General features: G+C 37.7%; 8 protein-coding genes across 12 annotated transcripts; 6 read left to right on the forward strand and 2 right to left on the reverse strand.

The window, feature by feature from the left end:
* Positions 1-1,590: 1,590 nt before the first annotated feature.
* LOC116267638 (lipid transfer protein EARLI 1-like) lies at positions 1,591-1,992 on the forward strand. Its single transcript, XM_031649495.1, has one exon. The coding sequence runs from the start codon at positions 1,591-1,593 to the stop codon at positions 1,990-1,992; it is 402 nt and encodes a 133-aa protein (XP_031505355.1).
* A 16,650-nt stretch (positions 1,993-18,642) lies between these two features.
* LOC116267386 (axial regulator YABBY 5-like) lies at positions 18,643-21,671 on the forward strand. Its single transcript, XM_031649063.2, has 7 exons — positions 18,643-19,407; positions 19,902-19,997; positions 20,544-20,673; positions 20,785-20,833; positions 20,944-21,019; positions 21,121-21,189; positions 21,336-21,671. The coding sequence occupies exons 1-7, from the start codon at positions 19,333-19,335 to the stop codon at positions 21,381-21,383; spliced, it is 543 nt and encodes a 180-aa protein (XP_031504923.1). The 5' UTR covers positions 18,643-19,332; the 3' UTR covers positions 21,384-21,671.
* A 16,742-nt stretch (positions 21,672-38,413) lies between these two features.
* On the forward strand, positions 38,414-40,873 carry LOC116267683 (26S proteasome regulatory subunit 6A homolog). Of its 3 annotated transcripts, XM_031649551.2 has the most exons (3): positions 38,414-38,613; positions 38,794-38,910; positions 39,008-39,233. In XM_031649551.2, the coding sequence occupies exons 1-3, from the start codon at positions 38,512-38,514 to the stop codon at positions 39,074-39,076; spliced, it is 288 nt and encodes a 95-aa protein (XP_031505411.1). In that variant the 5' UTR covers positions 38,414-38,511; the 3' UTR covers positions 39,077-39,233. The 3 variants fall into 3 exon arrangements, with proteins under 3 accessions (XP_031505411.1, XP_031505410.1, XP_031505409.1); XM_031649550.2 differs by lacking the exon at positions 39,008-39,233 and adding an exon at positions 40,808-40,873 and having other exon boundaries at positions 38,414-38,910; XM_031649549.2 differs by having other exon boundaries at positions 38,414-38,910.
* A 2,805-nt stretch (positions 40,874-43,678) lies between these two features.
* On the forward strand, positions 43,679-45,427 carry LOC126409236 (uncharacterized). Of its 2 annotated transcripts, none has more exons than XR_007572089.1 (2): positions 43,679-44,073; positions 45,099-45,427. XR_007572089.1 is itself a non-coding variant. In XM_050075270.1 (2 exons), the coding sequence occupies exons 1-2, from the start codon at positions 43,802-43,804 to the stop codon at positions 45,294-45,296; spliced, it is 465 nt and encodes a 154-aa protein (XP_049931227.1). In that variant the 5' UTR covers positions 43,679-43,801; the 3' UTR covers positions 45,297-45,427. The 2 variants fall into 2 exon arrangements, 1 of the variants encoding a protein (XP_049931227.1); XM_050075270.1 differs by having other exon boundaries at positions 45,104-45,427.
* Positions 45,428-54,908: 9,481 nt separating this feature from the next.
* LOC116267641 (uncharacterized) lies at positions 54,909-56,628 on the forward strand. The gene is made up of 3 exons (XM_031649504.1): positions 54,909-55,565; positions 56,260-56,333; positions 56,427-56,628. Exons 1-3 carry the CDS (start codon positions 54,909-54,911, stop codon positions 56,626-56,628), a joined length of 933 nt encoding a protein of 310 aa, XP_031505364.1.
* Positions 56,629-71,999: 15,371 nt separating this feature from the next.
* LOC116267801 (uncharacterized) lies at positions 72,000-78,708 on the reverse strand. Of its 2 annotated transcripts, XM_031649709.2 has the most exons (6): positions 78,517-78,708; positions 78,280-78,371; positions 76,977-77,227; positions 74,089-74,333; positions 73,564-73,920; positions 72,000-72,467 (listed from the first exon to the last, which is right to left on the reverse strand). In XM_031649709.2, the coding sequence occupies exons 3-5, from the start codon at positions 77,221-77,223 to the stop codon at positions 73,564-73,566; spliced, it is 849 nt and encodes a 282-aa protein (XP_031505569.1). In that variant the 5' UTR covers positions 77,224-77,227; positions 78,280-78,371; positions 78,517-78,708; the 3' UTR covers positions 72,000-72,467. The 2 variants fall into 2 exon arrangements, with proteins under 2 accessions (XP_031505569.1, XP_031505571.1); XM_031649711.2 differs by lacking the exon at positions 78,280-78,371 and having other exon boundaries at positions 78,517-78,707.
* Positions 78,709-93,977: 15,269 nt separating this feature from the next.
* LOC116267427 (methyl-CpG-binding domain-containing protein 11) lies at positions 93,978-109,984 on the forward strand. The gene is made up of 2 exons (XM_031649135.2): positions 93,978-94,326; positions 108,910-109,984. Exons 1-2 carry the CDS (start codon positions 94,198-94,200, stop codon positions 109,774-109,776), a joined length of 996 nt encoding a protein of 331 aa, XP_031504995.1. The 5' UTR covers positions 93,978-94,197; the 3' UTR covers positions 109,777-109,984.
* Positions 109,985-110,120: 136 nt separating this feature from the next.
* LOC116267428 (thylakoid lumenal 16.5 kDa protein, chloroplastic) lies at positions 110,121-113,586 on the reverse strand. The gene is made up of 4 exons (XM_031649136.2): positions 113,119-113,586; positions 110,765-110,904; positions 110,552-110,624; positions 110,121-110,442 (listed from the first exon to the last, which is right to left on the reverse strand). Exons 1-4 carry the CDS (start codon positions 113,456-113,458, stop codon positions 110,333-110,335), a joined length of 663 nt encoding a protein of 220 aa, XP_031504996.1. The 5' UTR covers positions 113,459-113,586; the 3' UTR covers positions 110,121-110,332.
* Positions 113,587-144,179: the final 30,593 nt, after the last annotated feature.

Consider the following 144,179-nt stretch of genomic DNA (forward strand, 5'->3'; position numbering starts at 1 on the left):
AATAATGTCATTGAAGATGCATGAGTTTGAGAGTTTAACAATGGCCGCGTTAGTGTTTTCTTTTCTTTTTCTTTATTAGTACTGTTTGAAAAACCATGTCCTTGACAAAAAGTACTCGCCATTTCAACTACCCATGATCCCATCACAATGTTTGTAAGGATCCCAGAAAGAAGCCAAATGAAGATGGCCTTTGCGTCTAAGAAACTGAAGTGCACATCCATCTTGGAACGTCTTCAAAAGCCATTTCGACCCTTCTTCCCGAAGGGCAGGAGACAAATATCTTACCTGAAAAACTCAAATTCTTTCCTCTTGGGTTTATGTTGCTAAAGTCTCTCAAACACCCAATACTTTATTGAGAGACGGGTAGCAGATAGATATAGAACTAAATGAGTACAAAACTTACCTGAAAAACTCAAATTCTTTCCTCTTGGGTTTATGTTGCTAAAGTCTCTCAAACACCCAATACGTTATTGAGAGACGGGTAGCAGATAGATATAGAACTAAATGAGTACAAAACTCACTATTAACGTAAAAAGAGTTGGATGCACCACAAATTATGAACTTACTCCGTTACGTGCAAATAATTTGGAAGTAGCCAAAGAACCAGGTTGCTACCTCCTTTGTCCTCCTGACCACTGGAAGCATTCCCAACTTCACTGCTCTCACATCAAAAGAAGCACCCCTTAGGTTTAGTACTTCCAATTTATAACCAATGTATTACTATCAAATTCATGAGTAGCTTCTAAAAACTATGTCACATGGGTGCAGGTGCTGGTGCGGGTGCGGGATGTAGCAAGTTTTTTTAAAAAAAACTAGGTACGGATGCGGCAAGAGCATATATATATATATATATATATATAATGTTACTTGTTATAAAGTAATTTTATTTGTCTATATTTTTTATTTTTTTTATCAATGTTAACTTGAATCGATATATCAATGAAAACTCAGGCGAAACACTTTTCAAAACCACTAAAACTCATTTGACGCCATGTCGGGCCACACCAGAACCTGCACCGATGTGGGTGGGGGTGCGAATGCGCCACCATAGTTGGCACACCCATGTGACTTAGTCTACAAATCATCAATGGAGCCTTCCCGGGTGTGAAAGACCAAATTAACATATAAGCAGATAAAACTACAGAGCAGAGAAGGATAAACATATATATTGAGAATGTTAGACATTTAGGTTTGCAGTGCTCGGATTACAGTTTATCTCAGTACCACAAGTATATATATATATATATAAAAGGCAAGTTGATATAGAACAAGGCACTAATATGACTGGGCAATGAACATACATACTTCCAAAAGGGCATGGCTGTTTTCCCACTAAAGATGCCAGTGATGGTCGAGAAAACGTTGATATCACATGGCGACACAGTTATTCTAAACATCTAAGATGCACCAAACCATACCTCTTCACTTCCGCGTCTATATAAATGCCGATGAAGCAAGCATCCAGACTCACCAAGCCACAAGAGCGAGAGCAAATTAGTATTCGAGGCTGTTCTCTCTGTACCTCTTCATCCTCCATCTGTTCACTTTGTACTGCTCGCTCCTTCGACAGGCGGATCAGGAGATCTGGACATGGCATCTAAGGTGGTCAATGTTCCTTGCCTCTTGGTGGCAATGTTCTTCATCCTGTCTGCGGCTGCCTGCTCTTCCTGTGATACAAACAAGGCACCAAAGGCCCTGGTCAAGACCCACCAGATCATAGCTTCTTTTGGACAATGTCCAGTTGATCCTCTGAAGCTTGGCGCCTGCATCGACTTGCTGGATGGAATGCTGCATCTGGTGGTCAGCCACCATTCGAGTGGGTCTCACTGCTGCCCTCTAGTCAAGGGCTTGGCCGATCTCGAAGCCGCTGCTTGCCTCTGCAACGCAGCCAAGGCAGACGTCTTGGGCATCAACGTCGGCCTTGACGTCAAGCTCAATTTGCTCGCCAAAGCCTGCGGCCGCAAAATCCCCGAGGGCTACAGCTGCCAGTAGACGGCACCAGATCTCCTTCCTCATGACATCCATCGTTACCTATATTATACTTCAGATTAAATAAGTGCATGTTCTCAAGTGGGTGCTAGCTTCTACACTACTGCATGCATGCACACTGTGCTTTTTCTTTTGTTTCTTTTGGCCGTGACTTAGTTGTGGGTGATATGATTCTCATATGCATTGGTGAATCTTTTGTATGGAGGTACATACTTATTATGTATTCCGAATTTCCGACAGAAAATAATTGGCTTTTGGCTATTCTGGTTGGATCTTGTAAGGCAGTACTCAGAAGAACTTTAATTACATATCTATGGGCTTTATGCAGCAAGGGGACACTTGATAGCCTATGAACTCCGAAGTGAATTGAAACCATTAGATATCGCAGATTCATGGATTTAATGCCAGACCAGCCTCCCATCCGACCTCAAATATGAAGTTTTAGCCATAAACTGAGGATCTCTAATCATTTTTTTTCTCGTGATGATCAAATCTGGTGTTTATTTACACTGTGGGACACACAACAAAAGGGTCTTAGATCAACCCCAGATCTCATATATGAGGCTATCAAACATATCAAGAGATTTATGACCCACATAAAAGGGATCTTAGATCAATGCCAGATCTCATATTCGAAGCTATCAAACATACCTAGAGATTTGTATCATCATACCCTCGTTCAGGTTAGAACCCCTTTTGTCTGTTTAAAATCTTTCATCTAAAGACTCATTTTCCTTTCTTTCAAACTTCTGATCTAGAACCGATGTTGGATATAATCCCTATCTAAATTTTTTTTCCTTTTGGAAGAATAGTTCTCCAATAATTCTCTTTTTCGTTTTGGAATAATATGAGAATTTGGAACTATTATTTTAAAATAAAATAGTTTGAAACCGGCAGATCCTTGTTGACCTACATGAGACTAAGTTCTAAATGCAGAGATTAAGTCCACAATTTTTGTATTGTTGGACCTGCTCCAACCTACCTACATATATACCCAACCCAGTTTCAAAATGTTTTTCCTTTTCAAAACCTCACTTATGTTTTATTCAAACTTATTGGTATTGTCTGCTTTAAAATGTGTTAATAAAAAGAGAGGTAAGTTTAATAAAAGAAATTCCTCTTAACATACTTGCATTACGCTATCAGATTTGAAATTATGATCCTATTCTGAACTTTTTTCTAAGATAAATTCAATATGAACGATTATTCGTTACCCTAATACACTACAAAAAGCTGATGGTTACTGATGCAAAAAAAAACGTCAGTAAAAATATTTACTAACATTCTTACGGACACAAAACCGAATGCCAGTAAAGGCTGTGCCGCCAAAGCCTTTATTGCTGCTTTTCAACACATCAGGTAATTCTGCTATTATTGACATGAAATATATGTCAGTAAAAGTTGTCTAATTATCGACATTCCTTGTGTAAAAAAAGCATCAGGAAGTCCCTCACAAACATTTATTGATGCAAGTGAACGTCAAGAAACATCTGTTTTTTACTGACACTAAACCATCACTGACATCGACGGCAGAAAATATTTCTCTTTTTACTGATGTCCAGTTAGCCGCATCAGTCAATATTGATCAACACCAGCGCTTATTTATGTCAGAAATAACTATTTATTGGCGTCCTTTTTAAAATCTGTAAATATTCGGCTGATTTTGATAACATAGCCTTAAACAACGGCTTCTAGGCAGACATTTGTCTGCGATCTACAATAAAATATGAGGCAATCAAACAGATCCTAAGTTAGAAAACGTCCTAGCTAAGACATCCGTAAACTATCCACAGTAAATTGTCCTAATTGTGAGTGTTCCTTTGCCCTCCACAACTTCCATAGCATTCCCAGACGTCCATGCAAACAATTAAAAATATGTGTATCTAATATCAAATATCAAATTCTTGAAACAGGAAATCCCAATGAATGAGTTTAGAATTGGTGTCTTTCTTACTAAAAAATATCATAGAGCAGCATAGTTATAGTAGACAGCCATTTTCAGACCTGAATATTGTAGAAACTGGCTCTTTTTCTATCATTATATAGTTCATTTGAGCATTTAACAAAGTCTTTCTCACACAGTAAATGACATAGGCTCTTGATCCCTCGTTTACCTAAAATAACCACAACGGCATAAAATATCTTACATGGTCTCGAACATTTTATCATAGTAGTAACTAACTTGTTCTTCAATGTCGACCATATAAAGACAATGTTCATCAAACGTAAAGGGTGGCTTTTAAGCCACAAAGCATAGACCAATCCACAAATTAAAGGGACGATCACCACATATAGTTCATATTCATCAAAGGTTCATCAAGGAAGGGCCTTTGCAATATTACATAAGTTTGAACAGAACTTGATTATGTAAAGTTAACATGTACTTATTTGTGTACAGTGTTCCCCGGGTTGAACAAGTCCCACCCAAAGTCTTGACCAAAAAGTTGTTTACAGTGCAAGTCATAAAGTCATCTATTCGTTCGAGTAAATCATCATGAAAAACAAAACTTGATTTGGTTTTGGATATCATAAGTGGAAGTGAATATTGGATTGAGATAGAAACATGAAATTGGATCTACTTTTGGATCCGAACCAATGATTTGGATATGGACAGGGATATGGATCTAGATTTTAAATCTTAGATTTAGATCAGATCTGAATTAGATCCAAGTCTAGAATTCGGATCAAATGGATTTGAATTGGGATTTCAATCTAGTCCATATCTGATATTCTGCTTTTGGATATGAAAGCATGTTCTGGATCTAGAGTTGAGATTTGGATCCAGTTCTCGACCTAGGATTTTGTTTTGGATCAAGAACTAATTTTGGATCTAAATCCAGATATAAAGCTCACTTTTGGATCTATAGTTTGGATTTGGATCTATATACGAATCTAAAGATTGGATTTGGATCTATATCTGGGATTTTGGGTCTCTACATGATTCCTTTGGATATTCAAATTTAAAATATGAGATAAGCCCATACTGGGGTTGGGTTAGGGTCCAAAATCCAAAATTAGATTCAAGACTCCTAATTTAGAGTTGACGACAAATCAAAGCAGAAGTTGATCGAACTTTAGGGAAATTGAAGTGTTTGAGGTCAAAAAATCTGGACAGTTTTTGTATATTCACTATAAAATGTTGAAAAATGCCCATGTGGATTTTTAAAAATTTTGGAGTGATTACACCAACTCTCCGTTAGCATGTTCAACTTCAATGCCACATTCTGACAAAATGTGGCCAACCACGATCCCCTCTTGAATATTCAAACGACTCTTCTCTTAATTAGGATGAAATTTGTCAATTAACAACATTGAAGAACATGAAATAATTTCGTGAAACAATCTAAAAAATAGTATTTATATATAAAGAAGTCATCCATAAAGACTTTCATAGCGTCCTTGACGATGTGAAAATCATGTACCCTTCAACACTACGACTCCTAAACAACATATGTTGGCATATGAAGTTGCCAAGGGAACAAGTAAATGTTATTCTTTCTTGGTTGCTAGGGTGGATGACAATTTGCCTATATCCAAAATGACCATTGAGAAACAAACAAGAAGTCTATCTAGATGTTTGGGGTTTGATCAATATAAGAATGGAAAGATGATTTGTTTATGTAGTTAGATTGAGGTTCATGTAATCAATGCTAAATCTTCACCTAATAGTAGTTTGTGTTGGATATATTCTCCCTCTCATTCATGAAAGCTACGACTTCAGTTGAACAACTTGTACAAAACTGGCATGTTGGCTTTTAGAATGTGGAATTTTTAACTCCATTCCGGTTTGAGGAAAAATTATGCCATCCAAGTGTTTCCCCTAGAATTTCTTCCATGGCATCAACTAAAAATTGTGTTGAATCACAACAGGTTAAATCGCTATGTTGAAAATGTTCAATTGCACTTTCTTATTGCCAAACAAGAGGTACATCTCTCGTGTCCTGCAGTTGATGTATACATTAGCCATTACTGAGTACAACCTTCCCAAAATAGGGGTCTGCCATTGTTAGCTTGTGCCCTCAATGAAGATCACAATAGGAAGTAGAACTCATTTATGTTTAGTAGCACATCTTGTAAATGCCTCATGGAATGTTCACATAACAATTTACTACTTGAGAACCATGGGAGTTAGTCATTTCTTCCAATCCTAAAAGTATCAAAGATGTATCCATGTATAATGTTCACACTCATGCCTAAATCTAGCATTGCATTTTCTATTTGAATACACTAACCTATAGTGCTTGACATGAAAATGCCTCAAATGTCTTTGGTTTGACCTAGTATAGAAGCACCTGACTTGCATGCTCGGTGAGAAAAACTTTGGTAGGAACTTTACTACCAGATCTTCTCTCTTTGGTATAAAGTTCTTTTAACAACTTGACATGTGTACAAGTTTAACAGGACATTTCTATAAACTTCCAGCATGCCTTGCACCTTACTGATTTGCACCCACCCCCACCCAAAAAAAAAAAAAAACTAAGCAAGTTGGTCTTTCTAATGCTATGGGTTAGGTTGGTTTGGGGATGTACTCTTGGATTTCCTTCTCCTCTTGAGAGGACTCACCTTTGTCCTAATACAAAATGAGGATGAATGATAGATCGTAAGTAGAAGGCATGATCATCTACGCTCCCATGTCATTCTGCAAGGCTTTGCATTAAATACTTATCCATTCCTCAAAGTCATAGCAAGTCAAGCACATTGATCATCTCCAACAGTTCATAAATTGACTGCACACAAATTGCTCTTTATCCCTGAGAATCTTCACTAGCTAATAGGACATGCTGCACTTTGCCTTTCTGTTCAACACCTACATCTCCAATTTGGTAATGGAAAACAGATTGTCACATATATAGTGTATAGGTATTTTACGGTGAGGAATTTCTCAGGTATAATACTACAAAGTTGTATATCTCAGAAAAATCTTGTGAAATTTTTAAGAAATTTAAAACATTTAATAAATCCTACAAATTATAAAAAAATAAAAAATTAATAAGAATACAGAAAAAGACAGCACCTAATTGTAGGTCTGACTTATTTCTCGCATGTTATATGCATCTTTTTTAATAATATGTGTTTTCTGTGACAATGGTGATAACTAACCACCTGATCATACTTCTGCATGGTATTCTTTCATCTCCTTCATTGTTTGTAAAAGTCTCCTCCATATGGAGGCTTAATGCTATCACCTATGAGGTGCATTGAGGGAACATGGAAAAAGGCTAAAGGTATGCTGGCCTCTAGCCATGATGATAGGTAGAAAGAAAGGGATTATTCAGGGGTCCAACAAAACCCTAATCTTCATGAATTTGTTTGCCTACAATTGGGTGATATTCGGATGCGAAAAGGCATTCTATGATGTTGTCTACTAGGCTGGAATAAACGGGACATAGCTTTTACTGGCAAAGTTGTTAAGGAAGAAGGAGGTCAATGCGAGAGCATATCACCTTGATCTACAACACATGAGTAGGGACTAAACTCAAGCACGTTACTTTTCTTTTGGTTGGCTAATGTAGCCCCTTTGAGCACAAGATGGAAAAGAATAAGGCTTATGATGGAGCAATTTCGTACAAGTATAGTTTGTCAAAAAGTTTCCATGCTTCTTTTCTACTTTCAACATGAAGGTGTCACCACCTTACGAATCAATCATTTGCCTATTCCTCTCAAATGGGTCATTATGAAAACTTTAAACCACTTACCAGTTTGAAGCGTAGTGATATAGGCATTTCTTCAAGAAATATTCATCCTTTTCTATGTTTCATGAAAAATTCGCCAACCAGTTTGATAAAATTGGTGATCTCACACCCAAATTGATTTGTTGTGATTGGAACGCATTTGCAAAAGAACTCCTACTACAACTGATCCCAAATCTACGCCTATATTGGATTCTAAGACTTCAATCAATATTTTGCCTTGTCCTTCGAAGACATTGAAAACAACATTGCCTTGAAAACCTTATCCCTAAAGTACTTTATCCTCTTCAATTAGCATATCAATGCATTCAATGTTGTTTAGTTGTCGGATGACTAAAATTTAGAAATTTATCATTAAAGGGACTATAAATCCTCACTAAAGCTACCATAAACCGTCACAATTCTATAACTAAATTAGTATTGTTACCAATACAGTGATTTTTGGTGGCAATATACTTTTCGATTTTAGTCATCCGATATTTGACAAGACAGTATCACTGTGTGGGATTGAGTGAGTGATGTATACTGAAATCCGCCAGCTCATCTTAAGCTTCATCCGATATATACTGAAATCCGCCAGCTTATCTTAAGCTTCATCCGATCATGGCCGGTGCAATGGATCAGGCAATGTCAATGTTTTGTATATGGCCAGTGGATCTCTCTCTCTCTCTCTCTCTCTCTCTCTCTCTCTCTCTCTGCTGTTCGCCCCCTGCATGCCTCTCTCTCTGTCCTCTCCTCTCAGTTTTTGAATTTGAACCGCCCTCCCTGTGCTTCTGCCCATTGCTGCCCATGTAGATGTCGCTGCCCTCCATCCTTGCCGTTCTGGCGTCTGCCTAGCTTCCGCCGTGCGGAAGCAGCCGCCCCTGCCTTCGTTGCCCCGTCCTGCTTCCTCCGGCCTCTTCTGCCTGCCCCGCCGTTCTCTCTCGATCTCGCCGCCCTTCCCTGTTTCCGCCGTGGGCTGCCTGGTTGCCACCGCCGTCGCCACTGCCGCCGCCTACACTCGTCTGGTCTCTTCCATCGTTCTTCTTTCTCCCTGTCTTATGTTGGTCCCATCTGTTTTCTCTCTTCTTTCTCCCTTTTTCCCCTTCCGCCATATTGCCTCCGCTGCCCCCGTCATTGCCTTCGCCGCCTAGGTTCTGCCCTCATCCGGTTTCTTCCCTCCTTCCATCCCCATCCACCTTCCTCTATTTCCGCCCTTCTCTCTCTCTCTCTCTTTCTCGCGTGCGCCGCATCGCTTCTACCTCTCCCCCCTCTGTGTTCTTCCTCGCTCGCTCCCGCGGCACAGTGGACTCTCTCTCTCTCTCGTTCTCTTGGGTTGTTGATGTTCGGTGGGTGGTACCAGTGTGCTCATGTGCCGCCGGCGCCCTTTCCGGTGCTGGGGTTTCTCTAAGTTCCAGGACTGTGCGGCCAATAAGCTTGCGCTGGAGGAGCTCTCGTGAGACCTCAATTCTTGGGATCTTGCCTTTTTTCTTCAGAGACGGGGTGTTCAATTGGTTACTGAGGTTACGATCTCTGACCTCTGTCCCCTTGCCTTGGGTGGGTTCCTTGCTGATAGGATCAAGTGGTATATTTTTCTTGGCGGACGTCCAACGTTTTATCCGTCAGATTCGTTTGGAGACGCTGCATTCTTGTAGGTTTTCAGCAGATTTGGCATCTTCTTCTTTTGGTCACCTCCAGCCTAGGGTGTTGTGTGTCAAGCTTCAACCATGGCAGTCTGCTTTCATTTCCTCTGAAGATCGAATGTTCCTATCCAGAGCAAGGAGAAGGGACTGGTAGTGTGTTTCGTGTGCTATGTTGAATTTTCGGCGTAGTACTTGCTGCTTCAGATGTGGTAGGGAGATGCTATCTTGCTGTTAGTTACCTGCAGATATGTCTTGTCCATGAAGAAGGATCCTACCCGGCCTTCTCCTGGTCTTGACTCCTTCGCGTTCGCCTGTTCGTGTGGTGCTCGGCGTGCTTGTCTTCTGCCGCATGATGAGGATTTCTCTTCCGCGACTCCTCTTCCTGAGCTGTCTCCTTCTCCCCGCACGGTGTGCTGGCAGTCGAGTTCTCTTCGCTGCCGGATTGCCTTGAAGGCATCTCTCGCCTGTGCGCCTCATGCCGTGCACCACCTTGGATGTTGGAAGTTCCTTGGGCCGCGGTGCTGTACATTTTCTTCTGTCTCAGCCGCTTGGTTTGTGGGCAGGTGTTTCTTTAGGGCCCTCGCGTGCTATTTTCAATTTTTCCCTTTCGCTCCATCTTCCGCTTCATCTGTCCCCTGCACGAACCTCGCCTGTGCCTGCGAGTGCCGCGGTGTCAGAGCTCCGACTGCCTTTGCTTCCTTCACCCTCCTCGTCAGGGTCTGCGGTGGAGCTGGCTGTCTCTTCTGTTGCAGAGAAGACCGCGTTTCTGAAGCTGTTGGATGTTCTTCATCCTGACCCAGGGCCCCAAATTATTGAAAACGAATTGAAGGCACGTCTTCGGGCCGTGGCAGTTTGCACCAATGATACATGCCCAGGAATGTCAGGAGGACGAATACCCATTTTGCGCCAACCAGGCAGTCATTATTATTAACAATAGATGCACCCCAAAAAACGTAAAATACTCACTCACTCATTCGCAAAAGCAACAGAGATTTACGTGGTTCTGCGTTCCACTGCTAAAAGAACTCATACTACATTTTCATTATTATCACACATACATTGGGCTATACATAGCCGAAAACTGCTTTTTCAAATACTACTCTCAACCGGGCACAGAAATAAAACTGCTAAACTACAAGGAGAGTTCCAAAACATGTACACAAAAGAGAAGAAAAAGAAAGAATGGTGCTAAGGTAAGAGCCAAAGGGAGAATGATGACATGCTCCCCCTCAAGTTGGCACGCAGATGCTGATCTGCCGCAACTTGTCAACCATCCGTATGTGTTCTTCATGATGAAGAGGTTTTGTGAACACATCTCTCAACTGGTCTTGATTATTGACATGCAATGTAACAATTTCTTTTTTCTAATTTTTTTTATGAACAAAATGGCAATTCAACTCTATACATTTGGTCTTCTCATGAAAAACAAGGTTGGCATTGACCTATATAGCAGCCACATTGTCGCATTCAAGTTCCATAGGTTGGTTTACGACAACACTCATATTAGTTAAAAGGAACTTAATCTAAATCAACTCACAAGCACATGATGTCATGGCTCTATACTTTGCCTTTGGATTGGATCGAGCAACCACAGATTGTTTTTTACTCTTTTAGGAAGCAAATTTCCTCCCACAAATGTACAAAAACATGTAGTTGACATTCTATCATTGGGATTGCCGGCCCAATTAGCATAAGTGAACCTAATGATGTCAAGTTTTCCATTTCTTTTTATAAGGACACCTTTGCCTGGATTACCCTTCAAATATCGTAGAATCCTATAAACTGCTTTTATGTGCACTGTTCTAGGCTTATGCTTGAACTGATTGATAACACTGACTACATTGATATTAGGACGAGTGATAGGTAAGTAGATAAGGTTTCTTACTACACGCTAAAACTTGTCAACCTCTCCAATTAACTCTTCTTCATCATGTCTTAGTTTACTATTACCCTCAAGAGGAATGTCCACACTTTTGGTTCCCAACAACCCTGTGTCTTTTAGGAGATCCAAAATATAACATAAAAGCATACCCTTATATGAGAGTGTCACCTCAATATCTAGAAAATACCTCAACTTTCTCATATCCTTGATCGCAAACCCAACGTTAAGTGTATTTACCACTTGAATCAATTATCTGACATCACCTATCACTATGATATCAATGTAGACCAATAATAACATAATGCCCCTGCCAGTACAAGATCTGAACAAAGTGTAGTAAACTATTCTGCGTTTAAATCTCATTTCAATAAGGACACTGCTTAACTTTGAAAACCATGTTCGATGAAATTGGTTTAAGCCATGTATTGATTTTTGAAGTTTTCACACCTTTCGAGTGCCATGAGTGTAATATGGACAAAAATTCATGTAAACTTTCTCTTATAATTTCCCATGAAGGAATCAATTTTTTTACGTTAAGTTGTTATACACACCAATTTTTATTTGTAGCCACAAATATTAAGATCCGGAACTCGTTTTGGCAACCAGAGCAAAGGTCTCACTGAAGTCGTTTCCTTCTCTTTGTGTATGCCCTTTTGTAGCAATCCTTGCCTTGTACCATTTGACTCATCCATCACTGTTAAATTTGATTTTATATATCCAGCAGTGTCCAACTACAGTCTTTCTAGGGGATAGCAGCATCATGGTCCAAGTTTTATTTTTCTCTAATGTTGTCAACTCCTCATTTATAGTTGCTTGCCACTTAGAATCTTTGCACACTTCCTCAAATGATAACAGTTTATTGTGATCATATGCACTTACTTTGTAGCCTTTCCCAAGCCCACTAAAATCAAATCGATCTTCTATAGAGTGAACAATAGGCTCTAAATGCAAACAATAGAAATAATAATATCTTAACTTGGATGGCGGTCTAGACATTCGAGTGGATCCCCAAAGTTCCCCATCACTCCAGATCTGATGAGCTGGTTCTTCAATACTCAAATTTTTTGTCATAGATGTTGCTTCTATAGTCTCAGTATTCTTAGTATTAGTGCCCTCAACACACTGAGACTCTTTGTTTGAAGAAAAAATTGGCATTAGAATGATAATGTTCACATTTGTGTCCCTCTCATTACTTTCTTCCACATTCTCAAGAACATGCCTCTCAAAATAAGGTTCTATCTCATAGAATTTGACATCCTGAGATATAAAAAGACATTTGGTAATTGGATTGAAGCGTTTAAATCCTTTCTTTGAAGTAGAGTATCTTACAAATACATTTGATGGTTCGCGGTTCAAGTTTATTATGTGTGCTTTCTTGCATGTGAACAAAGCACTTGCAGCCAAACACCTTAACATGATTTATGGAGTTTTTTCTTTGTCGTAAAATTTTATAGGAACCTGGTTCCTCCACTAGAACCTGGCAAACAGTTAGTGAGATAACATGCTACAAACACAGCATCAACCCAAAAATTTTGTGGCACATTCATGTGGGACATAATAGAACGAGCTACATTGAGTAGATGTCTATTCTTGTGTGCTACAACTTCATTTTGTTGGAGAATCCCAACACAAGGATTTTCTTGCATAATACCATTTTCATAAAAAAAGGAGGTTTTCAACACATCATTTATATACTATCCACTATTATCAGATCTAACATGTTTAATTTTCAATCCAAACTGAGTAACTATTATATTCTAAAAATTTTGAAAAGTTTAGCTACCTCATGCTTATGCTTTAACAAATAAATCCAAGTGACACGCAATTTCTCATCAATAAAAGTAACATGGTATTTAAAACCAAACACATAACTCAATCGGGGCTGGGCCCCAGACATCAAAATGTACTAAATCAAACAATTCTCTACTTTTAGACTCATAATTTTTAAATGGCAAACGAGTAGCTTTGGCAAGTTCATACATGTTGAATGGCTTACCTTCACGATTAAAATTTTGAATTTCTTGTTGTAGTTAATATACTCTAGCAAAGTTGTATTGATTTCCTTTCACTTCCTTCACTGCATCCCGAATTTTTTTTGCGGTGTTTCGATACATAAGACCCCTGGAGATCTCAAGCACCATGGAATTTAATGGACATTTCATAACAGTGTCTTTTTTTAATTCTCATCTCTCAAATGCAGGATCTGATGGGTCAGACTGTTTGTCTTTTCTAGTAATATACACCAATTTTGACTGCCCACTTAAAAGTAACTTCACAGGTTTAGACGAGCTTAAATAATTACTGTAAAAGGGTTGGAAGTAATCTGCAGTATGTGATTCTAATGACAGTTGTGATTCTGATCTGAACCTTCTTATGTTGCTTCATGTGTATGCGTGCTGCCAGTCTCTAGCGTCGATACATTCTCTGATTCAACCATGGGTAATGCAGAAAACAGAACAACGTCCACTAGAGCCAACCTGGCTCTTATACGGGGTTCGGCATTGGAGCCTACATCCACGGTGAGAAGACCTCACACTGCATTTGCATTATTCACCACACATACATTGGGTCATACAAGACTGCATTTTCAATGACCAACTCTCAAGAGACATTCCTTCTCACCACCTCTCAATAGAAAGAATGGCAGAGAAGTACAAACTGCTCAACTTGAGGCAGAATTTCAAAAACACATACAAAAACGAGAATGGAATGGAGAATGGTGATAAGGTAAGAGCTAAAGAGAGGATCATATCAGTTGTCTAGGGTTTGTAAACCTTGCGTGATTTTCAAATAGCCTTGTATGTGTCGTCTTCGACCATTGGTGCTTATGCTCTGCACCAAGCTCTCTGCCTTTCATTGCTTCGTTAGTTCTATATCGAACTTCTATTTTTTTCTGGTGAACGCCTGTATAGAACTTCATATAGAATCAATGTGAGCTTCAAACAATCTTATATGTAGCAAGGGCAAAGCTAGAATTTTTTTGTTGCACTACAAAACAAACTACCATTGCTGACGTGGAAAAAACACAAGTAAAAATACCCCCAAAAAAACGTCAGTAATACTTATACTGACAATCAGGGAGTCCTGTCAATAGATATAGTGTCACTGACGGTTTTACTCTGCCATGACTATGAGTTAACTTTTACTGACGGATTAGCCATTAGTGTATTATCGACAGTTCTGCCCAGCCGTCACTATATGCTAACCTTTGCTAACAAAAGACCAATGATTAGCTTGTCCGACCTTTTATCTTAGCACAGTGGGGAAAGAAAAAGAACACGGAAAAAGGAAAGGGAGAAGGAGACGAACCTTGACGCATCTGAGAAAGTTGCGTCTGAGAAAGACGAATAGGAGTTGCATCTGCTGGTGCGTTCCTCACCGGTGGTCCATCACACCGGACGTCCGTCCGACTTAGATCAATAGTGGATGTTGTGGGGATTCGTCCCATCAACAATGACCAGTGGATGTCTGTGTGTCGGCCGCCGATGGTCAACCGTCGCCGGTGGACGTGGTTGTGTGGAAAAGGAGAAGGGGGAAAGGGAGATCGCAGCAGCAAAATAAGTTAAGGTTTTACTGACGGGAAGAGAAAAACCATTAGTAAAACACGAACCATACAATGACTGGACAAGGATATATGTTGATAATCAGACAAATAATGACAGCTTTGTTTGCAGTCAGTATAAATGGCATACTTATTCCACAACATATGTCCATAAAACTTTGGCGCATAGAAGGACTACCATTATTGACAGCCACTGCCCATGTCAGTCAACAATCATTGACTGATGTGCCCGAATGTTAGTGATAATCAAATCAGTATTGATGGTCAGTCAGTAATTATTGATGTCTCTCTAAACACGTGAGTAAATATGAAAGCTTTTCTGACAACTTTCTCCAATCATCGGTAAAAACGGTCTACCCCATGGTCTCGTAATTGAATTTGAATTTGCACTGACAGCCTACTTTTTATCTGTGAAGTGTTAGGAGGGTCAAATAGTATTTTCAAATTTGTAAAGAGGTCGAACTATATTTCTCAAATTTTTTTACTTTCAGGTCGAACTTGAATTAAGCCAATTGTCATACACTTTCTACAACATGTATATTATTTTTTATTATATAATTCATTATATTATTATTATTATGAAAGAGGCACTTTGTTGTTGTGTTCATCAAGAAATTTGGGTTGGAATATGATCATGTACAAACAGCTGGTTCCACTGGGTTGGGTAATGGACTTCAAAACCATAATAGACCTTGTTATATGGTCTGAAGCTGGTTATATGCACTGCCCCGTGCACACAAAAATTATGCACTGAGAATGTAATGATCACATTACACCTTGTTAGTAAAAAGAGGAACCCTCCTAAGAATAGTGAAAGAGTTAAAAATACAAAAAAAAAAGACATTTCTTTTAGGAAAATCGCTAAAATACTCTAACTTCTCTATTCTTTTATATTGGTTCATATCTCACCCTAGTGCATGCAAGTCCCTCTCTGTGTACTCCTATATGCCTGTTTCCTCACTTGCCATGCTCTTATTATACTCTTAAATACTCTTGTAAGGAACAGATATCCACCTTTCGCCTTGTATTTTCAGCCTCACAAGTCTCCATCTGTGCACCACATGCTTATGACAATATATATATATATATATATATACACACACCTGTTCCACCACGTACGGCAACAAATGCAATCACATTAGCTAAAAGCGACCACACAGAAAACCAAATTATTTGTCAACCGATACATGCATTTTGATGTATGAACGCATGACCTACACACGAGCATCTAACCATACATGTCAGCCTCACTTTTGTGCAAATCAACACTCCTACAATAAACGCCTGCATTTACATATTTCCAACCTCACATACCTAAGACTTTTATACACACCTGCGCAAAAGAGACCATTCAATATATATATATATATATATATATATATATATATATATATATATATATATATATATATATATATATATATATATATATATATATATATATATATATATATATATATATATATATATATATATATATATATATATATATATATATATATATATATATATATATCTATATATATATATATATATATCTGTGTGTGTGTGTGTGTGTTATTAAATTCTTAAGAGATCGGTGCACCTTGTACAACTACTATTTCTGACAAATCAAATGACCCTCTTATCTCTTTTCCCTTTTCATGAATGCTTATTGTTGAGCATTCAGTAACGGGAGAAGTACTTCTAACTTTTGAGAATACGTAAACGATTTCATTTCTCTCCCTCTCATACAGAGGCACACACACGGTAAATTTGAGAATTGTATGAATTGATTATGAACTGATTATGAACCATCTGATCAACAGTAATCAAATGTCATGTGTAAAAAAAAAAAATGCTTTGTCAATTAGGCAGATGAGATGCATGTATGCTTTGACTTTAAGAAAGTGACTTAATTTTCATATTGCAGTTTATGAACTATCCCAACCCAATTTTTGTAACAGTACATAATGAATCTACATACTTCTCACATTTACTTAGTTAACGTACACATACATGCACACATCATTTACTCACTTTTATATTTATATATATATATATATATATATATATATATATGAGCAAATGATGACTTTGGCTATTCAAGATCACACAACTATCTTAACCAAAGGTTCATTTATAGCAAATGGATGCTTAAGAGAAAAACAATGAGAAAAAGGTGTGAACTAATGTTACATATAAAAATACCCATCACATTTTCCTTCTTATTTTTTTCTAAACTATCTATCAAATCAGGAGCACAAACAAAATTTTTTCATGAAGAGTACCTAATTAAAGTTTTTAAATTTTGACAAGGGTTGAAATATCATTTTTTAAAATTTTTATATAGGACAATTGAAATTTTCTAAAACTTATATGTAATTTTTTTTAAAGAGCCGTCTCGGCCTCTATGTCAAATTGAAAAGTCCTGATTACATTGAGTGATTTGAAAAATTAGAGTAACCATTACACACACACACATATATATATATATATATATGAATTCATACATGACAGGCGCACAAACATGTTAAAAAGTAATTGGTCCTCAGTTTCTTTTTTTTGTTCGGGACATGACCCGATATTCTTGGTCCACATACTAGTAGACATTCCTCCTTCCCCGGTGTGTGGGCGCAGGCGCGCGGGCATTAAGCTCTTGCGGCTTGGACTTGCGGCAAGGGGCTGGAACGGCTGTTGCCTGTCCAGAAAACGAGTCGAAACCTGCATGTGTTTGGCGGATTGGGCTCGTTTGACAAGGTGATGATTGCCTGGAATCTCGAGATGGACATGGCCAAGGAAAATGATCAGTTTCTGTTCAGCGAAGAAAGGCAGAGACAAGGAAAGGAATGGACCCCCGTGAGGCTTGGGCCCGTGCCTCCGCCTGCCCTTGCCCTCCAAGATTCGGCCCCTGCACCCCAAACTTTCTTGTCCTTCTCTTCGAAACACTAAACATTACCCCGCTTTGAGAACCCGTCCCCATGAATAGCCCAGCTACTGTTTTAGGGTTTAGGGCTGTGCCAGTCATTCAATGGAAAGGCTGGGGCTTTCTTCGGGATTCTGTTTTTCAATGTAGGTGTGCACCGACGCGGCTAAGTAGTGTCATTTCATGGTAGTCCCCATGTTTTTAATATTTTGCTTCAGATGCTTTTTTTTTTCTTTTTTTGCAAGCTTTTCAAATTCTTGGATAACCAAGAAATGTCCATACTTGAGGCTGTTGTATTGTTTACAGAAAAGCAAAAACAGTTTCTTTTCACTAAGAACGATCATCTTAGAAGTAATGTTCACTACAGTTTGCAATTCAAAAAAATAGTGTTTGCAGGAATTAAACTAATGAGAATACAAGTTGATAACCAGATTTTCACTGATCCACCATCCATCCAACCCCACTTGATGATCTTGGACTTGTATATAACAAAGATAGAGGGGAATTTTTTAGATTGATTAGAGAAAATGCCGGAAAATCTTATTTGACTAAAAACTTGACTGCATAATCCATGCGCCCATGTCGGCAAAACTTAAATATGTTCACAATAAAAACATGAATTTGATTTGTCGTGCAACTAGAACCATATAAGAATTTAATCATCATCAGTCCAATTTTTCTGGCCAAGAGTTTCGTGTAGTACTTTTTGTTACTAAGCCGTAAAAGTAAAGTAGAAAGACCGATGAAACTAGAAAATGCCTAATAATGTGGTCGTTTAACCGGAAAAGCTTCCTGTTAAAATGATTTTTTTCTCACTTTTAATAGTTTCACCACAAAGAAACGCTTGTGCTTTACCTCATCTCTGTCTTTATGTGTTGATAGATACGATCTAAGCTGTGGAGAGAGAAGAGAGAGAGAGTGCAACTGCAGATAAATAATAAAGATGTCGCCCCCCTCGTCCGCCAAAAGAGAGAGAGAGAGAGAATTGCTACAGTGCTATGCACTCATTCATTCATCCATAATGGCTCCCATCCGCTTTTTCCTTTGGAATAACGCCAAAACAGCCATTACCCATTACTCATGTGGAATATGGAAGCCCTTCCCTTCCCCTCTTCCTCCTCCTCATCCTCCTTTTCTTCTTCTTCCTCCTCCTGAACCAAACCCCACATCTCCTTTCCCCAAAGCAGCTCTGGTCCCAGTTGCCTGTCATACCTCTCCCCTGCCTCCCACCATTCTCTCTCTCCTCTCTCTCTATAGTACAGCTGAACCAGAACAAAAAATCAGGATCCCTCGCCCGGTCAGAGCGATCTATGTATCGGGTTTCCCGCTCAGCTTTTCCTCATCAGCACCAGCGCCGGAGAGCCCCTTCCTCTATTTATCAACCTCCCCTCTTTTTCCTCCTCGGCTTTACTTTTATTGACCCTTAGGTCGATCCCTCCCCACATCCTCTCTCCTTCCTCCTCTCCCCCTCTCCCCCCGTGAATGCCCTTCAAAAGAATTTCACTCAATTGCTTTCTGGCAGCCCCCCATCTTGCTCCTTTCTGCACAGACACTGCCGCCCTTCTTGCTACTGCATCCTCTCCTTTCTAGGAAGGCACTGCCCTTCTGGCTCTTCTGCTCTCTTCCCTTGCCCGCCCGCCTGATCGCCTGCTTGCACTTCACTGCATCCTCAAGCAGCGAGCATGTCCAACTGCATCGACATGGCCTCTGAGCAAGTGTGCTACGTCCACTGCAACTTCTGCAACACCATTCTTGCGGTATAGATTCTTCCCCCACCCGCTTTGCGCTCTTCCCGAAGAAAGAGAACGATCAACAACTAAGTTTCTTTTCTTTCTATTTATTATACCGCAGATCCCAAAAAAAAAAAGGATTGTCGCCATAAAATCTCCCCCATGAACTTCGATTCCTGCTGCTTTTCTTTCTTTTCTTTTATTTTTTAATGTGTCTATGCCTCCTGTCAGGTCTCTTTCCATGCTCTTCTTACGATTCAGACCTTTGTTTTCTCGTCTTTTTTTACTGGCAAAGACAAGTCACTGTATGCACGAACAGGCTAGCTAACTGTGAATATGTGAGAGAGGGACTTGCTCTTGTCCACCACCATTTTGCAGATTCCTTTGTAAGAATTGGTAAAGATCACGATGGTAGTGTTAAGAAAGAAAGTGCTTTCGAGCCAGGAGCTGATGCTCTCCTTCAAATTTCAAAATTTTGTCCCTCTCATGTCTTCTTGCTTTCCTCTCTAAATTCCTTGCAGGTAAGCGTTCCATGCAGCAGCCTGTTCAACATCGTCACTGTGAGATGCGGACATTGCACCAATCTGCTGCCCGTCAACATGGCGGCCATGCTTCAGGTAATCTCGTTTCCGTTCAACATGGGCTGATTATTCCTTCTCAACAGAGAGATTCAGAGAGGGAGAGAGAGATCTTTTCGAAACTATCACATCTTCAGATTTCCATCCTCGCCGCCGTCTTCTTCAGAGAAAGGAAACCTTATTTTTCTGTTTATAGTCCGCATGTTCCTCTCTCTGTCCAATCGGCTTGTTCTCGAAAGGGCAAGGAAAGAAAGAGGGTTGAAGGTAAAAAGGAAGAAAAAAAAAAACAGCCAACTCTGATTCTCTTTTCTTGATTTGATTGATAGACGTCTCCATGTCCATTCTTCAATTAAAGAAAACAAAAATCCTTGAAAGGAATATATACGGCGGAAACATGAGACCAACTCCTTATTGCTCTCTATTTCGACTGTCCCTTCCAACCTGAGGTTTTCTAAAACTTGAGACACATTTCCAGTCACTTCACACCTGAACGTGAACAACATGGCGGTGGAGTCGTTTCCATCCATCACTTTGGCGTTTTTCTTGCATTGTGTCTCATAAATGTTGCACTAAAAAACGTTGCAGCCGCAAAACTTTGCTCCCCACGATTACATGCACATGCTAGATTGTTCATCATCTTCCAGATGCAACAAGCTCTCTCCAATGGCCATGGTTTCTCCTAAGCCCCACGAGGACACTGTTGCTGTCAACAGGCGTGAGTGCCACTTTCCTGCTGCTTGTTTTGCTTCAATAATATCTCTGCTGCCCCTTTTTGCTTTTTCTGGAATTATTCGTTTTTCAGATTACTTGCTTCCCTCTCTTGCAGCACCCGAAAAGAGGCAACGGGTTCCTTCTGCATACAATCAGTTTATAAAGTAAATTGAATTCGATGCTCTAATAGTTTTCTTTTCCTTAATTTACTCATTCAGGAATACAAAGCTCACACGATAAACATTTGTGCTGTGCATTTTCTGTTGTTGAACAGAGAGGAGATCCAAAGGATTAAAGCAAGCAATCCAGACATAAGCCACAGAGAGGCGTTCAGTACTGCAGCTAAAAACGTGACTGCTCCAATCTTTCCTTCAACCTTTTGTTTTTTTTCTTCCTCTCCCGCTTTGCAGCCTGAAGCTAACCTTCTTCTCTTTCATTTCCAAACCTCTAGTGGGCTCATTTTCCTCATATCCATTTTGGGCTGATGCTGGAGAGCAACAGAAAGGACAAGTTTGATGAGGTAAGGAATCTAAATGTCTTCTGATATCTTATCCTTAGATGCATTTCTCTTTCCATCTTCACTTAAAAGAAGCTCTGGACTTGGTATCAATCAAGTGTGGTGTTCATATTGCATTGGCAAGTTGCTAAGCAGTGTTTTGTGTGCAGGGCGGGAACAAGCTCCTCATGACAAAGGCAGCAGTGTGCAATAAATGACTGTTAGATATGGATGGACATAAATGACTACAGCTTCCGAAGTCTTAATGTTGCCATCCGGCCCTTTTGCCGGCGAACGGACTCTGTCTAAAGCCGCAACTCCGGTTAAGGGAATTAGATGAAAAATCCAGTGAATCTTGTTAGAGTACTTTTCTCCTACCTTGTGAAAGAACTAAATCATCTTATTTTGTTGTATTACAAGTACCAATATATATACTACGTCTGGCTATCATGCTTTGTCATCTTTATTCCTTCAAGATGAATGAAACCAGAAGAGTGACACTTTAAGGTGGTGGGGAGCACGCTGCTGTATTCATGTGTATATGCGTGATGTACTGCTTTCATTCTGTTCTATCCATGAAGTTTGAATCAGAAAATTTGGTCATGCACACAAACAGCGGAAAGGGTTTTTCGTTTGTAAAAGATCTTCTCGGAGTTTGTGGATTATCTTGTCAAGCTAGATGTAGAGCAAGCGCAAGTTTCAAACACTTCAACCGGATGTTCCTTCTCTCGATAAAACCGAGTACGTTACCAAGTTTCACGAGGAATTCTTCTTTTAGTTGTTCTATCTGAGTTTGTCTATAAGGCAATAGCCGCCATTATTAACGCGGTTTCTGCTGTTTGCTCGAATGCAATCTGTGGTTGTGGTTAATATCTTCTTAACACCTTTGTGGCCTCTTGTTTCACGGGATATTAGAGTGGGGAAACGATATTATGATGGAAATGGTGCATGGGTTGGGAGACTTGCATGCCTTTAAGTTCTTTGCTTTGGCCAAATCGGTAGCTGTTGCCTTTCACTTTATACAAAATTATTGACTCTCGTCTGTTTCTCCTCTTTTCGTGCAAAGTTTGTCACGGCAATCTCACCTTTTTGTATCTCTTGATCATCAAGCAAAAAAATCTAGCTTTAACGTCTAACAGACCCGTTCTTAAAACAACGGAAATTTGAAAACCAGGCTCCAAACATGATCTTATATAGAAAACGTAAAAGTTGCTTCTTCTTCTTCTTCTTCTTCCGGAGATGGGCGTGGCAGACTCTCTACTACATAATTAATGTGTTTGACAAATTCACAAACGAAATATTTTCTTCATCTCCTTCAACTTGAAACGCTTTCAAGTGGCAAACCCCAAGCTGAATTAATGGAGCTGCTGTTCGTCGAAGTTGCTTCATCCTTATTCAACTGCTTAATGTGCGTTTCCTTTTGCTGCTTATAACTGGTTACCGAAGTTCCGGCCGTCGTTTAAGTTCGCCTAGAATGTATGCATTAAACATCCACAGTGTTCTCCTCAAATGGCACCAAATAAAATTACCTCCCTTGATTTGGTGCTTCGAGTTGTCGTGTCAAAAACTATCTACGTACGTGATACTCAAAATAGTGAAGAAAGAAACGAAAAGAAAAAGGAACTCATCTGTGATCCGCAAGGGCGCAAAGAGAAACATAGTGTCCCATGTGTTTGTATTCATGTTCCTGTCCTGAACCAGGCAGAAAACGACGCCATGGTCTTTGTTCATCAAAGAGAAAAAAACTGTGCCACAGTGTGTGGCATAAACCATTTCCATGGTGTGGTCCGTACAGCAACCTATTGTTTCTGATCTCGGAGCGAAGGCCTTATCATCTTCCAAGCGACCTTGATTTTATCCCTTTGCATGTGATTATGACAACAAATGGAAGGAAGCCCACTAATTAACTCACAAGCGATTTGTCTCCAAACCGCGTGCAGAGAAAGCAGACTTCTCCATGCTTAAAGAAATTAAACTGATATGTCTGCTGTACTTATAAGCTGGGATCCACATTGAAGCTCGATTTTGATGAACTATTATATTTTTTAAACATCCAACCACAGAAAATGTAGGTAAGTGGAAGATTTGGGCTATGTTGAACACGTTATATTGGCTAATTTTATTTGTTAAGATTTAGTCGAGTGAAATATTTGTGGTTTAATACTGGAACCTCTCATATTGATCATGCCAGGTTGTCTAAGTTTTTGGCATGGTGAATTCGGCGTCTAAGCCCAAGAGGTACACAACCGGATACGCACGTACTTACTTTATGTACGTGATGTTCTATGCCGGATGCATTTATGTTAGTCTTTCTCCACCTGCGAGAGAAAACTACCCATAACCCGCACTTTTTGTTGTCTAATATCGACCACTTAATGCACTCCTGATTGTTTGTTCATCAGTGCAAATTTCTGATAAATACAAGCATTTGATGGCATTTTTCATGGCTTTGTGTTCTTTGAGGAGGAGCAAGATGTTTGGTTTAGGTGATCATAACGATAGTAAACAATTTGAGTTAATTTTTATGTAAGATAACAAATAAGTACAAAATAATAAATAAATATGATATAATGTTTATAAGATAATTAAATAACTAATGTACGAATGAATGAGATAACATTAAACATCAATATAAGATAATATTTATAAGATAATAAAAGATTATTTATGAGATAATAAAAGATTTATGAGATTATGATATAACATAGATATGTGAGATAGATTAAAACATTAAAATAAAATAATGTTTATAAAATAATAAAAAATTAATAAAAGAATGGTATAATGAACACGTATATGAATAATACTAAATATAAGTATACGATAATGAAATAATAAAATAATAAGATATCACTATGAATGAGGTAAAAAGATAAAAATATTTTTTATTATTTAAAATAATATAACAAATTTTACTTTTACCAATAATCCTCAATATTTTTATTATTATTAAAATAACACGTAAAATTACAACTTACAAGAATACGATCCTCTCTCTCTCACTCTCTCTCCCACTCGGCCTCCCGGTAGGAATCTCCCTCTTTCCCGCACGAAGCTCTCAATGGCGAATTCGTCGCAGGCGCCGCCTGGTTTAGAAAGTGTCACATCGCGGTCGCGACTGCGGCAGCACATCATTCACCATTTGAGTACGACATCAAAGATTTGTGAAACTTATGGATGGCCAACATTTTCTGTAGAAATGATCTAAACATTTACGTTAGACCTGCTTCCCTATCACGGTGACTTTCACCGATGAGGCTGACAAACGAATTTACAGAAAACGTATTCTTTGGCCACCGTGCTACTCCTCGGTTGCCCTTCTTCTCCTTTATCTTTTCGCTAGCTTTTTGCTATGCTATATAGAATAACTGCTAACAAAGGAAAGAATATTAAGATGGTAAACACCCAGTTTATGCGGAAAGCGCCGCCTGCATGTTCTAGCTGGTCCTTGAAGTTTTTGAAAGCACTAATTCTTGGTATCAATTTGTTCATGAAGATTTTTTGGCTAAAGCCTCAACCGAACGTGTCGCTGAAACAGGTACGTGCCCTCCTCTTGGGATAAAGCTTTTCCAATGGTAAAGTTCAAGGAGATATTCCTATGCATGATTCCAGCCAGCAGCAATATATATATATATATATATATATATATATATATATATATATAAGGAAAAAAGAACTATAGCCAACCTATCAGAGATGTCGATCAGCTATTCGGGAATTCCAAATGTTCAGAAACCGAACTTGGAGATGCTTTTCTGTGACATGTTATTTCGACACAGTTTCAAGTGTTTTGTGCACATCAGGCCCATATATACAGATTCACACCTTACTTTTCCAACAAGGGTTCAAAAGAGGGAGAAAATGAAATCATTCTATTGCCTCACAGGGAAATTGAATCTCAAAAATTCTGAAACACTTTTGTCTACAGAAGTATGGAATGAGAACCTCAAAAGTTCAAATGCATGAGTACGTACTGTACATTTGACCAAGTTGCCTAAGACTAGGTCGATAGCTTCTCAAATATGGGAGGCCCTTACTAGTAGCATGTAGCACTTTTGCTTTTTGATGTGTGTGTTCTCCATACGGCATAAGTTGGTAGGTTTCTTCGCAGAAAACTGGTCATTGCTCATTACTCCTTAGGTATTTGGTAATCTGTTCAGTTACATTGGAGAAATGATGTCCAAATCTCTTATATCCTCTTGAATCTGTTGTTGCAGGATTCTAACAGCAGCTCCCAACATGGGGAGTGACGATTTAGGAACCTACCGACATAGCTATCGATGATATATATAGGACCTGCCGTGACTGTAGACGAAGAGACAGATTCGCTTTTCCAATCTGCAGATCTTCTGCAGAAATAGAGATCTTTCTGTTGGAGTCAAAAGAGTGAAGAGCGAGGAGTGCCCAATTGCTCACAACTCTTGTGGAAAGATTTTCTGGCCTTTTATACAAATTAAGGTGTACTGTCACCTTAGACTCTATGTACATCGAGCCAATTGTGGACAGCCTTTATTCTGTGGTGCATGTTCTGCAATAACAACTAGAAAGAGAAGCAATCAATGTGATTTGATGGATCCTTTCAACTCACCTTTCTTCAATTTACTTTTACTCCTTAAAAGTTTTCGTTTCCGAACTTAGCTCTTATTTATGATTCAGAAGGTTTGCATAATAAAGAAACTACTCCTAGATGGAGCTCTTTGAGCATGTTTTTAAAAGATATGCCTTGAAAACCTTATATTGTTGCTTTATGGTGTGATTATAAAAAAGATTTCCCATAATCAAATGCTAAACATAATTACATAACATTTCTTGGACCTGAAACATGTGCTTGTTTTGTAAACATCCATTCTAAGAACACAGCTTTGGCTACCGAACTGCCTATGCGGAAAAGAATACGACCACAGTTATCTGATACTTGACCAGAAACTCAAGCAGTCAATCTCCCCAAGTGGATAATATTCTTTTTAGCAGCTACTATTAAAATAATAAGGATCTGAAAATGAAACTGATCATTTTCAAAATTATGTTTAAAAAAGTAAACTTCTGAATGAGAATCTCTCAAAGTATTAATTCTTCTGTGGCCAGTCTAAAAACTGGCTGCCGATTGTACGGGAAAGTTGAATGGACAAGCCGATAAGAGGGATCAACCTAACTGCACGTGTAGGTATTGCAGCTAATTAATGTGCACCACATTTCTGTGAATCAACCAAGCATACAGTGCCAAGAAGATGAACAAACAAAACCTGATTACATTTTCTAAAGAACACGAGAAACATCAATCTGATGAATCGTATATTTAAACAGGCAAAGAAAATATTTCCACCGGAGTAGGCCGTAGAAAAGGTTAGAATTTGCAGAAAAAGCAAAGGAAAAAGATGGTTATATTTTCTCGCAGCTTTCGAATCTGCTAATTGTTGAGAGAAAAAGCGTCAAGTGGGAAAACCGATTGACAGAATGTACTTGTGTACCGCCACCTCTTTATTCGGTGATGCGCATTACGATTTTCCCTTTTCCTTCTCTCTTTTCTCCAGGGTGGGGCTTTTGGGGAAAATGCAAAGGCGTTAGGATCCAAAGAAGTCTTCTTTGGTTCGGTTCTTGAGAGAAAATGAAAAAAAAAAAAAAAATACTCGCCATCGAAAGAGCAGACTGGTCGGACAGAGAATTCCTGAGAAAGTGCAACACTCACTGAGTGAGAAAGCAACCAAATTTTATTTCGTAAAGAGAAGTCCTCCTCCTGGTTTATGTGTAAACAGAATCTTGGCCAACTCGGTCCTTTGGTTTGGGATGGTTCATGTTTCACAGTACTCGCTTCTGCAACTCTCTCTCTCTTCCTTTCTCTGTCTCCCTTTTTTCCGTCATTTCTAATGGAGTCAGTATACCAACATCTTGAAACACCAGATTCTAGCTACTTCACTACATATGAGTTTTTCTTAGAATTCTGTTGCAGCGTTCGAGCTGCTTCAAAATATAAAGTGTGCCATGAGGCTCTTACGAAGAGATAGCTCCAGCAATTTTTCTGGAGTAATACAATCGTTGCCCAAGTGGGTAGTCGGGGTTCAGGCCAACTTCACCTCCGGCGGTCGCCGGAGTCCCTCTAGGAGGGAACGGAGCTCATCTGGCAATGCACCGACGTCCATGTTTAAGTTTTTGAGACTAAGATCACACATGCGTATGCTGACAGCAGAGGCATGGAGTGGTGGGCGCAGTGATTGACAGCAACCTAAAACAGAATGACAAAAAACATACACTGGGGGGGAAGGGACGGGGCTTCCAAATCGTTCCAAAAGAGAACGGAATTGGGTGTTTCGGTTACTCTAGCTATCCGAAACATTTGAAATAAAAAGGAGAAAGAAGAGATGCAGGGAGATCTAAGGAGATGCTTCTGAGTGCTGTAGTAGGGGCGCTTCTGTCATTTAATGTGTCTATTCGGTTGATTAAAAACACGGAATCGCAGTTGCTCTGCCGATCGAGCCGTATGCTTCCTACTTTTTGGCCTTCCCTCCCTCTAATGCATTTGAAAAGAGACGGAGAGAGTGAAAGAAAAGCATATCTGTTAATAAAAAAGAGAATTAAGAAGTGTCTTAAGAGGAGGAAGGAAGATCAGAGAGAAGAGCGGTGGGCTGGAAGGATAGGGATAGGTGGTTGCAGGCGAGGTTTTTTGACAGGCTTTTTCTTCATTCAGTTGTCAATTCCAGGCAGCAGCGGGAGGGCCGCCCGAGGATCACGAAATTTGATGACTCGTAGCTACCCATCTGCCTTTCTCTCTCTAGAAGGGACCCACCTCCTTGGCGTCAAGGAGAGGAAGCGGAGAGGGCTGGAGATGATTCCCAATACGTCCAACGCCTTCCTGTCACGTCTCAAAGACAAGCTACAGTAGAAAGCAGCGTCCCTTCTCTTTCTCCCTCCCTGTCTCTCTCTGGGCCTGGTAGGCGCCGGAGCTTCTGCAGGTTAGGTAGCGGTTCGCATCGCCATTGAATGCTCGGACAAATCAAGACAGCCAAACTTGTTTCTCTCTCTTTTCATCTGGTTCAGGACATGGGGAGGTGGAGATGGAGGCGGAGAGGGGGGTGGAGAGAGAAAGAGAGAGTAATGATTTGATTCCCTCGGGATCCATGGGAGGAGAGAAAGCGAGGAAGCCGGTTTTGGCGGGTTGCTGTAGTTAAAGAGGGATAGAAAGATTACAAGTTGGCTCAAAAAAGAAAAAGCAGGAAAAGGATAGGGAGAAAAGGGAAGCGGTGGAATTTTTTGGGGGAAGACCGACAGATATCGGATTAATTTAATGGCTGCCGATGGTGGAGAGAGGTTAGGGGGAGGTACTGGAGCGCGTAGTAGGATCTGAAACGTCATTTCAAGTCCTCTGACCGAGTCCCGACAGTCCACATTCATGGCTCATTCTTACTTTACTTTATATAATATATGTATATGCTCCATAGCTTGGTTAAATATTAACAAAATATTATCTATAGTACTCTTATAAACTAAAATAAAGCGCACATATATTATATGTATAGAGGGAGCTGTTCGAAGGTTCTTATTTGTCAAATGGACTATGTAGACTCAGCCACCAAATTATTTTAATCAAAAGATATATGCATAGAGGGAGCTGTTCTAAGGTTCTTCTTGTCACATGGACTATGAAGACTCAGCCACCAAATTATTTTAACCAAAAAGAGGCGGCCGGTGAGCCACTAGTGCAGAACATGAGCCAACGACCATATTTAAGGATCTTTATACAACACTCGTGTGCTCACGTACAAACTGGCAATGGGCTATCCATAAGGAGGAGCACCACATACAACTTTTCAAAACAAGGAAATATATATATATATATATATATATATATATATATATTATATATCTTTTCTTACTTTTGCTTGTCTTCTTTTTTTTATCTTGTGTTTGGAGACCCCAGCTTATATACTCTTGATAATATATTTTAAAAAGAATGCAACAACAGAGTTTTCAGGAACATCTTCTTATTGTTGGATTATATGGCATGCCTTGTCCAAGATAATGTCCATATTTTGCTATTTGACTACGACATCTTATTTCGTTTATTATTGGGTGACTCTATCATTTCGTCTATTTATTCTTTTCCCACTTTTTTTATTTTTTATTGTATTTTATATTTTATTTTTTTATTTTAGTTTACAGTTTATTCTTTTATCTAAAAAGCCCTCAAATTTTATTATCCATTTGGATTTTACTGGCTTTTTCTCTTTCCCTCCCTCTCTCTTTGTACCTTTTAATTGTGCATTAAGTGCAAGAAAAAAAAAGTACAACAATAACAAATTCATAATGAGATGTATGTCACAAGAAGCAAACTATAGGATTAAATTAAAAAACTTTATAAAGCCCACCTTAATTAATCATTTGACTTTCATGATTTCGTTTTGAAGTTTATCATAAATTTCGAGATCCTAAAGGAATGTGCCAACATAGTTCTGTTTCTCAAAAATGGCAGTTGTAATAAGCAAAGAGAAAACTGAGAAATACCAGTAGAGTGATATGGTCGAGTTTGACCTTGACCAAGCTCATTGCCAACCGAGTCGACCGCGCCGGTTTGGCGAAAAATGGTTAGTCTATCATATAAGTAGCTACGCCTGGTGGATAAAATTTAAGGACAAATCCAATGTTTGTTAGATGGACAAGGCAGTAAAAGTTAAAAAAAAATGGGCCGATGCATAATTAGGCCATCACCTTCATCATAACTGAGAGCTAGACACCTCAATAACTGTGTGGGCACGGGGGAAGGGAGAAGTACAGACCAAATAGGTCACCACTCACCAGTACTGGTAGGACGCCATTGTCGTCTTTCTTCCTCTTGTTGTTTGCTAGTTCTCTCTCTCTCTCTCTCTCTCTCTCTCTCTCTCTCTCTCTCTCTCTCTATATATATATATATATATATATATATATATATATATATATATATATATATATATATATATATATATATATATATATATATATATATATACCAAACAATGGTTACTGCAACCAGTTAGGCAAGGTTGGGGCTGTTCAATGAGTCGGTTAAGTGGGCTCGACTCGGTTAAGCTATATATATATATATATATATATAATACGTCTTATAAAATTATCAAAAAATTGTAGATTGCTCAAATGGCTGGTATGGGGAGGTTATATTTTCAAATCTATATGCCTCCTCTTTCTTTAAAAAATATTTTTTTAATGACATGTTTGGCTCCTAAATCGAGCCAAGTTTGAGTTTTAAATGTTTGGCTCCAGAATGGAGCCAAGTTAGAGTTTTAAGAAGTCGAGCTTGAGTTAGTGAAATAGAACTTGATTCAAACTCAAACCAGGTTTGAGTTTTTTTCAAGACACTTGAGCCAAGTTCGAGCTGGCTCAACTCGGACCGAACTCACTCATAAACAGACCTAAGCAAGGTGGCATATTATATCCTCTATTCGTCTTGATGGCATTGATTATTGTTTATTTGAGGCGAGGGTTGCTGGTCATAAGACTAATGTGGCTGTCTTATATCTCTTTCTCTCGCAATGGAGTCCTTCCGACCAATCAGACCAGTTTACTCAAATGTCTTCCATCTTACCAGTCCAAAACCATGGCTGTATTCCTCCTGAAACCAGAGTGTGTCTTTTTTGGTAGAAATTCTGAATAGTCTTTGACCAAATTCCTCCGCCCAAGATCCCCTATCAGCAAGGAATGGGTTAGAACTCTAAGTTGGCGTTTGACGGCCATAGATAGAAATCATGGATAAAAAGCCATGGACAAAAATGCTCAGATAAAAAATTCTTTCCATCTGTGATTTGCATAGACAAACATATCTATTGGTTAGGCGTTGAGAGAAGGAGAAGGATTACCTTTGCCATGGCTGGGCTGCTGGAAATTTGGTGGTGGTTCTTTCCACTCCTTGAGATGCCGTGATGGAGCAACAACTGATGCGGTGGTGGGCACTACGTTGCTACTATGGTGGTGTTCATTGAGTGTGACCAAAAAAAAAAAATTGAAGCCCTTAATGCCCAGAATTTTCGTCCACAGATAAATGTCGGACCCCTACAGGTTCAACAGACTTCCATAAACAAAAAATCTGAGTTCTCGCTCTTCGGAGCATGGAAATTTTTTTACCACTTAAGATTGAGCATGGACGAAAAACTGAAAAAAGAGTATTCTTATCCCTCGTCAACATCCACACCCATCAAACACTCCCTAAAAGAAATTGCCAGTCGAGGGATGTTGGCCCATCTTAACAATTTGCTCGCTCGAGTAATTATCATGAACAACATGTTTACATATCTAGGCTGCATTTATGTCTCATTGCTGCCCCTGAACATGTAAAGGATCCAAGGCATTCTTGATTTTACATGATTGAATTCAAACACAAACCAACCGTGGCAAATCAATAAGTAGTTCATCTCAATACCTTTGGCCGATCACTTTCTAGATTGCAGTCTAATACGTACCTGTTTGACCTTATATGGAATGCCTTGGATCCTTTAGTTTGGGCTCTCATTTGTGGCCCTCACCATCAGCTTGGACTTTGCAAGCAATGGACCCTTCACTAATACGTGGTGGTAGGTCCGGACAGCTAGAAACACTTGGTGCTTACCATGAGAAGCAACTTGTTAACATCTTAGAAAAAGAAATCTTTTTACATGTGTTGCAATGCTAATATATTTAGCTCTCGATCTGATTTTAGGTTTGGATCCATCTTTATCTGTTTCGTTTTATGCTCTTTTATTTGTTCATTTAGATATCATGTTTGGACCTTGATTACCCATTTAATTTAGCTTTTGGATCCAAAGATCCAACATGCACATGGGGGCCCAATTCAGGGACGTTTTGTTCTTTTGGTAGTTAGTGAAATAGATTAATTGAGTTTGCCATAATTTCCTTGTTAGTTCTTGTTTTCATTTGCTGCTGTTTTTCATGCGACTTGTATTTCCGTGGGATACAAAATTCCTAAATCACTACATCAAAGTGGTATCAGAGATTGAGTTTCTTCTCCTCTTTTATACAGAGTGGTCGACAAATGTAAGGAGCGGTCCACAAGATGCAAGGGAAGAGAAAGACAAACTATAAGAAAATAAAAATAAGTGGAGGATGCTACGCTCTATATCTTTGAGATCGTCACCATATGATCACAAGAAAACAACTATCGCTTTGAGAAAGATTTGGCAGCATTGAGAAAATGTCGAATATGAGCAAAACAAAGAAAAAAAACCACAGAAGCAACACACATTTCAAAGGATGAACCACCATTGGACCATAACCAATGTCTTCACAACTCGACAACTGGTGTTTCACCCATGCTGAAACCCAGCTTCCTCATGACCCCACCATGCTTCTTCATATTCTTCCATATCTGTTTTTAACTGCAGGAAACCACCAAGTTAGCATTCACACTGCTTAGATATCTCCTACCGTTGCCACTCGAGAGCTACACTGCCAACATGATGTTGATGACCACACTGTTAACCAGCGACTAGCGCTATTGGGGCTTTCTTCTTCCCCATTGATTCTCCATGTAGATGGTTTAGATCTCTCCCATCTCACTAAGCCTACCACTGCATCCAACACCACCATCACCACCAGATGCATCCAACACGAGAGCCCAACGCTGCCTGTCTCCCTTTGAGAAAATTGGGTACCATCTGAGACCTAGAACCACCCGTCTTGTTTTTAACCCTCTTTACTTAATCTACGTCATACTTTTAGAGCTGATTTGGGTTGTATAAACCATAGTCACAAATAACTTTTTAGAGTTTTAAATGGTAAAGTTTTTTTTTAGGACGATCTTGAAAAAATTAAAAAAATATGAAAAATATGGTAAATTTTTAAAAAAATTAAAAAAAACTAAAATGGAAAAAAAATAAAACAAGTGAAAAACTAATAACACAGACATCCAAAGATAAGTAGATTTACAATAAATAAAAAAATTTAAAAACAAACTGTTTGGCATTAGAAAATGAAAAAATGAAAAAAACGTGAAAAAAACATGTTTCTTACGTTTTTAATATTTTTTAAACGTATTTTTTTAAGTTTTAAATAGCATTTAATTTTCTCACGTTTTTTAAAAAATAAAGCGTTTTTTGTGACTATGGACTATAAACTGAGTACTCATTTTTGGGCATCTGGTACCTCAAATATTTCTTTTTCTTTCGGTGAGGACAACTCTTCTTCAACGTAGGGAGAATGACGTACAACTAATATATTTAGTTTGGATTTTATAATGGATCCAGCTTTATTTGTTTCATTTAAATTCTTTTACCTGTTTCATTTAAGTATTGTGTTTGGACCTTTAATTATCTATTTTGGATCCAAGATCTAATGTACATAGGGGCTCCCATTTAACGGCATGTTTTGTACTTTTGGTAGTTAGTGAAGTTAATGATTAATTGAAGTGATTCTTTATTCCCCTTCTTTTTCTTTTTTTCTTCCCTTTCTTTTCTATGTATTCAAGTTCTTTTAAGGGAAAATCCCTTACATCACTAAATGAACACGTTGAGTCCATTATGAAACTAAGATGGGATAGGGGCAATGGGCATCCATGTACTCGCTTTGCTTGACTTCTCTACTCGACATTTCTACATAATCCTTTAAAAGCTTATTATATATTCATTGACAGATTCAGTTGTCATCTACAGCAAAGATTCATATTATCTCTCCTCATTAGGTGCTTTACATATCCTTCTAATATCAACATTGAACAAGGCAATTTGAGAATAATGTCAATTATTCACCTCTTGAGATACTTTCTATTATACCTACTATTTTTATTGTATATTTAAGAATGATCATTTGCATCACATGTTCAAAAGGAAGCATAATATCTCATTGCTGCATTGAATGTAGGTCTATAAGTGGTGAATCACATAAAGTCCTTTTTTTTTCTTTGTGTTATGTGTACTTTCTTTTTTCGTGATATCACAGTCAGATTGCAACAGTTATTCTGCATGAAAGTATTCCATCTTATGCTGCTTCACAATGGATTTGTGAATCCATTCTCTGCCAAGCCTTTCCAAAAACTCTACATGACTGAATTTTGTGTTCAATCTTGCTTGCATGTAGACATCTTTTTTGGGTTTTTTTCTTTTTTGCAATGTGAGTTGCTATAAAACCTAATTATTTTTAATGTACCACTCAGCCTCGACCTATTCTATCTAAGTCGCTGTAGAACACATTAACACCATTTATTATTTATTGCCTATAATTTGTCTACCCAGCTCGTGGTTTGCAAGTAGCAAAGCTCTCTTCTTTTCTTTTCTTTTTTCTTTTAATACTGTAGCAAGAGCAAAGACAAATCATTTGGTACTTTTTTCTATTTTTCTGTGGAGTTATTGGTGTTGCCGTCATTGCTTATTGGAAATGCAATGGTTGAAAGAGAAGGCAATAGCAAAAGCTAGCAGAAACTTTTCAACTATGAATAAGTTAATCCCTCGCATAAAATCACCATTGCCCTTAAATGGGTTCAACTATTTATCTTGTTCAAGGACCATTGTTGAGTGGAAAATCTAAGCTTAGGTACATGAACAGAAAAACGATAATACTACAACTCTAAATTGGAATTGAAGACCAATGGGTTGAGGGCTTTATTTTCTTGTATTCATCTAAAACCATTTCAGATGTCATCATTAAAGAACTTTATTTCAAATGATATGATATTGATAGAAGAAATCAAATTGCTCAATCTATTCATGAGCTAAGAAAGGATTCTGAGCCGCTCAGCAAATTAGTTAACACCTTGCTATATGGAATGAATAGGTCTTTTATGTGCCAACTCGAAATGATCTTGTAATGATTTAAGTGAAGTAGTGAGGATACAGAGGAGCCCTGTAGATCCAAGCTTGCTATGCACATTCTCAGACTAGATTGGGTTAATGAGGATAGTCTGCGGCAAAGGTGAGAAGGTCCGATCACATACTAAAGGGAAAACTTAGCACAATTTTAGTCCTTTTCCAGCATAGCAGATCCAGTTGGGTTTTTGGATCATTGGATGGTTTTATTATTTGGACTCATTCACTTATTGTTGGTTCAAGAGGCTAGTACACAAAGACTGCACCCCTTTTCTTCTTTTTTCTTTTTTCTTTTTTTAGTTAACAACTTGAGTCAGAGAGACATCCTTTATGTTTTTATCTTCTTTCCTTCATCAATCAAATTGTCTCTTTATTAGTTTAATTCTTTTCCAGTTGATTGTGAGTTAAAAACAATGTCTTCTTTCTCACTACGCCATTAACAAATGGAGAGAGTAAGAAAAAAATATTTTTTTCAAATGCTTGTTGGTGATCTCAGCCTTGATTATTAGCAAAGCGAAATCATTATGACTACTAAAATTCTCTCATTCAACTTTGTTTGTGCCACAATGATGAGGGAAGACTGTCATCCTTAAGTCATGAAGTTTGATTGTAATAAGGAAGATGGTCGTGATTTGGTCACATTGTGAAACTACAAAGGAAGTGAACAGTTCAATAAGAAAAAGAAATTATTTTGTTCTTGTTGCAAGAAGGAGAATCACATGCATGCAGACATTAAATAAAACGTCTCAATATATAAGAGTCAAGATCAGCTTAAATTGCTCAAAGGGAAAACGCCAAGGCCTTGTTATCATCAAATGTGCATTCAATCATGTCTCCCTCACATTAAGGAGTTGAAAAATTGCTCAAGCCTTTCACTGTTGCTAATTGTAGCACTATTACAATAAATGGAGAATGAAGCATATCTATTTCATAATAAAAGTTCAATTGAAATATTCTTCATGTCATCTCTTGCTTTGCATCCGTTATCTATGAGCATGATTACTTGACTCACAGTGGTGATATTATTTTTATTCCAACTAATATAATGTTTCAAGATTGAGCCACGAACAATATGATTAAGTGAAGAAATCAATCAATGAGAGCTGTCTCGTTTAAATCAAAGACATTGTGCTTTTGTCACTAATGCTAATTGTGCAGGAGAAGAAGACAAAAAATGACATGTTTCCCTATGGCATTTCTAAAGATAAAACTTATTATTGATGGATATTCATTTCAAGTGGGAAGTGTGTGTATCCTTAAATTTATTAAGTTTAGTCAATTTCCTTTCCCTAATTCTAAAAATTATATGAGAAGTATCAGAGTATGAAATGAACTATAATTATGTTTTTATCATTACTCTCATAGATGATGGAAATAGATATATATACATTGATACATCATAAATTGTTTATCATAGTTAAAACAATATTAGGCAATTGGTTTTCATATATTATACACTTGACCCGTTACATAACATTTGAGTAAATAATTCCTTGGCATCCCTATCTTTGGGACCTTGCCGGTGATCTCCTATAACCTCATGACTCATACGAGATTGTTACTTTGTAGACCATACTTATCTTCTTTGGTATGCCCCTAAAAGCTGAGTGGAAAAACTGATAGTGCCTTTGAAATAATAAAGTGTGTGCTCCACAATGACTCAATAAGCGTCAGTTGAGTCATGCATATACTAACACGCCCTATTAACAATGAAAGCTATATCGGGGTGAAATGAACCTATAAATTGTAAAGCTCCGACAACAAATGTGCGGAATAAATAATCATGAAAAGGATGACCATCATCTTTGTGAAGCTTTGATATTGAACTCATTGTAGACAAACATGGTTTGGGGTTCACCATTTCTGCTTTTTTAAGAACATTCATGATATAGTGTTACTGACAAAGAAAAGTATCTTTCCCCATCATAAAACACCTTGAGGCCAAGGAAATGGCTAAGACAATCAAAGTCTTTCATGAGGAATGTTGTCTATAAGTTTACTATGGATGAGATTCAAAGAAGTACCATCAACATAGACAAGAATCAACAGCCAGTCAAAATTAGTATGAAAAATAAAGAAGCATCCAACTATGAGACATGTTTCAGAATGGAAAGGGAAAGACAAAATGAAAATAGTTAGAGACACACGAGTTAAAAAAATTCGGTGACAAGTCGCCTACATATTGATTCTCTCACACTCATTTGCCCAATGTGAGATGTGAGATTTCTTAAAATAATTTTAGTTCTGTATAGTTATGAGCAGAAAACTTGTTTTCAACATTGGCATTTGAATTAATTTCAGGATTTGCATTCCGTTGGACTTTGCACAATTCAAAATTATTTCCCTTGTGGCAACCTGTACTATTGTCACCGATAACTCCTTTCTTTAGTTGTCAGGATCCGGCTGAATCTTTTGGATTTGAATGTTTATTACTTTGATCTTCTTTGCTCATACTATCATTTTGCTGGCTACTATTAACAATCTCCCCACAAACTCAGCTGCCCAGGTGGGCATTGAGTTTGACTTTAAATTTTGAAACGAAGATTTCAGTATGAGCTTGGTAAGAATGTCAGTGATTTGATGAGAAGAAGCCAAGTGATGTATCCGAATATTCGAAATTGATTTCTTTGCAACGCGATTTCTAAGCAAGTGGACATCCAATTCAACATGTTGGCTGCAGTGATAGGAAATCGGATGTGCAAACATGTGTCGCACAATAGATACTTTGCTTTAGAGCCAGATTGGAGATATTCTCAAGGAGGCCGGCGTGAGCGTTGCTCTCCAATCTTATCTATTTTCCCAAAGATTAAAGCAGTAAGCACATGTGATTTGGACAATCACAGATTCATACTGATCTTCGGTTTCTTTTGCTTCTGAGTATAATGATTGTCACTGGTAGGACATTCGTTTCTAAATACAAAAGTATAATTAGAATTCTATAGTGGCTTTTGAAGAACATGCAGCATAGGAATGCAAAATTAGGAGATTCTAGAATAAAATTAGCAGATAAACAGAAGAAAGCATTTGTTATACCTTAAAGTGTGAGACCCCAAATCAAGAAGCTATCATTTCCATTGCCTGCAGATAACAGATTGCATGCAGTCAAGGCTGTAAAAGATAGTTATATCAACCGATTAGGCTTCAGAACGACATAACCAGCATAACAACTAACGATGTAAACATTGTTCCGATTCCAGGGATTGAGGTCGATTTGGTAACACTGCACTTCAAAGGAAGGAATATGCGACACCTTGTCTATTTTAGCAAACACGGGTTAGTTGTTGTCTTTTTTACCCTCATTTTTTTAATCTCATTTCTAATATTTTCTTGTCACTTCTTAAACAAGGTGGACAATTTTTGCCCTTATTATTTCGATTTATTTGAAATAGATTATGAAAATTGGCTTAAAGTGGTCTTCATTTTACGATGAAGACGGCTTAAAGTGGTCTTCGCCTGTGGATCATGATCCAGTATCCAACTCGAAATCCGAACCAGAGGAGTCTTCTTCCTTAGTTGAGCGAGAAGACAGGTCTCGCTCTGTAAAGGGGAGGAAGGGGCAGGAGAAGAAAAGATGGCGGACAACTTCTTCGAGGAAGACCAGCTGGCGTCCATGCCCATCGAGGACATAGTTAGAGCTTCTCTTCTCCTCGACAACGAGATCAGGATCCTCAAGGCATACCCATTTCTCCCTTTCTGTTTCTCGATTTTTCTCTCTGGGTTGTGCCTATCGCCTAGTTCTGTGGGATTTAGGGGGGAATTCGAAGGCACTTCGGATGTTCTTCATTCGATTATTGGTTTTCCTGACGTTGAGGACTTTAATTGTTTCGCCCTGCTTTTGGTGGGTGACGTGAAGGATGAGATGCAGAGGACGAATCTCGAATTGGAGAATCTGAAGGATAATATCAAAGAGAACCAAGAGAAGATCAAGCTGAACAAGCAAATTCCCTACTTGGTTGGCAGCATTGTGGAGGTAACCGATCGTATTTCTTTCGTTCGTGGAATTGTTTTCCCTCGTAAATTTGGAGATTTTATCTGATAAATTGCGTTCAAGTGGTTGCTTGATGCAGCTCCTGAGAGGAGGACATGAACACTTGAGCAATCGAGTGATCATAATTGAAAGTCCTTTTTGTTCCTAGAAGAAATTGTTAACTGCAGGACATTCACTGTACAACCACGCTCCTAGTTCTCGTGTTAAATAAGCAATTGTAAGGCGGAAGAAACTGAGTATTGTGCATGCCCGTGGCTGGCAAATATATCTGGTTATACGAAATTATTAATATTTTGTTATTGGTTGCCAAATTTTATGCCTGTTGGAAGAAGATTTCCCACTTTTTAGAAAAAATTCTGTGCTTATGTGAAATTAGAACTCTCTCTGTTTACTATTTGGAAATCATTGCATCGTCTTTATTATCATGATTTTCAGCATCTTTGCTATTATCACTAGATCAATCACATCTATAAGGAAACTCAAAATGTGACCCTGCCACCAAAGACATAGTGGGAGATGTATAAGTTTCCACACCTACACCTGCTGAATCCTGGAGCATGACACCGCAATGCCTGTGACTTTTGTGTTTTTTTTTCTAATTTTGGAATTTTTCTTGGGATCTTTGAGATCTTTGATTTTGAACCAAGCATTGTCTGAGCCAAACCAATGATCATTTTATTGATGCTATGTCACGTAGGTACGATTATGAGTGTTGATACGGGTACGAGGAAGCGACTACGGGTATCGCATTTTTGTTAATCTTGGTACAGCCGTACGACAATAATTATATATTTTTAATTTTAAAAAATAAAATAAAGAGATATGACTCCTAATTGTGATAAAAACAACATAAACTTCTGCTAATCTCATAGGAACTCATGTGGATCGACTCTTAAAATCATAACGAAGCAAACAATGAACCTAACAAATGAATCAAGTATCAACCAAAGACATTAAAATGCACCTTCGTGGATGAATGTCCGTAAATTCATCCAAAAGCCCATATCACAGCCCCAAAATCCACGCCATTTTCAAGGAAACCCATCCAGACCAATCGTAATCAACCATAATAATAACTCGAGAGAACTCAAGAAAAAAATTGGAACCGGACAAAATTCATCCTCTGGTGCTGCTAATCAAAATCAACCAAAAAAAAAAAAAGGAACCACTAAACATCAAACAAGTTGACAGACAAAACAACGAAACACTCATTCGAGCTGCCCAAGCTATCAAACCCCCAAAAATTGCAACAACCCTAAAAACAGCCAAATGAAAAAACCTGTTATCGCCGACTCTGTGTCCGCCACCAGTCGCTGCCCAAGGTCCCGCCGGACGTCCGTCGCCAGCTGCCCAAGCTCCAGCCGGAAGACCAAAGAAGATTGAGAGGGAGAAGAAAGAAATGTCGAGCGTTGCAGGCAAAACAATTTAACATTAGTATGGTTTGGATATAGTTCTGATTCAAAACCAGATCCAAACATACCAAAACATACCAGCGTATCCATTTTGCCATACCAGCGTACCGGTAGGGGTACATGGATGTCACCCACATAGTATTGATGACATGGTAGGGGAAGATAACTCAACTAGAAAGAGGATGTTTCTTATATGATTGTACTAACGATCCAAATACTATCAATTTATCAATTACCGAATACTAACGGAGAGTTGAAGGAGACATATTAATGTAAGGCGGGACCTCTTGTATGGCTCTTTGACTGTGAAGAGAGACATATTAGATTAGATTGATTTCAGGGAGGACCAGAAATTCTTTTAATAGGCACGAAGCATATAGTTGAGAAATTTTTAATTGGTTATAGGCTAATGACGTGGGTCTTGTTGGACTGTTGTATATAACTATTAACATAGTAGATGTTTCTAGACCTCCCACTATGCTGATCGTGTGAGAAGTGGCACCATGCTGATCATGTGAGAAGTGGTGGCTGGCTTGCTGATCCTGTGAGAAAGAAGTGCAGATATGTTGATAGTGTGAGAAAGAAGAACCACCCACTATGCGTGTGAGAAAGAAGCGCTGGCTGAACCACCCACTATGTTGATCCACTATGCTGAGCGTGTGAGCAAGCCGTTTCTAGAGAGTGCTGATTGTGCAGACGTGAGAAAAGAAGTGCTGATCCTTTCTAGAAAGTGCTGGTTGTTAACTAAAGTTATATGAGAACTTCTGGATGTTTATGTTTTCCATATCTAAGAGATTACGTCCAACATAAACTCAATCCAAGATCATTGCCATGTGTTTTCTTGGGCTATACTGCAATGCATAAGGGTTACATGTGCCTACATGTAAAAATGGGGCGTGTATACATTTCTAGGCATTGTATTTTTTATGAGAATAAATTTCCTTTTAAAAGTATAGATGATGCCAGAACTCTAATTTCTGAAGTTGAATATGAAGCATGGTTTCCTACTGATGAAGAGGCAAGTAAAAGCCCACTTAATGGAGAACAAAAACAAGACATCCACCATGACAGAACAGCAAGTGATCTCACAAAAATGCATGGCATTGAGGACGTAAGTCAAGCTACTCATAATCGGGAACCCACTTGTTCGCAAGATGGCAGCTCAGACAATGGTGACCAGAGAGAAGAGCATGACGACATGGAAGAAATTATTACATCCTCCAATGAACAGCTTGAAACCGACCAAACAGAGGTAATTTCAGCACCCATTCCTATAAGGCAAATGACAACTCGTTCTATGCATGGAATAGTGAAACCGAACCCTCGGTATTCGCTCACTTGTGAGAAACTGCCTAAGGAACCAAGTTCCATTAAAGAAGCCTTATCAGATGCAAGTTGGACAGCTGCAATGAAGGAGGAAATAGATGCTCTCAAACAAACAAGAATGTGGGATTTGGTTCCCAAAGAACAATCTATGCATATTATTGGCTGCAACTGGGTGTTTAAAAGTAAAGTAAAGGCAGATGGAAGCTTAGAACGATTGAAAGCAAGAGTCGTGGCTAAAGGAGCCAATTATTAAACCTACAACAATGAGAATTATCTTCGCTATTGCTCTCTCTAGAGGATGGAAGATACATAAAATTGACATAAAAAATGCACTCCTCCATGGCGAGTAGGAAGAACCTGTGTATATGGATCAACCACCAAGATTCAAGGACCCAAATAAGTCCAATCATGTCTGTAAGTTAAACAAAGCCTTATATGGACTGTGTCAATCTGCTAGGATATGGTTTAATAAAAGCAGTGATTTCCTATTGAACAATGGATTCTTCTGTAGTCCAGCAGATTCCTCTTTGTTCATACGCAAAGGAGACCATGGAGTTATATGGTTGCTCTTGTATGTCGATGACATACTCATAACCGGTGATGGGCCTTACACATTGAAGAAATTTATTTCAGACATCAGTCATACCTTTGCTATGAAAAATTTAGGAAGCGCTCATTATTTCCTTGGTATACAGGTACAACATAATGAAACAAGCATATTTCTCAACCAGACAAGATATGCCAAGGAGATCCTCCAGCGAGCTAACATGCTAGATTGCAAGCCTAGCAACACTCCCATGGTAGAATCTCCCTACTATAATCAACTCACATCAAATTTTCAGGATGCTACTCTTTGCAAGAGCTTGGTTGGTAGCTTACAATACTTAACATTCAAACGTCCGGATTTGGATTACACCGTTAATTTTGTGTCTCGATATATGCAGTCACCATCGCAATTTCATTTCCATCTAGTAAAGAAAATCCTCAGGTATGTGAAGGCCATTATCAATCATGGTTCAAGAATAAAACCTACAGAGTCTATGCTTCTATAGGGGTACTCGGATCATGATTGGGCAGGATGTCCAATCACTCAGCGTTCAACAACAGGCTATAGCATATACCTCGGGCCTTATTTCATCTCTTGGTTTGCTAAAAAACAGCCCACTGTCGCACGATCAAGTTCAGAAGCAAAATACCATGCGCTAGTTACTGCTGCAGCTGAAATGACTTGGATCAACTACATTCTGAGAGATATTGGAGTTAGTGTACACAATACACACATTTTATTTTGTCATAATCTATCAGCCTTACACATGACCATCAATCTGGTACAACATAGTCGGTCCAAACATATTGAATTGGACTATCATTATGTTCGAGAAAGAGTGGTTGTCAAGCTCCTTGAAACCCAACATGTTCCTTCAACAAATCAGACCGCTAATATCTTCACGAAGCCATTGGGAAGAGCACGATTCCTTTATTTGAGAAACAAACTTGACCTGGACCACAACACCAATCCCGTTTGAAGGGGATATTAATAGAGTAGATGTTTCTTGACCTCCCACTATGTTGATCGTGTGAGAAGTGGCACTATTCTGATCGTGTGAGAAGTGGTGGTTGGCTGGCTGATCGTGTGAGAAAGAAGTGCTGATGTGTTGATCGTGTGAGAAAGAAGAACCACCCACTATGCGTGTGAGAAAGAAGCGCTGGCTGAACCACCCACTATGTTGATCCACTATGCTGAGCGTGTGAGGAAGACGTTTCTAGAAAGTGCTGATTGTGCAGACGTGAGAAAAGAAGTGTTGATCCTTTCTAGAAAGTGCGGATTGTGCAGACGTGAGAAAAGAAGTGTTGATCAGTTCAAGAACCACAAGTTATGTGAGAAAGAGGTGCTGATCATGCAGAGTTAGTTTTTCTCCTTTTATCATGTAATGAGTAACTGAAAAATCCTTGCTTGGTGTATAAAAAGCGACCTGAGCACATAACGATCGTTGAAGTGAAAAACGAGAAAATTTCTTCCAATCGTCCTTTTTCTTTATGGTATGAGAGCCTCACGCCTCTTCTCTCTTTGCATCATTGATTGAGGAGTAGAGAGGCACCATCGACCTAGAGCCACGTAAAGGAAGGTCTCACCCATGGCTTCTCCCCTTGCTCCCATCGCATCAAATCAAAAGTTTCCTTGCCCATCCACATTGAATGTGGCCAACTTCATTTCCGTAAAGCTTTCTCAAACAAACTTCCTTTTATGGAAAACACAAGTGTTTTGCCTTATTGAAAGTCAAGACTTGCAAGGATTCATCAACGGAGAAGTCACTGCACCAGATCAATTCATCATCACTGGTAGCAAGCAAAAAACCAATCCTACAATGGAAGATGTCAGATCGACTCCTACGTGGATGGATCACAGGTACGCTCTCAGAGGATGTTCTAGGCTTGGTCATTGGATTGGAAATAACATAACAAGTGTGGAAAACACTTGAAGAAGCTTACGCACTGGATTCCCAAGAAAGGGAATGTTGCTTACTGCAAAAGTTACAGACGCTTAAGAACAAAAATATAAATATGACAGATTACTTCTGAATCTTCAAAAGCACGTGCGATGAACTTCAGGCGATTGGAAAACCGGAGAATGATCGCACCAAGGTTTTCCTTATTTTGAATGGATTGGGACCAAAATATGAGTCTTTCATCACATCCATGTTGAAGCCCCCAATTCCATCTTATAAGGAGGTCGTCCCACTGCTCCAAAGTCACAAAACAATGAAGCAACTCAACGGGCATAAAGAAAATGCTTAGCATCAATCTGTTTTCTACCCTCAAAGATCAGGATTCAATAACAATCGTAGAGGAAGAGGAAAACCAACATTCTCTTCTCATGGAATGGGGTTCTACCTGTACAACCGAGGACAGCAAGAGAAACTCGCCAACCTGAACTAGGCATCATCAAACTAAATAGGTGCTCAAAAAAAATCTTCGGACAACAAAGGCAAAGCTACAACAAACAAGGAAAAATGTATTACTTGTCAGATCTGTTCTAAACCCTATCACTCTACACTCAGATGTTGGTTCAGGTATAACGATGCCTATAAGGCAGAAAATGCTACTGAGGCATTGGCAAAAGTAACTATGGCCAATAACCAAGATCAGGCTTGGTTTCGAGACTCGGGAGCGACATCGCACGTTACCTCTAACCCAAGTATGCTTGACAACTTATCTAGATACAAATGAAAAGATAGCATACTCGTTGGTGATGGAAATGCTCTTAAGATAACTCATGTTGGCGATACTAAAATTAGTTCAAAGAATGATGAATTAGAGTTAAGAAATGTGTTAGTTGTTCCTGAAATAAAGAGGAATTTGGTTTCAGTAAGCTAGTTGACAAAGGATTTACCAGTTGATTTTTGTTTTTCACATGATCGCTTCCAAATCAAGAACAGGGAATCAGGGCGAGTGATTGCTGAAGGCCAACGGCTGGATGATCTTTATGTTTTTGTGGCAGAAACAAAAGAGGCATGCTTCTCCAATCGTCAAAAGGTGGTTAGTCTTGAAATATGGCATAGAAGATTAGTTCATGTTAATTTTGGAATTTTAAAGTTCTTGAATAGACAAAACCAGATCTATTATCTATAGCTCACATGTTACAGAAAGAAATATATGCGTTGGTTGTGCTATGCCAAAATCTTCTCGTCTACCTTTCTTCTCTGTTGACAATAGGGATTCATAACCTTTTGACATGTTACATTGTGATTTATGGGGGCCTTCACCAGTAAATTCAATTCAAGGCATGAGATATTATGCAATATTTGTCGAGGACTAAACAAAATTCTGCTGGCTTTTCCCTTTAAAAGAAAAATCAGATTTTGTGCATTGTTTTGAAAGATTCATTACATATGTAAAGAATCAATTTAGTAAAATGATCAAAACGTTTCACTCAGATGGTGGAACGGAATTTGATAATTTCATGATGAAGAAAATTTTTCAAGACAATGGAATTCAACATATGATGTCTTGTCCATACACACCACAACAAAATGGACAGACAGAGAGAAAACACAGGTCGTTACAGAACTTGGGTTAGCTATGATGTTCCATGCTAGTTTGCTGCCCAAATATTGGGTGGAGGCATTCAATACTGCAGTTTGGGTTCATAATAGAGTTCCTTCACCTAGGTTGAATATGACCTCTCCATATGAAAATTTACTAAAAACTAAGTCTGACTAAAGTTATATGAGAACTTTTGGATGTTTATGTTTTCCATATCTAAGAGATTACGTCCAACATAAACTCAATCCAAGATCCTTGCCAAGTGTTTTCTTGGGCTATACTGCAATGCATAAGGGTTACAGGTGCCTACATGTAAAAATGGGGCATGTATACATTTCTAGGCATTGTATTTTTTTATGAGAGTAAATTTCCTTTTAAAAGTATAGATGATGCCAGAACTCCAATTTCTGAAGTTGAATATGAAGCATGGTTTCCTACTGATGAAGAGGCAAGTAAAAGCCCACTTAATGGAGAACAAAAACAAGACATCCACCATGACAGAACAGCAAGTGATCTCACAAAAATGCATGGCATTGAGGACGTAAGTCAAGCTACTCATAGTCAAGAACCCACTTGTTCGCAAGATGGCAGCTCAGACAATGGTGACCAGAGAGAAGAGCATGACGACATGGAAGAAATTATTACATCCTCCAATGAACAACTTGAAACCGACCAAACAGAGGTAATTTCAGCACCCGTTCCTATAAGGCAAATGACAACTCGTTCTATGCATGGAATAGTGAAACCGAACCCTCGGTATTCGCTCACTTGTGAGAAACTGCCTAAGGAACCAAGTTCCATTAAAGAAGCCTTATCAGATGCAAGTTGGACAGCTGCAATGAAGGAGGAAATAGATGCTCTCAAACAAACAAGAACGTGGGATTTGGTTCCCAAAGAACAATCTATGCATATTATTGGCTGTCAATAGGTGTTTAAACTCAAAGTAAAGGCAAATGGAAGCTTAGAGCGATTGAAAGCAAGAGTCGTGGCTAAAGGATACAACCAACTTCCAGGTATAGATTTCGTGGAAACATTTTCGCCAGTTATTAAACCTACAACAATCAGAATTATCTTCACTATTGCTCTCTCTAGAGGATGGAAGATACATCAAATTGACATAAAAAAATGCATTCCTCCTTGGCGAATTGGAAGAACCTATATATATGGATCAACCACCACGATTCAAGGACCCGGACAAGCCCAATCATGTCTGTAAGTTAAACAAAGCCATATATGGATTGTGTCAATCTGCTAGGATGTGGTTTAATAAATTCAGTGATTTCCTATTGAACTTTGGATTCTTCTGTAGTCCAGCAGATTCCTCTTTGTTCATACGCAAAGGAGACCATGGAGTTATATGGTTGCTCTTGTATGTCGATGACATACTCATAACCAGTGACAAGCCTAACACATTGAAGAAATTTATTTCAGACATCAGCCATACCTTTGCTATGAAAGATTTAGGAAGCGTCCATTATTTCCTAGGTATACAGGTACAACATAATTAAATAGGCATATTTCTCAACCTGACAAGATATGCCAAGGTGATCCCCTAGCGAGCTAACATGCTAGATTGCAAGCCTAGCAACACTCCCATGGTAGAATCTCCCTACTATAATCAACCCACATCAAATTTTCAGGATGCTACTCTTTTCAAGAGCTTGGTTGGTAGCATACAATACTTAACATTCACACGTCCGGATTTGGTTTATAGCATTAATTTTGTGCCTCAGTATATGCAGTCACCATCGCAATTTCATTTCCATCTGGTCAAGAAAACCCTCAGGTATGTGAAGGCCATTATCAATCATGGTTTAATAATAAAACCTACAGAGTCTATGCTTCTGTAGGGTTACTCGGATCCTGATTGGGCAGGATGCCCAATCATTCGGCATTCAACAACAGGCTATAGCATATACCTCTGGCCTAATTGCATCTCTTGGTCTGCTAAAAAGCAGCCCACCATCGCACGATCAAGTTTAGAGGCAGAATACCGTGCGCTAGCTGCTGCTGCAGCTGAAATGACTTGGATCAGCTACATCTGAGAGATATTGGAGTTAGTATACACAAAACACCCATTTTATTTTGTCATAATCTATCAGCCTTATACATGACCATCAATCCGGTACAACATAGTCGGGCCAAACATATTGAATTGGAGTATCATTATGTTCGAGAAAGAGTGGCTGCCAAGCTCCTTGAAACCCAACATGTTCCTTTAACAGATCAGATCGCTGATATCTTCACGAAGCCATTGAGAAGAGCACGATTCCTTTATTTAAGAAACAAACTTGGCCTGGATCACAACACCAGTCCCGTTTGAAGGGGGATATTAACATAGTAGATGTTTCTAGACCTCCCACTATGCTGATCGTGTGAGAAGTGGTGGCTGGCTGGCTGATCGTGTGATAAAGGAGTGCTGATGTGTTGATCATATCAGAAAGAAGAACCACCCACTATGTGTGAGAGAAAGAAGCGCTGGCTGAACCACCCACTATGTTGATCCACTATGCTGGGTGTCTGAGGAAGATGTTTCTAGAAGGTGCTGATTGTGCAGACATGAGAAAAGAAGTGTTGATCCTTTCTAGAAAGTGTTGATTGTGCAGACGTGAGAAAAGAAGTGCTGATCAGTTCAAGAACCACCCAGCGTAAAGTGTTGTGAGAAAGAGGTGCCGATCGTGCGGAGTTAGTTTTTCTCCTTTTATCATGTAACGTGTAACTGAAAAATCCCTGCTTGGTGCATAAAAAGCAACCTGAGCACATAACAATAGTTGAAGTGAAAAACGAGAAATTTTCTTCCAATCCTCATTTTCCTTTAATAACTAGACCCAGGATACTCAAGTTCAACCACTAATTTAAGCTTTCATAGAATGAGCTTCATGGGGCTTGTGCTCCACAGAGCCCTCACCTATCTATGCCTCTGGATTGATGCGTGGAGAATGTAAGATATATGAAATCTTGTTGTAGTCTTTTACTTTTTAACTGGATCTTTCATATATCTTGAAAATTTTATGAAGTTGAGTTGTGTGACTCGGACCAAGCAAATACTTTTTTTGAGGCGCTTAGTTAATGGGTAGACTTCAATATATTTTTTGTATGTTAAACGTTTGAACATCTGATAAGATCAAATACTCCTTCCGATCAAATACATGCGCTAATTGCATACGCAACTATGTGAATGTACGTAAGACATGCATACTTACTGCAGGTCGTGTCTGCACTAATTACTCTGGCAAATGGAAAAGAAAAATATAATAAACATATTATATATATATATATATATATATATATATATATATATATATATATATATATATAGCATAAACACTAATTTATGTCACCCCGTGCAACATCTTGCTTCTGTTCTGGGGAATGAGACTGTGGCGCTACAGAAATTGGTGCATTGTATATTGTTTGCTTAAGCTTCTAAAAGTCTAATATGTGCTTGAATGCAATGATGATTCTTGCTTCCTTTATTGGTTAATTTAGTCTTGTTAAATTTTATTTGTTTTGTTTCATGAAAAGGAAATGAATTGATGTTAATCAGATGACCTTCTATGGTATTCTCACAATCTACTAGCTTTGCAGATTCTAAAAATGAATCCTGAGGATGAGGCTGAAGAAGACGGTACAAATGTTCCACATTGTGCCTTTTCCTCGTTTTGAAAAAGTGCAGTTCTTGGTCAGTTTGCTTCAAAGTCGAGCTAAATCTCAGTTGAGAATTTAATTTGATAGGTCCAAATCTGATTTAGCTGCAGATTTGATCCATCATTGTCCCTTTGTTGGGATGACAGGGAGAAACCAGGGCTTTCCCGTACTTGTATGACACATGTGATTTATTTTTCCTAAAAAAATATAGACCTAATAGTTGGAAAAACTGACTTTGGGGTGGTCATATCCAAGTTTTTTAACGAGTTTTAAAAATTTTGGATGCTTTTGGATGAGACCATCAACAAACGCCGTAAACACCAGTTTCCTAAACTTAGTTTGAATGTTTTGGATGACAAGTGAAAAACTTTGTTTAAAGGCAAAAATTAACCGTACCTGAAAAGCCCAGGGAATGCAGGTTTTTGAGGCCTTCATGAAAACCAGGTTTTGTCAAAATCAGGCTCTGACAAAACCCAGTTTTAATGTCATCCAAACACTTTTAAAATAGTGTCTTGAGGCAAAACCAGGTTTTAGATTGTCATTAAACACTCTTTATTTTTTTGTTTGGATGACACATCCAAAACCCGGTTTTTTACTAACTAAAAGGGGGGTGGCTTTTCACTCTCTTTTACAAACAAGGTTTTGTTAAAATTGGGTTCTCTTGAAAGTCAGAGTCAATGTTATTCAAACACTCCAACGCTTGGTTTTAAAGTGTCATCTAAACATCTCCTTATGAAATAAAAATTAAATAAAACAACTACTAGGCTTTTTTTCTAATGTTTACCTAGGAAACTGCCTTAAGCATAGAACAGCCTTGGATTTGTCATTTAAATAAAATAACCAATTTTCAAAAACTTATTAAAAAAACTATATTTTGCTGAAAACTCTTTGCTTTCAAGCCATCTAAACAAGCCAAAGAAATAGCATTTTGGAGGTAAAACGGCCGAAACATGTTTTTAGGTGTGTTGTTTGGATGGCTAGAGAAAGCCCACCCTTAAAAAATTATTATAAAAGGGGATGGATGGGTTTGGTTGAAAATAACTTCTCTTATTCGTACAAATGATAATAAATAATATAATCGGGCCGGGCATCGAGCAACGGACTCGGTCTTATACTCGGTAAGCTGCAACCCAACTCCACCCATTTATTAGCAGGTCGGATCACACTCTCAGTAAAAAACTAATCAAGCCCACTTGGCCCCATATGAGAGTTGGGCCTGGAAGCCCAACTATTTTTACCCAGATCCCGTGGGTTACTTCATATAACTAGACCCAAGTTTACCTAAGTTTCAATACTAAATTAACGTTTGAAAGAATAGGTTCCATGAGGCATATGTCCCACCGAGACCCCACCTGTCTCCGCCCCTAGTGCATACCGTGCTTGTATGTTTATGAACTAGTGTTTTTGCATGTCAGCGGCGTACAACTCAAACAAAAAACTAGCTGTTTACCAGCCACTGGCCTGAGTGGGTGCCACAAAGCTCTTGCGGCTTAGGACCAAATATGGTCATTAATGCTAAATTTGCAATGTTTATGCATGCTGGTTAGCTCTCAACTTGTGTATTTTTAACATGTTATATCACGTAAATCATAAAAGCCTTGTTCAAGTATTTGTTCTGAAACTAAATAATGTACATAGTTTGGTCTATGCTTTCTACTTCAAATAATTTGTTTTTGTCTTGCTAGAACAAGCAGCCAGTTTTAATTTTGTTATATCTACTCTGCTTCCCGTTTTGGAAAGAGTTGACACAAATAAAAGTTAGAACTGCGGTTGTGAAAATCAGTGCGCCTAATTAAATAGCATATATACATAAATATCCCATTGGATTCAGATACGGATTAGGATCGGATTCATTTTTGGACAAATATCTTATATCTAGTGCTATTAAATTTTGAAAATTGGTAAAATCCGGTTCAAAATTCGAATTCGAATATAATTATAAAAATTGGATTCGGATAGGATTGAAATTGTAAAATCAGATTTCGGATTCATATTTGAATTTTCTTTATTCAAATTCGAATATGTGAATATCCAAAAAAGTGGATATGATTAAGGATATACCTGATCTGTTGACATCCCTAATTCCAGGTGCCACTAGTAAGTTTCTAAATGTTTCTAAGAATTTTATAGTTATTTATTTATTTATTTTCAAAAAAAAATGATGCCCCTATTCGAACAAGAGACACATCTAATATATGCCCCTATCCAACACTGTCCTATGTGATGTTGGCTAGAGGGAGACAGATGTTCATATATTTTAATTTGTCAAATTAGTCGCTAACTCAGGTTGTAACCGTAGTAAGAGAAATATGATTGGGGCTAATGTAAATCCTCAAATAAGCGATCAATTAATAAATGCCACATTTTGCACACATGAAGTTATGTATTGGTCTATATTGCTTTAATTTTTTTGATTTTTTGAAATTTTAAAATAATATTAATAATTTTAGTTAATTAAAAAATGTAAAAGAAAAAAAACATGTAAACTCTCTCCGATCCATTACCAAACTGTTGACAAAATCTGTTAGGTAGGCAACTATAGCATATAATACAAGGAACAGCTGGTTGGGCTTGCAAGGGATAAGCCCTTTTAGTTGCTGGTGATTTTGGTCAAATCCGATGCATATTTTCCGGTCGGATATTTGTTGGGCTTCTGTGCATATTGGCCATGGTTTGGGTTAGATCACGGCTAGGGATGTTCAACGAGTTGAGTTACCTTGGGCTCAACTCGAACTTGCTTGGTTAAACTCGATTCGAGCTTGACTCATAAGTTAAATGAGCCTAGTTCCAGCTCAACTGACAACTCAAGCATGTAAATTAGTTGAATCAATTCAACTTGATTAGACTCGTTTAACACTAATACTTTTTTTTTTGTAATTTCAAAAACTTAACATGGCTTAAATAAAAATTTAGAAATTGTAAGCATAAAATATATATTAACGGACAGAGCTTAAAAAAATCAAGCTCAAGTTCACCTCATAAAGCTCGTGAGCTATATGTGACTAGAGTCAAGTTCGACCTCGTCGAGCTCAAGCTTGGCTCGCTTGTGGTACATCTTTAACGAAGGGGGTGATCCAATTTAAGTCTAGCCTAGTAGACTATTAGCTGGACCTATAAAAACTACATAAAAGGTCTTAAACATGGCACGTGGCAAATAACTAAGAGGCATTGCCATATGAATAAACAAGTTATTAGAGACCACCAATGTAAAAATACATACATTTGTGGGACTGTGAGAGCAACTGCCCACACATGCCCAAATGCGGCCCCGCCTCTGGATGGTAGGACATGTAATGTAACACTTATTTGCCAAAAACTTTGCAGAGTTAAAAGAGATTTTATCTACACACCATGTGCATCACACTTTAAAGGTAATATAAAAACACTTTGTTAATATTTCATGATTGTCATTGTTAAAGTTGAATTATTACTTTTTGAAAATGATTTTCGAATGAAGTGTTCTTATTACCAAACGGCCCGATAGGACACATTGAATTATCAATACTTTTCAACCGAAAGTAATTTTCTGAAAGTTATAAATCAACCTTAACAAGAACATAGTGCCATCAAGCAAAGATCACCCACATCTATTCCCATTCAAGGTTTTCATTTTAAAAAAAAATAGTGTTAGAAAATCACCTTTTGCATTATTTTTAAGCTGCACTTTTCATTAAAGCTGTCAATAAAGACATCAGTATCATTTGAAGTTAAAATTTGGTTTTTGTAATGAGTTCTTAAAAACTAGTTTGTGTTTGGGTGCATGACATACTCAAAATGTCGTTTTCCGTGAATACCCTAAGAAGGCCAACTTATTTATTTCATTTTAAAATGCAAATTTAATAAAACTCAATTTTGACTGTCACTCAAACACGCCTCCAATAATAATAATGTATGTTTTGAAAGCAAATTAAAATGACGTTTAAAAGTGTCATCCAAACTGGCTCTTAAAGTAAGTAAACATTTGTTGCTTTGAAAAGCAAAAGAGACAGTCTTCTTGTTAATACTGGGCAGTGGCCGAGCCACTTAGTGGCTGGTGTGGACAGTTGCACGTAGCAGCCTCATAAAATTATTTATTTTTTACTTTAATAATTTGACAGATTATACACAGGTACCCTAAAAGCATTGATGTTATTGAAATAGTGCTCTTTTCCGGCCAAAATTTTTTGGCTTCGCTAGTGATAAAGGGGATGCCACTCCATGTTTGAGAAGATGTAACCTCCCCCGTGTAATGAGGCATTGATACTATAATCTAGTGGTAGAAGGTAGATGTTAAATTAAAACAAAGTTCACGTTTTCTAATTTTTGAGTCAGTTCATTGAAGCCTTGAGTTAACAATTTCTTGGAGAAATGTGGGACTTTTAAGAAAATCCTTAAAGTTGGACTCCCTTTTAAAATTATGGGAGAAAGAGTGGCATGAATATGAAAAATTTTCTCTCTTGTCTTTTTTTTTTTGGCATAACGTGATTAAGTATTGTTTTAATGGGCCAAAATAATTTAAGCTTCTTTTGTGAATGGCAAATAGACCCGCTTAGATTTTATTAGCCTCAATTGGGTAAAAGCAGTTTCTAGAGGGGGCATGCGACAGGGTGAGCTTGGCCGAACAGAGGAGAGAGAGGCTCTGCTAAGGTTTTGGCTGGTCGAGAGGATTAGGCTTACTGAGCGCTTCTTCCCCCTCACGTTAGGTGGGGGAGGGACCGTGGGCCATGGAGGGGGAACTTCCACCTCCTGGCCCTCCCCTCACCGTCTTCCCCTGGCTGTTGTATGGAACAGGGTGTGGACAACGCTCATGGGCTTTTTTGGTTACTGGAGGGCCTTCTGCTGACAGCCCACCAGAGCATCCTTTGGAGGTGGAGATTTAGGTTGGCAGATTCAAAATCCACATCCCTAAATAAACATATGAAGAGATCAACCGGTCGTTCCAATGGGCAGCTTTGGCTCGGCTGCAAGGTTCTTCCCCTAATGGGCGCACTAATTTCTCCTTTGTATTTCTGGAACTCACCGGGCTATGGGCAGGGAAAGCCTACCTGAAGTTCACCATTCTCATTGGTGGCACATTTCTCATTCGGGTCGAGGATGAACAACAACTACAATGCATTCTTCAGAAACGCGCTTGGAGGGTTGGGGGTAGGTCCCTTGTTACCCACCGTTGGCAGCCAGGACAACCTCTCACCATGCCGCCTGAGCTCTCTGCCCCTCTTTGGATTCGACTCCCAAATCTGCCTCTGAATATATGGACAGTGCAAATCTTCAACAGCATAGCCAAGAGTCTTGAGGGTGATCTTTTGGAAACGGACACTCAAACCAGAGACATTAATCGAGGCGGTTTTGCCAGAATCAGAGTTGAACTTCCTCCGAGTGCCCCACTTTCCCTTGAATTTCAGTTTGTGTTAAAGGATAGTCACACCTTCACCCAACCCTTAGTCTACGAGGGGAGATTACATTTTTTGCAATTTTTGCGGTGTCAACTCTCATTCACCCGATAAATAACCCAAGCATGAATCCCACAGTCAAGGGGCTTATCTTCATGAGGCAGCCAAATGCAAAGACTCAATGAAGGCTTCCAGCTCCAGCAAAGGGCCTAATGTGGAAGGGCAGAAGGGATTACCTACATCTAGGAATCAATTCTCTGCTCTAATGGAGTTGGATAATACTAACGAGGAACCAGTGAGGAGCCCTATCACCACCAACGATGTTTCTCCCCTTCAGGATCATACTGATAGAGTTCGCATGCATCAATCCCACCATGAACCTAGGAACGACATCACTACAAGGAGAGTTAAGGGCAAAGACATTATCAAGGCTGCAACTGAGAACTGGACCAACTTGGTTAACCCCTTCTATCGAATCGAAAGTTTGCCTATTGAAATACCCTCTGGCTTTTCATTCAAATCATCCTCTAAGCACAATTCTCAGCCCATTGTTAAAGCTCCCCGTGATGGCCAAGTGGATGTCCATAATGTTGATCCACAAGCTGGTAATTTTCAACTTTTGTTTTCAGCAGGGGATGTTACTCATAGTCGTGGGAGGGGCAGCAGACTGTCTGGTCATAGGAAATTTGCTCAGGATACTGCAAATCGCAGTTTTGTCGATTCGGAACCAGCAGGGCCAGCTGGAAAGCGTAAGCGCGTGAGCCATTGCCGGGTAGAGGCCCCTTCAAACACCCTCCACCATCTCAGACCAATGACTTTCCTACTAGTGGCGGTGAAGGTAATCCTTTTGACCAGGTAACTGTTTCCTCCCCTCTGCAATGTAGTGTTTAGCATAGAATATTTGTGGCCTAGCTAGAAACTCTGCTAGGCACGACTTGCTTCTCACGGTGCAGCATGAGGCTATTGATAGTTTTTTCATTTTTGATACTCTCATTCATGTTGATCGGCTCCACATTAACTCTGGTATACTTGGTTCTTATGCTACCTTGTTCAATGCTGATTTGTGTGATGGTATTGTACGTATCCTCTGTAGTTGGAAACCACAAAAATTCTTTGTTTTGGTCTTTAATATAAATAGGTATTAGATCCTTCTGGAGGTCACTGAAAAACAGTTTCATGTCAAGTTCCTAGCTGGGAGTATCTATCTTCCTCCACGTTATGGTGAAAGAGCTTGGGTGCTTATGGTTTTGCAGAACATCTTATCTGATTTCCAAGGCCCAACTCTTTTAGTTGGGGATTTCAATGTTATGCTAGATAGTTCAGACAAAATCGGCTGCCCACCTAACCTGAACTCCTGCTCTTCTTTTAATAGGTTTGTTTTGAATTGCCATTTGTTTCTGCTGTTTGACCCTAATCATAGGTTTACTTAGAGCAACAATAGACAAGGTGCGAGTGAAATTTTGTGCAGGTTAAACTGGAGTTTTATTAATAATATATGGAAGGCTCAATGGGGCAGCTCTACTGATTTGCAGGTCCTTCTTAGATCGACTTCTGACCACCTTGCTCTCAAAGTGTCTACTTGTTTCACTCCAAACTCTGCTAATCGGTTTTTTCAGTTCAGATATTTTCAATTCTGAGCCAAAAGACCTCAATGCAATTACCTTGTTTAAGAGGCTTGGAGTTCGCAAGCTTTTGGCAGCCCCCTGGTGAGGGTGATCAAGAAATTGGAACTCACTCAATCTAGTCTTTTTAGTTGGGCTAAGAGTTGTGTGGGCGACATTTCACTCTGTATCAAATCTTTAAGGGATGAACTTGACAAACTCCTATCTCTTGAACTGGCTTCTGCTGTTAATGACAAGAATCATGAGATTCTAATCCGAAATGAATTGAAGCACCCTTGAAGATGAAGATAGCTTATGGAGGCAAAGAGCTCGTGTTAGGTGCATGGCTGAGGGCGACCATAATATAGCTTACTACCAAGCAATAGTCAAAGGCCGTAGAACAAAGAATTTCCTATTTGCCTTGGAGCATGAGGGAACGAGAATCAATGATGTGAACCACATTAGATCTATCTGTGATGAATTTTTCTATGCTCTTCTTGGTTCCAAGGAGGGCTCAAGCTGCTGGCTGAATAAGACGGCTGATGGCCCTAGAATGTTGTTAGAAGATAATGTTGTCTTACTTCTCCCGACCACTGACGATGTGAAGCATGTGGTTTTCTCCATGGAAGAGAATAGTGCTCCGGGCCTGGATGGTTTTCCAGCTTCCTTTTATCAGCACCATTGGAGCATTGTTGGGCATGATTTACTGCAGGTTATTAATAGCTTCCTCTCCACTGGAAAATTTGTTAAGAAAATTAATTGTAATTATATTTTCCTCATTCCCAAAAAAGAGAATATTATCTTTGCCCATGAATGTATTCACTCGTTTGAGGGCCTATGTCAGAGTAATATTTGTTTTAAAATTGATTTTTCCAAAGCTTACGACAGGGTTAGCTGGGCCTTTCTTAAGAATTCTCTTATCGACTTGGTTTCAGCACACCTTGGGTTGACAAAGTTATGATGTGTGTATCTTATGCTTCTTTTGTTGTCCTCATTGATGGGGTTCCAGGAGATTTTCACCCTATGCGCAGAGGTTTGAGGCAGGGGGACTCCATGTCTCTATATCTATTCCTTGTTGTTATGGAAGAACTCTCTAGAAATTCAGAGTACAGATGTTGAAATGGTTCCTTGACCCCTCTCTTTATCCCTCGGATAGGGGCTTGCCCTTCTCTTCTCACCTTTGCTGATGACCTTGTCATTTTTTCTAGAGGTAACCATCATTCTTACAATGAGGTTTTGCATGCTCTTAAGGCCCTTAAGCTTTCTTTTGGGTTATGTATTAACCCACAAAAATCTCATGCGATCTCCTTTGGGGAATAAAGAGCTCCTCTCTCCTTCATCAGCAACTTAGATTGGTTACAAAGCTCTCTGCCTCTTCCTTATTTGGGTGTTCCCCTTTTTGTTGGTAATATGCAGAATAGCTTGTGTCTCTCTAGTTCTGAAGGTGGAAAAGAAACTTTCGCATTGGTATTCAAAGCTTCTCTCTTATGCAAGGCGTCTTTGTTTGATAAGGTACGTCATCTTAAGCCTCATAGGCTACTGTTGCTCTGTATTTATGCTCCCTAAGTCTATTCAGCATAAACTTGAAGTTATTGTGGCTAACTTCCTTTGGGGCAGCCAAGAAAGTAGGAAAGTTGTGCACTTGGTTGCTGGAAGACTCTCTGTCGCCCGGTGTTGGAGGGGGGTGTTGGGTTGAAGCAGCTTGATGATTAGAACAAAGCTTGTATTAGTTGCATCATGCTACACATCTGCTAGGATGATGCCCCTTGGGAGAATTTTATCAAGAAGAAATATCTTTCTTTTCCCAGCCTCTGGACCTTAAAGCGCCCTAAAAATAAGTCTTGGTTCTTCAAAGGTGTTGGGAAAAGCTGGTTTCAAATCCAAGATCAAGTCAGGTGGTCTGTTGGTATTAGCTCCATTTGTTTCTGGATAGATAACTAAGGTGGTGCTCCCCTTATTGCTCAATTGAATTCTTTGGAAAGATCTACCTTTGAGTTCTTGCTGAATTTTTCCATTAAGCAAGTCCTTGACTCTGATCTGCCTACTCTTGACAACTTCAAGGATTTTCTTTCCCGAGTGGGTATGGAGAGACCTAACTTAGAATCACAGCAAGACCTCCTTCTTTGGCATAACTCTCCTGCCTCTAACATCAAAACGTCTGACGTCTGAGAGGTGGTGAGACAGAAATTTGACGAGGAGCCTTGGAAAAAGTTGATTTGGTCTCCCCAGGCTCAACCTAAAGCGCAGTGGTATGTTTGGCTAGCTTGCAGTGATCGTCTCCCTACCTTCGATCGACAAAAGAGAAGTGGCATTTTTTTAGCCAACAGATGTGCTCTTTGTCTCAAAGATGAAGAGTTTGCTCACTATGTTCTCTTTTCTTGTCCGCATTCTTCAAAAATTTGGGAGTTCACTACTTCTAAATTCAAGAGAAGTTACAAACCCTAATGCACTTGGAGTTAAAACATTGGTTCCCTTCTAGCTTCAAAAGAGGTTGTCTTTTGAAGTGTTGGAAAATCTGTTTTCACAACATACTTTGGAGAATATGGTGTAGGTGCAATTCGGCAATCCATAGAGAAGATACCTCGTCTCCTTAACAAGACTCTCATGTCGTCTGGCGGGTCTGTGTTGATGGCTTCTATACTATCATAAGGAATTCTGTTGACGATAGGAGAGACCTATAGGTTTGGTTGACTACAAGGATTGTTCCTGATAAGTGCCCACCTATTTTGACTGGCCAAGTTTGTCTGCAAGTTGCCTCTGTTGCTTCTAATGGTAAAGAGCTAGTTTCCTTTTTGTTAAAAGATTCGAATGGTTTGCATCTTAAACAAGGTGTAGCGTGGTGGGAGGTCAACAATGAACTACTTAAGGACACTATCCTTCATCAGCTCTTGATGGGTGGTGGTTTTGAGAGATTTTGGAATATATTAATGATTTCTAACAACAAGCCTTCGATTAGAAGGCTTCGGGCCATGTTTGAAGGTCGTCGGCCCTTCCCCTTCCAGAGCTAGCATAACAACTAGAGCAACTTATTTCATAGAGTGCAAATTTTGCAACAACAACCTACTCATGATATTTTGTTTTTTTAACCCAAACACTATAAATTTGGTTCCTTCAGCTTTTGGTGTCCTCTTGGTTTGTTTTCCTTTCATGGCTCACTCTAGCCCTTAGGGTAAAGTGACTACCATTTTTTGTTGTACATATATTTTGTTGTTGGAATAAAAGGTTTAGGGGGCCTTTCCCCCCGCAGGGTTGTTGCGGAACTAGAGGGGCTTATTTGTAATCGATTATAGAAAAATTACTTTTAGTCATTTTTCTAATAGGAACTAGAAGGTTTCTAAAAACTATCAAAGCAAGACTTAAAGCTAAATTCTGTTTACATGAGAAAGTCAAAAAAACTTAGCTACAATATTTTCTAAATATTATCTTGTATTAGTAATTTATCTTTTTATTATCTTAGGTGACGTTTTTTGCTTTTCAGGTTAAGAAAAGTTTACTTCAAACCCATAGGTTTGTTGTCATAAAATTATAACTTCTGTCAACAAGCAAAAACTGAATTTTCTATTTAAAAAGTAATTTCTAAAATTCTCTTTGACCGTTTTTTCCGTCTGTTTCTTTGCATTTTTAGAATTGAGATCGAACTATGGAATAAATATAATATGCCCAATGCATCTAAGAATTTCTATTTCCATATTTTTTAGTAGTGGGGTAGAGGACGATCTTATTATGATGGAGATTTTTCATTTATAATAAAACAAAGGTTATATACGATAAGTAGTTATAAGGAATACTTTTTTTACTTTTAGTTTATTAACAAAATTTAGCACTCCACACACACACTCTCTCTCTCTCTCTCTCATAGGACGGTACATTGCCTTTTTTATTAAAATTGATTTTACGTAGAGTATTTAGTAAAATTGATTTTGCATACAGTAAGTAATAATTATGTGGAGATTAGTATAACAAAAATACTATACTTCTGCACTCTTCCTTTCTCTCTTCTCATTTCTCATCAAACGAATGGGACGTATAGAGGTTTTTTACCGCCCACTCTCCAAGAACCTGGAGAGCACTCCAAAAAATGAGATTAAGTTGAGTGGGTTAAGGAAAAAAAGAAGGGAAAATAAAAAATGTAAAATAAAATATAAAATGAAAGTCGAGTCGAGTTTAATCGAGTCGAGTTCAAGTAACTCATACTTACTCGTTAACGTACTCGAGTTTATATTTAAGCTCAAGCTTGACTCGTATAAAAAATGAGTCGAATTCGAGTCGAGTTTACTCGAGCGAGTTCGAGTCGAGCCCGAATTGGCTCGACTCGTTGTGCAGCCCTAGATGGAGGTCTTGTGGTGACAGGACGACGATGTCAGCAGCCTCCCTCACTTTGTTTCTCTCAAGAACTCAACTCCCTTTCAATTCCCGCCATGTCAACCCTCACCCACTCCCCACTCGTTCAATCATGTATCTTTCCTTGAAGTGTCTTCTTTCTGCTTTGGTTAGGCTTTTAGACATTTTATCCTCGATTCGGTCATGGATTTTCTGTTTTTTTCTTACCCTTTATGACTGTGTTTTCTGGTTTCTTCCTGCCTGTTATCACTGTGTGTCCCTGTTTGTTTCTACCTGCTATCACGGTCTTTCTTTTATAGTTCAAAAGGCAGTGATTCAATCTTTACGCAGGCGGCTCTGTTCATTGTTTTTCCTATGTTCGTTGTATTTTATTTGTCATCGATGATGCGCACGGAATTTTTTTGTTTTTCAATACCGTGGTAATCCTATTCTATAAACGAATAACATGCACTTAACATGTAGAAATTGCATTAAAATCAGGTCTCAACCAGCTGATAAACAGCTTCAACCATCGGTTTCATTAAAACACTAAGCGTCCAAATCCGGTTCAAATTATGTCTAGACGTTTCTCCTCAAATGAGTTTGGAAGAAGATCCAGATTTTCGTTTATTGATGCAAATCCATCACTATGTGATGTGCGAGGGTGATAAATTGCCGAAGACCATCAAGTTAACAACTCGGATCAACTCCAAAATCTGTTATTCTGTTGCATGAGCCTTCCTTGGATGTTATCATCCTAGGGCTTTGGGAGCCTTAAAAATAACTAATTAAGTTCCAAAAAATAGATACTTATTCCGAATCAAATGATCAATTGAAGCTGATAGCCTGCAGCATAATCCACCACTCTCTCTCTCTCTCTCTCTCTCTCTCTCTCTCTCTCTGTGTGTGTGTGTGTGTGTGTGTGTGTGTGTGTGTGTAGACATACATACATATATCAACCATACACACAAAAGCAAGACAAGCTATCACGTTATATGCATGAAAGATTTTCTTTATTTCATAATAAACACTTATAGCTATTCCTAGAAATGTTTACATATGTAGCATGGTTTTGCTATAAATAAAACATCACTATGACCAAGCACTTCACCTGTATATTATATATATTAAGCACAAAAAATGCTAGCTTTTGCAATTACAATCAGTTCCACATAAGTAGTGCACACTTCTAGATCTTTGCAGGTACTGAAGACAGCAAATAAGAAGCATTACTAATTTCCATATATCTCCAGCAATCTGTCAATTAGTCATCCAACGTATGTCTGTATTCGTGTGAGAGCGCCTCTGTGCGCACATCTTCTGTTGATCTTGCATAAAATATCTTACTATGTACATGAAATAAGGTTCTCAAAATTATGTACATGCCGGGCATCAAAGCCTGCAATAATCCTTCAAGACCCGCCTGGCAAGATCTAAGGCTCCACAACTTTTGTAGATTAAGTGCAAATTATATGCAGCCTCTTCACTGGGAAGCTTAGGAATGGGGTAGTCTTTCTCATGTGTTGCAAGGACCTTCTCATAATATGCAGCTTTAAGATGTCATTTGATTTTTTTACCCAAAAAAAACAACAGTTATATATAAAAAAAAAAACTGTATTCTTATTCCTGAAAACAAAAGTGCGGTTATATCTAGCCTTTTATTATATGTAAGAACATCTACAGCCATATTTCATATGACAAAAACACGTGTTTTGAAAAATATAATGTTTTTCTTGTGAAGCACTTTTGAAAGTGTGACGAAAAATTCCGAAATATCATACCAAAAAGATTGAAACACCTTCACCACTTCAGATTCCATTTGCTTATGGATTATGTAAGAAATCAAAATGAAGAAATAATTAAAGGGACATAAAATTTTAAAGTGGTTCAGCCAATAGGCCTACGTCCACTACTCTATCATTTCTTGCTTGCCTTCCTTTGGTGGAGAGGCTCATTTATATAGAGGAGTTACATAAGGGGTCTCTAGTTCCCAAGAGACATGACTTTTCATCTTTCAACATACATGACTTTTCATCCCTCAAGAGACATGACTTTTCATCTCTCAAAAGACATGTCCTTTCATCTCCTAAGAGACATGACTTTTCATCTTCCAACAGACATGACTTTTCATCTCTTAAGAGATATGACTTCTCATCTCCCAAGTAATACACATTGAAAGCCTTCTTGGTGTTTCTGCCCTGCAAGCTCAATGCTCCAACAATGAGATTGAGCTTGTTAATTATTTGATAATGGTGCTGCTTACTAAGTGGCTTAGTTAAAATATCAACAACCTAATCTTTAGAAGAGATGTACTGAATTTTCAAATCTCCTTTAGCCAATTTTTCTCGAACAAAATGAAGGTCAATCTCTATGTGTTTGCTGCGACTATGATACACAAGATGAGCTGCAAGATAGGCTGTGTCGATGTTGTCGCACCATAATATGGGAGGTTGTGATTGATCAACACAAAGTTCTTTTAATAAAAATTGTAACCACATGATTTCAGCAGTAGTATTTGCAATAGATCGATACTCAGCCTCAATGCTAGAACGAGAGACAACTAACTGCTTTTTAGCACTCTATGAAACTAGATTGGATCCAATAAACACTGCATATCCACCTGTAGAGCGTCTATCATCAAGACATCCTGTCCAATCTGCATCACTATAAGCATTAATATTTAAAACTGAACTAGGTCTAATAACAAGGTCATAATCAATAGTGTGCTTCAAATATCTTAGGATTCTCTTTACGGCATCCCAATGGGCATCAGTAGGATGATGCATGTATTGACAAACTTTGTTGACAGCATAAGAGATGTTTATACGAGTCACAGTAGAGTATTGAAGAGCGCCAACAATGCTGCGATAAAGAGTTGGATCATAAAAATTTGGTCCAGTTTGAGCATATAAAGCAGGGGAGCATGCCATGGGAGTTGAAACTCCCTTAGCTCCAAGTATATTTGTTCTTTTGAGAAGCTCGAATATGTACTTCCTTTGAGACAATATTAGCTTATTATTAATTCTTTTTGCTTCTATGCCCCAAAAGAAATGAAGCTCACCCAGATCTTTAATGGCAAACTCACTTTTGAATTGACAAATAATTTTATGAATATATTCTGGTGAGCTTCTTGTTATGATCATGTTATCCACGTATACCAAAACATATAGAAGTATTTCTCTTTTTCTCAAAATAAAAAGAGATGAATCTGTTTGAGCCCCTTTAAAACCAAGATTTTGGAGAAATAGACTAAGACAGGCAAACCATGCCCTAGGAGCCTGTTTTAAACCATATAAAGCACGTTCAAGCTTGCATACATGATTTGGGAAAGAATGATTTTGAAATCCGGGTGGTTGAGCCATATAAACTTCTTATGAAATAGATCCATATAGGAATGCATTTTAAATATTCAGCTGATGTATTTTCCATTTGTGACTAATAGAAATAATCAATACTGTCCGAATTGTAGTAGGCTTCACAACAGGGCTGAAGGTTTCAGTATAGTCAATTCCTTCTTTTTTACTATATCCCTTGGCGACGAGTCTAGCCTTGTATCTTTTCAATGATCCATCTGCCTTTCGCTTGATTTTGAACACCCATTTACATCCTACAATGTGTTTAGCTTCTTTATTTGGAACAAGTTTCCAAGTATTGTTTCGAATAAGAGCATCATATTCTTCTTGCATGGCCTTCCTTCAATTTTCATCTTCATATGCTTCCTTGAAACTTGAGGGTTCTTTGTCTTCAAGAAGAGTGGAGACAAGAGCTCTTGGAAGAGTGTGTTTGCTAGAAAAATATGTATGGAACTCATTGTATTTAGAATTAGGTTTGAAGATTCCCACTTGAGATCTAGTATTCATAGGATGGACTCGTTCTTGATTTGGTTTATTTTCATTGGATTGGGTAGGCTCCTCATTTCCAAGAGTTTCAGGTTGAGATTCTAAGGGTTCCTCTGAAGTTGTGGAGGTACTAGATGATGATGTTGTAGGGTTTGAGAACTGATATTCATGAGGAGAGGTTAAAATTATAGCTTGGTTTTGAGTTTCTAGATCTTGAGTTCTAGTTTCTTGAGTATCAATAAAAGGAAATTTTTTCTCATTAAATTGGACATGTCTCGAAATATAGATTTTACGGGTTCGTACACCCAAACAATAATATCCTTTATGTTGAGGAGCATAACCCAAGAAAACACATCTTTCAGAACGGTAATCTAATTTATTTTTCTGATAAGCTCTTAAATAAGGAAAGCATTCACATCCAAAGATTTTGAGGAAACCATAGTCAGGTTTCTCTTTGAACAATTTTTTCAAAGGAGAAGCAAAATCAAGAATCTTAGTTGGCATTCGGTTAATCAAATATACAGCAGTACAAAAAGCATAGGACCACAAGTTCTTGGGAATATTACCTTCTTTCATTAGAGATAAACCTGTTTCAACAATATGTTTATGTCTCCTTTCAGCTGCTCCATTTTGTTCAGGGGTATGAGGACATGATATTCTATGTCCAATCCCATTATCGACAAGATATGATTGAAGCCCTTGAAATTCTCCTCCCCAATCTGAGTGAAAATATTTTATCTTTGCCAAGTAAGATTTTCAAAAAGTGCCTTGAAAGCTTTAAAAACATGACTGACGTCTGATTTTTTTTTCATCAAATAAATCCAAGTATATCTTGAAAAGGCATCCATAAAAATCACATAGTACTTAAAACCATTCACACTCTCCACTGGGGCTGGACCCCATACATCAGAATAAATGAGTTCAAGCGGGCGTTTCACCTTACTTGAAATAGCATTAAATGAAAGTTTATGACTCTTAGCTTTTTGACAAGCTTCACACAAATAATTTAAACAATCATTATAATAAGACAAATCACACTTGTTCAAAACCTTCTTAACAATGGAAAATGAAGGGTGACCAAGTCTTTTGTGCCACTGCCCAATAGTATGTCTTTCTCCAAGTTGTGCTTCCTTTTTTCTGCTACTAAGGTCTATCTTATATAGTCCATCCCTGCTCGTTCCTTGATGAAGAATTTTTCTCATTCCCTGCTGCTTAACATAGCACGTATTAGGATGAAACTCAAAATAGACTCCATTATCCTTAGAAAAACGTTGTACAGATAACAAGTTTCTTGTTATTTTGGGTACATGAAGGAGATCATTTAAAACTAAATTTTGAGATGTCTTTGAAGAACCAATATGAAAAATTCTCAAACCTGATCCATCTCCGATTTTTACTGCATCTCCACCTTTGTATTTGGCATGAATGGACAAGTTATTGATATCATTGGTGATGTGATGAGTCGCACCAGAGTCAGGATACCAATTGTCATCTCCAATGTCTTGATTCAGAGTGCTAGAAGAAACTGCATGATATGCTTGAGGAGACGTTGTCTCTTTTTCTTTAAGCAAATTAGTATATGACCAACAAAACTTTGCAATATGACCAACTTTTCCACATATTTGGCACACAAGACGATCACCTTTGTATTGATCACTTTTCCGGACTCCTCCTCCAGATTGGTAGTTGTTTCTACCATGACCTCTGTAGTTGGTTTGCTTGTTGTAAACTTGTTTTGAGGCAATATTTGCAGCCGGCATAATAGATTCAAAAGTTTGAGAATCATCTTCTTTTAAGTTGGCTTCTTATATGAGAAGAAGCCCATGAAGTTCGTTCAAAGAGACAGGGTCCTTTCGAGTTTCCATACTGACTTTAAAAGCAAGATATTCACTTGGCAATCCTCTAAGAATTTGAAGAACAAGATCATCTTCATCAACAGGTTTGGATGCAATGGCTAATTGATGAGCAATAGATTTTGCTTTGTTTATATAAACATCCATAGAACTAGACCCCTTTTTCAAATCTTGAAACTGTGATTTTAACTTCATTATTCGAGCCCTAGATTGAGTGGCATATGACTGCCTAAAAGCGCTCCAAACCTCTAGAGAGGTTTTTAAACCAATAATTTGGGTATGTATTGCTTCAGATAGAGAGGACTTAATCCAACTCAAAAGTAGTTGATCATTTCTCAACCATTCAATATATTCTGAACTAATTTCAGTTGTTCCACTTCTAAACATTGACGGAGCAGGTTTGCTTCCATCAATATATCTCATAAGACCAAATGAGATCAAAATTGAAGTGAATTGATATTCCCAAATAAGATAATTTTCAGCATTTAACTTGATGGTGAGGAAATGCTGTAAATTGCTTGGGCACTGAAGAGGAGAAGCAAGAAAATTCATACCCGTATCAGAGTTGACTCCCGTATTTGATGATGCTTCTTGATTTGCCATGAGAATGAAACGCGGCAATACAAGATGTAATCCTTAGGATCTAGCAGCAACACTAACAAGGACCAGTGGCTCTGATACCATGTAAAAAATCAAAATGAAGAAATAATTAAAGGGACATAATATTTTAAAGTGGTTTAGCCAATAGGCCTACGTCCACTACTCTATCATTTCTTGCTTGCCTTCCTTTGGTGGAGATGCTCATTTATATAGAGGAGTTACATAAGGGGTCTCTAGTTCCCAAGAGACATGACTTTTCATCTTTCAACATACATGACTTTTCATCCCTCAAGAGACATGACTTTTCATCTTTCAACATACATGACTTTTCATCCCTCAAGAGACATGACTTTTTCATCTCTCAAGAGACATGTCTTTTCATCTCCTAAGAGACATGACTTTTCATCTGATACTATGTAAGAAATCAAAATGAAGAAATAATTAAAGGGACATAATATTTCAAAGTGGTTCAGCCAATAGGCCTACGTCCACTACTCTATCATTTCTTGCTTGCCTTCCTTTGGTGGAGAGGCTCATTTATATAGAAGAGTTACATAAGGGGTCTCTAGTTCCCAAGAGACATGACTTTTCATCTTTCAACATACATGACTTTTCATCCCTCAAGAGACATGACTTTTCATTTCTCAAGAGACATGTCTTTTCATCTCCTAAGAGACATGACTTTTCATCATCTCTCAAGAGACATGTCTTTTCATCTTCTAAGAGACATGACTTTTCATCTTCCAACAGACATGACTTTTCATCTCTCAAGAGATATTACTTTTCATCTCCCAAGTAATACACATTGAGAGCCTTCTTGGTGTTTCTGTTAACATTGCCCACCTGAGATTCAATCCATGAATGCAGTTTTCCGCGTGCACTATGCATGATATTAGTCCAGTCTATATTCAATTGATATATGTGGTTTTATGCATAATGTTAGCATCAAAACGCATAGTTTAGTTGATCAAATTGGCAAGCTAATAAAAATCTAATCATCAAAACATATATATTCTGTAATGTCTGGTACATATTTGTTTGGTGCACTTTTGCAATCTATATATGAGGTCTTTTGGAATCTTATGTAATTTAATTCTTTTGTTAACAATATGGTTATGGGGCCCTTTTCCTCAGCAGATTCATATTCCAGTCAAGATAAAAAATCATGGAACAGTTAAAAGAATTTGATACAAATATCATGTAAGTGCACCAAACAAACATGCACCAGAAGGATTTTTCGAATTTTTTCCCCTAAATGAGGGGAAACAGAAAGATTACAGCTTGAATGGAGTACATAATCGAATTAGTTTACCATTTAATTTGATTCGAATATGCCAATTTGGTCTGATGTGGGTTTGGATAACAATACTAATCCGCTTGCTTGCTGCCTGATGAATATGGCTACGCAGGTCGCCCTACACAAAATTGGAAGCTTCCCACTTTGGTACAAAGGCTGCACACAAGTTGAATTGAGCTTGAATTGGGCCGGTTCAAGCTCAAACTCAGAGTCAAGGTGGACAAAACAAGATCGAACTTGACTCAAAAATACAATGTCGAACTTATTGAACTTGTTTATGTTAAGTACGTTTTGTTTCTTTTAACTCATTTAACTTCATTAAATCGTTTAGTTGCTAATTCATTTAATTGCTTTCTCTTTATAATTTAACATTTATTATGTAGTTGAGTCAAGTCGACTTCTTACAACTTGAACTCTACTCGTTTAACATACCGACTCGTTTATAGACGAGTCGAGTTTTAAGGAATGAGTTTGAATCGAGATTGAGTTAGCTATTGGGCACCCTCAAATTAAGTACATAATCCAACAGCTTACCACATTTTTTTTAGAGTCAGCCAATTGAGGCAGATTTTGGTTCCAATTACAATACTGATCTTTTGAGAAAGATTTTGTTTTCGGGACGGAGATTTTTCTTTATTTCCATGATTCTCGGCTCATTCGGCTGATTCATATCTTGCAGCCAGTGGCGGCACGCCAGCCCAAGTTAGATATATATAGATTCATATATATGTTTGAATTTCACTAGTTTTTTTTTATGTTTGTTCAATTGTTCTAATTATTTTTTGCTCTTTATATGATTTTCTTTATATTCGTTTACGCATTACTTAGTCTATTTTTTTTTTTCAATATGCTTTTGTTGTTCTCATGTCAAGATTTAGATGCCTTAATCGTGCCTAATTTGATTTTCAAGATCTATTTCAAATTTTAGATTTACCATACAGGTTAACTAAGAAAACGTGAACACCATTTATGACAGTGAAGGAGCCAAGCATTTAGTCCATTTACATATTAGAACAGTCACTTGATTTAGTTTGTTACATGTTAGTGCCTCTCGAATCTCGACTATAAGATCTTTAATTTCCATGATCTAAAATTTGAATCAGTATATATTAGTGCCCTACAACCAAAAATTTTCTGAGTTCGCCACTTATTTATTTATGAATCTACGATTACTTTCATAAGAGAAAAAGAAAAAGATCTCAACTCTGCATCTGAAAAGGCATGTCATGTTAATCTCTGTCTTCTGATGTGTTCTTTGTGCTCGACAGCACATGCTTTGCTTCTACTCTTTCATGAGGACGAGTTCGATAGAACCCGATACCTTCCACTTGGGTCGCGCCCCACCACTTTCCTCTGCCTCCAGCCCGCTTTCACTAAATTAATCTCTTTGTTTCGGCGCAGCTCTTCGCTTCCGTCTCCTCTGCCTTTGCTGCTCCTGCCTCCTGCTATGCTTCTTTGTTTCTTTTCTTAACTATTTGTAGGAACTTAAGAGGAAGCGGTGAATCTGATAGCACTTAACGTATATGATTTTTCCAGAATCTCAGTTTTCAAATTTGTCTAATTTATGAAGGATTTTTGTTTGGCGATCTGAATCGCGCTTGACGAATGAGGAGATCAAAGCTTCGCCAAACATCCCTCAATGTTTGTTTATTTTTACATTAGTATGTGCAAATATTTGCTTTGTCCTATATGTGAGTGCCCTTTCGTATGTGAAAATCTATGAATGGGTGCCCCCTCCAGAAAACTTTTCTGGCTCCGCCACTGCTTGCAGCTGCTGACCTTGAAGCTGATCCACATTCCAAAAGTTGCAAATCTAACATCTCCTTGTCTTCTCTTACTTTCCAAACAGATGGTTCTTCACCGAAGAGAACATTCTCCTACAGGAGCGCGAACGTTGTTCTTCTTGGGCCAAGAGACCTTTTTTAGGCACAAGTGATCATGACTCCCATCACGTTGTTGATCTACATTCACGTGCTGTTGCTGCTCTCCTCCGTGCATCTAACAATTTGCATGATGCATGGAATTAATGTTGCCCGTTGCATGCAAAAGTTACCCGATGCATGCAACTCGTCACTTTAGAACGTAATCATAGGTCTTTGTAAAGGAGATACAAGCAAAAATCATGTAGAGAATAAAATCTAGCAAACGAACACACAATTTAATATGGAAAAACCCCAACTTGGGAAAAGAGACATGGGAACCAGCGTTGCAAGGGTGGAGCCAGAGAGAGGCAGGGGCCTTCGCCCCTCCTTAAAAAAATAAAAAAATAAAAATAAAAAAAATTGTCATACGTAAAAATTTTTGAAAAAATCATATTTCAACTCTTATTAAAATTTTGAAGCTATAATTTGACCCATCTCATAAAAAATTTCTTCGCACCTAAAAAGTTCCACTTGAACAGGTAAAAGTGGCATACAAGAGATGTTTCTCCTTCTCTTCTAATCCAAAATCAGCACATTCAACACTTGTATAATGGACTAAGTTGCAGCCTAATAACAACAAGAGACAAATGAAACAAGAGATGTTTCTCTCTCTCTCTCTCTCTCTCTCTCTCTCTCTCTCTCTCGCAAACACACACACACACACACACACACAAAGGGCAACTGGTCAACTTTTGATGTATTTATAAGACTGCTTAAACTAATGCTTAGGAATCACAAAGAACAATAATTTACGAGCACATGCTTCATGAATTAAAAACATTAAATATTTCGCCAAAGGCGATCCTATCCTCAATAAAATAACCTTCTAGCTAGAAAATAGTTTTCCGTAATCTTCTTTGTTTTTTTTTATCGGTCTTTTCAGTACTTCATCTTTTTTATGTGTGACTAAAGGCAAAAATCAAATTGGGAAAAAAATGTGTGAGAGATATCATAATGGACTTAAAATATGTGATCAGCGGAATTTCTTTCTTAAGAGATTATTTGTTTTCTAACGGGTGACAATCATCTTTTTTTTGTTTTTGTTTTTGTTTGTTAACACACTTTTCATTCATGAAGCAAGCACTTACAAGTTGTTTGTCAACTTAGCAATTGTTTATAATTTCTCTTAAAGTAATTGTCTTCGAACAATGATGTTTAAATTCTCCACAATTTTATTGCAAAAGTTGCACAACAAAACGAAGCTTAAGACCAAATGGCAATGTATAATATGTCTTTTCTTTAACCTTTCAAAAAGCTGGATATTTTTGGAGGCCCTAAGTTCACTGTCGGCAAGGCCACATGGCTAAAATGGCGTAAATCTTGGCATCATGTATACCATCACTAAATCTCAGTCGGATCAACTCTAAGCTCTTACTCACTTGTACCTTTCTCTTTGAACGTCAAATTCTCGAGGGGTACAGTTATCTAGTTTTGTCCCTGCAATCAAGGGAGTTTGAATGTTCAGCAGATCACAAACATTTTGGCTTCAATGTAAAGACAAAAGGAAAGCATTTTATTTACATATTCCTGGAGATCTAGGAAGAGAATGGAAAATCACGCTCAAAATCGTTCACGAAATGATACGACAACAACGTGCCTCCAATGCAACCTGCTGGGGTCTGGAAGAATGTAAGATTTAAATCATAAACTCAGCATTTTTATATTTTTCTACGGTCCTTTTTAAGCATATAAAATGCTTTTCAGGTCGAGCGATGGCATGCCCAGCTATGCTAGTCTCTTTGAAGCGAGTGCAAGGGATTACCTAAAGTGAAAAAGTTTGGACGGTTTATTACATTGAAAAAGATGTGCTTCAAAGTTGATTTGTGGGGTTTTTGAGACATTTGATAGGAAATTCTTGTAGAAGATATTAAACGTAGAAGATATTGAATCCACATCCATATAAGTTTAGCAGCTATAATGGCCACAAATGGATACTTTGCTTTAGAGCCAGAGCAAGCTACAGCATTTTGTTTCTTGAAGCTCCATAAAAGGACATTAGGCTAAAAATAGACAGCATAACCCCCTATTTGATTTCCAATCATGTGCCAGTATTTGCTATAAAAAACCATTCAGCCACTTACCAGTCAATGGAAATGCCGAGCTATGTGAAAAACAGACAAGTAGAGAAATCTTGAGCATCTAAAGTACCACATTCTGATAAGATTGTGTACAGAAGACCATAGTTGACCTCAGAATAATGACACTACTCTTTCTCATCTACAAACATGATTAATCACGATGTGTTCCAATCATGCCAATGAACAGATGCCTTAATCAGAGGAAACAGCTCCGCAAGGTCATACTTGCACTGCAACATGCAAACATTTAAATATCATTATGCGAGTATAATGAAGTACGTCCGAGAGACTCAAGAAGGCATGTAATGTATGGGACAGTTATCTTTTCCAACAAAAATTGCCATGTCTTTGCAAAATCAGTTCAAACCATAGTCACCAATAGCTTTCTCAGCAAGGTTTTTCTCAGGATATTTTTCAATATCTGTATCTTCTTGGGAAACTATCAGGAAGATCCCAGCAATTTTAAAAATATAAAGAAAAAAAAGAGAAATTTTTACTACTACCTTTCTTATAAACATATAAATAAACAAGCATGTAAACTTATCCAAAAATATTGTCACAAATGTCATTCTCGGGTTACCAGCAAGGATGTTTCCAGATATTAAACAGGAAGTTCTAAAATCTGAAGAAACTAGCGAATCAAACAGCTAAAATATATAAAAAGAATAGTAGAACAATTTTTGAAAATCTAAAATTTCTACTATTTTTTTTACAAAACATTAATCAAAAAACAAACAGTTAGTAAAATATTAAAAGAAATGTAATATTTTAGATATATATTGAGAAAAAATTCCACATGAATACAATAAAAATGCAATATCTTCATTTTGGCATTTTTACCAAAATGTTTTTGATTTGTCTCTTTTTTGTTTTTATTAAATATCCCTTTTTCATGTTCTTCTGAAAAAGCAGCAATGTTCGTGACCTGTTTAAGACATAAATCATAAATGAAACAAAATCAAAACATAAAATGCTTAAGGACATGAAAAGATTTGTAAAAGATTGGGAATACCTTGGTGCCATAGCATGAGATTTTTGCTCTTGATGATATTCTGAAGATATCAAACACTATAACCAGGATAGTTTCATAACAGAGTATCTGTGACTACGGTTCAAACTCAAGAGCAAAAAGAAATGTCAATTATTAGGCCTGTTGGCCAGCCTATGAGACAACACTAGAAGATGATACAAGAAAACCCAACTATCCTATAACAACTGGATTATAATACCAGGAATTTATCTCACCAGAAAGTCAGAAACTAAATCATGGACAAATAGATTCAAGTTCTACAGCAGATATTATCAGCTACCAAGCAAAATCTTTACCTAGTAGTAACGAGGATTAGTGTCATAAATTCGCCCTCCTGGATATGGTCCTCTCACATCATATGCAGGATTTCTAGGATGAGGATGAGAAGCATTCCCATATGATTGCATCCGCTCTCTGTATGCATCATAAGCTCTCGTAGGGTAACCTTGGGGCCCATCACCAAAAGAAGCCCCATAGCCATGAAGATCACCAGCTCCCACGCTACCATGTTGGTACTGACTCCGTGCAGCATGTTGGTATTGCTGATGACGCAATTGTGCTTCTCGACGTATAAGATCTTCTAGCTGGTTCCTATGTCGTGCCCATATCGTAGACAGCTTAGCTTGATATTGTTCATCAATTTCTCTCATTCTCTATAAGAGAACAAATTAAAACATCAGAATGCATGGAATCTCTCTCTCTCTCTCTCTCTCTCTCTCTCTCTCTCTCTCTCCCCCCCCCCCCCCCCCCCACACCCACAACCCCAACACACACATACATGGAATCGTGGGACAAACTTTAAAAAATAAATTAATTGAAACCTTTAGATGCCTTGCGCTTTCTTCCTTTTCTGCATCTTGTTGTTCTGTGGTCAACCTCAAAGTTTCATCCATGAACTTCTGGTCAAGAGCTTCCAAAGTCTCAGGTAATTGTGCTTCCTCATAACCAATTTCCATGTCTTGCTCATGATGATCTGAGGCTCTTGTGTCAGTGTTACTTGGTGCCTTCTCCATTACTGAGTTCAGATCAGATTTTTGTCCTTGATAGGAGTTGATGTTTTCAGGGCCTGGGCGTGCACATGCAATGTCAACAAGTAAAAGCTAAAGATAGTGCTTGAAAGAAAGAGTTGAAAGAGTTTGTGGTTTCAGGGCCATGATCTGTATCGGACATGCCATTGAGTATAAATTAGACATAGTTTACATACATCTTAAAAGGCCTAGATGTTTAATTGACTCGATTCTCAAAATATAATTGATGCGAAGTGGCAACAGGACTAAGGAAAACTGTAGAGTCAAAAACAGAAAAGGACATAAGATACAGGATGGGACCGATGGGTCAAAGTTCAGACTCACGACAACCAGCCATTTGACAAATCCAAACATAATCCATGCACCCAAACCCAAAACAATGAAGTGCCTAGTCAAGCCATGCTATTGTTTACCAAAGTTACAGAACTAAGTCAAGAATGGTTTTTCTCCTTTCACAAGTTCCAGGGCTTGCAAGCATTCCAACAAACATGGCTTGCATTCCACTTAATGCCTAGTATTACCCAAAAATTAAAATTTGTCAAGAGTTTATGATCTGAAATGTCATAGTAGACCATTTTGGTCACGCCTGGTTGGAATCTAGGTATATGTGTATTTGCAATTTTGTTTCTAAACGCATATAAGAAAATGTGCTGTTCTACCTTTTCCTTTGAAGAAAATACAGGAAATGCTCTTATTAGCCTAACAAAACACCATGCATCTATCAGCATGAACAAAATCCTATGGTCTGATGGCTTCATAACTGAGGCCTTTATGTTGGTCACTGACTGCAACCCTTTGAGGACGTTGCACTTTTCCAAAACGAGGTTTGCAAGCATGTGAACTCCAAAGGCATTTAACCAGCCTCTCTAACTAATTCTGAAGAATTTTAAAACCATTGGTACTTTTCGTATAAGACCAATAACAAAACCAGGAAACACCCAAATGTTGGCAAAATCAAGCCTCCAACCTTAATGCCCAAAAGGTATTGAAGAACCTTGTTTCTTCAACACAATGTCCTCCCATTATAGACACACAGATCCAACATTCCAAGTTTCTGTAGAAAACAAGTAATACACTCGTTATATATTAAGAAAGCTCCAGTTTCCTCAAGTAGATTCAGAAACGAATTTGACCTCACTTATTGAAAATCATGTTTTTTGATGTGCACAGAACGGCATTTATCAGATTAAATCTAAAAGAGCAGATGAGCTTCACGTTCAGAAAACTAAAGGTCAACATATTACATGTTTTGACTTGTAATGAATAGAATGGATTTGAGAAGTTAAAAATCAACAGACTAAACTTTCACGGACATGTAAAATACGATCTATGAACCATAAATATGTGCAATGTCAACCTTTTTGGTTCTTGGTCATGCAATGTTCATCCATACGGTACATTATGGAGTACATATTTCTAGATGGCATTGTAATATTAATATATATATATATATATATATATATATATATATAAAAAGAAATATTCAAAATTTTATTACATGAGCATGCATTCATATAGGATGTATGTTAAAAACTATTTGTCTGTGTGTTTAGATGTATTTCCATATTATCATCCTTTTACTAACTTTTGCAGTGTACCCATGTGTACATAAATGACATAAATAGGCTCTGGAAGCACCAACAGTCCAGCAGCAGTCAATATAAAATGTCTTTCACTGTTCTGTTTCTTAAGGGATGTCTATTAAGTGAATAAGCAACATGGAAACAAACTAGTTTAGGATCAACTTCAGCCCCATCAAATTAACTCCCAGAGCCTCACCACTGAAACACTGAAAAATATCTGTTTTAATTAAAACAATGTATTGATTATACAACCTTTTTCATGTCCAAGTCAAACAGACAATTAAAATTTGAAACCCGTAAATATATACCACAGAAGAATAAGGATTTATGAAGCTTTAGATTCAAAAGAAATACAGAATTCTTTCATATTTATAAAGAGCCAGTTGTCCTGCTCCTGTAGCAGCCCATGGATTAGAAAGAAACATGAAGAGTTACTTGTTACGCTTCTGGTAAATCAAAACCAAAAGCCAAACTCGTATTTTCTAATAAAAGAGCCATTTTAGGGGATTCAACATACAGGATGTCCAAAAGTTAACAAAGTTGTACCTTGCTGGATTCAAAGCCCACATAATGCTAAGATTTTCCTGCTATGCCACAAGGAAACAGCATTTTGGTTGCATGTTCATATGACAACAAACATGTTCAGACACATGGACTTAGCTGCCAACATAATTTTTCTTTCCTTTCTAATAATCTAAACTAATTTCTTTAGAATTTAATTTTTTTACTGTTACAATAACAAAAATGGTTTCTTATTCATTAAAGAAATAGATCCTAAAACAAAGAAGAAAAGAAGTTGCAAATTCAGCCCACAAATTTGACATCATTGGGGGTGCTCTCATTCATTATGCAGTATGTAAAGTAGACTGGGATATCTAAAGGTCTTAAACCCGCCACGACTGTGGATCCACCCTCAACTGTCCTGTATGTGTTGGTTTTCTTCATTAACCGAAAAAGGAAAACCTTTTTTCGATTCCATAATCCACAACTCCAAGGAAAAAAAAGGAGTTCAACAAAACAATAAAATAATAATAATAATAATGATATACATGTGCCAACCAACAGAATAGACACAAATCCATTTCAAGAAAACCTCACCTTCTCTATAAAGGTGAGACCCCAATGAAGTAGGGCCGCCTTTTGGGTCCTTCCCATCCCACTGCCATTGTGATTCTGACTTTAAGGGAGCATAACGCTGTTCTGCTTCTAACTGTATTGCATCCGATCTTCCTGCATATGGCTCCAAGCCAGGATTGTGATGCATCCTTTGCACAGCCATGTGTTGCATCTGAGCAGCTACCAATTGGTTGACATCTGAACGGGCATAATGGTCTTGGTGCCTCATTTTCCTGACAGTAGAAGGCTAAAATGAAGAAGTATATTCCATAAAACTCCAATAATCAAAAGCAAGAATGTCCATCAGTACACAAAAAGACAAGAAGAGTAGAAGACGCAGATAGTGACGAGTGATAGAAAGAAGAAAATAAATAATTGCACTTTCACTTTGCAGTCATTCCAGCTAAATTTTTCTTTCAAAGCCTGCTCAAAAGAACTAGAAATTCCTCTTTCCATTCATACCTCTTACTGAGGGTATTTGCCCTAGGAGATGGGAAAAAATTGAAACTTGAAACCTTTAACTGGAAAAAACACATTGGAATATCTCCAAAAGGAGAAGTTGCCTATGATACTGAAAATAAACATATGTTCCAACAATACTGAAAATAATACCCATGTTAAGATTATTACGAACTACAATATCATCATCTTAACGTATTTTTCTTTTCCTCTTCCAAATTGTAATAAAGTGACAAAATTGAGTCCTTCTCCTAACTAGCGTTCTGCTTTTACTCTTGAATTGTTCTGAGATCTCGAGCAAAATCCACTGTTTAACGCCTATGCAAGACACGGCTGTTGAACTTGCAGGGATTTAATGACCCCAAGTTGACCCTCATAAATACGCACATTTTCTTTAAAAGTCAATCGATAAAAAGAGGGCATAAGATACAAACGTTTAGAAAAATGTTCTTAGCAGCAGCTAAGCAAATCGAGAAGTGATGGCAAATTCGGTAAAGGCATAAGAAATGACGCTATAATCATATAATCATGCATGACGGTATATAGACTAACAAAACCAGTCGGAGAAATGTACTCAAATCTTTTAGTACTCAAAGCACGACACACAGTCATCATCAACTGCCGAAAAGATTAATAGTGAGGCGCCTACTAATAGACAACAGGGAACAAATGGCATAGAAATTGTCTAAGATTCCTGGGGAACCGAACAGGTTAGTCACGATTTTCGCCAATAACAAGCAAGAAATAAGTTAACACCGACGGAAAACCCACAAAAATATGCGAAGGGATGTCTCAGCAAGAAGTGACCATGCGTGACTCTGACTACCTGGTACAGACCGCGCCGAGATTAAGACACCAAGCTAAGCGCTCAACTCAAAGTATTGAATGCATCTGCTCCTTCCTCTCAAAGACCGAACCCTATTACACATACAATTCAGAAACCCCTAATTCAGCCACGCCAAGACAAATTGGACCAAAATTTCCGTTCAAATGATACCAGTAGAAAAAGAGGTGAAAGGGAATAGTGATCAAGGAAAAAAATGAAAGAAGTTAGAGACGTTACCTGAACCCTTGGAAGCTCTGGTAGTCCAAGTTCAGCAAATGGCGGACAAGGTGAAGACAGGCATTGATTTCCTTTAACAAAAGAGAAAGACAGAGAGAGATGCCTTATGCCTTGGTGGGCAACGGCGGAAAAGCAACGCGCGATAATTCAAGAATCAGCAAGGACGAAGGCAGAAAGGCGCCGCCGAGGGCTGCTGGTGGTAGCCCTCATTGTGGAATTACTCCCTCATTTGTAACTAATTCACAAATTCATCCCCGTTTTTATTGATATTCATAAGTTCACCCTTCTTTTCATGCCTTTTTCTATGTACTGGTTTCAAAATTAATTTGTGGAGGTGGGAAAGAAGATTATAATCCCAATGGCCCCTTATAGGGGTGAACAACGAGTCGAGCTACGACTCGTTAAAGCTCGCTTGTGAACGAGTTCGACACGATCATTTGCTTAACAAGTCAAACTCGAGTTCATGAGTTGACTCGTTCAAATAATCGAGTTGAATTCAAGCTTAACACGTAACTACCAAGTCAAGCTCGAACCTTAATCAAATTTGTTGAGTCTTAATCAAGTCGATATATTCAAAAGAGTTTACGAGTTTGTCGAGCCTTAATCGAGTCGAGTTCGAGCTCAATACGTAACGATGAATATCAATTCTATTCAAATTAGTTTGTCGAGCTTTAATCAAGTTGTGCTCGAACTCAACATGTAACTATGAATATCAATTCTATTCAAATGAGTTTGTCGAGCTTTAATCGAGTCGAGCTCGAGCTCAACAAGTAATTGTCGAGCCGAGCTCGAGCTGCTTCCCTCGATCTATTCTCAAGCTTGAGTCGAGCCGAGTCGAGCTCGAGGTTTCATTAGTCAAGCCGAGCTCTAGCTGAACTGAACTCGGGCTCAACTCGACTCATGTTCACCCCTAGCCCCTTATCCCCAACCCTAGAGTCCTGTATTGTGTCAACGTCTGGTATATTTGTGTTAGTGTCTGGTATGGTATGAGTTGTTGGCCCTACCCATAGTTGTATTTGTGTCTGGTATGTGTTTTGTGTTGTGTAGGTGTTTGATGGGGTTGAGTCTGGTGTATATCAACCGTGGACGATTTGGGTTTCATATCTATGTCATAGTGAAACAAAAAAAATACGACCACAAGCATAATTCATGTCTACACAAGTACATTTAACACAACAAATCACACTTGAATATTATTTCATAATCAACAAAATCTAAAGCATTTCCATGAAAACATCCAAGAAAAGCAAAATTTCATAGAACTTAATTCCAAGGAAAGCATTGTGGATGGAAACATAGGAATGTTATTTGTGACAAAATATTCACCTTAAGTCTAAGTTGAGATGTTTATGATGCTAATAGGATGGCCGTGTAAGTCACATAACCGTGTAATGTATAAATTGACAACACCACCATTTTGCATCTGAACTTTATTTCCTGAAGAAGTAGACAAACTATGATGTATGAAACAAACTTTCTCTTAATCTTCACACACAGTTTTTGGCATCTAGTAAACCACAATGTATAGAAATGCATTGTCCAAAATCCATAGCATCGTTAAACTCTTGTAGTGATCTGTAGACAAGAAAGGTATCACATGTATTTAGAAATGGTTCCATTAGAAAGTGAGCATCGAGTTGGCCGTTGAGCATGAACTATGTTGTTTTATGTGCTTTTGATATCACCCAAAATTTTTTCAAAAGACAGTACTGCATTTATTTGTACTGATTTAGGTTATTTCAATCGTTTTTACAGCGATTTGGATCTAATTTTGGACCTTGGGCCCAATCTCATCACAAAACAGGCCTATAGATCTAAATCCAAATCTTAAGCCTAGATTCAAATCAGACTTTTATATCCATATCCAAATCCAAATTTTGACCCTAAATCCAAAATAGACCTTTATATCCATGTCCAAATTCATATCTCGACCCTAGATCCAAAACAAACCTCTAGAACCATATCTGAATCCAAATGCTAGGTTTAGATCCAAAATTCAACTTTAGATCCATATTTGAATCCAAATTCACACCCTATATCCAAAATTCACACCTTGCTCTGAAATACGAAGCTAAAGTCTATGATTGAGTCCAACAAACGAAATCAAGTCCAAATTAGGAAAATGGATCCATAAAGCAGCTCTTGGGTCCAAATTAGATCTAAAACTAAAGTTTGGATCCAAATCAAGTATTCCAACTCAAAATTTAAAGTCGAGATCAAAATAACAATTTCCAACCCTATTTAGCGCCCCATTCGCATGCAAACCTCCCATTTGTTTTGCGTCCCAATCTCTTGTGCAAATCGCCCTAAACAACCCCAGATTCTTTTTAGTTTTTTTACAAAGAAACCATTTTGCCCTTCAAAATATACATTAAATTTTTTTTTTTTAAATTTGAGCCCACCTTGGAAGGCTAGGAAAGCAAAAGCCCCCTTATTGGCCTATTTTTGAGCCAATAAAGGGGCACTTTTCCCCCACCCGCATGCCCTGGCCAGGGCGCACAGCAGCGCCTAGGGATTGTCGCGTGTGATGACCATGCGCGACAGCGCCTGGCGCGGCTGCTCCATGCGAGAGTGGTCGAGGCAGGTGCAGGCCCTCTTTTGGTTACCACACATTTGGAGGCTGTTTTGGGCATGTTGGGTGGGCATTAGCACTTTCAACACCCCTTGAATGATTTTTGCAAGGCTAAGAGTCAATCCCCTTTGGTCAAGGCTTATTTAAAAAAAATTCAAAAAAAATAAAATTAGCATGAAATTTTTGTTAAATTAAAAAACATCAAATCTTGAGTTTTGGCTCCAAAACTCTCCAAAAATATCTTTCCAAATTTTTCTGTCTTGACATGAACTAACCCTTGAAGAACTTCTAGAGCTTTTCCATTTGAGATTTTGGGAGTTCTTCTCTTAGCTCTCTCCAATTCTCTTCTTGTTCTCCTCCTCTCCAATCTTGGGTGCAAGCTTCTTCCTCAAACTTCTACTCTTCAAACGAGCATGATAGACCTCTTAGGGAGACATCCTCAATACTTTGGAGGCTCACTTGGGGAGGATTCAAGATCATCTAGAGAAGAAGATTTTTTCCCTCTAACCAGCCCACTTAGACGTATGTAGTCAATATCTCTATTTGCTTTTTCTTTCTTCATCTCTCCATGACCATATAAGATAGCTCTAAAAATTTCTTTCTAGAGTCAAAATTTACTCTTGAATGCACCGAGAGCATAAGCAAGGTGTATGACCCACGATTTCACTTTCCTTATTTATTTAGAAACCATTAAAAATGGTAGATTAAATGATTGAAACTGTCAATTTCTACATAAAGAGAATAGTTATGGAAAGAAATGAAGGGTTTACTAAAAGAAACGAGAAAGGAAACTGAAAGATCTTTTCTTTTCTTGTGAGAAACTGAAACAAAATTCGTATGGAAAGGAGGGAGGACTTGTAGAGGGTGTATTTAACTCCATTTTACAGCAATTGACACTCTTTTTACTGCAGCACTAGAGGAACGTCCAATAGCAGGAATAAAGAAACTGAGACCGAGAAAGTGAAGGAGGGAGAAGGGTTTTCAATTCTGCTCTTTTCTTGGAGAAGATCAAAGAAAGGGGCTGCGGAAGAGAAACAAGAAGACAGTTGACGGATTTTGATTTTAAAGGTATGGGGATATTCGGTGATGAATGTAGCATGAAGCCCTTGTATTTTGATTTCTTATAGACAGGTATGCATGTGAATCTATGTATCTATATGCCTAGAAAGAAATAGACGCGTGAGGGTGAGCCTGAGAGTGGTTTTCGTGAGAGACACTAGATGATGTCTAGTGATGATAAACCCTCACATTCGAATTTGGTGGGTGAAACGTGGATTGTGTATGCATTGGTATATGCGAGTGCGAGCTGTTGTTTTGCCCAGTTTTTGGTTACATCTCGAGAGATAGAGGTGCGCTTGAGCTCACTATTAACGCACACTCTTCTGTCTGCACTGGAGGACCCACAGGGTAGTGGGTGGCACAAGGGCCCGAGATTTGTTGTTTCTGTTGGAGAGCAAGGTGTCTCCTGGTCCCTCAATCCGGGTGCTGCTGCAGCGGCGATCTGGGATATCTTAGGAGGCTTCACTGTAGGTTACCCTCGATCTGTTGGATTGTCTGGTGAATATATGTTCTGTTATGCCTATGAGTTGTGCCCACGGGGATTTCTGTTGTTGTTCGGCATCATAACCATACCCATTGTAATGATAGGCCACGGTTGGAAGTCTACAAAAATTTTGGAGGTTTTGTACACCTCGCTTTTGATAATGTGATGTAACTCTAATATGGGTTAAGATTTGGAGCCTTATAGTTATGATTCATATGACCCTTATATGAATTTGTTTTACAAAATCAAATATTATTTTGTTGGCTTATGTTCCATTCATGGTTGGATTTTTTCGTACTCAGAAGAATTTTAACCCTTCTTTCTATCTCTACAGGTAGTTCTTGGTAGATTATGGCTCATGGTATGACGACCTCAGTCTTGTGATGGACGGACATTGGCAGCCTGGACACTGCGTCGATTTTGGGCTCGGCGTTTATTTTAGTTGTTTGGGTCCAAGTGTTTTACTTTTAATACAGTGTATTTGATTTGGTTTTGGTCATGACTCAATGTTACTTCCGCTATTATTTATACAAAGAAAAAAAAATTGGTGTCAAAAAAATTGGGTCGTGACAACTTTGGTATCGGAGCACAGTATCTGGAGTCCATGTCCAATGCCAATGTCGATCACAAGTAGAGGAAAGGTCATCCAAGCCTGTTGGAGATGAGTGTTTTTTATTTATTGGGAATATTGAGTTTTAAAGTTTTATAGTAGTCCTAACAGATGGCTTTACTTATGAATACAATTGTTATATTTTGTTTTCCTCCGTGCGGTGTAGTTTCAATGACACGCACTAGAGGAGGGAGTGTTAGTGGAAGAGACGAAACTCCTCACAAAATCAGGAGCCGAAACGTCGAAATTCATCATACTGGACCTAGGACGCCTGTTGGAAACATCCAACAATAGCAAGTGTTCATTATGAACACTTTGCATATGATTACGAGGTTGATGCATGGCCTGGTGTAGACACTTCCTTCAGGAGGAACTAGTACAGATACAAACGGGACAACGAATGGTGATGCAAGGGACGTAACTCGCCAACAGTTTATGAGTTTGCATCCTCCAAAGTTTCATGGGAAAGGCACTGCTGACGATGCAGAAGAGTGGATAAAAGAAACTGAGAATATCTTTACCACTCTGGACGTGCCTGACAACAAGAAGGTTCGATATGGCACCTTTATGCTAAAAGGAGATGTTGAGGAATTGTGGCAAACACAACGTGAAGTGAAGTTCGCAAATCACGAAACGACTTGGGGAGAATTCAAGGAAACCTTCACACATGCTTACATCCCAGCCTTCACACAAAAAAAATGCATGTAAGAATTTTTGGAGCTTTAACAGAAGAGTATGAGTCTACACGAATATGTCGTCAAATTCACACGTGGAAGTGTACTGCCCCCATGTGTATACTGCTGATGCGGACAGAGCAAATAAGTTCAGTAGAAGACTTAAAAACGGATTGCAGAACAAAGTAATGGGTAGTCGAATGAACTACAAAAAAAAATTATACTAGAACCCGCACGGAGGGTCTGGCCACAGAAATTTATATACGAAATGCCAGTGGGAAGACCCTGCTGTCATCCCGAACCTAATACATCTTCAAATGAAAAAAGAGAGAGAGAGAGAGAGAGAGAGAGCAACAGTCTAGAACGTTGTCGACAGAGGGCATGGCTTGCTCTGCTCGATTTAGGGTAACCCCAAAATCAGCAAACGAATAAGGGAAAAAGGGGAGGAAAGACCTCGTGCTCCCAATACTGGAAAACCAGCCATTTTCCTCACGCTGGTGGTAGAGAGGCGTTTTAGGCAAAGCTGAAATGCAGCGTCCTCCTCCTGTCGTTCCTCTGTGCTGAAAGAACGAGAACAGAGGAGGCGGCGGCGACTGAAAGCATGCGTCGGTTGGTAGGTACAACAGCAGAACGCCCGAACATAGGGAGCTATTGAGGTTTCCTGTTGCCTTCTCTTCTCCACGTCGCGGAAGGCCAGAGAGGAAGACAGACGCCCTTTTTGGTTCGGTTCCTCCTTGATGATCGGTGGGAGCTCCACCGCTAGACGAACAGAAGGCGAGGGAGGGTTTCTTGCAAAGAGAGAGAAAATCGGGCGAGGAAATGAGAAAAATCTAGGGTTCGACCTAATTTATATCAAGTTTAGGAATTTTCAAAATTAGTCTACCTTATTAGTAAAATTCATGGATAAGCTGTTTTGAGAATAATTAGAGGAGGTAAGCCACGTTTTGAGAATTTAAATATAAATTCTTTGTTTCCAAATGATAATTATTATGTTATTATTTGAGATTTCTGGATGTGATATTCCTTGCTGGGTTGTTCTAATTTGCTTCGTTTGCCATTAAGTTAAGTTAGAAAATGGCTTATTGATTCTGACTGGGAAACCGAGCCTAAGGGTGGTTTTCGTGAGAGACACTAGACGATGTCTAGTGATGATAAACCCTCACATTCGAATTTCGTGGGCGAAACGTGGACTGTGTATGCATCGATATATGTGATTTTTCAATTTTTAGTTTCGTCCCGGGAGGCAGTGATGCGCTTGAGCTCACTATTGACGCACACTCCTCTGTCTGCACTGGAGGGCCCACAGGGTATTGGGCAGCACAAGGGCCCGGGATTTTGTTGTTTCTGTTGGAGAACAAGGCGTCTCCTGGTCCCTCACCCCGGGTTCTTAGAGGGACCCTACTGCTACAGCGGCGATCTGGGATATCTCATGAGGCTTCACTGCAGGTTACCCTCGATCTGTTGGATCGCCTGGTGAAGATATGTTTTGTACTGCCCGTGAGTTGTGCCCACGGGGATTTCTGTTGTTGCACGGCACCATGACCATACCCATTGTAATGATAGACCACGGTTGGAAGTCTACAAAAATTTTGGAGGTTTTGTACACCTCGTCTTTTTATAAATTGATGTAACTATAATATGTGTTAAGATTTGGAGCCCTATGGTTGTGGTTCATGAGGCCCTTATATGAATTTGTTTTATAAAATCAAATATTGTTTTGTTGGGTCATATTTCATTCATGGCTGGATTTTTCCATACTCAGAGGAATTCTGACCCTTCTTTCTATCTCTATAAATAGTTGTTGATAGATTATGGCTTATGGTGTGACGACCTCAGTCTTGTGATGGACTGGCATTGGCAGCCTGGACACTGCGTCGGTTTTGGGTTTGGTGTTTATTTTAGTTGTTTGGGTCTAAGTATTTTACTTTTAATACAGTGTATTTGATTTGGCTTTGGTCATGAGTAAATGTTACTTCTGCTATTATTTATACAAAAAAAAAAATTGGTGTCAAAAAAATTGGGTCGTGACACAAGATAAAACAAAACTTCATTTTTCTTTCTAGTCTAGGAATATGTTTCTTACTTCTCTTTGCTCATTGAATGCGTGTATTGTTTATGTTTGAGATAATGTAGTTGATTGATTTTTCAATTAATATGTGAATGAATGGTAAGAAAGATTGCTTGGGTTAAGTTGTCTTTGTTATCATTTTAATTTTTGAGGTTAAGATTTGCTCAACCTGAAAAAACCCTTATGAATATGTACATATTAATATACATCTTCATGTCATTCTTACGTTTAGTGATGACTATTTCTCTTAATCACTCGATTAGGGGTCCCAATGAGAGCTCTTATATGTTGTTAACTTTCAATTTAATGTATAGTTGATATCTTCATGACATTCTTACCTTAGTGTTGTCTATTTGTCTTAATCATTCTTAGGGATCTTAATGAGAGTTTTCTTACGTCATTAACTTTTCTTTTCATGTATACTTGTCTTTCTCTCATACCCATTGGTGAAAGTAAGTTTCCTTGTAATAGATGGAATAAATATTATTTTACATGCTTATATAAAATATTTTGAATCTTGTTTTCTAAATAATTAAAAAAATAAAAACTCAATTCATTGAGGCCTTGGAGACTTGGTTTAGGCTCTTGCATGAACCCCAGTCTCTCTCCGACCAAGATAAAAAAATCGAAGTCGTAAATGCTCCAAGTTATCTCTTGATTTTAAATGTTTATATATATATATATCTTTTTTTCCATCTCTTTCTCTCTTTGATTTAGCATCTTCTTTTATAGATAGAATGTGTGTGTATATATATAGACACACACACACATTCGACTCTCTCTCTAGAATCTTCTTCTCTTTGTCTCCCTCTTTGATTTAAAATTTTCTTTTACAAATTTTCATATGCGTACATATACATGTTTCTCTTTCTTTCTCTCTTCAATATATATATATATATATATATATATATATATATATGTGAAAATTGATAAAAAGAATATCTAAAATCAAAGAGAGAAAGATAATATATATATATATATATATATATTATCTTTCTCTCTTTGATTTTAGATATTCTTTTTATAAATTTTCACATATATATATATATATATATATATAATGTTTTTCTCTCTCTTTTTTTGATTTAAAGTTTTTTCTTATAAATTTTCACACACACGTACACACATATATCTATCTCTTTCTCTTTAAAACCTTTCTCTCTTTCCAAAATTTCTTTGTCTTTCTCTCTCTCTCTTTTTTTGTTTAAAAAATCATCTTTTATGAATGATAAATGTAAGTGCATATATATACATATACATATATTATTCTCTCTAAAATCGTTTCCTCTTTTTCTTTCTTTTATTCATTGAAATAACTATTTTCTAAAACCTAAAATTTTCATTTTCATTTATCGACTTCATTAAGACAAAAACTAAGTAGTAATCCAATGTTGGAATCACACTCGGTGGTCTACAACCTCACTCCATTTTCAAAATCTTTTCTTTTTTCACAATAATATTTACGGCAAAATGATAGAAAATATACAAATAAATATAAGAAATTTGTATGTATGTGATGGTAGAAATGATTTTAGATGAATATTATAGTATGATTAAACAATTTACTTTCAATCGTATAGAATTAAAACATGCATGCATTCACAATCACTTGTGGAATTCACGAATGATCACAATCACTTTTATAAAAGAACTTAAATAAGATGAGATTAAGTTTTAGCTAGATAATAACTTAATTATAGCAAAATATTAAATCTACTTGAGACCAACATTGGCTACCAAATATTTCTAAACAATATTTATTGATTCAAGTCTCACAAATCAAAATGGTTTATTTTTTAAAATGATACTTAAAAATTTTCTCATCCAAAAGTCTTTGAGATATCAATCCTCAACATTATTTCCATGAAAAAGATATTTAAGGAAAATGAAATACATCAACAATAAACATAGCCCTTTGATTATTTGCCCCCAGTAAAGGTGTTGGAAATAGCCAATCATGAGTTCTTTTTCCACCATTTTTCAAAATAAACTTTTTTTTTAAGCACTCCAAAAACCAAAATAAATTTTAAGATGTAAATGGCTTTTCATATTTAAACTTTTAATATATTTATAAAGTTCATGGTGGATGGCCTTTTTCTCATGTCAAAGTTTGATGCATTTTGTGGTGGCTGATTAGGTTTTGGAGGCTTGAATGTCTTACCAATTGAGGTTTTTCATGCAATGGCTAGCAATGGGGCCTTTCTCACTTGGACTATCCAAAAAGGAATTGATAAACAAGGAAAATGAAATGTTCATAATAGTAGAATGTTGTGATAAAACAAGTAAAATGCTTCAAGCAATTGGCTATAAAGTTTAAGGGGCTGTTTTTCAACTCCTCCTCTCTAGCTAAAATAGAAAGAGCAAGAGAGAGAGAGACAGATTAGTAGCCCCTTTAACCAGCCAAAACACACACAGAGACTTGTCGATGACTCAAGCGACAAGGAAATCAGGCAGCTATGAAGAAACTCTGAGGCACGGCAAGCAAGAAGAAAACCCTAGGGGTGACAATCATTTGTAAAAACTAGGCCTGGGCATGAAGCCGGCCCACAGCCCGAAACCTGAGCGCAGGCCCGCCCAGTCCTGCCTGGTTAAAATAATTTTTTAAATATAAAATATATTTTTAATAATAAAATATATATCATTATTAAACTAATAATAATATTAAAAACATATCGGGCAGAATTTGGCCCCATCGGGCCAACCCGGGTCAGCCCGATACGTTATCGGGTCGGCCAGCCCAGGCCATTTTTTTCGGGCTGGAACCCGATTCGATGCCCTGCCTCAATAAAACCCTCTCCCCCCTCTCATGCAATTTTTTTTTCTTACCATGTGGTTCCTTATGGATTTGATATCTGCATAGTGAAATCCGACCCCCGCTACCCTAATTTAATAAAAAAAAACTCATGGATTTTGGATGGGGTCAGACTACAATCAATATTTTAAAACTGTAGAAATTGTTAGCATTGTGGATCTTACTCAAAATTGAACCCTGGATTTACCATTGAACACCGTTTTAAATTAAATGTAGATTGAATATGCCAATCTAGCAAAATCTGAATTTGATTTTAGGCATAGCAAACAATCTGTAATTATAAAAGTTATACTTTTTTTTTTTGGCAGATGTAATATATTGCTCTTTTTTGCGGACGCAATATATTGTATGATCATTGCCATCAAACAATATCCTCTCATTCATTCACACTCACAAGGTGAAAAATGTGTATAATAAGATACACTTTGAACGTGTTAACAATTCTTTTCTCTTCATGTGGGAGTGAGTGAATGTTGGATTTTTTATGTGGATCTGCTCACAATGGAAAAACATCCTGGTTAATTAAATTTCAAAGCCAAACGAACACTCTCACCTTTTCCAGGGTGGTTATAGGTAAGTATGGGCATCAGATCGACCCGACACCCGAAACCCAGGCCCGGACCTGGCCCGACCATTGAGACCCGAGCACAAGCCCAACCTAATTAAATTTAAAAATATATTTTTAATATAAAATAATACATAAATATAATTAATATTAATAAAATATTATATATATATATATATAAATTAATAAAATAAATATTAAAAAAATATCAGGGCCACCCAGGCTTATCGGGCCCAATCAGGCCGGCCCGATAAATTATTGGGCAGGTTTGGTGCGCTTTTTTCTAAGCCAAGGCCCAACTCGGACCGGGAACTAGGTACCGTCAGCTGCCCAGCCCGGTGCCCTACCTTAGTTATAGGAAGTAACCAACTACTCTGCCCAATGAGAGGAGTTGAGGTTTTTTTTTTTTTTTTTTTGCAAAGTGGAAGAGGGTGGTACAACTCCTTTGTAAAATATAGAAAAAGTGCAAGAAACATATATGAGTAAAAAAAAGGCAAAGAAAAATGAAGCAATCTCAATTTCACTTTGAGTAAGTGCATGCTTTTGTTTCTAATGGCAAATTGGAATGAAAAAATTGCTTCTCTATCTTGTGAGAATTATATCCAATGAGACAGCCTTTGCACGACGATATTTAGGAAATTTTTCAAGGAAAGGTTCTTTTGGGTTTGCAATTTACATATATTATTCTAGTAGATAAAACTAGAGAAGATAGCACAGTTGGTAAGGACCTAGACTGATAGGTAGCTAGTCATCGGTTCAAACATCATTGTCGCGTTTTGTGGGATTAAATCATGCCATGCTTTCTTGAATGAGAGTTCATGCAGCTCAAAAGACCATCATTTCGAAGTTTCAAATTGTTGGAGAAATGTCGTTGAATAGAACAATCAAAGCGATTAGGTCACTTGCCCTAATAGTGTCTTATCTGACATTTAAAACGGAATGTTCACAGGCAGTTGTTAACCAAGATAAATGATGTTCTCTATTGGTAGAAAACACTTCATTAACTATCGTTAACATTGGCACATATCGGGTTGGTGTGCCATTGCATTGGCAGGCACTGAGGCTGATATGAGTTCTTCTTAATAAGTCTGGGCATCGGGCCGGGTACCCGGTATTCAGCCCAACTCGGGCCTGGGACTGAAAATTGAGTGTCCGGTTGGTCCGAATGGGCTTTTCGGAACTAAGCCCGTTAATTTAGATTTAATAAATTTTTTATTTTCATATATAATTGTATAAATTTTATTATGAGACCCACAAAGTAAACAAACACTAGATTTCATATCTATAAAAAAAAATGTGAAATATTTGGGATCCTAATTAGTAATATGTAGTCAAAAACCTCATTTCAAAGTCCATGGAGGTAAGTCTGACCTCAAATTCTCTGATATGAAATCTTTAAGCGGCGTTTGGTTGTTCTTAATCTGAAGTCCTCATGATTTAATAACTATATATTTAAACTTGAACTCTCCTTCCTTAGGTTTTAAATCTGACCTTTCTTCAATGCAAAAAGTTAAAATAAAGATTTAAAGTGTGGATTTTAGTTCTAACTTAAAATAGTGGGTTTCATGAACTATGGATTATTTTACCATGGATCTTCTGTCACATCACCAAAAACATGTCATAATTAATCTTCATAAGATCTATGGATTTTTAAATCTAACATAATCAAACACCCCTTATCTCATATCACTTCAAATCTCCAACAATCAAACACCCCCTGCATATGATGCCGAATTGGCCAATGTCAATGTCACTTGTCAGGCCATAAAGTTAATTTTTTAAAGCCGACAAAAGCTGTTCGTATTGTTCCATGCTTTCCTATACATGACAAAAACTGAGAATGGCAGGGGAAAGTCTGAACCAAGCATTAAATCCAGGACAATGGACAAGTGATTAGTGGTGTTTGATTCGCTTGGAATCAATTGCATTCCAAATCATTATCTTCATTATTTAAAAATGTGAATTACAATATCAAACAAGCAATTATAATTGTAGAATTATAGGTTCATTCTAAAATCAAAATTAAAAAAAATGAAATTCTTATTATGCATCAAAATTATTAAACTAAAAAAAGGTTTTTTTTTTTTTGGGTTTTTAGTCACAGACGAGACACGATCTAAAAAAAGAAGGGTAAATTTGTATGAGTTGACTCACCCATTTTTTTAGGTAATTTTCCGTACAAAAGCATTAAAAAGAAAAGGCTCTTTGGAAAGCGTTCTGATTGTAATAATAACACCAACAGTGGGCCCCTACAAAAAAAAAATGGTACCCCGTTTAAGTCTTACCCCCTCACTCTTTTGGAAAAAAATATTCTTGTTCAAGGAATATGCTTCACTCTTCCATTCTAAATAACGGTGAGGGGTTGAGCATTGGGCCCGAAGGTATCCCGTATTACTTTAAATTATGTGTAAAAATTTTATTTTTAATATAATTATATATTTACTAATAATTTTATATAATTAATTAATTAATTATATATATATATTAACAATATAGCTTTTATTTTAATTAGGCTGTATTTGCAATCAGTTCGAGTCCATGCAGTGGGTTGACTCGAACTTGACTTTTCATTAGGTCTGGTCTGATGCCTAAACCTACTTATAAATGATCTCTAATCAATAGTCATCTAACATGATTTTGAAAAAGATAATTTTGACATTTTTACAATATAACAATATATATAAACTGATACCAAAAAATAAAAAAAAAGATAACTGTAACAATATTATCTCTGAAATTTACCAACAAGCTAAACACAAGCAGTGGAGTGGTGGAGTAGAAATTTTTTGTTAAGAGATACTCTATGTTTAATGTTAAACTTTAATGGACATTTACGTATAAAAAAACTAAAAAATAGTGAAATTTACATATGTAAATAATGTAAATTTAGTGGGTGCCATTTTATCTTTTCCTTTTTATTACCACTTTTCTCATATTTTAGATTGATCTTATTAACTATATCAACCATACGATTGAGACGCTCTGGCATTTAAGTGTCTGTTGATGCTCATTTTTTACTTTTTCTCCAAAATATAAGTTTTTTTTTTTGTTCCACTCTTGAAATAATGGCAGAGACACATCATAAATAAGGCATCTTAAATAGCCCAAACATTAAAACAGCACCGGTACATTAAATAAGTGACAAACTTTTGAAAGGCATTAAAGACGCCTTACTCTTTCCATTCAATTCACGAGCAAAGAAAAATATTACAATAACTAAGTTACAAATTTACCCATTTCAGATTAAAATTATATGTTTAGAAAACAAAAATAGAAAAGCCACCTTCCCTTTGATTTATATTTATTTATTTTTACTTTTCTAAAGCTATCTTTGGATGGAAGGAAAAAGAGAGAAATAAATGGATGGTTGAAAAAAAAAAAGAAAAAAATGGAAAGGAAAAAAAAAAAGGAACGGCCATTTTTTCCCCTTCCAATATCTTTAAATGGATTAGATTTACATTAAAAATTTATTTCCTTTTTCTTCTTTCCCTTTTCTTTCATTTGCATCCAAACACAGTTATTAGCTTTATTTGACTTTTTTTTTCATATTAATTAGTCATCCAAAAACAAGAAAAACCTTTATTTCCATTATTTTCTCTCCCTATTCTTCCATCCAAACATGCTATAAAAGATAATTTAAATGTAGTGAGACATGTTTGTAACTTAGTGGTTTCAATATTTTTCTTTGGAGAGCAACTGTTTGCAAATTTTTCTGAAAAGTCTAGTACCCTTAGTTGACATATATGAAAAGTTAACCGCTCATTTATTATTAAACCAAAGTTAAAAATTGTGCCCAAGCCAAATGGTAGATTAACAGTGTGATTATTATTTTTATAATTAAAGCTTATAGCTTATTTTAACTAGATCAAATCAAACAAGTGGCCTTTAACCAACCACCGCCCACAGAAATGCAACCATAATATTTTTAGAAAGGAAGAGGTCAACAATTTAGAAGATGCAAGTGCATTTTTTTTTCAAAAGTTTTTCCAAGCAACCTAAAATAAAGGAAAAACTGAGATATATTTTTTTAAACTCTTTTCAAATAAGAAAGTGCAATTAAGTTGTGTGCTTTTTTCTAGATAAGTAGTTTTTCGTAAATAAATAAATTTTTTCCTCCAATTCCTTTGTTTATAAAGTTCTGAACTATATGGATGTGATTACATGAGAATCGGATTAGAAACTTTTTTCACATAACTTCAAACTTGGTGTCGTGAGTTTCTTAAAAAGAAAAAAAAATGCAAAAAAAAGAAAAAATCGAGAAAGTGAAAGAGAGGAGAGCAGGTTTCTTAAAAATTACCCAGGCGGCGGCCACCTGGCAACAGCTCGTGCCACGTGTCCCAATGGCAAGAGGGCGCGTTGGAAGGAAGAGAGGCAAGAGGTGTTCCGGCCTTCCTTCTTCCTACAAGTATCCTCACTCCCCGTTTTTAAAAAACTCTTTGTTTTTCGTTTTTAACGTTATTTTCAAAATTTAAAGGTAGGTATGGAAATGGACCGTACCGCTTTCACCGAGACGGTCAGATCTGATAAAAAAATGGATGAATGAATGCTGCTGCGTCATCTTCCTGCGATGATGACGACGAGACGGGTGCGGTAGGGATTTTCAAACTGTAGAAAGAGGAGGAAGGCGCAGAAGGTAAAGGACGAAACCTAGATTAGATTTTCAGAGGGGCCTTTTGGGGAGGACGGAAGATTTTTCCTTGGTTTTCTTTTCAATTATTTTAGGTGGGGGAAAACCCAAAATAAATCCGTCCGAGGGCGGAGCGGGAAGCATTTCGTACCCTCTTTGTCTCCCTATCTGAGTCTGAGCGCGTGCGGGTCGTTCGGGAGAATTCGGCAAATGGCGGAGAACCAGGAGGAGCTGGTGAACGCTGGAGAAGGTGGAGGAGGAGCGGCGGACGTGGCTGGGAAGCAGGAGCAGGAGGTCGTCTCCGTGGACCTACCTGCCCCTTCCGGCTGGAAGAAGAAGGTGACGAGCGAAAACCTCTTTCCCTTCTTTCACTTTGTCGTCCCACCCTTCCTCTTTCTCTATCTCCCTGCGTGTGTTGTGTTCTTTGACTGCACTTTCTTCCCTTTTGAAAATGGACGATTTTTGCTCTTTCTTGCTTGCTTTTGCGGAATTCGTATGGGCGGTGCTATTTCTTACCTCATGGTTAGGTTTCTCTACGCGACGTCGTCCTCTTCTTCCCTTTCTTGCTACCAATTGCTGATTCTGGTGTACGAATAGTTCGTGCGTTTGGTTTTTACCTAACTTAAAGTTCAGCATCAGCCCCCACTTTCTTGTCCATTTGTGCCTCTGAAGCTGGCGAATTTCTAGTTGGCCTCGTTTTCTTCGGCCGTGGGGCACAGTTCAAAATTCGGGTTGACCTCGATTTTCCCCTCCTGGAACAATTTAAATTCTAGTTGGTTTCGATTTCTTCCTCCGCGGGAACTGTGTTTCTTCCCCGTCCTGTTCGGTGCTCTAGCATCCCATGGATATCAGTTGGAGAGGCGGTGCTCTTAAATGTTTTCCTTGTGTTCGATGAGCTTGTACGAAGTGCCCGATTTTGTTGACCGGCTCTTGTGGAACAGCAAGTGACGTTCGCTGGCATCTGGAGATGTCTGTAGCGGCGTTTCTTTTGTTCCTTGTCACCTAGAGTCTCTTAGAGATCGAATAGAAACGCTGCTTGTGTGGGAACTACAATAGGTACATTTTATTTGCTCGAAACCTTGCTGTAAACAACTTAAGTTACTACTCACTTGAACGTATTTACGAATTAATGTGCTGAATTTTTGCATTTAAGTGGGTGTCGATTTTTCTCTTTGTGCCTCCAGGTTTAGTGACTAAGTTAATGTGCTCTTGATGCATTCATTGGCCGACTTTGAATATCTTGTGCCTTGCTGGTAAGAATTATATCTTTTATGCTGGTAAGAAGAAGTATTTGACCATTAGTATGCGTTGGGTAACCACAACAAGTAAAAAATGCATGAACTAGGAATCTGCCACCTGGTGGAAAACCTTAGTTGAAGATCTAGGGAAGTTACACGTATAGAGGGAAGTTTTTGATTCAATTTCGGCACCCAATATATAGTACATTTTATTTCCAAAAGTCTCTAAATGGTAATTTCAGGTAAATACCGCAACAATTTCAAAACATCACAAGAAATTTGCAACATTATTGCAATAATATCATAACCAGTTTTTCCTAAACCTTTCTTAGTGTATTTTAACTTTTAACTGTACACTTTCTAATTTTTGTTTCTTTTACTATTAATTTTTATGAATATTTTTCAATATGTTTGTGAGAAAATTAGTGAAAAAGTGAATAACTTCATAAAATTTCTGTTATCCAGACATTTTTCATTTTTTTTTTTGCTTCAAAAGAAGACCTAAAGATATTTCTTGGGTAAATTGCCAAGAATGATTTGTGGACCTTCTGCAGTGAACCTGAAATAAGTGCTGTCAATAGAAGAAGAAAGTTAGAAGCAAAGAAATGGGATCCCCTTGTCTGAGGTGAGGGAGAAACTCCTGATTACTTGGGGTTTTAAGAGTGATTAATAACAGAGAAAAGACATAAATTCCCTACCAGGGTCCCCTATATATGATGGATCAAGGGAGACCGAGATTTTGAGTAACCCTACCTGCAACATTAATCAAACTCAATGGTAACATGAAACTTCTAAAAGGATAAATTAAAAAATGTGAAACATGCATATCTATCAACATATGGTGATCATAATGTGAAGATCGTTAATAATATGTAAAAAGTTTTTTTTAATACTTTGTAAAATATAAATTATTGTTGCTATATACATGTGTGTAACGAGGCTTTCTTCATAGGATTCTATGTCTGAGTAACTCTACCTGCAATGCGCTAATCAAACTCAATGACAGCAGAAACTAGAAATATTTAAGATATGGATATCTATCAACATTGTCACAAAAAACCTGTCTTTTTAAGAAAAAAAACCCATTTTATGCGTTAAAAAGAGATAAAAAAACCTGTCTTTTTTGCAAAAATCCAAAATGAAAAAACATGACACTAAACATGAAAACAATACGTTTTTCATGTTTCCTTGGTATTTTTTTGCATTTTTTTGTTTCTAAATTTTATTTTCTTAGTTTTTCATTTTATTTTTAGGATTTCTTTTTTATTTTTTTTTAAGTTGCTGAGATTTTCTATTTTGCAAGATTATACTTGAGAAAAGTCTTGTCGTTTAAAGCCCGTAACAATATTTGTAGCAATGTTATCAACATCTTGGGACCAGAAATTTAAGATCATTTATAATATAACATATGAAACAAGATTTTTTAACTTTATAAATTATAATATATATATTGACTGTTGTTATGTGCACATGTGGTTGCTTATTTGAATGAGTGTGACTTGTATGCAGCTGTGTGTGTATTCCAGGTGTTGATAGTTGCAGTTTGGTGTTGTTAATGAGGGCTTAGGATTGAATGTGGCTGTGCACTTATCTCTTGAATGGACATCCTTTTGACATTGTAAGCAAGGGTTGGTTAGAAGGATTTTGGTCCTTCTTTATCTATGTGGATAGATAATGAAAGTGAAACCTTACAACTGTCCGAATTATGCAGGGTACTACATAATGCAGGAATAGGTTTATATGTGTCTGAATGTCACCAAATCAATCACAGTATCTATGCGGGTTTCTGTTGTATTTTTCTCCACATGGACTAGTGTGGGCAACATTGGTTAATGTGCTGGACATAAGCTAAGTGGACATATAGAAGGTGACTTCTTGGTGCTGGTTCCTTATTTATTGCATATGAGTATCGCTGCCCTATTACAATGCCAAAAGAAGGCAAAAAGCAAAATTGACCTAAGTCACATGGGTGCATACAGGTTCGGATATGGGTATGGAGATGTGGGTATGGGTACGGCAACTTGAAAAAAATGTGGGTATGGGGTACATCAGGGTATATATATTTATATATGAAATATAATATAAAAATGAAAATGAAAACAACATTTAAATAAATAAGTAATATAAATAAAATAGTACATGTTAATGACCATTAATTCAAAACAAAATGAAAATTGAGTAGTAAAAAAAAAATCAAGTAAACTAAGTAGCCTAGATCAGTTTCGATCCAAAAATATGTAGGCATGTCTAAGGCTCTAAGCATACTCATATATATCGTTCTTGAGTTTTAAAAGGTGAGGCTTTTCTCGGGTATAATACAGCGAGATCTTTCTTTTCGGGAAGAAAACTGTAAATTTTAAAAAATTAACAAAAATTTCTAAAATTAGACAAAAATAGGAAAATGAGAAACTAATAAGATGATTGCAGCAATCAGATTGGGTAGTATACGCTCATTTAGGGATTTTTGAAATAATTCTGAAACCTAGAATGTTAGCTGCAGCAGTAATCATAGAAACACTAACGAACGATGGGGACTGAACAAGCCAAAAGAAGAGAATGCTTATGTTGGAAAGAATGTGCAGAAAACTTATTTCAGATAGATGTTCTAGGCTTGCAGCATATGTATGGCGAGATTTTCCAGCAACCAGTGGCTCTGGTGGGGATGGTTGACCGCTCTGGCATGATCTTCCAGCATAACTCCAAATCCAAACCCTAAGACGAGGACTCTTCCTACTGAAGCGTTTTCTTCTTCTCTAAAAACCCTAAACAACTCGTCTCCTCCAAAGTCCAAAGAAGTCTAGGTTTTCTTTGTTTCCTTTTTGACATTAAATTTTTTTCATTTTACTGCCATGCCACCATTGAGAAAATAACCCAAACGTAGCAAAAAAAGGCACAAAAAATCACCTTTTTTGCGGTTTTTCATTTTACTATTTTTTAAATAAAAGACATGATATTTTGACGTTTTTTTCATATAAAATGTTTTTTGCGTTTTTATCACGCCTTTTTTAAAAAAGAAGCGATATACGTGACTATGTGTCTAAGTATCCGTTTTGCCATGTCAGTTTGGTGAGACAAGTGTAGGCAATGTGACTTGGAAATTGACATTGTTGAAAAGCTTGTTTTCTATTAGAAGCTTTTGATAAAATATGAATCCGTTGTATGCATGAACAAGGAGGGGAAGATGCTAAATGACCTATATTGTATAACAGAAACAATCTATTACATTTTCTTCTAATGTGGAGATACAGAAATAAAAATGATACGAAGATTGACTTGTGGCAATTGAAATTTTACTATTGTGATCTTATGTAAGGCAACACAAGATAAGTTCAACATGTAAAATCTCAACACATTTGGCAGATTACTAAGTTTTGGGGTCTTGGCAGTATGCATCTTGTTTTGATCATTACAATGGATGAAATTTGAAACTGATGTTGTTAAAACTTAAAAGCATTAGATGGTGCATAGGCAGTTGGTAGTGCCTAGGGCTTAGGGGCACATTCGCTGGACTAGGCGCTTTAAGTGGTAAACCTGAAACAAGAAAAGGAAAATATAGAAACTAATAAAATGCATGCTAAAGCAGAGAGGCAACAAGAGCTGTTACACAAGCTGTTCAAAAATGAATTTAGATCTTCTAATATTATATTTGGTGAATAGTTTAATGAAGGAAAAATTCTAAAGTAGCCAGAATTGAATGTAGAAGCTGCAAATGTTGGAACTTGGAATCATATATGATGATGAACCTTTCATTGCATCCCTGTGATAATCTAATGTAGAATGGTGGCTTTCTGTTTTGTGGACTTTCATGTCACTCCATGTTCTGTCTTGATTTTATTCACGGTAATTTACTTAAGTGCTATATTTTGCTTGGTTCTATAACCTTCATAATTATAATTTCTTTTCATTGGAATGTACTGATTCTTCTATCATTGTTGATCTTACATTTTCAAAGTGGCAAATGGAGACTGATAGAAATGAATATATGTGGTTAGACAAGATAAAAGTGATACTAGCAAATGATTGAAATTAGCAGTACTAATTGAGTTGTAGTAACAGTTGTATTATTTATTACTCTGTTGTATTGGTTGCAACTTGCGAGCTATCTTTTGGGATTGGATTTCTAGATGGCATCTTCTTTCTCTTTCTTTTCTTCTATTCTTTGGGTTCAATAAAAGGAAAAATTTGAGGGAATCCAGATTTTTGGTGTAGTTTAGTTGGTGTTTGGAAAACAAATTGCTCATGAATCAAATGAATAGACCATTTTTTGATCTCAAACGTGGAAAATTTTCCTTGATGAATCAACTGGATTTTATTTAGCTTCAAGTGAGTGTACACCTGTATGCAGTACAAATGTGCACACAAACACAAATTAACATATTTACAAATAAGTGAATATATGCAAGTACGTACATGTGTAAATTATTTGGCCTCCATTGAATGTGCTGAAATATTGAGTTGAAAGTTGGTTGTGCAAGTTATGAACTCCATCCAGATGTGTTGAATACTTTGAGTATTGTCTGTTTTCCAAGAGGTCACTACCTTAAGTCATACTTCTGCGATATAAAACAATGTGATTATGTTGGTGAATCTCGAGATGGGCAAGGCCTTTTTGAAGTGGTTGGTGAAGATCAGGTATACATGTGGCCTTATGTTAGATGAAGGATTTGAAAATTTCTGTCACAAATACAGGTGGTGCATATATCAACCTCACATGTACTTTTTTGTCAACTATTTAAAAATTCATGATTGCAAATATCTCCAATATTTTGAAATATCCAAACAGTATTGCCATTTTGAAGCCAGCCAATAACATCAGCAAAATATCCAGAAATTCTCAAAGTATCATGACGAAAATGGTCTGATATTATTGTGACATTTTCTTCAGATATTCCCATTTTCTCCAAGTCTTCCACAAAAATGCATTTCTTAAGCATGTGAATTTTTTCGTGTTGTTTTTTTGGGGAACTGATTCAAAAAGATTTTCTGCAGTGATATTGGTGACTATAATTTAAAATTCTATTTCTCATATCTCAAAATTATTTTCATGGCAGTATCATTGTGATAATGTTACAATTTCAATTCTCTTTTCCGTATCTTTCTTATTTGTTTATAAAATTTTGTGTTATTTCTTCTATTATAGTCTTCTGTAAATATTTGATGGTTATCCAAACACAATTTTTCTTATATACCTTTTAGATCTTAACGCAGTTATTTTCACAAGATTTGTCTACATGACCTGTATTTTGACAGGTCTTCCAGGACTGATGAGTGATGATTATGTTGGTAAAAGCCTTCAGGTCTTGCATTTGCTGGATGAAGCCCATATTGCTTTACTTTGAGAATATGATTTTTCTGTCACAATTTCTAGTCTTCCTTCTATGTGGTGGCAGCAGCATTAATGGAGGTAACTTTGGTTACAGTAGTTGAAAAGAAAGAGGAATGCATATGCTGGCCATAAAAAAAGTAATTATTTCGTTGCTTAAGAGAATTTTATTAAGGAATACAATTTGCTCAAGCTGGCCGCAAATGGCTTTTGCATAGCCCAAGCTTATGGTCTTGATGCAAGAAGGAGGTACGATAACAGTGGTGCCGAAGAAGAAGCCATAGACGATTCTAGCTGATCTGACTAAAACTATGGTCTATAACTGCACGTTATTGGAGAAACTTCATAAGGCAATGTCTGCATGAGCTCTGACCATGGATTTCATGACTGGAGCCAAATGTCAACCACACATGAAGTGGTGTCTATGTCTAGATGTTATTATGAAAATTATGATACATGGAGCATCTGAAGGAATCAACCAATTTCAAGTTTTCAACTCTCAGCTGTAGTATAAATTGGAAAATTTGGTTGAATCTGTTGTCGTCCTGGATGATTTTGCCATTATATTCCCCTAATTATATGTTGTTGATAGTCGAGCTGACAAGGCATTATAGGCATTTCAGGTAACCTTCCCTTGTTTCAGATGGAGGTAGTGTTGCTATTATGTCAGGAAGTAAATGAAGCACCATATTACCCACCACCTTGGAGTTACGGTTGTTAACTCTCTCTCTATATATATGTGTAAGCTTCAAAATTCTTTTGAACGTGCTTCACACCAGTGTCTGCACCTGCATCCGTAGTCGATAGGCTCCATAGTTGCACCCGTGTGACATAGCAAGGAAGGTTGTAAATCGCGTGACCATTCTAAAGGAACTAAATACAGTGTCTATGTGGCACATGGGTGCACCACCTGCATGGCTGTGATACAAATGTGAGTTCCTACAAGCAAGCGTGAAATGGGTGTGGCTAACTTGAGAAGAAGAAAAAAAAGAATTAAGAGGAACAAGAAGAACAAGGAAAACTTGCTGAAGGGAAGGGCATGATCAGGAGAAATAGTGAGTGGTATTACCGTATTAGTACTAGGTTTTTTTTTTTTTTTTTTTTTTCTTATAAACCTTTTCCTTCCTAAAATTTGCAAACAATATCTTTTACAATTTATAAAATGTCTTTTTTACAATTGAAAAACCTTTTATTCATAAAATACAATTTATAATTTGTTCAATTTTTTAAAAATGTGTGTCTGTGCGTTGCATCCTATACTCATGTGACATAGGTTTTTTTAGATAACTCGTAGATGAGAAAGTTGCTGTAATGTATGATAATAAAAATTTGAGAATTTGTCCCTTTTTGATGATGAGGATGATCTCTTACCCCGAAGCCTTATGAAGACAGCACCAGGGAAACTTGGTCAAGAAAATGGTATAATTGGGACCACTGTCACATATATCAGTTATATTTTCAAAATATTGAAATGAAGCCAAAGCCAAGTTAAATGAAAAAAAACATGGGAGTTTTCGTTAATAATGCGCCAAAAAAATTTGGATATTATTGCAATATTTAAGAAATGCTTTTTAATATATTTCTTTAACTTTTTAGTAATTAATTTTCTTTTATAACGTTTTTGTAGAAAGTTAAGTGAAAGCTCTTAATTTCATAATCTTTTATATAATTTTTTTATTTTGAGTCCCTAACATTTTCCCGAGAGACAAACTTTCCATTTAATACATGAGAAAAGCCTCACTTATAAACCTGAGAATGATATTTTGGACAATGGTTGTCACTTGATTTGGGGACATCCCCTCTTCCAATCTGCTCACCACCTGTGGGAGTTAAAACTTCGGAAACTCTTAAGAGGCTAAATAACAATACCATTTTTGACGTAAATACATAGAATATAAAGTTTAAATCCTCCCAAATAGAGGATTCAAATCATGGCTTATTCATAAAGAGGATTTTTAATGAAATGAAACTAGTTTGTGAGATCATATGATATTAATTATGATTATTAGAATGGCAACTTTATTTGTCCTGTTTTTAGGATGAGCTTCTAATTGGGTAGCTCTTGGAGGTGCATTAGCACATGTGCAATTCAAAGAAAAAGTAATCATGAAACAGTTTCATAGTATTTATGGAAACTCATGGCTTATTTCTATCAATGCGGGTAGGTATATTCACCAAAGCATGAGGAGGGTTCAAGAAAACTGCCGTACTTATAAGGTAAGGATGAAAACCCAATTAGTGGGTAGGCATACACACCAAAAACGTGAAAAGGGTTGAAGAGAGCTGTCATATTTATAGGGATGAGAAGGAATATTTTGTTGTTCTGGTTTAACGAGACAGAGAAGTTGATTCATGGGAGGGCCTAAAATGAAGGATGTGGGTAAGGATATTCCAAAGAAACCTGCCATATATGTAAGCTAAATTCGCTAATCAGGAAAGCTGCTATTTGTTATTCTGCTTTAGTGACATACGGAAGCTTTTCCCTGGCAGGGTTTCAAACGGAGGACTTGGGTGAGGATATTCCCATGGGTACAGATTGTCAAATGGTGGATGAGATCAAAATACCACGTCAAAATATTTTACAGTCATATTGAAAAAATTGAACATGGAGTTGCGCTCCCTGGTAGAGGCACATTGTTACCTAAACACAATGCTTTTTGTGGAGGTTGAAGTGCTATTGAAGGATCCTGAGATATTGGATGTATGCTCCAAATGGTCTAAAATGCATTGACCCCAGAAGGTGCGAAGCCAGTTTGGAGAGACCATTTCTTATTTTGCGGTGGAGCTATTTATAAGTCCGCTCTTTATAAGTGAAGACATCGTATATGCAGTCACTTGACTTGGTAACTTTTTGCACTCTCTCATGACTAAGCATGTGGAGATAGAAAAGACTAAAGAGAATTATGAGACGTTAAAATCAATGTCATGTATAGACTTTTCTATTGAGCAAACGGACCATAGAAGCTAGTTGATCTGCAATAGGATATTCCAATGCTGATTAGATAGGAATGCATATAAGTGGAAGCATGTTTCTTGCATTTTATATTCTTGGCAAAGGAATTCAATGTCTAGAAATTTAAGAGTGAAGTACAATAATGTAATATGGCAAAGGAGCACAGTGCTTTCTCCAGCATAAGGAGAATAGAGTAATCTGGTGTGAAGCAAAATATGGTGGCATCCAACAAAATATTTGTCAAATATTTCACAATAATGTTGGAAGTGGAAGTATATAGAGTGATTGCATGTTTGACGATCAAATTTGATGGTGTGTTTGTTAGAATATCTGTAAATACATATATATTTACCATAGTTACATAAAACACATTTGAAAAAAACCGTTTATACTTTAAAAATATGTCAGCCATATAAAACTGCAAAAAGAACAGTCTTTCAACCGGTTGTATGGCCAAGAATGACCTTAAAGATGGCTATTGACCAGCTCCCAGTGGCTAGATCCAGCCATTGGGAGCTGGCTGGACAGGGTTCTGGCAACATCTAGTTTCCTCTTCATTTGGAATGTTAGTCCTTGCCATGTTGTGTATGCTTGTTCGAGGAGTTGTGTGTGTGTGTGTGTGTGTGTATGGTAGTGTCGCCGTACTCAAATTTTTTGAAAGTGCTCCGCACCTGTTCCCGTACCCCCACCTGTGTGACAGAGGCGATAAGTTTTAGCAAGGTCTGGATTGTGGACAGTGTGATGGTTAGATCTTCTAGAGATTCAAATAATAAAGAAGAGTACGATCTTCCAATTTTGGGGAAAGATGTGTTTACTCATAATCAATGAAGAGTATAGTCTACCTCTTGGATCCGTGAAGACTGTTCATGGTAATTCTAAGGCTTGGTCTCGAGACTAAAATTTGTAGTAGGACAGGTAAACAGGAAACTGTGTGGTAGACATACATTGAGGAGGAAGGAAGAGGTTGTGCAGAAGGATCGAGTACGAACCCTAAAGAGGGTATTCTCGACCTTCTTCTACTAACTTCTCAAGAATGATGAACTATTCTTTCCATTAGGCTCATATACCGAAGACGAGGTATGCAAAACCACTCTATGGCAAATTAAGGACAACTGCTATGCAGCCAATTGAGATGCAGCTGGAGGGTGTGTAAAAACTTCAATTGCGAAGCACTTTTTCTATGACTGTTGCGTTTTCCTTTTACCACATGTGCTCTCACGAGCCATTCTTTTACAATGAAATGGAAACCATAAGCAAATTATGAATTTGAAGTCATTTGATAGTAATAAAAAAAACACCTTTGTTTTTTTCTATTACTGTTTCAGTTGTTTTAATAACTGAAGCCCCAAACAGGATTCAGTGCATGGTCTTGTGGTGCCTAATGTCTCCTACTAGTACATATTAATTCGCACAGAAGGGCTATGAACCAGTGCAGAAGATGGTTAAGACTTAAGAGTCAGATTGCCATTAATTCTGTCAAAATTTTTTAGTTGTTGGGCAATTCCTAACCATTTTTGTGGTGGGATGTAAGCAATATGAAAGTAGGCACTAGAATTACATCTAGATGCAGGACAAGCGAATAGCATGTGTCTGGAAGAAGCGTAGCTGACTGCATGAAATACAGAAACCAGCAAGGTTACAAGAAGGGTTTACATGATTGTCCTAGTCCCCTCTTCTTGTTGACTATATTGTATCCCCATGGCTTCTCCTTCAAGTGCTATTTTGAGACAGTATGTGAGAGTAGGTTATTTTTTCAAGGATGTAATGCTGCTATCATCTTTTGCGCTTTCTTGTGGGGAAATTTCCTTTTTCATTACTGTTATTCAGCGCATGCTTATTTGTGGTAGATGTTGGCCAATAAATAGCCCTTGTCCCATCCTGTTGAACATTACCCACGTCCTCAACCTTCAAGAAGGAGCCACTTGGAAGGCAGTCCAATGTCCTTTTGGCTGTGGACAGCAAATCAATCTTCATGATTATCCTTCTTTCTTTGGACAAAATGATTATATTTGATCAAATGGTACAGTATCTGTATGAGAGATGTTTTAGTTGAGAAGTTATTGCCTTGAGTCAGATAAAACCTACTCATGGAAAATGTTATCACATTTTAAACCTTTTCAACGTGTGATGGGCATTGATAGGTTTATGACTCGTCTCCTTGAGATAGTTGTGCACAAGAAAGCTGTCTAGACCACGGTGGCCAACTATTGGAGCGGGAAGCTGGCCTCTAAAACTTGCATTCAATGAAGGAGTCAAATTTTGTGAACTAATAGGAAGTTGGAAGTGGACCACGAAGCGAACCAAAAGCAAAAAGGGAAGTGAATGGAAAGCAAAAAGAAAATCAGAAAGCAAGAAAATTTAACAGGGGGCATGTTTCCTCCAGAAAGTGCATCTTTTTATGGTGAGAATCTTACTTCTGCTTTCGGTGGAAGTGTGCTTCCTTTATATGAGAGTTCTCTTCCTTTGAGAGGGGAAGTAGTCTTCCTCTTTCAAAATCATGCTTCTCAAGATGTTTTTGAAGTGACTAGCTTCTTGCTTCCTATGTGGAGTTTCTGGTAACTCTGGTATAGACTTTTATGAGATCGCAACATTGTGCAAGAAGTGCTTCTGGAAATACTTTTCTGCTTGATTTATGGTTTGTAACTGGTATACTGAACGACTTCCTGATAACATATTTGCATGTGGCTCTCATATTGGAAATTTGTACATAGAGTAGATGATTGGATGTAGTGAGAGTGATCCTAAGCACCGAGTATGCAAGATTTGTAAGTTAAGGAGGCAATCTATCTCAAAACATGCATCATTTATTAATCTATTGTCCTAAACATGCACCGGATTATTTGAGAGTGTTGTCAATCAAGGTCCAGTTACAGAATAGAAATATATCCCCATTACCTCCTTATCTGTAGATGATTCTGCTATAGCAGGGAATAATGTGATATTTAGAACGAATTTCCTTCATGGGGGGTTCCATGCACAAGGAGCTTGGCTTAATGATGTTTTTCTTGGAGTGAAAGTTGACAACCAGATTGGGATGTAGTGAGAGTGATCCCTAAGCACCGAGTATGCAAGATTTGTAAGTTAAGGAGGCAATCTATCTCAAAACATGCATCATTTATTAATCTATTGTCCTAAACGTGCACCGGATTAAGCTGGAATTATGATGCCTTATGCAGTTATTACACTTGGAGGTGAATGGAGGGGTGTGAGGTCTGTGGTTGACCATGAATGTGGGAAGGTGATTGACACCTGGAAGGAAATCTCCTAAAATGCTCAAGCCCTCATATTCAGATTATGGTGAGGAAGTATGTTGAGCTTTAAAATTCAAAATGGTGCACATTCTTGTTTCACCTCTGAAATTGGACACTTACATCAATGAAGGGTTGATAAGATGTCCTAGTGGGAGAGGGCAATATTGAGCAGGCTTCGAGGAGACTGCATACTATAAATAAGGATCTGGCACCCAGCTCTGGTATGAAGGAAATTTTTGTGGTGTAGAGGATATGGCCGAGACCAATCTGGGTTTTCACCAGGTAACTGCTTTTAGTTTGCGGGATACATCTTCCCATGTTTTGCTTCTTGGTGGATGCCATCTTTATAAGAAAGCAATGAAGAGTATCAATCACCCGTTTTATAATTTGAAATGACAATCATGTCAGGTTAGATATGTTAAGGATTTTCAATTAAGAGTCCCTTGCTTGTTGGTGGAGAAAAATAACATTTTGGTGGTTTCCCACGATAGATAGAAATGATTAAGATTTATCGGAGATATTTTCTGTCATCTAGGTAAGAAAATTTGGTCTTCTGAGGGTAAGGTACCTTTATGAGATGCCTCATGTTATTTCAGGTTAGATTAAGAGTTCCACCTGGAATTTTGTACATAGGTAGGAGTCTTTAACCAAACAAAAACAATTTATCATTGTTGGTGAATGCACCGAGGCCTAGTTGTACCTGGGAACTGCCTGGAGCTAATGAAATGATTATCTTAGTTTTATCAATTCAATGCAGTGTAATGGATGCAGCACGTAACCTTCTCCAAGTTGGCTGTGCTATAACAAGAACTTCATTTCCCGAAACAGCTATGTTGGGGATCAGGTGTAGACTTGTACATCAGAAACAACACCATTCAAGTCCATCTGAAAATCAAAGGTGGTTGCAGCCATTAAAGCAGCTTCAGGAAGGTAGAGGCCAACAAAGTCCCCATCTTTGCAGATTATTTCCTGCCTTGGAGCTTTTCATTTATTTAACTGATAATAGCATTATTTCTTAGTGTAGTTTGAACTTTGTAGGATTCTGATTTCGTGTGCTAGGACGGGGTTTTATTTTACTGTAAGAATTCTCTGTGAGTTGTTAATAATGCAGTATGACCACAGGAAAAGAAACCAGTGTGATGGCCTATGAACCAGAAAGGATGCAGCACATACTATTCATATAGTTTCCTGTTAAGGATGGGACAGAAGGGAGATGACAGGACCTGATTGGAGCTTCAATGCGAGACGACTAAATGAATGATTTCAAAACCACCATTTTGGATATGAAAATTGACACGACTGAGAAAGTCTTCGGTCTCCAGTTCCTTGTACTGTAAAACAAACATGACTTGTGCAATCACACGCACCGACATTGTTGAAAATGATGATAGGATTAGAAACACCATGGTCTTCTTTCACGTGTAATCAAAACCATATGTTAATGAATTCCTGTTCCCGAAAATGCTTTTCATTTTGGTTCCATTCCAATTACTAGAATGAGAGAAGGCGCTGTACACTAAAAATAGGACAAACTGTTCTGCACAGCTAATTGACCTTCATATTTTGAAAGAGTAACGAAGCATGGCTGAGGATACACAAAAGTGTTTTCTTATTAAATGAATATGAATTAAATGTCTAATAATGAGGTGGAAGTCATTCGGTATGAAGCCAAAAATTGAATTGCGCGTGATCTTGGGTATATTGTTTTTGTCCTTTGGGAGTAAGTTTAGTTGTTACATGCGTATTTTAGAAAAGAAATGATTGGACCGAAAGTATGGCCTTGTGGGCTCTAAGAGCCTTTCTAACAAAACCTTGGCTGGTAGCTCCAGTCGTTACCAACCACTCAGCAGATTTAATGTTGAAACATATTATATTTTGTTTGTAAATATGAAAGAAAACAGTTGTTACAACTTCATGCATTAGGATGGGTTCGTGCCAAAAATCATTTTGCTGAGATGCTGTACTATCGTTTGCTATTTCTTTTCCCTTTTGAGTATTAAACGTCATGTGAATCGCCATCAGTGCCATGCATGTTAGTTGGAGAATACTCTAATATGCACCATTATGCATCATGATTAATAATGCGATTTCTTTTTCATTACTTTAGTATTGGTCAGTTTTATTGACATAGAAACTGCAACTTTCTTTTTCCAACAGTTTGTTCCCAAAACAGGAGGAACTCCAAAAAAGAACGAGATCATCTTCATATCACCGAATGGGGAGGAGATCAGGAACAAGAAGCAGCTGGATCAGTACCTTAAATCACATCCAGGAGGCCCAGCTGCCACTGAATTCGATTGGGGTACCGGTGAAACACCTAGGAGGTCTGCAAGGATAAGTGAAAAAGCAAAGGCAGCTGGGCCGCCAGAAGAGGAACCAAAGAAGAAGAGAAGCAGGAAATCAACAGGTTCAAAAGCCGACAAAGAGGTTCACGTTGAACCAGAATCAGCCCCTGCAAAAACAGAAAGTGGTAATGAAGAAGTAATGCATGATGCAGTGGAAGAGGAGAAGGTTAATGACACCGGGAAGGCCGAGGAGAATAAGGAGCAGCAGGAGGGAGAAGGAAAGCCAGAACCAGAGGAATCTAAAGAAAAGGAGACTACAATAGTTGAGAAGGAAGAAAAGACAGAAGAAGTTGCACCTAGTGAGAAGATTCCAGATGTAAAACAGGAAGGTGTTAGTGAGAGTATGCAGAAACAAGACCCTGTTGAGAAAATCACTGATGCAGGAGACGCAGGTGACAGTGCGCACATACAAGAACGTGATCCTGCTTTCGAAAAGGAGTCTGCAAAGGTGGAAGAGAATGGCAGCGTACAGCCGGGACCTGAAGCTGCAGCCTCGGAGATCAAGAAAGATGATAAAATAGAGCCAGGGGATGACAGAGATCTGAATGAACTACCCCACTCGACAAACAAAGAGGTGGAGAACAGCAGCCACGATGGTCAAGAAGCTGAGCATAAGGTTCGTGTGTTGGGACGTACAGATGCGCAGCAACCTCCTGTGCCACCACCAGTGAGCTGCTGAGCGCTTTGTTGTAGGCTTCAATCTTTTCTTTTTCCGCTTGGGATGACTGTAATTCTAGTCTGTTTCGACCATTGTGATTGCTGCTCCTAAACTTGTTTCATGGAGCAGCTTTCTGGAATACTTGGGTCCTTGTGTGTAGAATTAGAGTTTACGTGATCCAACACTAATATGTAACGTAGTTACTGAATCATGACCCTGTTTATCTGTATGCATCCTTTCCATGTCCGTGTTTTTATGGTTCCGTATAGATAGTAACATGTATGGGGATGTGAGCGCATTAATATCCAAATGCTAGTCCCATCAGTTCTACTTTTCACACTGAGAACCTTGGATGATACATTCCGTGAACAAAATCTTTTTTTATTATCTTCTTAGAAAAAGAAATGTATCAGTATGTGGTAGAGTCAACAACCCAGAATCCAACCAAGATGAACAATGTTTGTTAGAACTGATGGACCAAAATCCAACCAACGGTATTATCGTGTAGGGTGCTCGTTGCTGAACCGACAAGCTGGGTTCCCGCTGATTTGGTCCAGACTCCAGAGCCTTCCGTTCTTTACAGTCCTTTCAGTTGCGCCGCCAAGCCAGTTGAAGAGGTCCACTTTTCTAAGGCCGTAGCGGATGACACGAATGCTATCTTCGATGAGTTGACGTCCTGCTTGGCCACTGATCTCCTCATCAGGGAAACCAAAAGAAAAAAATGCGTATTGAGATCTGATAATCAGGTTGATTATAAATTTATAGTTGCTGTCCTGTGGCCATTTGAAGAGATTACCTGATGATATGAGCGATGCCAATGAAGCGTAGAAGGTATCCACGAGACCCTTTTCCTCCGAACTAGAGCTCAACTGCTCGGACAAAAAAAAGTTAATATTCTGGATGCTGATACATTTGGCACAGATCAGTGTTAAGCTGCTGGAACAGAAAAGAAGTATCCCATTGCTCTTGTGCAACTGAAACAAAACGCTGCAAGAGTAAATCTGTTCACCTTGTTGAAAGCTGCACTGACATTTTTGACCCAGTCACTTTCAGTGTTGGGGCCAAGAACAGCACCTGCTGCAGAGAGATCATTGTTTTCAATGGCTTGGCCAACTTTGCTCAGCTTGTACACAAGTTCCTGCAAGTAAACTGCAAATAGAAAGAGCATGTCATTGTACAGTGGGTTGGTTGACAGATATACATCCCATATACTCGTTTGAGTTGCAACAAATATAAAAGATTTCAATTTCTTGAGAATGTAACGGCCACCTAAAGCTAAGCAGGGAAGGGAACTGCAATTTGCAACAGTATAAACCAAGCAATGCCAATATAGCTGCTCAAATAAAGCCGCACAAAACAGACCATGAAAATTGAAAAGGAAAGCATTTACTGAATATGTGCATTGTCTTGGTGCTGATGGTCGTATTATAATAGCCAACAGTTTCATTTCTTGAGTTATTTTACTAAGAAAATTGTGCTTTTGTGTTTTCTAACTCCTACTTTTCATGGAGGGCAGAATCTCTGCCTGCCTGATAGTGTGTTTGTGTATCAAATGCACGTACTGCTTGTAGTATTCTTCCAAACAAAATCAGATTCAGAGTGGCAGAGTGGGGACTGAAGGGCACTTGAGTCCGCAACCCAAGTCTAGTGTGGGCTGCATGTAATTTTTGAGCCATCACAATATAAGAGTCGTCACAATGATATTTTTGATGGGCTGGTGAGAGCAGTGGCTCACGCCAGCCCACACACAGCTCTGCTAATGACTAAGGCTCTGTTTAAGAGTAGGAAGCGGGATGGAGATGATAATAGAGGAAGAAGTAGAGCTGCCAGCAACATATCCTAATAGAAATAATTGGAAGTGACAAATACTGCTCCCGTCTGTCAAAATTCTTATCTACCAAATTCATGCTTCGAAACAACTAGAAAAATAAACTGCAGCGGAATAAACACATTAAATGCTCATTATCAATCTCCTCAAAGCCTCATTTCCCTCACATTTAAGAATTTCAGAAAGGATACGTCACAACATCTTCCGCAAGAACAAAGCCAACGGTCACTTCAAAATAATTTTAGAAAATGGTCAGAATTGTAGACAACAAAGCAGACAGAAATGAAAAATTTATTGCAAACGTTTGCACCTCGGTTTGGCGATAAAAACTTAAAATTAAAAAACGGTACTTATTTCACGCTTTCCAATGCTAAAAGAGGTGATCGAACAAGCGAAAATACAAGTACATCCTCCTCCTGCAAAAAAATTTCCACCTTTTTTCGCTCCCGAAGACTGAAGACTAATCTGCAGACTCGTTAGAAAGGACACCGCTTAGGCTGGCTAAGTTTTTTAACCGCACGACCTTAGCAACCACACTAATTCTCTATCTTCCCCTACTTGGGTCGGTAGGTTCTCATCCTGTCATCTTCATGCTCTAGAAGAAGAAAGACCCGTTACAATCGTTCCCATTATACACAAAAAAGCACTGATGTAAAATAGAATGCTATTCATGACTAAGGATCTTAGTCAATAAATTCAACACCTTACTGACAAAAAAGAAAGATCGGGCATCCTTGGAGAGGAATTGCATATAATGGTCAATAGTCATCCTTCTCACAGTTCATTGCATAAGAATTCACGGTTATATCCCTGATTAAGCTGCCAAGTCATAACATACTTCAATTTCTAATCTACAGACCTGCGAAATCCATAAATATAAACCATTTCCCTTTTGGACTTAAAATAGACGCCAACCTGTTCGTGCCAAGAGATGCTACCAAGTACGGAATTCTTTCTTCCAACTTGAATGATTCACAAGCTGGGTTTAGACAGACTTCTAATTGGCAAGTTGCGTCAGACAGACCCTCGCCAATTCATGCATATTGCCTTCTTGACCTCCAACCTGGATAATTAGGAAGGGGGTTACTCCAAGGAGACGAGTTCCAAGTGTTCGATTCGCCAGGATGTTGAATCCTTTACTCCTTTAACTTGCATAGCTGGCAAGATGGAGTTAGAAACGCATCCACCAGTTCACCCTAAGAGGTACACGATCAGTACTGAATTCTTCTCTTCCCCAACTTCCGTAATTCAAAACGTGCAATCACGCGCAGAAGATGGCGTGAGGGGATCGAAGATGCAATTTTCGCAATATGCATTGAAGATGAAGATAATTTTTCCAACGTTTTCCAGTTAAATGATAGAATTTTGTGGCCAGTTTGTTCAGTTAGCGGACATGGGGATTCCGCCTACGGTCGATAAGAAGAATCAGATGATAGTCGGTGGTCTAGTCGAAATATACATGTAGGAAGAAGAGGATGAGCAGGAAAGGGGTGGTCTCTGTTCCAAGCACAAGTACATTTTCGTCATAATCTTACCTGTCTCATTCTTGGAGGAGTTGATGACGCCCTGCTTCTCCAGCCGCTTCTTTCTGTCCCGCTTAGCCTTCTCAAGGAGCTCCTCATCGTCGTCCGCTTCCAGAATCGCCGCCGAGGAGAAACCGGCAATGGAGAGAGTAAGGGAGGAGAAGGACAAGGAGAGGAGGGCGTGACGCCTGGAGACGCCATTGAGGAATGCGGGGCGTGTGGTGGTCGTCTCTGCTGATTCTGCGTCATGGTAGGCGGAGAGATACACAGGAGGAGAGGATGACGGGGCTACGGTTGTCCTCGGCAAAGAGGAGCAGACAGGGAAGGAAGAAGAGAAGGAAAACGCTGCCATTCTTGGTGGTCGATGGGCAGGGCCGAGTTCTGGATGAGGGGTGGAGTGGCCGTGGGATCACAAGTGTGTGACTCTGAACGGTGGATAAAAAAGAACGGAGGACCACCTTTAAGAGCCATGGTGGCGGCGACGATGGTGGTGGAGGTGCCCTTCTTTCTCATCAAATTAGAGTGCGGGCCAGAGGCCCAGAGCAAGCACCAAAACCATCGCCTCAAATTTGATCTATTTGGCTTTTCACTGTGGTTCGGAGGCAGCTCTGAGATCCCTTTTATGTCGGATCTACAGTGTAAACGAACAATAGATTTTACCATTATGATATGACACTGGTCAAGTTTACACCCCAAATAACTATTTTGTTGGATACCAAACTGTCGCATGAAAGCTTGCAAGTTATATATGAAGTTTCCTACCCTTAGCATGGTTTCAAATATTGAAGCTTGCAGTCCATGAGCCAGAATTTTGGTTCTCTGGCAACTTTAGGAGCAGGAGCTAATGTACTGCAATGCAAAAATCAACTGGGTGCATATGGGATTCAGGAACAAAGTGACCAAGACGGACATTGACCGGGTTGGAGTATATCTCAATCCCGAATTTATGATTCACATGTATGAATTTGTTGACTTGAGTTCAGTGTTTAATTATATAATGAGACCATTTATATATGTTTGAGATTTCAACTCAATTATGAAGGCTGAGGAGAAAATAGGGAAGGTCCCAATCCTCACATTCTGTAAAACTTTCTTTAGATTTGTGGCTGCCTACGCTTTAAAGGAGATCTATGACCTCCAGTGCAGGTACACTTGGTCGAACAATAGGGAAGGCCCAGACAATGTGATGAGCAGAGTAGACAGAGTTTTCCTTCGCTAAGACTAGATGGAAGTCGTTCAAAAGGATGTGAGTGTTTTAGCCTTGGACGCTCGTTATCAGATCATAATAGTCTGCTGCTTAATGCGTCTCCTAGGTGTAGAAAAAAGCCAGAAGTGCAGTCTTCAGATACTCTAAATCGTTGGGCAGAGATGGAGAGAGGCAAAAGAGGAAGTGACGCAGTTGGATCCTGACTCTGTCCTTAGGCTGATGGTTTCCAAACTCCTCCAAAGGTAACTCGGGTGTTTGGTCAAGAATAAAGTAACTAAAGCAATTTGAGATTTTTTTTGCATGAGATAACTAGTGAAAAGTGTAATCGTGATCACAATGTGCTAATTACGAAGCAAATTAGATATAGCTGACTAGTTAACTTCCGTTCGATTTTGATGTAGATAAGTTAATCAGTAGAATTATTGTGAAGAGAATGAGATCCATTTTATCCAAAGTATATAAGAGAGCTTTCTCTTAAGCCATAAAATGGTCTATGCACTTAGCAGCGTTGATGATCCAGTCAACTGGAGATTCCTTGCTAATGCCCTTCTCTTCCTGGGGTTTGGAGAGATCCACTTCCTGTGTGACCTCTGAATCCATGACACTCTTATTAAATGGGAGAGAAGGGACATGGTTTGCACCGACGCGAGGGCTGAGGCAGGAGGACCTACTTTCCCTCTACCTACTTTTATTAGTAATGGAAATGTTAATAAAGAGTATTGAAGCTAGCATCCAGAGGAACTACATGAAGACACTAAGTTGGGAGATGAGTTAGGGGTGTTGCTTCCATCTTATATGCCAACGATTTACTGTATTCTGCTGAAAGTGTCCTTAGACTGCAATGTATGCGGGACACCAATGATTTTCAGCCAAATTTAGGATGAGAATCAATTATTTGTCTAATTTTCAAAATGTTTATCTAGATTTGGGATTTGGGAAAGGTTCTTCAGTTTTTTACTCTTTGTGAGGAATGGGTTTGATTTGTTTCAGTTATAAGGCTGAGAGGAGGAAGCAAAAGGGGCAGATGAGGCTAGACCTTTAAAAGTGGTGGGTGCAGATGCTGGTATTTGAGTGAGTTTACTAATAGTTTCTTTTATCATGTTTTCTTTTTCTGGTGGTGAACATGTTGCTTGCTTCTTTGATACTTAATTTTTTCTATTGTTTTTCTTGAAATGTTGCAATACGAATAATATCCATCTTCTTCCATCTTTGTTCTTGATTTTCTTCATTTCATTTTTAGTTTTTTTTTGTTTGTTTGTTGGGCAAGACAATTCACAATTTTGCACCCAATGAGTTGGTGTCGAGTCGAGCCCGACTCGACCTTGAGCTCAGTGTTTAGGTGTTGAGCCAGCTCAAGCTCGACACTACTTGCTTTTACTCCTACCAATAATAATTTTATTTTGACATAATTAGAATGCAACCTTTAAGAAGAACGTCTATTCGTGTTTAACAATCCTACAATTTTTTGAATGATGTGAGCAGTTTGTTTAGACACAATAAAGATGTTTAGGTTGTAAAGTATTGACCAAAGTTCCGACAAAAATAGAGATGAAATTGTTGATGCATGTTGAATATGTACACACCAAGCATGTTCAAGTGTGCAAAACCAAATTATTTGATGATATAAACAATACATTTGAAATGATTGCACAAGAGGAAAGCATGTATAGTTACTAATTATGGGCCTATGCCAAGACATATAATATAGAAGGCAACATAATAAATGTGTGTGCAAAATGTTTGAATTTAGTAATATTCTGTTTTGGTGCACATTGGAACTGTCGTATTGGGGGAGATGCCTAAACAATATATGTTGCACATTTGGACCAAGAATGCTAAGAGCAAGTTACTGACATTTGCAGTGTTCCTAAGACGAGAAACTACTATGGATGTCTCATTGCATCTTGATATAAACTTTTTTCTACGATGTATTTGCATATTGCACTCTGAGGATTCAATTGACACATGTAATTGCTTCTTCCTATGTTATTGGTAAAACAAAGTGTCATACTTGTGAGGGGTTTTGGAACATGCCATTTCTTCTTCTACTATCATCAGTTAAGGAGTAGCATTGGTGAAAATTTCTAGCATGGGCAATCACGTCTTCTTGTGTCATTGGCAAAAAGAGAGCAATATCTGTGAGGGTTTCCAAGGTTTTCAGCATGGGCAACTGCCTCTTCTATAGTTGACCAAACAAAGGGGCAGTATTCATGAGGGTGTCTAGCAAGGGCAGCTGCCTCTTCTTCTAACTTCAGATAAATGAAGAGTAGTATTTGTGAGAATTTCTACCATTGGTCAAATGGTTATAAGGGTCTTTTTGGCATGACTTACCACTTCTTCATATGCCATTGGAGGCAATCATGAACAATTGATATTATGGCAAACAACATGCCTGTTGAAGAAGAAGATGAATCAAACATGAAAATGCACTATACAAGCAAGAAAGAGATTTCAAGCACTTCGTACAACAACTTGTTGTATATCTAATGGAAACCAATAAAGCTTCAACAACAACCCGCTATGTTGACTCCCCCTATCTTAAGCAAGCACTTCATACAAAGCCAAAAAATCAACATTCGAGATTTCAAGAGGTCATAGAAAGATTTGTACAAGACTACTGCTTCCTTTAATGGTAATACATAGCAATATTTGAAATATCTTGAGTATTTTCATTTAGTGTATTTACCACCTTGACCATCGTGTATTTGTGGCAACACAGAATCATGCCAACTATGTGCAAATAGCAAATTTGGTATTGTACATGCTAAACTTTGCCAACAAAGCCTTCAAAATGTACAAGTGGTTGAAGTTAGTGATGGGCTTAGTTTACAATTTGCACTATAAGGTGCATAAAACGATACATATTATAGGTCCATTGGAAAAGGCTAGGTTCTAATTATAATGTACAACTATTGCAAATACCTCTTGCAAAAACAAAGTAAGTGAAGGTGGATATTGGTAATTCAAATACCACTGATACAACTAATCCTCACATAGATGAATGGCTTTGATTATGGAGTATGTCTCATAGTGTGTATTGCAGGGCGAACGCATAAATTTCATCCAAAACGATGCCAGCAATTTGAGAACAATTGTGTGAGGAGGTGCACCACTTCATTCAAAAGCAACTTGACAAGAACAAATGAAATGGTGGATAGAGAATGCCTATATTTACAACAAATTGAAATTGTGTGTTAATATTTATCTGCATCTTTTGTTTGTATTTATGCGTGCTTGAAATTTTATGCATTTTTACTACTTCTCCACCTCATTTTTTTATGGCAAAAATGCATAAATGGATGCAAATTGTTAAGAAATCTCTAATGCATGAACCAAAATCTAATTGCTCGTTTGTTTTGCACAAAAGAACTATGCCATAGAATTTAAAAAGTTCTTTGAAAGCATATTTGGTAGTTTTGAACCACTAGATGATGTCAGCTTACTCTCTCCCAACTTATTCTAACATAATATATTGGAGATCACGTATAGATATTTTCTATGGACAACATTTGAAACACTTCCAAATTGGTGAATGCCCTCCCTTGAAAATCTGCAGCACGATAAATGACTTGTCTCAATAACAATTTTATACTTTGCCCTTCATTATACCAGGGGTGACATAGAAAGTGTGTGTCATGCAAGGAAGACAGTCTATACAGCAAACTGCCCCATCCAGCTCTCTACTGGTTGGATCATAAAGTAATTCTAGATTTACCAGCTTAATTTTTTAGGACAACACTTTTTTTTCTTTAAAAAGCATTGTCCAAGCTTACTACCAAAAAATTGCACTCTTTTGTTCATCTATGGGCCGGCTATGTACAAGTCATAATCCATGGTTTTATATATGTACATTTATGTAAAATGGTTTCAACAATTGGTGTTTTCTCGCTTAGATAATATAAATCTCTTCAATTTTCTCCATAAATACTATGGAGATACAATTAGACTTTTGAGCACTATATTCCAAGATCCAACTAGAATATCCAAAAGCAATTATTATAAGTTGGATATGTAACAAGTATGTACCTCCATGCAAAAGATTCATGATTAATGCATATGAGAAACATGTAGGCCACAACTAAGTAGGGGCGAACAAAGAATTGAGCTACTCGAGCTCGACTCGTTTAAGCTCGACTTGTAAGCGAGTTCAAGCTGCATCATGTGTTGAACGAGTTGAGCTCGAGTTCATGAGTCGACTCATTCAACAAATCGAGTCGAGTTCAAGTTCATTGAACTTGAACCATTAAAGCTCGATTCGGCTCAAAAGTGTCACTGACTCGTATTTTAATTAAAAAACCGGTTTGCAAAAACGTCTCAGGCATGAAACTCTCTTTTCAGTTTTCAGTTTTCACTTTCCTTTTTGTTCTCCTTCTTTCCTTTTTGTTCTCCTTCTCTCGTTTTGAAACTTTTCCCCCCATTGCAACCCTAACCTAACTCCTAAGATCCTCCGCCCGTGGGCCGCTTCAGCCTTCAGCCTTCAAGGTCAGCCGACAGCTCCACTTCAGCCTTCAGCCTTCAACCTTCAAGGTTCCTGTCACAGTGGCAGCTCCGCTTCAACCTTTAGCCTTCAAGGTTCCTGTCACAGTGGCAGCTCTGCTTCAGCCTTTCGCCTTCAAGGTTCTTGTCGCAGCGACAGCTCCACTTCAGCCTTCAACATTCAAGGTTCCTATTGCAGCCGGTAGCTCCTTTTCAACCTTCAAGGTTCCTGCCTATGCCTGCAGCAAAGAGGGCAAGTTTCCTGCGTGCATGTATGTAGCTCTTTCTCTCTCTCTCTCTCTCTCTCTCTCTCTCTCTCTCTCTCGCTTTCTTTTTGCATTTTATTTATCCCAATGCATTTTATTCAGCAAAGAGGGCAATTTCTCTTTGGCACATATAGTTGGAGGCACATGGGCTGGGGGGGAAATCGTTTGTAGTAGAAGGAAGGAAAACAACCTACCTCAAGGTCGGCTTTAGGTAAAAGAGAATTTCTTTTTGTGTTTCGGCTCTGTTTCTTTTCTCTTCCTTTATGCACAAAGTTCTTTCTTTGTTTTTGCTTATCTTTCTTCTCTAATATTGAAATGTTTCTGCATCTCATTCTTTTGTTTTATCTCAAACTAATTGCTAAGAGTGACCTCTCTCACACTCTCTCTCAGCAATAGAAACCTTGAATATCGAAATGTTTTGCATCTCATTCTACCATGTTGTGCTCACAGTTGTTCCTCAATCCTCTTCATTCTGACGTTCTACGTTGGAACTTATAAATATTTTCACAATGATTTACATTTGTGTCATTTTATTTAGATCGTATGTCGTGTTAAGAGATAGTATGTTGCTAATTTGCATGGGATCATATCTCCACATGTCTGTTCAAGTTTCTAAAAATAATGAAATTGTGTCTTTTATGTTCTGTTATCATTGATATCTTTTTTGTCCCAAGGAGAAGATATTGAGGATATTGAAATATTGGGAGACATTTTCGGGATTTTTCCTACTTATCGGGACAAGTGTGGACTCATTCAACATCAAAAACCAAATTTTAGATTTACCTCCTTTTATATTATTTATGTAGATAGCATCCTTGCTAAGTTTCCACTTGGTGATATTTACTCTGTTTCCAAAACTTTGGATGCCATTTCATGAACTGTCTGTTTGTTAATGAATAATTGCTTAAGTTTTTTGCTTTCTTTTCTTATTTACATGAAAATTTTTCTTTACTTTTTATGTTATGTATCCTAATCTTTCTATCATTTGCTCGATGTTGAAGCATATTTAATTTTTTGTCTTAAAATGCTGTATTAAAAATTTTGCCCAATGACGAATTATTGGTAATAGTTCAGACTCTCAAGAAATATCTATGCATGAATTATTGATAGTAATTTAGATTACAGATAAACATATATTGTTGAACTTTGTAAAATCTCAATTTTGCTGATTTTTATTTTGTCTTATTCCAGATACAAAATCATTATCATGTGCTTCCTCTTAAAGGACAAATTTTGCTTGTCATGACCTCAGTTTCTTCCTTTTTCCTTCCTTTCAATGTGCAATTTCATGTAAGATCATTATTATAGCTCTACTGTGTTGCTTCCGTTGCTTCCCCTCCTCCCCCCGCTCCTACTAGAAGATGCTTCACCATTTAAGAAAATTTTCTATTTTTTGTTTCTGATATTTTTATTTTCTTTGCAGTCATGGCTGCAAGATGGTTTTCTTTTATTTTATGTTCTGCTACATGATCTTTTAGAAAACATTCAGATTGTTTTTGCATCGTTGTTTTCATATTCTTACTAAAAATGACAGCCAAAAACTAGGGGTGGGTATCGGGCCGGCCCGATTATTGACGGGCTGGGTACCGGGCCTGGTTCACCAAAAATCAGGCCCAGCCCGGCCCATCAAGTTAATTGGCGGGCCGGGCTGGGTCGGTTTGGTCTATTGATGGTATCGACTTCTCACCTAAAATAAAAAAAAAAAGGAAAAGGACTTCCACAAATACCAAATAACAACAAGTGCAGTTATATAAGATAATACACAAGTGCACAGTCGCATATTAGTAACAATGAGAGCAATAAATTACAACAATTTTTTGGTTGAATCAAGCAACCAAGAATATAATAAGGGACAAAAATACACAGATCTGGATAGCTCTTTAAACATCTGCTGATCTACTCAAGGTGTTTTTTTCTCCCATTGTTCTTAAATGATGACTGACTGAATGAAGGGAGGCAAACAACTCAGAAAAGCTCAAGTCAATGGAAAATCATCATCACCATCAAACACTGAAAACTGAAGATCAGGCAAATGATTTCAGCTGTCTGCTTCTATGCTTTCTGCAAGGTTGATCAACTAAGATTCAGACACATAAACAAATGCAGTAAGTTCAAGCATCTATCTCTGTTTTTTAAAAAGAATTTTGTAATGCATGCAGAAAGAGAGCCACGAATGATCTTTCTTTTTTAAAAAAAAAACTTTCCTCTCAAAATGTAGTAAGTTCAAAAGTATTGCCAAATGCAAAAGCTATCAACGTTTCCAGATAAGCATATGATCAAGGGTTGCCACTGTCAACACCCATCTTGACAACTAAGCATTCGAATCATGACATTAAGCCATTGACACGCCAGTATACTAATTGAATGTAAAAGCCACCCTACCAATCAACTAATCAGACATTAAGCAAACTGCTAGAAGAATAAATCTTGCACCAAGTCACTCAGGCAACTAGAGCACTTGAATCATGGTATGAAGGACATGGACACAAATAATGCACCTTCTTGCAACTAAAAGCATACAGCTACTCCACCAAATGTAGGCACAATTGTTACAAGAAAACAACATTGGAGAGAAGAACCCTAAAATGCAATTGGCATATACTATGTGAACAAGAACACCAAAACAAATGCAATCTACATATACTGTGTGAACAAGAGCTCCAAAACAAATGCAATCTACATATACTGTGTGAACAAGAGCACCAAAACAAATGCAATCTACATATACTGTGTGAACAAGAGCACCAAAACAAATTGGTCTTATAGCTTTCTCATATTGCACCCTAAAATGCAGATTTCTGCCTGCAGCCTGTATAATTGAAGTAGAGACTCAGAGGCCATGTACTTTTGTGTTAGGACAGACACTCATGCCATATCATTTAATATGAACATAAAGCACAAGAAATGACATGAATAAATCTAGAAATAACTAGAACATTTTGAGAACTTATTAATGACAAATGTGGACAGAGATAGATGCTTGACACATAAAAAAAATTACCATAATAATCATGCGCTCGATTAACATTCCTCGTCCGAATGGTGCTCTGCATCATGAGAACTGTAACAAAGACACTTATTAATTTAAGCACACTATTATGTTAATATGTATAAACTATGAAGCATGAACATCTTACCTTTCACAGAAGTTGCTTGCATCACGAATCCAACTTTGCGTGCAAATTAATGATTCAACATTTTCTAGAGTAGTTGAACATTGATAATCATTAAGAATTCTTCTTGATATACTGAATGTAGATTCTGAAGCAACTGTAGATACAAGAATAGCTAACACATCTCGAGCCATCTTCGCTAGAATGTTATATTTGCTTTCATTTGTCTTCCACCAAAATAATATGTTGAACTCTACATTAGGTGTAATTTCTTCCAATGAATCAATCAAATATTTGTCTAGATATGTGTGAACCACTACAGGAGATATAGAGTTGACATATGCTTTAAACTCATATCTAGACATACTTTTATATTCTTCTGTTGCAATCATGGTACTAGTGGATGCATTAACCCTTTGTATATTACACGTGTCACTATCCTCATACATATTTCTGTACTCAGCATACAATTCATGAAGAGTTCTCTCTATAATTTCATATTTCACTATTGCATTAGGTTTATCTAAATTGCCAAGCAAATACTTCAAGTATGACAAATTGAACCTAGGATCCAAAACAGCTGCAATTGCAAAGAGAATATTGTAGTCCTTAAAGTATTTGTCCAACTTTTCTTGCATTTTGCATGCCAATGCCCTTATATGTTCGTTTGATGTTCCACGATGCTTATACAAATAATGGTAAATTGATACGATTTCTTCAAAAACAAGATTAGCTATTACCTGCTTGGTGGTAGCGAATAGATTTGTTGCATCGTAGAAGACCTTTAAGAACTGACATAAATCAGATGCCTGAGACCACTCATCCTCAGAAGGCAAACATGTATAAATAGGATCACACGATGCTAAATGTTGAAAGACATCTTTGAATAATAGTGCATCTCTCAACATAATAAATGTAGAATTCCATCGAGTAGGAACATCATAGTTTAAACCTTTTTTCTCATCCAAACCTATTGCTTTTACACATTCTTTGAAAGCATGTAGTCGTTTTGGTGATCCCCTTACATATTTGACACTGTCACAAATTTTTGAAATTGTATCATCAATATCATTCATACCATCTTTAACTATCAGATTGATGATGTGTGCACCACAACAAATATGAAAGTACTCCCCTCTCAATGGTAATGAAATATTATTTTTTCTTTATATGACCATTCTCAATAAACTTATTTCATTATCATTTGTTCAACAGTTATCAGCAGTGACAGAAAACAGCTTCAAATGAATTTCCCACTTAGTAGTAATGCACTCCAATAAAATGTCACATATACAACTTGCATTATGTGGTGGAGGCACATGTATAAAATTAAATATATGAGAGTGCAATTGCCAATCCGTATCAATATAAGAGGTTGTCAAGCATAAGTACCCTAATGTTTGTTGTGAGGATCACATATCAAATGTCAATGAAACCCGCTGCACTTGGTTATTTAAAACTTCTAGATATCTCTTTTTTTCAGTCAAGAACATTGGCTGTACCTCTTTTGCAAGTGTTCGCCTAGAAATTAACACAAACCTTGAATTGCAAGCCTTTAGAAGATCGTTAAGATATTGATATTCTGCAATACTGAAAGGAAGAGAATGCATTATTGTCAACCTAACCATACCTTTTCTTATAGTGTCCATATCAAATTTATGTAGACCTAAATTTGTGGCACTAGATTGACCAACTCCAAATGACAAAGTTTGTTGTTTTCCCTCAAGTATTTGTTTTCTGACACATGTATTTCTATGTCATTTTAAGTGTTCACCACAATGTTTGCATTTCGCAAACTCTTTTCCCCTCAATTCTACTAATTTGAAGTCATTTCATACTATTGAAGTTCTTTTCCTCTTGGATTCAATGCCTTTTTCAGTACATGACAAAGGTTCATTTTCCTCTACATTTGTCATCAGACGATATTCTTCATTCCTTCAAGGTCCACCCCTTTTGGATTTGTTAAAAGACACCAAATTTCTTCACTTCATAAAAAAAAAGGAAAAAAGAACTATGAAATATGATCATTCACATGTCAACACCAATTTCACATTTCTTTTTATAAAGAGAGGGGTGGACCTTGAAGGAAGGTTTTGGATAATTGGACAGTTGATCATTAACCCAGCACTCATGGGTGCAAAACCTCCCTTGCAGAAAGGTCTGTGATGATTTTACGGCCAAGCATTAAGCAATCCAAAAGAAAGGAAAAAATAACCACCAAAATGCTATATTAATTGAGAAAATTAACAACAAAATGAAGCACTTTTTTAATGGAAAGCATATTATCGACTTATAACAACAACAAAATCAAAATGCATGGCCAGTTAGCAACACTTATATATTAAATATTGCTAAACATGATAAGAACCATGATTGACAGCTTGTTCTCCATTTCTCCTGCACTGCAGCATCCTGTCTCACTATTCATTTTAGGCATATATCACATACTATCACTGATTTTTATCAGTGAAAAATTACACCACATAGGAAATATACTTTTGCAGTTTTTCCCAGTTCTCTACATGATTTCTCCACTCGACCACTTAGCAATCCTGCATATCACTTTTTCCAAATTAGCTCACCATTGTTACTAACACTGCCAAATAGAACATTTCCTTGCAGCATTCGGATTAGAAGTACTAGAAAATGGAATCATCTGACATGATAAAAAATGTTGAGCATACCCCCCCATTCCATCAGTAGACATAGTGCAACTTTAACACAACTAAACAATATGAAGATTCAAGATGATACCATAGCAAGACTTGTAACAACATGTAAGTTTTTGTTAGATATTAGTTTAAAACATTATACAAAAACATGACATGAAAATAAAAATATCTATTGAGCACCAGCAAAATGGATTAATGATCTACTGATCGTGTATTCATGTTCAGTACATCAAGTTGGGCGTTTTTTTTTATACGCTTCATGATGCCACAAGGTACAAGGCAAATAGTGGATCTATTTGATCTGATTCCAGATGTTCCCACAAACTCAAACAATATATGGAAAAAGTTCTCACCAAGAGAAAGCAAACATATTCGGGTAATAAAGAAGTTGAAGAAAAGAAAACACGAGAGCAAACAAACAGATTCTGTCATTCTGGTGATCAAAGTAGCTGAAGAAAAGAAAACTGCGAAGTATGCATTCTTGTACCTTCACAAAGCAAAAGGGCGATGACCGATGGTGGACCAGTGGTGGACCAACGAAAGGGCGATGGTGGCCCAGTGGTGGAGTGGAGATGGTGGCGGACCGACTGAGTATGGACTGTGGAGACAGTGACAGGCACACAGTCTCTTCTCCGACTCTCCCTGTCTCTGCGGCTCTCTCAAATCTCTGTGGCTCTACCTCTGCCTCCCTCGATGGAAACTGGAAAGGGGAGGGCACGGGACAGGAGGATTGACCTAATGGCCCGTCGGGCCGGGCCAGGTTATAGAAGTGATAACCGGGCCCGACTCATTAAGATGTCGGGCCGGGTTATAGAAGTGATAACCGGGCCCGACCTGTTAAGATGTCGGGCCGAGCTAGGCTCACTCAAGTTGAGCCCGATAACAAAATTTCTAGATCCGGACCTGGCCCGTACTGGGCCAGGAATAAGATTTCATATTCTCTTATATTGTCATATGTTTCTATCAAATTTCATGTTCAAATAGGAGAATAGCTTCAGCATAAGGGAAAATTACTTATTTGAAGAATGACAAATTTATAAAGAAATATCATTGATAAGGGCAAGCAAGTATGTGATTCGAGACAAAGCTCAGATGATGTCCCAATCAGAGTGCATTCCTCTAATGAAACTCCTATGGATTCAGTGTCACTTGACTGGGTGGACAGTTGACCGGAAGACACTGAAAATGAAAGAGTTTCAATAGATGCTCATGAAGCACATGTAAGTGGTGCAAAAAGATCAAAAGCAAAGACTTCTATAATGTGGAATAATTTTGACGAGGTAACTATAAATGGTATGAGAAAAGGAAAATGTAAGTACTGCAGTACACTATTTATGATAAGTACAAGAGGATCTACATCATTAATGACAAATGTTTGACACATTTTACTAACAAAAAGCAAGCGATGTTAAGTTTTAAATCTGGAAATACTTCAGATGTCCCGAAGAAGCTTATGGAAATGGGTTCCAACATCGATGCTCAATCAATAAGAGAGATAATTTGAAATTTAGTGGCAACCAGAGAGCATGCTTTTTCTATAGTGGAAAATGATTGGTTTAGGTTCATTCTTAGGCTTGGTTTTCCTAATTGGGTGCCAGTTTAAAAAATGACAGTTAAAGGAGATGTCATTAAATTGTATGAAGATGAAAAGAAAAAATTGAAAGAAGTCTTGAAGGGTGTTGATCAAACTGCTTTGACTATAGATATATGGACATCAAACCAACAACTTGGATATATGGCATTAACAGTACATTTCATTGATAAAGAGTAGAATATGCAACAGCGTATCATTAACTTTATCGAAGTTGAACCACCTCATACTATATTAGTTTTTAACAAATGTAATTGCTAAGCATCTTGCAAATTGGGAGATTAAAAAGCAAATAATATCTATTACAGTTGACAATGCTTCATCAAATGATGTTATTGTCAGAAAATTAAAAGAGAACATGAAAAAAAGCGGCATCAACTTGTATTATGGAGATAATTTTTTTCATGTGCAATGTTGTGCACATATTTTGAATCTGATGGTACAAGATGGGTTGAGTGTCATTAAAGATGAAATCAATATCATTAGAAATACAGTAAAGTATATCAAAGTTTCACCATTAAACTCCATGATTTTGTAGTTGCAGCTAGAGAGTTGGAAATTTCAATGACAAAGAAGTTAGTATTAGATATACCAACTCAATGGAATTTAACATATTTTATGTTGCAAACAGCTCTTGCATACAAAGATGCTTTTACAAGATATAACATGGAAGACCCAGGCTTCATATGGTTGCTTGGACCTGAGGATTGGAAAAAAACAGAAGTTATATGTGATTTTCTTCAAGTTTTCTATGATGTCTACACCTTATTTTTTGGGTCATCTTATGCAATAACAAACTTGTATTTTCTTGAAATTTGGAGAGTTCAAGAAATATTGCAGGAAAATGTTGAAAATGAAGGTGGATTTATGAAGGCAATGACAATGAAAATGAAAGAGAAATTTGATAAATATTGGAAATCCTGTAACTTGTTAATGATTATTGCATCCATATTGGATCCACACGTAAAACTCACATTATCAGAATTTATCTTTTCAAAAATCTACCAGTCAAGAGAAGAAAAGGAAGAACAAATGGAAATGATAAAACAATCTTTACAAGATGTTTATGAAACTTACATTCAAAGAAATGAAATGGATGCTAATATTTCTACCATATCAACTAATTCCTCCAATATTCAAGGTCGAGAGAGTCGAGACACACCACGCGGTGGAAGAAAGCTATTTTTTAAGTTCTTAGTTAAAACTGAGAATGTTGATTTTCAGGTCACCAAATCCGAGATAGACACATATTTGGAGGATGAATTGATTAAGCACGATGATAATGGTGATGAAGAATATTTTAATATTTTGCAATGGTGGAAGGATAAGGAATCCAAGAATCGAATTCTTTCACAAATGACACATGATCTGTTGTTAATTCCAATAACTTCTGTTGCTTCTGAAAAAGCTTTTAGTAAAGGAGGTCAAATTCTTAATGATAGTCGTAGTTCAATGATACCAAAAATAGTTGAAGCTTTGGTTTGTTTGGATAATTGGGTAAAGAATGATGTTGATTCAATGCATGAAGTGTTAATAAAAGTAAGTATGTTTTGAAGAAATTGTATTCATTGAATATTTTATGAATCATTTGTTAATTGACTATATGTATTTGTTTCAGGTTGAGGATAAAACAAGTGAATATGTATCATTAGAATGATTCAAGTTGCCTCTTGGTAATGATTGTTTTTTCTCATTCTTTTGTTTTCTTCTTTTTTTTATCTAATGTGATTTTAGTGTCTATTTCCGTTGCCTCTTGCAGTTTTCTGTTTTGATGTCCAATGTTCATGAATCATGATTGTGTGAAGAGCTTTTGCGTGCGTGCATGCATGTGGATGACAATTCTTTTTATTTGTTTCCTGTTATCAGCCTTTCTCAAGGTATAAAAGAATTTTGTTTTTTGGTATTTTGGAAGCTAGCATCAACTATGCCATTCGCACACAGTTATTTTTAAAGAAATGAGATGCTTTCAGTTAGATTCAAAATAATGTGTAAGGCTCAATATCTTTTGTATTCACAAATAACTTCAAATCATCACAAGATACTAGCATCAATTCAATTCTCAATTTAACATATGCACATTTTCAATCCTAAATAGCAGGCATGTATTGTTACTTGATGTTTGTTGGTTGCACATTCTAAAGCATTTGTGTATTGTTGGTTGTAGAATGTTTTAGAATAATCTTTTTGGGGCAGTAGTCTTTATCTCACTATCTTTATATGAAGTGAGTATGTGAATTCGAGCTAATGATACAGTTTCTTAACTTTCCTTCACCTCTTAAGGAATGTTCTTGCTGGGGCGCCTTTTTTCCATTATTTTCAGTGTTTATGACCACTGTGCACTTAAAAGATATTTTTTAAATTTGACAATAATGTGACATAGCCTTTTTTCTATGTTATTCAGAAGCTTGCTGTTATTGTGGCTAGAGGAAGGGATGGTTCATTTTCATGTTTTGGTTCCTTGAGAGGAGAGAGGGTTCTCAAAACACAGTTGTTGTTGCAATTTAATAATGTTAAGTTATTTATAAATGTCAGGATGGCTTGTTCATGTTGATTGTTGAATCAGAATAGGTATGATCATTGTCTCTTCAACCTAAACCAGGAATTACACTGAAGATTCTTTGCCGTGCACAGGCAAGAGTTTTACCACCACATCTTTCTGTCCCGTTTTCCTTGTAATCATTCAAAAACTAAAATGATTCTCTCTGCAACCCTAGGGCTTGGAACTAAGATTTTCTTTTTTTACACCTTTTTGATTGGGCACAAAAAAGAAAAGAAATGAGTAAGACCAGTCATTTGTACATTTGTTCACATATTTTTACATATTTCTAAACAATGTGATTGGAGGCATGGGAGGTGTTGCTTAAGATATATTTTGAAAACGATGCATGTTGTTACTTTCTTAGTGGCTTAAACTCTTCTTTGGCTGGATTAATTTCGAATCTATTATCTATGTTGAGGTCGTTTGACTATGAAATAATAATAATTCAAACGAGTTTGTCGAGCCTTAATCGAGCTTGAGCTCAAGCTAAACAAGTAATGATGAGTATCAAATGAGTTTGTCAAGCTTAATTGAGTCGAGCTCGAGCTCAACACGTGACTATCGAGTCGAGTTCGAGCCACTGCAACTTAGACTCAACTTGGCTCATGTTCACCCCTACAACTAAGTCATGACCAAAAAGAAAAAGCAAAGGAAGAACCTCCCTGTGCATGCACTAGGATGCTAGCACCCTAAACTCATGAACATGCACTTATTTTTTATCACCAAACATAAGACCATCAATGAGATGCTAGCTTAATTATATATAGATAAATAATCAAGAAGGAGAGGTGCCATCTAGTTGCAGTTGAAACCCTTAGGGATTTTGTGGCCACAGGCATTGGCAAGCAAGTTCAGCATGACGTCAAGACCAACGTTGATGCCCAAGACGTCTGGCTTGCGCTGAACTACTCAAGTCCGTCCACTTCTGAGATCAAGTTGCCTGCACAAGAGTGTGCACACACATAGACTTGGTCATCAGGCCGGCACAGCCCGACACCCAAAACCCGAGCCTGGGCTCGGCTCAATTAAAAAAAAAAACTAATTTTTTAAATATAAAATAATTTTTTAATATAAAATATATTTTTAGTAATAAAATATATATTATTATTAAAAAATAATAAAAAAATTGGGCTCCATCGAGCGGGCCGACCGGGCCTGATTGGGCTGGTTACCAGGTACCCATCGGGTACCCAGGCCCGTTGCTCAGGCTTGCACACACAAATATATAATGGAAAAATAGAACGGGTAAGATATTTTTCAAAAAAATTTGCATTAATTTTTTTTTACAACCCTTTTTGTCTTTTTAAAAAACACACACCCCTTTCGGTCCGTGCATGAGAATCATGCATCTTATATCATTTCTCAATATTTAGTGAGCTTGGGTACTTTATATGCATGTGGTGTATGACCGAATATTGCTAATCATTTTAATTTTTAGAATAATTATGTCAGGAAAGAGGAAACACATTGGAAACCAATCAAAACATTAAGCATTTGATGACACTTAATCCAAAAGAATGCGGCTGATTGGCAAAGAAAGTGGTCCGTTAGGCGTATAGGTATGCCTTTACAAACCCCAAAAGATTTCAAATCCAAATTCTACGGAAATTAATAAGGTTAATGATCATCATGTGTTCTTCTTTAGCTGAAATTTTCTAGAATTCAGAATTTATAGAAACACAATGAACTTTTCACAAACCAAAAAATAAATACTAACAAAATTTTACTTACATCATCTCCCAGATGTAAAAATGAATCGATCTATTACAAAAATCAAATTCACTCCAGAGTTAATTTACAAAACTGGTAGAATAGAGGTCGAAAACATAGCAATGTATATTTTAACCACTATCTATCCACATTTTGGTTGAGATCTTTGTTCCTGAGAAAGCTGGAAATGTTATGCTTCCAGCTCGCAAATGGAACTATGAATTCTTAATCAAATCCTTCAATTCTAGAAAGGGATTCAAATCTTTTGTTTGAAAGATGTAAGGAGTATTATATATACCATGGATTTGTAAACTTTGCATCTTGAAGTTTATGAATCTCAAGCAAACCCCTCCTCCCATCTTTTCTTTGGAAGGTTCCTCTTTAAAAACCGTCCTTTTTATTTATATTTTAGATATTTATTGGAATGTTTCCAACTGTTCTTCCTTTATCTGTTAATTAATTGACATTAAAAAAATAAGTGTCTAACATTATTAAAAAAAAAATCTTATGGTAGAATTATGAAACAACAATTATTATTTTATGTTGCAACATGAAGATTGTGAAGGGGGGAGGGGATGATTGTGCGCAGCAGGGATGGAAATAATTACATTGGTTACAATTATGTGATTGTGGCCAGATCAGTAGCAGAGCCAAAAACTTTTTGTTATGGGGAACTTTATACAAATTCTCATTTCTGAAGGGGCACAACATTTATAAAGAAATAAATAATTGAAAGAAATCTATGTAAAAATAAATAAAAGTTTTGTTGTGCCCACGCCAGCCTATATGTAGCTCAGCTACTGGGCCAGATGCCATTTTTGGAGCCATATTAAGTATCCTTCAAGCACTAGATTAAAGTATGTTCGGTTTCATTTTTTTTCTTATAAATAACTTAAATGAATTAATCGAAACATTTATAGTTCATCTAAATTGAAAAACTAAAACTCCCCTTGGTTCTTTCAAAGAAATTAATCGGTCAGGCTTCAAAAGCAGGAACTCCAGCCGATCAACATCTCCACTCAAACACTTGAGTTTGAGACGATACCAATTTCTTAAATATTCTTCATAAAGCGCGTAGATATGTTTACGGAACTTCCCATTGTATCTTCCAAAATCCAATTAGAATAACCAAATTCACCTGAAGTAGAATAGCCAAAAGCCAATTACTATATTATGGAATACATAACAAGTGCGTGCCACCATGCAATAGATGAATACTAATGCATATATGGTAATCATATTGCCCACAATCAAGTCATGAGCAAAAGAAACCAAAGAAAAAACACCCGTGCATGAACATGCACTTATTTAATTTGGATCACCACAAAAGCTAGCATCGATGAGACGCTAACGGAAGCATAGTATAGGTAACGATGGAGGTCATGAAGAAGGGGATCAGGTGCCGTCTACTGGCAGTAGTAGCCCTCAGGGATTTTGCGATCGCAGGCCTTGGCGAGCAAGTTGAGCTTGACGTCAAGGCCGACGTTGATGCCCAAGACGTCTGCCTTGACTGCGTTGCAGAGGCAAGCAGCAGCTTCGACATCGGCCAAGCCCTTGACCAGAGGGCAGCAGTGAGACCCACTGGAATGGTGGCTGACCACCAGATGCAGCATTGTAGACACCAGGGCGTCGGCTTTCATCCCATCCGGCAAGTCTATGCAGGCGCCAAGCTTCAAGGGAACAACTGGACATTGTCCAGAAGAAGCTATGATCTGGTGGGTCTTGACCAGTGCCTTTGGTGCCTTGTTTGTATCACAGGAAGAGCAGGCAGCCGCAGACTGGATGAGGAACAGCGCGACCAAGAGGCAAGGGATATTGAACAGCTTAGATGCCATGTCCAGATCTCCTGGTCCGCCCTCTCGAAGGATCCAGCAGTTGAGGGTGAAGAGAAAGATGATGAAGAGGTGAAGAGAGAACAGCCTTGGACACTAATTTGCTCTCGCTCTTGTGGCTTGGTGAGTCTGGATGCTTGCTTCATCGGCGTTCATATAGACACGGAAGTGAAGAGGTTTGGTTGGTGCAACTTAAATATATAGAATAACTGCGTCCCCATGTGATATCGACATTTTTTCGACCATCATTGGCATCTTTAGTGGAAAAACAGCCACACCCATTTGGAAGTATACATGTTCATTACCCTGTCATATTAATGCACCTTTTATATCAAACTGCCATATATATACATACATATATTTATTTATTTATTTATTTATTTGTGGTATTGAGATAAATTGTAATCCGATCTCTCCAAATGTAAAAGTCCAACATTCTCAACATGTTTATCGTTATTCTTTATTCTATAGTACTTTTCTGTGCTTATAAGTTTGGTCTCTAACGCCCAGGAAGCTTCAGTATTTAGAGGCTACCACAGTAATATGTTTGTTATAAAATTGGAAGTACTAAACCTACGGGGTTCTTCTTTTGCAGTGTCAGACTGAGGAAAAGTTAGCAGGAAGGCTTTGCTTAATAAGCTTCATAAGTGACCTTGAAGAGAAGATTGAAAGGAGTGCGTTTTCAGACAAAAATCACTCTTCCTTTGCTTTGATGAACCAATGGCATTCAATTAGGAGCTAATTCAGACAAAATGGTATGAATTATGCAGGGTTTGCTCTGACCTTCATAAGTGACTTTTAGTATCAATAATTCAATGAAAATCCATCCGTCAAACCATGACGAGTTCCCTTATTTCAGTCTGATGAGCGTTGGGCGTCCTTCCAGGTGAACAAAGGAGGTAGCAACCTGGTTCTTTGGACACTTCCAAATTATTTGTTAGTAATGGAGTAGGTTCATAATTTGTGGTGCTCTGAAAGCATTTTCTACAAGAGTGAGTTTTATACTCCTTAATTACCTTCCTAATTATGTATACATCTATCTGCTAGCCATCTCCAATAAAGTACTGGGTGTTTGAGAACACGAACCCAAGAGGAAAGAAGTCAAGTTTTTCTGGTAAAAGATTGTCTATTGCCCTTTGGGAAGGAGGGCCTGAATGGCCTTTAATGGCGTATCAAGACAGTAGAATTATCCACCGTTTTTCCACTGTGACCTTTTTATGTGCAAATGATCAATAAAGAATTTCATTGGGATTTTGCTCGTAAGATTTAAGATTGTGCCTACGAAATAGGCTACTCGGCCCTTAAAAGAAGTAGGGATCTTAAGATTTCAATCTGAATTCAGACTAAAATATAATTGAAGAAAAGTCTGTACCATATCTTAATCCAATTCTTAAATTCACATGCATTAATCGAAATAAGATTTGTGTCACGGGCCGACTTTTTCAAGTCCGTGCGGCGCCGAAGGCATTCCCCAAAGCCTTCGGCCAGCCTGACTCTCTCTTGAGTTAGCGGAAGCGTTCATCAATCTTTCGGGACTGTGGACTAGACGAGAAGTGCAAAACACTCGGCACACGATCACCCAGGTTTATCCCATTGTAGACCATCGGCAAGCCGTGGCCATGAGGCCCTGTCAGAACTTCGCCATTCCTCCAAGTACCTATCTACTTCCATACGAAATCTGGGTGGGGGTAGACTTCTCTTGGGTGGAAGTCTCCAGCTGAAGCCAGTTGACGATTATATGTCATTAAGTAAGGCAGCCGACCATCACCCTACTTGACGATGAACATTCACTTGCTCACCCCCGCGTGACTCTACGCGGTTGTGGAACGCAGCATATGCGTCCATTGGAAAAATTGCCCCTAACCCACGCGCACCCCCTTGTGCATCCAAAAACTACGCGTGAGGAACCCATTTGATTCCCCAACGACGGACTTGCACTTCCAAAGGGACTATTTACCATGATGCATTTATACGATTCGTCTCTACACCACCGCGCTGCACATTCCACGTGCATTGCTTTCTACTTAACTTAGCGTTCGATTGGATCCCACATGCTTCCCGAACTATGCCTAAGCTGGCCAAGCAGCATATCCTTCTATTGGCTTGGCCGACCCATCGGCCGGCAACACTCTCCCACCGCCAAAATCGTCACTGTCCTCAGTGACTTTGCCCCGAGCGAGAGAAGTTCAACAATCATTCCCTTCTTTTCTTTTCAACTGAGCCTTCATTTGTTCGTCTGGTTGACGCACCTATCACGTCGCAACTACCTGCCTTATCGGGTGTTTTGCCTCTAGTCCAACCTTAGCATCTTCCTACTTTTCTGTCACTGTTTGCACTTTTTTCTTAGTAAAGTCCGGAGCATCTCCGACGACTACTAAGTCTCAAATCTTCAAGCTGTGTTGCCAACCCGTGCACATGCTCATTTTTCGAGTCATGTCGACACTCAGGGCACTTGCCCTCCTAGACAATCATTTTCCACGTCGGGTCTCACCCTATCTATCTCAGCGAGCGGCTCTCTTGGCCCTTCTGCTCCTGACGCCCAGATACCATATTCGAAACGTGTGATCTCTATATGGCCAACACCAACGCGGTCACCTGAACCAGTGTTCGACGAACATGCCCAAACCCTTAGGGCACCCATACAAGCCAATATTTCTGAGAACCACTTGTTTGTTATCATCGCAGCGTTCTCATTTTCCCAAGTTCTTTCCAAGAAATCGTCTGCTCTGATATCACTTGTCACGAGCCGATTTTTTCAAGCCCGCGCGACGCCGAAGGCGTTCCCCAAAGCCTTCGGCCAGCCTGACTCTCTCTTGAGTTAGCGGAAGCGTTCATCAATGTTTTGGGACTGTGGACTAAACGAGGAGTGAAAAGCACTCGGCACACTATCACCCAGGTTTATCCCATTGTAGACCATCGGCAAGCCGTGGCCATGAGGCCTTGTCAGAACTTCGTCACTCCTCCAAGTGCCTATCTACTTCCATATGAAATCTGGGTGGGGGTAGACTTCCCTTGTGAGGAAGTCCCCAGCCGAAGCCAGTTGAGGACTATATGTCATTAATTAAGGCGGCCGACCATCATCCTACTCGACGATAAATATTTACTTGCTCACCTCCGCGTGACTCTACGCGGTTGTTGAACACAGCGTATGCGTCCACTGGGAGAATTGCCCATAACCCACGCGCACCCCCTTGTGCATCCAAACACTATGCGTAGGGAACCCATTTGATTCCCCAACGACGGACTTGCACTTTCAAAGGGACTGTTTACCATGATGCATTTATATGCTTCGTCTCTGCACCACCGCGCTGCACATTCCACGTGCATTGCTTTCTGCTTGACTTAGCATTCGATTGGATCCCACATGCTTCCTGAGCTATGCCTAAACTAGCCAAGCAGCATATCCTTCTATTGGCTTGGCCGGGTCAGACATAGTCGACCGACAACAATTTGAATCATACTTTTAAATTCTCTCCCGAATCTACTTGTAATCATCCCAAATTTTTTTAAAAAGAATGCCCTCTTTTATTAAAAACACAAAACCCAATTTTTGGATCTAAATTGGTCCAAAGCCACAATCCAAATCTAAATTACATCCAAAAACCCAAGTTCAAATCCAAATCAAGCATTTGAGAACCATTTGCCCTTCCTTTTAACAAAAAGAACTTAATTTTAGAGGGTAATTTTGGTAAACAAGACCCATTTGCCCCTCCTTTTTATAAAAAACTTTCTTTTAGAGGGTAATTTTGGTCTTTTTGGTAAATAAGACTCATTTGCCCCTCTTTTTTGACAAAGAACCTCCTTTTAGAGGGTAATTTTAGTTTATGACTCATTTGTCATTTCTTTTGACAAAAAACCTCCTTTTAAAGGGTGATTTTAGTTTTTTTAGGCCAAAAAAATTCAAATTTAGGGTTTTGGCTTCAAAATTCTCTATAAATACCCCTCACTTCCCTCCTCTTGGGCAAGAGTTGGCCTTGGGAGAAACCCTAGAGGATTCTCACTTGAAGACTTAAGGTTTCTCTTGAGCTCTTTCTCTCTCCCTCTTCCTCTTCCCACTCCTCTCCAACTTGAAGCAAGCCACAACCCTATTGGAGGCATCATCTTGGAGCTTCACTCAATGGGATCTTCAATATAGGGTGTTCATTTTTCCAAAAGCTATTCTCACTAGAGGTATGTAATCAATATCTCATCTCTTTCTTTCTTCATTTTTCTCTCTTCTTTATCTCTCCATGGCCAAAGGAGATATCACTCAATCTCTTCTTAGAGACAAGAGGTTATGCTCAAGTGCACCGGGAGTATGGAAAGATGAGATGATTCTTTATTTCATAGTTATATTATGCCCTCCTTCCTAGTTGAATCTTTCTCTTCCTATCATCCTCTCTTTCTCTCTCGCTTTCTTTCCTTCCTTGAATATTGTCCATGTATCACTCATGCATAGTTGTTTGGTTTTCCCTCTATATGTGAATGTATGGTGAGAATGAGAGTGTGGTTTGGGGATTCTTTATTTTCATATTGATTTTTGAGGTTGGGACTTGTCCAACCCGGAGAAAACCCTCACAAATATGTACATGTTAATATGCATTTGCATGACATTTCGCGTTAGTGTTCTTTTAATCATCCCATTAAGAACCGTAATGAGTATCTTATTGTATGATTTGTTTCCTTTCATACCCAACGGTGGAAGAAATATATCCCTTGTGGCAAACTAAATCATAACATTCTATGTTTTTATATAAATCATATTTTTCAAAATATTTTCAAAAGAAATCTCTCTAATGCGGTCTTGGAAACTTAACTTAGGCTCTTGTATGAGTCCAAGCTCCCTTCCAACCTATATCAAAATTTGAAGTCGGCTATTTTCAAATCATTCCTTGATTTTCATATTCATAAAAATGTATGCGTATATACATGTTATATACATATGCATGCGCATGAATATCTTTATTTGTTATTTCTCTTTCTATGATTTAACATACTTTTATAAACTCTTGTGTATATATATATATATATATATATATATATATATATATATATATATATATATATATATATATATATATATACATATATATATATATATATATATATATACATATATATATATATATATATATATATATATATACATGTATTCCATTTTAAAATCTCTCTTTCTCTTTCTAAAATGATCTTCTCTTCTCTACTTGATATAACATCATTTTCATAAGCTTTCATATATGTATACAAATACATATCTTTCTTTTTTAAAACATGTGATTTTATAATTTTCAAGATCTTTTCTTTCTCTATATCCCTCTTTGGATGTAGTCATTCATCTTTTTCATTCTTCCAATATCTTACCATTTAAGATTTTAATTTTTCATTTACCGACTTCATTAAGACCACAACTCAAGTAATGACCAAATATTGGATTCATGCTTATTGGTCTACAATCTCAATCCATTTTCAAAAACTTTTCTTTCTTATATATGATAACTATGAAAATAAAAATATTAGATGTATGTTATGGTAGGAATGCCTTAGATGAATGTTGTGGTAGGAATGAGTCATTTTTCTTCCATTCATCTTAGGATTGATGCATTCACTTCCACTCAATATCACAAATGAGCACAAACACATCTCTAAAAGAATTTAAGCAAGATGAGATGGAGCTCTAACTAGGTGGTAACCGAATTAGTGCAAAATCTCAAACCTACTTAAAGTCTTAAGAGAACACTAAAATGACTTCAAAGTGATTCCCCAAGCTTTTCAAATGATATTTAAAAGATTTCTCAACTCTAGTTTTCATCAAATGTTTCACATTCTCAAGCAATTGTTCAATAACCTTTTCAAAAGTTTGAAACATCAAACTTCCAATATTCTTTTACACCGCATATAGAATCAAAAAGATGTTTAAGCCAAAATAAAATGCATCAATGATAAACATAGCCCTTGGATTGATTACACCCGGTAAAGGCGCCGGGAATGGTTGATTCTCGTACCGACGGGCGAGTCTTTTTTGTTTCCTCTTTCAAAACAAAACCTCATTTTTCTGGAGCACTCCAAAACTAATTAAAATTTTGGGATGCAAACACTACTCTTAAAGTCATGCATTATGATATGTTAACAATCGATTTTCAAAAATGTTTGGATAGAATATTTAAAACAAAAAGAACCAGAATCCACATCGATACTTACTACAAAAAAGATTGCAGTTGTACATCTGTCGGCTGACTATGTACAAGTCATAATTCATGGTTTTATATATGTATATTTATGTAAAATGATTTCAACAATTGGTGTTTGCTCGCTTAGATGTCATAAATCTCTTAAATTTTCTCTATAAATCCCATACATATGTAATTAGACTTCTGAGCACTATCTTCCAAGATCCAACTAAAATATCCAAAAGCATTTATTATATGTTGAAATATGTAACATGTACCTCCATGCAAAAGATTCATCATTAATGCATATGAGAAACATATAGCCCACAACTAAGTCATCAAAAAAAAAAAACCAAAGGGAGAAACTCCCTGTGCATGCAGTAGTTTGGATGCTAGCACCCTAAACTCATGAACATGCACTTATCTTTTATCACCAAATATAAGAGCATCGATGAAATGCTTGCTCAATTATATATAGGTAGGACTGCACACGAGCTAAGTCGATCCCGAGCTTGGCCAGCTCGAACTCACTCAACTCAAAAAACTTGAGCTTGAGCTCGGCTCGAACTCGAGTCAAGCTCCTTATAGCAAGCTCGAGATCAACTCGACTACACAAAATTGAGTTCGAACTTGATTCTTTTAACCTATTTAATTAGTTTAGACGTTAACTTGTGTAAGCATTAACTCGTTTAACTGTGTAAGCGCTAACTCATGTAACTCGTTTAACTCGTGTACTTGTGAAAATTTGTTTTTACCCTAAAAGTTAAAACTGGTGATTTGCTGAACCGGTTTTGGCAATATTATATATAGTACCAGTTTGCAAGTCGAGTCGAGTATAAACAAGTTGAGTTTTTGAAACTCGAACTCGACTCATTTATAAACGAATCGAGCACGAGCAGAGTTTTTTTGAGCGAGTTCGAGTCGAGCCCGAGTTAGCTTTGGTCGTTGTGCAGCCCTATATATAGGTGAATAATCAAGAAGGAGAGATGCCGTCTAGTGGCAGTTTAAGCCCTCAGGGATTTTGCAGCCACAGGCATTGCGCTGAACTACTCAGGAGTTGTTTGCACAAGAGTATGCACACACAAATATATACTGAAAGGGGAAAACAGAAGGGGTTAGATATTTTTCAAATTTTTTTTGCAAAGAAATGTACCTTGTGGACGCTAAATTGTTTGATAACTCTTTTTGTCCATTTAAAAAGCTTTCCTTTTAGACAGAGGTATTTTGGTCATTACACACCCCTTTCGGATCAATCATGAGGGTCATGCATCTTATAACATTTCCCAATATTTAGTGAGCTTGGCATTTTATATGCATGTGGTGTATGACCCAATATAGCTAGTCATTTTAATTTTTAGAGTAATTTTTGTTAAGAAAGAGGGAACACATTGGAAACCAATCAAAACATTAAGCATTTGATGACACTTAATCCAAAAGAATGCGGCTGATTGGCAAAGAAAATGGTCCGTTAGGCTGATAGGTATGCCTTTACGAACCCCAAAATTTCAAATCCAAATTCAACGGAAATCTTTTATAAGCATTTTTTTTGTAGGGGAATTAATAAGGTTAGTGATCATCATGTGTTCTTCTTTAGCTGAAATTTTCTATATTTCAGAATTTATAGAAACACAATGAATTTTTCACAAACCAAAAAAAAAATACTTACAAAATTTAACTTACAGCATCTCCCATATGTCAAAAAATGAATCGATCTATTACAAAAATCAAATTCACTCCAGAGTTAATTTACAAAACTGGTAGAATAGAGGTCAAAAACATAGCAATGTATATTTTAACCACTAACTATCCACAATTTGGTTGAGATCTTTGTTTCCGAGAAAGCTGGAGATGTTGTGCTTCCAGCTCGCAAATGGAACTATGAATTCTTAACCAAATCCTTCAATTCTAGAAAGGGATTCAAATCTTTTGCTTGAAAGATATAAGGAAATTATATATATCATGGCTTTGTAAACTTTGCATCTTGAAATTTATGAACCTCAAGCAAACGCCTCCTCCCATCTTTTTCTTTGGAAGGTTCCTGTTTAAAAAAACCGTCCTTTTTATTTATATGTTAGATATTTATTGGAATGTGTGCAACTGTTCTTCCTTTATCTGTTAATTGACATTAAAAAATAGGTGTCTGACATTATTAAAAAAAATATGACATTTTCGGAGACATATTAAGTACCCTTCAAGCAGTAGGTTAAAGTATGCTTGGTTTCTTTTCTTATAAATAACTTAAAAGAATTAAACGAAACATTTATAGTTCATCTTTCAAAGAAATTCATCGGTCAGGCTTCAAAAGCAGGAACTCCAGCCGATCAACATCTCCACTCAAACACGTGAGTTTGAGACGATACCAATCTCTTAAATATTCTTCATAAAGCGCGTAGATATGTTTACTGAACTTCCCATTGTATCTTCCAAAATCCAATTAGAATAACCAAATTCACCTGAGCTAGAATAGCCAAAAGCCAATTACTATATTATGGAATACATAACAAGTGCGTGCCACCATGCAATAGATGAATACTAATGCATATATGGGAATCATATTGCCCACAATCAAGTCATGAGCAAAAGAAACCAAAGAAAAAACACCCGTGCATGAACATGCACTTATTTAAGTTGGACCACCACAAAAGCTAGCATCGCTGAGACCGACGCTAGCTGAAGCATAATATAGGTAACGATGGAGGTCATGAAGAAGGAGATCAGGTGCCGTCTACTGGCAGCTGCAGCCCTCGGGGATTGGGCGATTGCAGGCCTTGGCAAGCAAGTTCAGCTTGACGTCAAGGCCGACGTTGGTGCCCAAGACGTCTGCCTTGGCTGCGTTGCAGAGGCAAGCAGCAGCATCGAGATCGGCCAAGCCCTTGATCAGAGGGCAGCATTGAGGCCCACTCGAACGGTAGCTGGCCCCCAGATGCAGCATTCCATCCAGCAAGTCGACGCAGGCGCCAAGCTTCCGGGGATCAACTGGACATTGTCCAGAAGAATCTATGATCTGGTGGGTCTTGACCGGGGCCTTTGGTGCCTTTTTTGTATCACAGGAAGAGCAGGCAGCGGCAGACTGGATGACAGCGCCACCAAGAGGCAAGGGATATTGAACACCTTTGACGCCATGTCCAGATCTCCTGGTCCGCCCTCTTGAACGATCGAGCAGTAGAAAGTGAAGAGAAAGATGATCAAGAGGTGAAGAGAGAGCAGCCTCGGATACTAATTTGCTCTCGCTCTTGTGGCTTGGTGAGTCTGGATGCTTGCTTCATCGGCGTTTATATAGACACGGAAGTGAAGAGGTTTGGTTTGGTGCAACTTAAATGTATTGAATAACTGTGTCGCCATGTGATATCAACGTTTTCTCGACCATCACTGACATCTTTAGTGGAGAAACAGGCATGCCCTTTTGGAAGTATGTATGTTCATCGCCCAGTCATATTAATGCACTTTTTATATCAAACTGCCATATATATACACATATATTTTTATTTATTTGTGGTATTGAGAAAAATTGTAATCCGATCTCTCCAAATGTAAAAGCTCAACATTCTCAACATGTTTATTGTTGATCTTTATTCTGAGTACTTTTATGTGCTTATAAGTTTGGTCTCTACCACCCAGGAAGCATCATTATTTAGAGGCTACTCATGAATTTGACAGTAATATATTTGTTATAAAATTGGAAGTGCTAAACCCTTCGGGGTTCTTCTTTTGCAGGAGACTGTGTGGAAAAGTTAACAAAAAGGCTTTGCTTAATAAGCTTCATAAGTGACCTTCAAGAGAAGATTGAAAGGAGTCCTTATTCAGACAAAATTCACTCTTCCTTTGCTTTGATGAACTAATGGCATTCAATTATGAGCTAATTCAGACAAAAGTATGAATTACGTTATTTTCGTTTGGTATGGGAAGCACTCTTCACGATTTTCTCTGACCTTCATAGGTGACTTTTAGTGTCAATAATTCAATAAAACTTCATCCGTCAAACCATGACGAGTTCCCTTATTTCAGTCTGATGAGCGTTTGGCATCCTTCTAATTGTCAGGAGAACAAAGAAGGTGGCAGCCTGGTTCTTTGGCCACTTGCAAATTATTTGTTAGTAATGGAGTAGGTTCATAATTTGAGATGTTCTTCCAGCACTTTCTAGAAGAGTGAATTTTATACTCCTTAATTACCTTCCTAATTATGTACACATCTGTGTGCTAGCCATCTCTAACAAAGTACTGGGTGTTTGAGAGAATTTAGCAACACAAACCCAAGAGGAAAGAAGTCAAGTTTTTCAGGTAAAAGATTGTCTATTGCCCTTTGAGAAGGAGGGCCTAAATGGCCTTTAATGCGTACAAAGATAGATGTGCACTTCAGTTTCTTAGACGCAAAGGCCATCTCCATTTGTTCTCTTTCTGGGATCCTCTACAGAAATTGTGATGGGATCAAGCTGGAGTATAGGGTGAAAATGAAGGTGGAAAAATTGAGTTGGGGAGTAGTTTTGTCCTTGACATCTTTTTTTGAACAGTAGAATTATCTACCGTTTTTCCACTGTGGCCTTTTTATGCGCAAATGATCAATAAAGAATTTCATTAGGATTTTCCTGGTAAAATAAGTACGGAACTTAAGATTTCAATCTGAATTCAGATTAAAATATAAATGAAGAGAAGTCTGTACTATATCTTAATCCAATTCTTAAATTCACATTCATTAATCGAAATAAAATTTGAATCCTACTTTTAATTTCACTCCTGAATCTACTTTTAAAGTCATGCATTATGATATGTAAACAACCGATTTTCAAAAATGTTTGGATAGAATATTTAAAACAAAATTAACCAGAATCCACATCGGTACTTATTAAAAATTGAATCCATATTTGAATCCCATCAACCGTCATTTCTAAAATCTAAATCTGATCCAATTCTTAACTGCTTATCAATTTTCTTTTCCATATCTGAATTTTTGAAGAAGCTCAGTCAGATGTCCAACAAAGTGGGATGCTCATGATCCTGTACTGAGTTGTCATGCAGAGCAGGAACTAAGTTTGGCAGTGTTGGAGAAGCTCAAATTAGATAGTATATATAGCATGAGATCAATTTTGCATAATTACTGGAATTAATTCTATCTTTGAGTATTCGATGATCGGATTTGATCTTCAGTAATCATGTGAGTGGTCCTTAAGAAGTGGAGTTATTTAAGTTTATCCTGTTATATCTCTTCCATGTGTTTTCTTCTTCTTTTCATTATGCGATTGAACTAATATTTTTCTTAAAAAGAGCCTGCAGATGTCTCTTTAGCTGCTAGCTTGTCGTCACATTATGATAAGTAGACGTGTCATTCTGCATGTCTATGCTTTTATTTTCATGCAAAATTTGCAGCCTGTTGACGATTTTCTTGAGGGGAATATGAGAAGCAAATTATTATTTTTTGCTGGGTAGTGACAAAATATCTTAATTTTCAGCTCTTGCCTTCTATTTATGCTCAAATGCACTTCCCCAATACACACTGATCAATCAAACAGACATTCAGCAATTAAAAG

The sequence above is a fragment of the Nymphaea colorata genome, chromosome 14 (genome assembly GCF_008831285.2).
Source record: "Nymphaea colorata isolate Beijing-Zhang1983 chromosome 14, ASM883128v2, whole genome shotgun sequence".
In the NCBI taxonomy this organism is placed as follows: Eukaryota; Viridiplantae; Streptophyta; class Magnoliopsida; order Nymphaeales; family Nymphaeaceae; genus Nymphaea; species Nymphaea colorata.

Coding starts and splice junctions, on each gene's coding strand:
- LOC116267638 (XM_031649495.1), top strand. CDS start 1,591: ATGGCATCTAAGGTGGTCAATGTTCCTTGCCTCTTGGTGGCAATGTTC.
- LOC116267386 (XM_031649063.2), top strand. CDS start 19,333: ATGTCCAACTGCATCGACATGGCCTCTGAGCAAGTGTGCTACGTCCAC. Junction 20,834..20,943: donor GCATACAATCAGTTTATAAA/GTAAATTGAATT, acceptor GTTGTTGAACAG/AGAGGAGATCCAAAGGATTA. Junction 21,190..21,335: donor GAAAGGACAAGTTTGATGAG/GTAAGGAATCTA, acceptor TTTTGTGTGCAG/GGCGGGAACAAGCTCCTCAT.
- LOC116267683 (XM_031649549.2), top strand. CDS start 38,512: ATGGCGGACAACTTCTTCGAGGAAGACCAGCTGGCGTCCATGCCCATC. Junction 38,911..39,007: donor TGGTTGGCAGCATTGTGGAG/GTAACCGATCGT, acceptor TGCTTGATGCAG/CTCCTGAGAGGAGGACATGA.
- LOC126409236 (XM_050075270.1), top strand. CDS start 43,802: ATGGCTTCTCCCCTTGCTCCCATCGCATCAAATCAAAAGTTTCCTTGC. Junction 44,074..45,103: donor CCTACGTGGATGGATCACAG/GTACGCTCTCAG, acceptor AATCAAGAACAG/GGAATCAGGGCGAGTGATTG.
- LOC116267641 (XM_031649504.1), top strand. CDS start 54,909: ATGAAGGCTTCCAGCTCCAGCAAAGGGCCTAATGTGGAAGGGCAGAAG. Junction 55,566..56,259: donor TCCTACTAGTGGCGGTGAAG/GTAATCCTTTTG, acceptor ACTGATTTGCAG/GTCCTTCTTAGATCGACTTC. Junction 56,334..56,426: donor ACTCCAAACTCTGCTAATCG/GTTTTTTCAGTT, acceptor AGCTTTTGGCAG/CCCCCTGGTGAGGGTGATCA.
- LOC116267801 (XM_031649709.2), bottom strand. CDS start 77,223: ATGAGGCACCAAGACCATTATGCCCGTTCAGATGTCAACCAATTGGTA. Junction 74,334..76,976: donor GTCTCACCTTTATAGAGAAG/GTGAGGTTTTCT, acceptor GTGCACGCCCAG/GCCCTGAAAACATCAACTCC. Junction 73,921..74,088: donor AAAGCGCAAGGCATCTAAAG/GTTTCAATTAAT, acceptor GTTCTCTTATAG/AGAATGAGAGAAATTGATGA.
- LOC116267427 (XM_031649135.2), top strand. CDS start 94,198: ATGGCGGAGAACCAGGAGGAGCTGGTGAACGCTGGAGAAGGTGGAGGA. Junction 94,327..108,909: donor CTTCCGGCTGGAAGAAGAAG/GTGACGAGCGAA, acceptor TTTTTCCAACAG/TTTGTTCCCAAAACAGGAGG.
- LOC116267428 (XM_031649136.2), bottom strand. CDS start 113,458: ATGGCAGCGTTTTCCTTCTCTTCTTCCTTCCCTGTCTGCTCCTCTTTG. Junction 110,625..110,764: donor TCAGTGCAGCTTTCAACAAG/GTGAACAGATTT, acceptor TTGTCCGAGCAG/TTGAGCTCTAGTTCGGAGGA. Junction 110,443..110,551: donor GGCATCGCTCATATCATCAG/GTAATCTCTTCA, acceptor TGAGGAGATCAG/TGGCCAAGCAGGACGTCAAC.